General features: G+C 39.8%; 4 protein-coding genes across 5 annotated transcripts; 3 read left to right on the top strand and 1 right to left on the bottom strand.

Moving 5' to 3' along the window:
• The first annotated feature begins 4,287 nt into the window (after positions 1 to 4,287).
• On the top strand, positions 4,288 to 48,301 carry ptpn12 (protein tyrosine phosphatase non-receptor type 12). Its single transcript, XM_053344072.1, has 18 exons — positions 4,288 to 4,412; positions 20,898 to 21,006; positions 22,122 to 22,198; positions 22,334 to 22,429; positions 23,667 to 23,705; positions 24,140 to 24,211; positions 24,402 to 24,461; positions 24,880 to 25,022; positions 26,296 to 26,362; positions 26,501 to 26,578; positions 27,560 to 27,658; positions 30,821 to 30,906; positions 38,416 to 38,605; positions 39,253 to 40,204; positions 44,594 to 44,665; positions 45,758 to 45,811; positions 46,555 to 46,642; positions 47,065 to 48,301. The coding sequence occupies exons 1-18, from the start codon at positions 4,308 to 4,310 to the stop codon at positions 47,072 to 47,074; spliced, it is 2,397 nt and encodes a 798-aa protein (XP_053200047.1). The 5' UTR covers positions 4,288 to 4,307; the 3' UTR covers positions 47,075 to 48,301.
• Positions 48,302 to 58,172: 9,871 nt separating this feature from the next.
• On the top strand, positions 58,173 to 92,219 carry LOC128385214 (lysine-specific demethylase RSBN1L-like). Its single transcript, XM_053344066.1, has 9 exons — positions 58,173 to 58,813; positions 65,366 to 65,512; positions 71,921 to 72,510; positions 72,694 to 72,852; positions 82,247 to 82,384; positions 83,440 to 83,582; positions 88,494 to 88,664; positions 88,815 to 88,923; positions 89,915 to 92,219. The coding sequence occupies exons 1-9, from the start codon at positions 58,201 to 58,203 to the stop codon at positions 91,823 to 91,825; spliced, it is 3,981 nt and encodes a 1,326-aa protein (XP_053200041.1). The 5' UTR covers positions 58,173 to 58,200; the 3' UTR covers positions 91,826 to 92,219.
• Positions 92,220 to 96,293: 4,074 nt separating this feature from the next.
• Positions 96,294 to 98,873, bottom strand: LOC128385238 (transmembrane protein 60-like). Its single transcript, XM_053344091.1, has 3 exons — positions 98,725 to 98,873; positions 98,272 to 98,417; positions 96,294 to 97,665 (listed from the first exon to the last, which is right to left on the bottom strand). Exons 2-3 carry the CDS (start codon positions 98,353 to 98,355, stop codon positions 97,348 to 97,350), a joined length of 402 nt encoding a protein of 133 aa, XP_053200066.1. The 5' UTR covers positions 98,356 to 98,417; positions 98,725 to 98,873; the 3' UTR covers positions 96,294 to 97,347.
• A 480-nt stretch (positions 98,874 to 99,353) lies between these two features.
• On the top strand, positions 99,354 to 140,594 carry LOC128385221 (protein PHTF2-like). 2 transcript variants are annotated; one of them, XM_053344074.1, is made up of 21 exons: positions 99,354 to 99,470; positions 105,474 to 105,532; positions 115,536 to 115,616; positions 126,285 to 126,341; positions 131,281 to 131,350; positions 131,826 to 131,984; positions 133,158 to 133,323; positions 135,106 to 135,267; positions 136,267 to 136,495; positions 136,591 to 136,737; positions 136,863 to 137,019; positions 137,115 to 137,185; positions 137,392 to 137,520; positions 137,625 to 137,710; positions 137,863 to 138,055; positions 138,147 to 138,278; positions 138,584 to 138,670; positions 138,937 to 139,092; positions 139,174 to 139,269; positions 139,430 to 139,555; positions 140,142 to 140,594. In XM_053344074.1, the coding sequence occupies exons 3-21, from the start codon at positions 115,572 to 115,574 to the stop codon at positions 140,160 to 140,162; spliced, it is 2,289 nt and encodes a 762-aa protein (XP_053200049.1). In that variant the 5' UTR covers positions 99,354 to 99,470; positions 105,474 to 105,532; positions 115,536 to 115,571; the 3' UTR covers positions 140,163 to 140,594. The 2 variants fall into 2 exon arrangements, with proteins under 2 accessions (XP_053200049.1, XP_053200050.1); XM_053344075.1 differs by lacking the exon at positions 135,106 to 135,267.
• The last annotated feature ends 3,585 nt before the right edge of the window (positions 140,595 to 144,179 follow it).

Genomic DNA, 144,179 nt, shown 5'->3' with positions numbered 1-144,179 from the left:
CCTACAAGAGAAAAACAAAGACAAAGAAAGACTATTTATTCAGTGACATACACCTGAGTCAATTTGATGAATCTGCATTTGATACATGTGATGCGAATCTAGGCTTTGTAGTCTTTTTGATTTGTAATACTGACAAATATTTTTAAAGGAGCATTTTACTGTTGGGAGAGACAGGGGGTTGTGCAACATGCCACTGAGTCATTGCTTTACCCTGAGGACAGACATTTCACCCTTCTTCATTACTGCAACAGGCAGGCTCACGTTCTCTCTCTCTCTCTCTGTGTGTGTGTGTGTGTGTGTGTGTGTGTGTGTGTGTGTGTGTCTGTGTGTGTCCAGTCCAGATATGCTTATCCTGCTATATTCTCAAACATGCAGCTTCATGTTCTGCCCTCAACCGTGTGCACTTGTGTGAAAGATGGAGAACATTTGACTTTATCGTTCAGCAATGAAAAAGAGAGACAAGGAGAACATCAAAGTGTGCGTATGTGTGTGTGTGTGTGTGTGTGTGTGTGTGTGTGTGTGCGTGTGTGTGCGTGTGTGTGTGTGTTTGCGTATGTGTTGGGAGCCTCCCTCCCTGTGGGGTTGTGTACAGGCTTGTTACAGCAACATTCCTCCACTCAGCTGCTTCTGAACAGCACATTCCTGAAAGTGAGGGAGATACAAAAGAGAAAGACAGAGAGGAGGTGAGTAATACTGGTGACGGAAGGAGAGAGAGAGAGGGAGAGAGAGAGAGAGAGAGAGAGAGAGAGAGAGACAGAGAGAGAGGGGGGAAAGAATAACATGAATATGATACTGTAATTGATAATTGACCCCTGTTGTGAAATTCTTGAGGCCCCCTCTTGATGTCAGAGCAACCAGAGCTGGCGCTGAGAAGAGGAAGGGGCAGAGAGACAACTCAGAGGGCCATAAGGTCTTTTTTAAAGTGTAATTCCCCATACAGCCATAACACACACAGACACACACAGAGTACAGTAAAGTCCTCTTTAGTGTCTGTTCATCTCTTCTGTCTGCTTGACCTGTTTCCACTCAACTGTGGAAGGAGGAAACAAATCTCACCACAAATACAGACACGCATAATGATTCAAAGATAGAGAAAAACATGAAGGGTGAGCTTGTCTTAATATAACAATATAACATAAAATTTAATTAAAATGATCAAATGAAAACATAAGGTCCATATTAGTATTGTATAAATAATTCTAAACATTTTACTAGACAACATTTTCCATCATTTCCAAGCAAATGTGCAACAAAATTAGACTTGTCTTGAGGTGATTTGAGTCATGCTCAAATCCGCAGACATAAAAGTACATGTTGTTCATCATGTGTGTGTGTGTCATGCAAGCACGTGTGTTGTTCAGGTGGTGTACGATGCAACCTGTGTGAAAGTCAATCAAGAAAGTCAATCAAGACAAACACATACAATACATCTCATTCAGTAAACTGCTATGGGTGTGTTTGTGGTCTACAGAACAAAAGGTCAAAGCTGAATCAAACTATAGCTCATAGTGGATGTTTCAATGGACGATCAACAGCCTTGATGTTTGTGCTTGGTGTGCTTTTTCCTCCCTGTTTGTCTTGTTGATTTGAATTTCCCTTTCTTTTGTGTCGGAAGAAAATTTAATTGATAGACAAAGGTTAGAAAAAGAAAGAAAACCAGCGGTGTCCCTCATGTCTGGTAAATAAAGATAGGGCAGAAACACTGAAAGACGGCAAAAAGAAAGCAAAGAATACATTAAATATTTACAGAGGATAACAAGCAAATAAGCTTAAAGACAAGAACAACAAAAAAGCAGTTTGAGTGTGTGTGTGTGTGTGTGTTTGTGTGTGTATGTGTGTGTGTGTGTAGAAGGCTTGTTGGCTCAGTGACAGCGTCCCTTCTCCTTCTCCCTCTCACTCGGTCTGAATAGATGGGTTTGTTTGTTGTCACTGGTAGAACTAAAGGAAAACAAAGTGACTCGATTTCCCTTCTCTCCGTGTGCGTGTTTAGTGGAAGACAGTTAATCATGCATAAGTGTCTATTGAGTTCCTGTTCCCCCAACAACTCTATCCAGAATACCAATTTACCGTTTGCTTTCTCTATTCTTCTCTCCATCTTTGTCTCTTCTCTACAGTGTGTCAGATACATTAAATTTAAATGAACTAGATGGTCAAAATTAGCATCCCTAAATATAGTTATGTAACACTCATATAATTTTAATCTGCTGCTGCTGCTAGAATTACTAACATATATTATTGCTGTTAGCTCTAACACTATTATTGTTGGTCTGTTATACTACTGTTGTCACCTTTACTACCAAAATAGCAGATAAGCACATTCAAGCTCTTCCATTTGCTAAATGTTTATTCAAATATGCTTTATGTGCATCACCATTGTCAAAACAAGTATAACCTACATATGACACATCTTCAGCAGCATCTGTGTTACCATTAGTGGGAGTGTTTCATGATACATGTGCTTGTTTCTATTTCTGACAATATTTTAATCCAGATTACATATATGGCCCTTTAATCTGTTGGCTGTTAGCTAATTGTTCACTCTGGTTTTCATGTAATCTCTCTCCATCTATATATCCATCCATCAATCCATCAATCTATTCTATCTAGTGCATTTATGTAATGGCTTTATGGCTGCATGACAGGATCATCACAGATATGCATGCTGATTTTAGACCATGTAGAAGATTAATCAGTTCTTGAATATATTTTCTGATAGGTACAGAAGGATCTATTTTGGACAAATCAAGGTTAGAGTTAAAACTAAGAAGTTTGGGTCAAGAATGGGTGTGGATCAGAGGTTGATGAGAAAATTCAGACACATTCTTTACACATTCTTTTAAATGACAATCATATAATCCTAAATACAAGACTAGTGTAGTTGCTGTACATGCAGGAAAAAAAGAATATGTTGTCAGATGTATGAGTAACAGCAGTTACCTACCAATATAAGCAGCATTATAACGCTATATCCTTATATTAAACATACTGTTATATAAGAGGCTGAGAATAAAGACAATCCAGTCTACACCACTTGAACAGAGCACCCGCCCAATAAAAAGTATCTTTTATGACATTACTCGACAATAAAAACATTTTGCTTCCTTTTTTCTTATAAAAATGTAAAAAAACAAACAAAAAAAACCAAAAACATGTTGCTCCAGTTGTCCTCATATTTAACTATTTTTGTTGGCATTTCAATAAAAAGATTTAATCATAAAAAATTATAAAACTCTTATATTTGTTGACAAAGACATTCAGAATTTAGTTTTGGAATGATTCATAAAAAGTAATAGCCTATAACTTAATTGTCCACATACCGTTGGTTAATAAAATAAATAGAAATGAAATAAAATAAAATAAAGCATTAAAACACACACACACACACACACCGAGAGAGAGAGAGAGAGAGAGAGAGAGAGAGAGAGAGAGAGAGAGAGAGAGAGAGAGATTGAAAAATTTAAATTTAAAATTAAAATTAAAAAAAAGGTAATAAAATTATAAAATATATCAGACAACAAATATTAATATAAATTCACACTGCATTACTACATTTAGATAAGAGATTTATACTACAGTTGTTATATTGTTTTTTCCCCTGCCTACAGCTATTTATAATACAATGAAAATGACGAAACGCATTCAAAGACAGACATTGATTCTACCCAATCAGATCTGGCTCCTTTGGCAGAGCTACATGAACATTAGCCAATGAGATTTTGATTCCCAGCCTTGCCTGTCCAATCACAGATAGGTATATCCTGGAAGGGGAGGGCCATGTTCTCCGTTGGCTTTGCCCAGTCCGGATGTTCCCCAGTAGCGAATAACGAGCAGCAGTGTGTGAATGTGGCAACCGAGGTAGACAGGGAGGGGTAGAAAGACCGACCGGACCAGGATTGTTGTCTTTTTTCCCTTTTATTTTCCTTTTCTCACTGAACCAAATGTTCACAGCACGGTTGTGAAGTTGTTTGTGGAGCAGATAAAAATCCCGACGACCGCTGCTTTTCACCGGGACCAACCGTTAACGTGAACCGTGGTGAAAACAGCCCCGAAGAAAGAAGGAAAGGGAGAAACAACATGGGGCGATAATTACAAAAAAAAGAAAGAAAGAAGAAGGTGTTGTAAACCGACGATGACTCCCTGGGAGGATCCGTGAAGCTTATTTATTTTTATTTATTCCCCCTCTTCCTTTCCATTCCTCTCCCTGTCTTTTTTTTTTTTGTTTTATTATTTTTTACATTTTTCTCCTCCCCTGCTACTCAGGGAGGTAGTTTTTTTTGTTAAGAAAAAGGGGCAACAAGAGGACTGAAATGATGGACCAAGCCGACATCCTGAGAAAGTTTATCCAGGGGGTGAAGGCCATGAGAGAAGGGGACGAGGAGAGGGGAGAGGACAACTTCGGCAGCGACTTTATGGTGGGTCAAAAATAAATAAATAAATAACAGTTGCCTCCCTTTTTACCTCCTATCTAGACCTTTCTCCTTGCAATAGCGTCCACCTTTTTCCTCCCTGCTGACCCCTCCATATATCCCACCCCTCCCCGTCTCCTGGTTCCCTGTATCCCACAGGAGGTGAGGCAGGGGCGGCCCACACTGCCCTCTTCCTTTTCCTCCCATTTCCAGGCTTTACATGGCGGCCTAGCATTGTCTCCCACAACCACAGACACACCACCGGCTCCTGTTTCTTTAAAATAAAGAGACAACAAGCCAAAAAAACAAGACACATTCACGTCACTTTGCAGGCATGAGCTAATTGGGTTTTTTTCCTCCCTTCTTTACATGGCTTGTAGGTAAAGTGGGCTAAAGTGCAGTGCTATTGTAGCTATGTGCCTACTGTGTATGAAGCTACAGTCTGGTTTGTTGGGGTACAAGGCAATGACTCATTGTCCTGTCTGATACTGAAGAAGCAGTGTATGTCCAATAATTTATCTTTGCTATAATCTATAGGAAAGGCTAGGAATCTCTATGGCATTTTTATAGGATGACTGTAGGTGCGTGTTCAGTACAATATTTGTGAAGATATACAATTTAGTAATTCACCAAATGACAATTAAACCAATACCTTTATTTGCTCAGTACACTTGATTTACTTCTCAGGCTTTGTACACTCATTTTAGCCAACTGTTATTTGTATGAATAGGGTGGACTGAATATTAGAGATGCAGTAAAATGAAAAAAAATAAATAAAAAAATCAGCATCACACATACAAGCTCTAAAATGATGATTAAGTCAAATCAGTGCTTTAAAGCAGTGAAACCTCTAAAAACAGAACATGCCTTAATTTAGGGCAGGGTTATGTATTCAGATATATTAGTTTGAATTAGGTGTATCAAATAAATTGACATCCGGAAATGTATGTGAGTGTAGATGTTAATGGTATAAAATCCAAAGTATGTATAGATTATAATGTCTTGTACTGTGTTATATGTGGGGGCAAAAAAAAACCATATGTATTGTTATATTATCACACATTTTGTTTGCCCTATGATGACCGCTGACCAGCAGTTATAAGTTTACCCATACTGTATCGCTGGATGTATTGTGTTGCAACCACAGACTCAAAATAGGATTTCTCCAAGGCTTGTGAAATAGCTGAAATAGCCACAACAGGAATGGCACTTATTATTATTATTATTATTATTATTATTATTATTATTATTAACATTTGTGTCGTGATGTGATTGTTTTAGCTTTAATGGCTTTGGCAAGGATAGGAAGTGTTGTTCCAACTGGAGGTTTTGTCATATTTAATGCATGTTTTATTTATGATCTATATGTGGAGCATTGTCATTTTAAATTACTATTGGGTTTCTACTACTATTCACATGAAACAGGACGTCAGTTAGTGTTTAATTAGTTATAGCAGCAGGTTAGCTCTGAGTTTACTGTACATAAAAATGATGATTTAGGTGCTTTGGTTTGGTTTATTGCTGCAAGTTGATTGTTTGGGGAAGAAGCTAATCTGTGTAAGAACTTTTTCTCCTTTAGCTTAGAGTTGCTTATACACACACACACACACACTCACACACACACTCCCTTCTTCCAACTTCCCTACTTCATGCAAGCTGCTTGCTGGAGCTTGCAACATTCTTTCTTGGCCCATTTCATAACATTTTGTCCTGGCTTTAAAGGAGCTGGAGCTTTATCAACTCTTGGGCACACTTTGGATAAAATGTTTCACAATTTAACCAGGCCTCTTTCTCTTAAAAAGTAAATATATATTAGGGGAAAAAACAAGAACAAATCAGGCAAAAAAAGGAGAGCTCTGTGTGTGATTGTTAACTGATGACTCGGCCATGGTTCTGTCCTTTCGAGCATGTGTTTGAGAAAACTGGGAGTTAGTTAGCGGATGTTGCGCAAAGACCAGACTACCAGGGGCACTGGGGTGTGTGAGAATCATTGAGGAAGTACTTAATGGATGAAGGAGAGAGCAAAAGGAGCGGGGACTAGACTGTTCTTGGCTTATTTACAAGACAGTTCATGTCATAACGCACGTCATCAGACATTTTAAAAAGCTTATATGCTGTTTCCTTTTACCTGGAAGTATTATATTGTGTATTTTTTTCCATTCTTGTTAAGCATGCATTTTTATTGGCTGCTTAGCCTTCTTGATATTTTCCACTCTGTGTGTAGTTGGCCGCATGAATGTATGTTCTTCTTTTAGCAACACTGTACTTGTCATTCATAACTTCACACACATCAACACCTTGTCAAACGGCTGACTACAACCACACAGTCTCCTGCTGTAGGCGAAGCGTAGTCCCACCCATTGCCATGCTGTAATTCATGATTTTTCTTTTTTTTTTTCATTTATATCTTTTCAAATGAGCTTTATTGGCATGAAACACAATAATTCGTCTCTACAGTGAAACATATTTCCTCCAGACAGTAACTTGACTTTCAAACAGCTTATATAAACCTCCTCTTTTGGGGAGGCAGGCAGGACACTGTGGACCATGTAAGTGCTGTCATTTCAACTATTTCCTTCATCTTGTTATTCGCAGTAATCTAGTTCTTTTCTTTTTTGCATGCAAACTCGCTGAATGTCAGCCGTATGGCGGACATATAACTGGAGCCTTCCGGCTATATTTGCCCTCAGCTTGGCAACATCAGCCAGTGAACGTAGGGATCCTTTTTAATAATTCATCAGCCACAGCAGCTTGTAGATGAAAAACCTCATTCTGATTGAGCACAGGTGGGCTGTGTGCCAGCGTACTGAGCACAATTAAGACTCATCATCACAGCCAAGAATGTAAGTAAGTGCTGGTCGCTGGTCTGTAGCACCAGTTTCTTCAAGCTTTACGCAAAGCTTTTAGTTGTTAAAAGTTACACTCTCAGTACCACAAGTGCACGGGGCGTGCTACATGGTGCACTGAGTCACCAGGACACCCTGACATAACACCCACTTTAACTGCCTATTGTTGTTTATATATAGATTGTGTTTTATAGACATAATTGCAGTGCTCTGGTAGGGCAAAGAGTCAGATTATATGTTTGTTCAGTACTCTATTTTTCTCAGCTGTCCGATGAAACAAGAACAATTGAGATATTTTTCCTGCCTAGCACCCAAATGTGAAAAGTTTCACACCCCGGTATTAAGCGGAGAGCTTTTTTTGTGACCCAGTTTGGCCGTCAAAATTAATGTGTCTTTTGTTTCTTCGTCTTTAGTGGCGTGCAGACAGGGACACATTAACAGGCGGTCTAAATACATAGCACATACTGGTGCATATGGTGCACCATCAGGGCCTCCCATGAGGTGCAAAATATGAAGTACAAACCAAATCTGGGGTTAAAGATGTAAATTGGACACATTCTTAGTCAAAATTGCATCAAAGAGTTAGATTACATGTTCCTATACTCTCACAAACATTCAGCGTTATCTCCACTGACCCTCCATTTTTTTTTTGGTGAATCTTTGACAAATTTAAAGGGGCCTCGTAGTACCCCCTTTTCCCACGAGTTAATACAGTCCTCTGGGGTCTTAATCAGATGTATCATCTGATACGCTTTGGTCAAAATACCACGAGGATCAAGCCCCACCGCAGCTTCTCATCCTGTCTAAACAGTCCTGCTCAGAGCGGCCGGTTTGAGCGCCCGTCCCGCCCCCCTCTTCTGCGGGGTGTGTCGGCTACCATGGCAACCGCTGAGCCTGAACCCCGCAGAAAACATAATAACTAATGTACTGATGCTAAAATAATATACTAATGTCATGTTCATTCAAAACATTGTTCGCATGAGTTTGACCGCCGCTGGATCGTTTTAGTTCACGAGCGACGGCAGACAACAACTAGTCCTTACACCTGCACCATAAAAGTCTCAATATATTTAGATTATGCTGTGATTTAATTGCAATAAATCTGATGCTGAAATAACTGCATCATAATACCAATTTGTTAAAAAGCCTGAATTCATCCTCTTTATCAGGTCTGTCTGCAAGATGAGAGTTCAGATCGATCAGGGCTACGCTAATGTTGTAGCTGCTCTCAGAATAAAATGATCTAAAGTCATAAATACGACAGCGATGTTTACATTAACGTCTACATGCTGTGCAGCTTTAAAATGACTATAAAGTCACCAGTGTTTAAGATGTTTGTTTTTTATGACGGCAGCTGATGTGATGTGTGACTTAGTTTAGTTTAGCTGACAGACTTCAGTCAGATAGAGGGCACAGATGGGGGGTGGTGGTGGTACAACAAGCCCCATTTGACGTCAGAAAGGGCATCAAATTTGAATGACTGTTGAATCACACGAGCGCAGAGAAAGCCAGCCCACACCACACTGACTGGGTGGTCTTATTTCATGGTTTTTGTGTTAGTGGGCACATCAGAGAACCAAATATATACATACAAGCATCCAAAAAAAAAAGGAGTTCTTCATAATCATAATACAGCCCCTTTTAAATGTCAGCAATGATATCATGCTGTGTGCCGTCAGTAAATGACACACAGGATGACCGCGTCGGCCCTGAAGGTTGATGTCTTAATGCAAAGCGATTTTGAAAGGGGGGGTTGACGGGGAAAGTGCGTAATGTTGAGTCCGAGAGTCTGTCTCGTGACGCAGGTTCTGCAGAAACCAGGGGCATCTGTGCAGCAGCCGGTTCCACAAAACCAAACAATGGGCAATCTCACTTGTTTCACCAGGGTGGTCATCAACGGGCTCCGTCAACCCACGACTCTCCTAAACCAGCTATTAGTGTGCTTATGTAAAAGATACAGAGAGAGTGTGTGTGTCTGTGTGTCTGTGTATGTGTGTGTGTGGTTTTTAAGGCAAATAGCCGGTTAGAGAAGCATCGAGAGAAGAGGATTTAAAAGAAGATGCGTTCAACATCACCGCAAGCGACAAAAAGTAATATGATTTTGTTGAGAAAATGAAAAAAGGATGAAAAATATATTGAGTGTTGATCTCATTTAAGCAGTAACACATATTTTTTTTACACAGTATTTTAGGTGACAGTCGCACAGACAGAAGACAGTGAGGGTGAGTGAGGTGTTGTGGATTATAGGTTAGCTCGAGGCCAGGTTGATTGAACGCACAGCTGCTGATGGACATACAAGCTGCGGGGATTGAACTTGTGACCTCTGTGTTACAGGAAACCTTCTGTAGCTACCAGCCCACCACACAGACTGAAAGAAACATGCAGCTAATGACAAACTTTGGTCCAAATTGCCCCACGTCTCTTTTCAAGGTTGTCTCCAATAGTGACAGTGTGACGTTAGTAATATAGACGTATGAACAGATGCTTCAATATTACAGGCTACATATGAGAGAAGAGAAATCACTTTAAGGGTTTTTATAGAGGTGTAAAAAAATCCTCTCACAGGTTCAGCCAGTGTAGCCTCGAACTGGTTCATGTTGGGAATGAGGTACGACGTGTAAAGACAGGAAATAAATCAGACAGTCCGAAAAACTGACGTGTTACCTGGGTGATCGCATCAGTTTGACTTAGTGTCTAAAAACACTAACAAACACACGCACATCTATCTCTGGGAACACTGGGACACACCATTGCAGTCTAGACAGGGTTTAGACACAGGAGATCAGTGTGTGTGTGTGTGTGTGTGTGTGTGTGTGTGTGTGGTGTGCGTGTCCCTGCCCCACCTTTGCCAGCAGATTACACTCGAGCAGCACATCAAAGAGAGCAAAAATGTGCAAACACACAGACACACACTATCCTCTAAACATGTGTCCTGTTGGGCAGACATAAAACACTCGGAGGGGAGGCAAGAAAATGAGACGTGACAGTGCCAAACATGCTTGTGTGTGTGTATGTGTGTGTGTTCCTGTGGATACATGTTTGTGTGTACTAACAATTTCCACTGTCACCGGGGGGGCTTCCCCTTCTCTTTTCTTACTTTCGTGTGTATATGTGTGTGTGTGTGTGTGTGTGTGTGTGTGTGTTAAGTGCCTCCACACAGACCTGAGCCTCCAGCAGATGATCTGGAAGCCTTTATGCCCATGTATCTCACACACACACACACACACACATACACACAGACACACACACACACGGGTCAGGGATGCAGTAGACCCTCTTCAGTTGCACAACAACCATTTGTGTGTAGCAGCTCTTTGATAGCGTCTTTGTGTCTGTCAGGGAAGCGTCCTCATGCTCGTCTTCATGGCAGAGCTGGACTTATTTTAGTGTTTTGGGAGCGTGTGGACATTCAGTCACACTGATCAAAGCAGAGGAGAGCCGAGTTCAGATAGATGATGTGCATGATCGCAAGAATTGTGGAATTAAAACCCAGATTTTAAGATTTTAGAATGAGGAAACAGCAGTAGGAGTGTAAGAGGAAGATTGTTTTACAAATGGAAAAAATACATTCATCCAATTTTAGGTTATCAGTTTGGACCCCAGCACATTTAGTCTCGCATCTCTCATGTGCTTAAAAGGGCAGAGATCTCGCTTTCAAAACTCGTCATGTTGAAAATGAGCTGTAGTGGCTCTACAGGAAGAGGATCAAAGAGGATCTCTGATAGAAATGTGCAGCTCTCATTTAGAAAGAATATTTAATTTCAGCAGTAACCGAGTGAAATTAGTTAGTCCTGTTTTTGGTTTTCTCATGTGGACGAAACCGCTGACATTTGCTTCATCACGTGGGCGGTCGACCCGCGTTCCTGTTTCTACTCTTGAGCCGCACACATTTCAAGACAAATTTTTATATCAACTTAAAAACTTTATGTCAAATTTAAATATAAACTCTAAATATGAACTAGGTCAACATCACAGATCATAAATCACCTCAAAGAGCTTTACAACCTGTACGGATACATGACAGCTGCCATCCTGAGACCTAGATTCGATGAGGCAAAACTTTTTTAAAACTCTGAAACATAAAAAAAAAAAGGAATATATCTCGGGAAGAAAAGTAATAATTTATTACGCTGTGCTGCAGCTAGAAAAGTGAAATCTCTAAAACAAGAAAGAAAGAGGAGCCTGGTGTGTGTTTGTGTGTTTTATATTAGCTTGTTTGTCTGTCTGTCTGTCTGTGTGTGTGTGTGTGTGTGTGTGTGTGTGTGTGTGTGTGTGTGTGTGTGTGTGTGTGTGTGTGTGTGTGTGTGTGTGTGTGTGTGTGTGTGTGTGTGTGTGTGTGTGTGTGTGTGTGTGTGTGTGGGTGGGTGGGTGGGTGGGTGGGTGGGTGGGTGGGTGGGTGGGTGGGTGGGTGGGTGGGTGTGTGTGTGGGTGGGTGGGTGGTTGGTAAGTGGAGGGGGGCAGGGTTACACTGCAAGCCCGCCTTGTGTTACTGTAACAAGACTTCCTAATTTCTTTTTTGTGTCACAAGCCTCCTCCTTTCTCACCCGCCCCCCCATCCCGCGGCTTAACCCAGAAAAACCATCCTTTTGCCCCCAAGCCTGGTGTTTCTCAGAAGAGAAGAAACATAATGTTTCCACTCTGGTGTTTGTGTGTGTTTGTGTGTGTGTGTGTGTGTGTGACTATACATGATGAAAGCTAGCTGACCCACCAGCGAGGCCCGATGAACTTTATATATCAAGATAAGAAGATCACACGCTCAAGAAAATATGCTGTAACTCCTAACTGTGTGTGTGTGTGTGTGTGTGTGTGTGTGTGTGTGTGTGTGTGTGTGTGTGTGTATAAATGTGTAAGTTGACAACTCACACACATACACACGTGCCATCAGAATGCACTCTCCTGATAGGAGTCATAGTTCAGATATTAGTAAAAAATGAAGTGAAACATACAGTGAGAGACGTGTAAAAAGCTCATGGCTGGTTGAAGTTTTAAACTCAGACTTATGACTCAAGGGTTACCAGCTTGCCACCCCCCCCCCCCCCAAATCAAATAGGCTGTGAATATCTGAGGGAGTGATGATTAATACACGCACACAAACACTGAGCACACACTAACACACAATGAGGTCCCGTCCCAGATGATTGGGATTATATGCAGTTCGTCCACATCTGTTTCCTGCCGCGGGCTTAGATCCTCAGTGGGAAATGACCACCCGGCAAACACCCGGTTAACCGAGTCAAAGTTAACATGCCAAACTTCTCAGAAAAAAAATTTAAATATACCCAGCTCTCTCTCTCTCTCTTTCTCTCTGCGTGCTCTCAGTAAAGGTTTTATAGTTTCATTTCAGAAGTGAGTGAAGAAAGAGAGAGAGAGAGAGAGAGAGAGAGGGAGGACGTGCTGGGAAAATGATGTCATTCTGATCTTCACAGGGAAAAAAAATCACATGGCGGTCAGCTGCGGAGTCGCACGACTCAAACTGGCGGGAGTTAAGAGTCTTACTCAATGACACGAAACCTGAATGAAACCTGACCAACTGATGGTTAAATATATCATGTGTGTCTTCTTTCATTCAGTTATATTTTAAGACATGTTTGATCTGTTGTCTTTTTTTAACACTCACATACTGCTCATATTGTGACTCATAATTACTCTCTACACCAGTTCACATTCATAAATACCCCATCAAACATTAATACATGTTTCAGTAATCCTTAAGGAAGCTGTTAAGAGTGTATTCTGTTTATTTATGAGGGGAAAAAGACATTCACAAGCACTATAGAATATGAAAAATACAATCAAATTTGTACATTTGCATATATAAAAATGTGTATCAGCTGCACACAACAAAAAAGATGCATTTTATTTCCATTTTTGTAGTAAGAGTCAGTCTAAAAGAAATGTGTACAGGGTGTTTTTACAACTCTTAACTTTTTTTTCTTTATCTGACCACTATGTAGAGATCTAGCAACTATCTTTGCTGTCATGAAAGTTTGAGGTTATTTTAGTTTACTCAGCATTCATCTTTTTCTCTGACGCTCCCTTCAAAGAGCTGTGTCAGTACTGTGTGTGTGTGTGTGTGTGTGTGTGTGTGTGTGTGTGTGTGTGTGTGTGTGTGTGTGTGTGTGTGTGTGTGTGTGTGTGTGTGTGTGTGTGTGTGTGTGTGTGTGTGTGTGTGTGTGTGTGTGTGTGTGTGTGTGTGTGTGTGTGTGTGTGTCCGCTGTGTATATGTGTCACTTTACATGTGTGGCGTGTCTGAGATTTGAGGTCCTGTAGGAAGCGACGGTGGTTTCTTAAATGTCTGATTGAAGTGAACGCTTTCAGTTCTGCCCAGGTGCTTCTCGCGGTCAGTGCGACCATGCCATCGACCACACAAGGACTACACACAGACACACACACGCACACACGCACACACATACACTATCTACAACTCTTTCATGTTCACCAGTCGGTCTGTTTTGGGTGAAGAAACCCCCCATCCAGCCTTGTTTCTTCGATGATTCTCAACATTCTTCACATTTTTAACATTACGTTCTGCTTCTTGTGTCGTCACGTTTGAGCGTTGTGCTGCTTCTGCTGAGTATGTCACTCACATAGCAGGAGGGGACGTGCAGTGATCCTGTCAGACGGTTTATGAATTGAAAATGAAAGAGTGACAGAGGAGGAGGAGGAGGAGAGAAATGGAAGCTCATTAAGGGAAAGCACACTCTGCTCTGTGCCAGTGAACGACGGGCTGTTGTGCATATTTGTGTATGTGTGTGTGTGTGTGTGTGTTTGAATGCTCGATGATGCTATGAGTGCTCCACTGACCTATATTGGCTAGTGGCCATACAGGGAAAATGACTTAACTCTCTCTCTCCATATATATGTATGTGTGTGTGTACAGCTGCTCGTCGCTGTTGGAAGATATAATCTCCGTCTTGGATCTTTAGCTAATGAGCAGGTCACATACACACACAGTCCGGACCCCCTGACTCACGCTGGTGGTCAGGGTGCGGTTTCATATTATTTCCTTTGTGATTGAGCCTGATTAGCTCTTGAAAGCTGCATTAAACTAACAATAAACACCTGACATGGTGACCTGTTCTCTGTTCTTTTTTTAAAAACTTTAACAACAAAAACACTTTAAAGGAAGGGGGGGCGGGGGGGACATGTGTTATTTTGCTTTTCTTTGCTGACGTTTAGATGAGAAGATTGATACCTGTAGTCGGAGCCAGCAGCTGGTTAGATTATCTCAGCATAAAATCATGGAAACATATGAGAAAACATCCTAAAGTTAAATATTTTGCTTTTTTTTTCCTTTTTTATAACTGATTTTGACCTTTCTTTTATGATCTGGGACTTTAATAGTAGAGACAGAAAGACCAATCAGGCTTATTGAATGGACCGAGTCATGCAGAGCCACAGAGACCCTTTTAGTCTCTGTGCTGTAAGCAGTGCATCTTTTCCCCGCATGCTCACAGCACTGGAGATGGATTTTTCTGAGAGCATTGTAAGGGGTGACCTATTTTAGCTTGTGTGTTTGTGTGTGTGTGCATGGAAGGTGACTGTCAGTACAGCCTCTCTTCCACTGGCACTCAACACCCCCACTTCCTGGCCACACACACACACACACACAAAAAACCCTTCTTTCTTTTTTTCCCACCACTTCTGCAGGAAGAGCATATTTTCTGCCAATCAATGCTACTGCTGAGTTCAAGAAAGAAAGAGAGTGTGTGTGTGTGTGTGTGTGTGTGTGTGTCTGTGTGTGTCTGTGTGTGTCTGTGTGTGTCTGTGTGTGTGTGTGTGAATTATTTAGTGTACCAGGGAAGTACAGCAGCAATGCTGACTTATTCAGCCAGGAGACAGAAAGTAGGTTAGACCCAACAAAAACTACATCTCCATCTCTCTACCTGCCTCCACCTCTCTAGCACACGTTCTACATCATGTTCTTTCTCTACCATCATGTCCTCTCTCTCTCTAATTAATTTTTTTCTACTTTCTTCTCTACGTCTGCCTCTCTAACTGCACCGGCATCTTCGTCATATTAGGCCAAGTCAAGTTTGCACCCTGAAGGGGGGGGGGGGGGTCTGTGAAGTCGACACCGGACTTTAGGGGGCAACGCCCTGCGAATGTGTGTGTGTGTGTGTGTGCGCGGGGCAGTGGAAGTGGAGCGTTCACAGGAAACTGGCCAACTTAGTCATGCTGTTTTACTTCTCTGACTGATAGACAGAATAAAAAAAAAACAAACTGAACTTTTGACACAGGTGCATTGTAACATTATCATCCATTACCAGATAACCTGTTAAAGTGTGTGTAATCTGTCTCACACACTTTTTTTTGCTGACACGACCACAACAGTGCTGCGTAGGTGGTTTCAGTGCATTCTGGTCTTTTTAAATGTGTGAAAACTTTAGAAAACACTTTCATGAGGGCTTTAGTTAACTCCCCTTTCCTGAGAAGAGACGCGTTTCCTGTGGTGTTTGGCGCATGTACATAATGTTCTCACAGTAAATGCCACCGATGGGGTCAAAAGATGATTCGAGGAGATCGTGATTAGATTAATTGATAATGAAAATAGTTGCTGTTGCAGCCGTAGACGAGACATTTGAAGACATCATCCTGGACTGTGGGAACTTCTCACTGTTTTCTACTACACTGTGTTTCAGATCAAACCATTAAGAGTCATCATTAACTGACTAACAAGTACCACTTTGAGAGTTGCTAATGCGACCAGTTTCAGTTTTGCTCAACCCTTTCTGGTAAAGTCTGACAGAAAACATATCACTAGCTCCAGCTTCACAAAAAGGAGTATTTCTTTTGACTGTTTCTCGTGCAGAATCAACTTGAAGACACTTTCCAGACATTAAAAAAGATAATTGATCAAATGAATCGACGATGAAGACGATCATCAGTTGCAGCCGTTCAAGAATGGACAGACTTCTAAAAGAGAGGAAAGAGGAAGAAGACAGATTTTCTCCTTGCTGTCATCACAGTCTCCTCTTCTCTCCCTCCTTTTCTTTCTGTTTCATGTCATATGTTGAAGAGCTGTTGCTATCTGTGGCGAAACAAGCGCGACTTTAATAAAAGAGAAACACTTAACGAGGGATTGAAAAAAGGATGTGTACTTTTCTTCGTCCTCTCTCCTCCTCCTCCTCTTCCTCCATTCAGAGCAGAAGCTAGTGCGAAGCGACAGTGTGTAACGGGGGAGCGTGTGAATGAAACGACAGAAACAAGGAATAAAAGAACCCATTAGCTTAGTTACCAAGAGCCTCTTAAAAAGCCTTGGCTCTCCCTCATTCCTTCTCTCTCCTCTTTTTCTCCTCCTTCATCTAAAATGCCCCAGACTTTCCTCTCCTCTCTTCTACTTCCCTCTTTCCTTTCCTCTCTTTTTACCCTTCCACTCCACATCTCTTGTTGGTACAGAGCAGCAGGCAAAGACTCTTTCTCCCACTGCCTTTCTTTCCTTTTTTTTTTTGCATCCTCCAGGCTTCCTTTATTATAAGAGAGCACGCACATGCTCGTGTGTGCATTTGTGTGCGTTTTACGTAACAGAGGAAGTAAGAGTAATTAGAAACAGGGTCTGTCTGTGGGACAATGGAAAGTGGAGAGAAAAACGGGCGAGACAGACAGTAGCTGGGTCTCCATCCAAGTTTTTTTTTTTTTTTTTTTTTTAAAGATTTATCAAGGTACAAAAAACTGAATGCTGAGTCCAATATAGCCTTTATACTTGTGTGAGAGTGAAGTGAATTAACCCTAAATGGTCATTCAAGAGTGATTATAAACTAATACTATATCCCATTTCTGCCAATAGTTCCCCCTAAATTTTTATTTTTTATTTTATTTAAACAGGGACAGTGCACAATAGAACATTAACCTTGCGTAAAACTAAGGAGAAATACACTGCAAGTTGCTATTTTACACCCGTAGTCCCTGGGCAGGTAGGTGAAACATGCAATAAATTAATATCAATAACAGAATTTGGTCCTTTTTAAAGCAGAGAATAATGAAATGCATGTGAGGTTTTGATGTAGTGATTAAATTATTATACTATAGAGAATTGTCACAACTTTTGCAGAGCTTTATAGTGAGTTTTAGCTCATTGTTTAGCTATCCGGCTTCAACTTTACTGTTTTTTACTTTTAAATCTGTCGTTTTTTGGTGGCAGCAGGTAGCTTATTTCTGGCAAAATAGTCCCTAAAAAAACTTCCACTGTAACCTATCTGCTCTGCACCAAATGGCAAACAGACACAGTTAGCGATTAGCTTGGTGAACAAAGTGGAACATTCAGCAGCTGAGGAGCCAGATATTTCCCTCAGGAGTTGGTAGAGAGCAAAAACAGAACTAAAGGAGAGTGAATATTGGACTCAGATTCATCAGATGGACAGAAACGCAGCTCCAAATGAATGATGATGTTGCTCCGTAACCGTTGGATGTGGAAATAAGCAAAAAAATGTTTCCATATAAACTCAGAAAAGGTGGGGATATGTCAAAAGTCAGTTATTGGAAAACACATTTTTAGCAACTATTATATGCTAGTTTTACATCTGTAGTGACAAAAAGTACTTGAATATGTCACAATAGCAGTTAAACAAAAATTGCGTGTTTTCTATCCTTTGTATCTCATGTCTACAATAATTTCACACTTTAAAAAAAAGCATCATGAATAAAGGATAATGGCTTAGTCTAAAATATGTAGTAAAACCACAGGAAAAAGCAGGTGAAAGTGGTTAGAGCTCAGACCTTAAACCGGCACTTTGCTGGTTTTATGCAATGAATTAAGAGAAGCTGGTTTAAAGCTGTAATTACTAGTGCTGAAAATGTATGTACTATTTGTGCCGATCTTGATAACACAAACAGCAGCTGACACGATCCGTCATGTGTATATAGTGGTGATGCAGAGCCAAACCAAACCAAAGTGATGAGCTGCTGCCGAACATCACAACTCACAGGCTTTAATGTGAGAATCAACAAGCGCTCCCAGTTTGCTGTAAATGAAGTGAAATGGGCTACAAAGGAAAATACTTATCATCATTACTGTGTTACAGGGCACAATTCAGAGCATGTTTGTGCCCACATAATGTGTTTTGTGGGTTGGGGGAATCACACACCATCACAAATCACTATGGCCTGCCTTTTCTGCTCATAGTGTATTTGTGTGGGTGTGTGTGTGTATGTGTGTGTGTGTGTTCCCGGGCTCTGGCCCAGCACAGAAGCAGACCTCTGTTGGAAATGTAATTCACATGAGGCCAGAGGAGCTCTAATGCTATTACCGCACATGCACACAAACACACACACACACACACACATAAATGAACATGCACAGCTGTGTTGCCGCCCACAGTCTCAGTGTGTGCACCTCTTTTTCTCTCAAACTCCTTTTTCTCTCTTTTTTTGCTTCCTCTCCCTCAGTTTGTGGTAGTTGAGTCGTTGAGGTTTTCAAAATGAAAGGTGAAAAACTCATTATGTCTCTCTGGAGGATCTTTGTGCTGCTTGTCTAAACTGTTTGTGTGTGTGTGTGTGTGTGTGTGTAATATATTCAGTGAGTACAGCTTGTGAAATAGCTGGAGAACGATGTCAAAGAAGAAAGAAAAACCCCTCATCTTTCCGTTAATGTTAGCCATTTGTAATTTTATAGGATCAGACAAGACAAACATATAATGCACAGAAGATAGAGAGAAGGTCAGTGTGGCATATTTTGAAAGATCAGATGCATATGATGTGTGTTTGTATGTATTGTTGTCAATCTCTCTGCAGTTTAATGGAAGTTGTGTAGTGACATATACTGAAAAGCCAAACAGGCAACTGGAAGAAAAAGCCTGAGGTATTTTAAAGTGTCAGGAAATAAGGATGTACAGTACATGTCCATGTTACAGTAACAGGAGGAGAGCCATGCAGCCTGCAGTGCCAGAGACAGAAGAGATTGGGACCGTCTTTTTTTTTTTTTTTTTTTTTTCACACAAGGCTCCAGAAGCCTGAACGCCCACGCCGACTTTCTCAGATAGAGAATCAGAGACAGAGACAGAGACAGAGAGAGAGAGAGAGGGAGGGAGGGAGAGAGGCAGAAGAAGTGGAGTGATGCCCGATTCCCTTCATTGCCTAAGAAAGCGAGACAAAAGTGAATGAACTAATTGTGGAAAATCAAACAAAAAACAAAATACAAAAAGGCCCCTGAGATCGATATAACGTGATTGCTATCAGAGTCGGAACAGCGGGAGGTTTTTCATTGTACAAAAGTCTCTTTTGAAGTTTCTACCGTGTTGCTCGAGGCCACAGCGAAGCCGTCAATGAAAGAGTTGCACAGTAAAATTCTCTGAAAATCACTCCATGTACAGGTGAGTCTGCGCTTTCAGACCAGACTGTAACCCTGTAGCAAATATTATTATTATTAAAAACAAAGAGGAAAGCAACATCTAGATTTATAAGTGTTCACAGGGTCAAATATATTTTCATCACCATGGTGATCAGCAGTGACTATACAGGTGAAATCTTTAATTTCCTTTCACATAATATGAATTCACCTTAAAGCAAATATCACTTTTTAAATTCCTTTCTTTTTCAATGTCTTGAACTTGATTTTTGACCTTTTTTAAAATTCTGACACAATCACAACTGAGAAGACAGACACAGACTGCGATCATAGATTACAGACTGTATTACTAAGCATTACTAAGCATTTTTGTGGAAGTTTTAGTGTTCGCTAATAATGTAACAAGTGTATCATAATGAATTTTCTGGAACTTCCCTTTATAATTTATAGATAAAATAACAAAAAGAAATGCCCTTCTCTGAGTTATCCAATTAATTTGAATACTAGACATATCAAGGTATTTCATTGCATTGATATAAAAAATCATAATACAACCAGGGGTATTAAATGGATAGCTACTTTGTCAGAAAGCACTCCATTGTCTCATTGTGCTTTGTCATATTGGCCAACACTAATCTTTTAACACTCTGTAATGAAATTGTCTTAGTGGAGAGAACCTCACCATTGTTACCTCTGAAACACTTCTATTCTGGGCCACAGCTTAGCTCTCTGTGTGACCAGACACTGTAATTGTTCTCTTCCCATTAACTAAATGTGTCTTCATCAGTGTCAGCTACTATTAGATTTAGCCTCACTTCATGCACTGCTACGCTAAACAGGAGAAAGCGAATGTGTTTGTGGTGTATTTGTGGTGATGTGACTGTTGAAGGGCGGGTAACGGGGAGATTTTGAGTTTGAATTTGTGTGTGTTTGTGTGTGTGTGTGTGTGAGAGAGAGTTTGAAAACTTTATAACCACTGTAACTTCGAGATGAGATAGTTTGTAGAGCCAGAACGCTTCTGAGTAAATCTATGATTAAAAAAAGCTTTACTGTAAACTTGATCAAATGAATAATTATCTGTTCGTAGAGACACCACAGATTTAAGATAGTCTGAGTTTTCTCTCCGACACTTTCATCACTGCTCTCTGGAACTGTGTCATACAGCTTTCTGTGTATTTACACTGGTGTGACTCGTATCATCTGTTTCCTGTGCACAACCATCATGACTTTAAAGCATGTTATCTACATCTATAAATTGTAATCTTTCAAACAAATCATGCATACAATTGTCTGATGAATAGAGAGAAAGCAAACTCATGTATTTTTTTCTCTTCTCTTCTTCTTTTTGTTGTTTTTCTACAGCGTTTACGGCGGTTATCAACCAAATACCGGACAGAGAAGATCTACCCCACCAACGTTGGAGAGCGAGAGGAGAATGTCAAGAAGAACAGATATAAAGATATACTGCCATGTAAGTCGCATTTCACAGATGAGTGATTAATTATAAATATCACTTACACCGTTGCTTTTCCTGCTACAAGCTACAGGCAGACATCTATATAAATAATGATTAGTCTGATCTGTCAGAGAGAAAGATGAGGACAGTAACTTCGCAATGTAATATCCATTTTTATGCTGACGATGCCATACTTATAAATAATTAGTCAGATCTCATTTTTCAATATCAAACAATAAAATGCCAGTTTATTTGATGGAGTCTAATACAAGAGTACTGCAATAAATCAAACCTTCAGGATTCAACAGTTTTGAATTTGCGTTAATTCAAATTTATGGCGTTATTCTGAGAGCTGTTTCTAATATTCAGTCTACAAAATAATATAGTTACCTCAGTATATTGCAATACAGTTCAAAAGCATAAAAGAAGTTGTTTTACAGTGCTTCCCAATCTGAGGGTCTAAGAAAAAAAGCATTACCATTGACCTTAGTGCTCAACTGTAGGCAGAATATTTAGGTATTCTACTTTTATATGAATAAGAAAAGAAGAAAAATGAACTGAAAGATCAAACTAAAGGAAGTTGGTCAGAGAAGTTGGAGATCGGAAGTATCGTTTTGAACAAATACTCATATACAGCATGTCGGTCTAGGTCATGTAATATCTGATGATCTTTACCTTGCATACACGCAGAGTACTCGCTGTACATAATGATCTCATGAGAAGCTGCTATAACGCAACATCTGACCTATTTTTTTTATTCTCTTATCCTCTTTTTCTCCTCTGTCCATCCACCCATCTATTCATCCATTAATTTAGCTTTTAGTGAATGAGCTGGTGATAAGGCAAAGGAAGAACAGGTTCATCCGTAACAGATGTACACACACACACACACACACACACCCACACACACACACATACACATACATAGGAATGAGGATATAGCTGTGTCCATAAACCTCTTTACATCCCATTTCCCTGTTCTTTTTTTTTTATCTGTGTCCTTGTTTGCCTTCTTTGTCTCTCTCTTTCACATTCTCTCTACCTGTACACTCTTTTTGTACATGTCCCAGTATGTAAAATTACTATAAATGGCTTGAAGTAAGTTTTTTTTTTCTCTTTTCTCTCCCCAGTTGATCACAGTAGAGTGAAGCTGATGTTAAAAACGACCAATCAGGACACAGATTATGTCAACGCAAATTTCATCAAGGTAAAAAGCAGCTGGGAAAAAAAAAATCCTGTACTTTGACACTTGTTTGACACTATGTAATAAATGGTCTGGTTTGTTAAAAGTTGCATGAACCACAGTAACATTGTCTTCCTACCTGTCCGTCTCTCCCGGCAGGGCATGGATGGCCCGGAGGCTTACATTGCAACTCAGGGCCCGCTGCCGAACACTGTCACAGACTTCTGGAGGATGAACTGGGAGTACAATGTAGCTGTGAGTATGTCCACTGCATGAAGGAAAATAAAAGGACATGTGAATAAATAGCCCTCTGTGTCATGGTTAGTTACTGAATAGAAACAGGAAAATGTGACTTTCTTCGAAGTGGTTCATACATCAACCCCGTAGCACTGCAAAGATGCAAGAGAGATGAAATTAGTTATTGTGCTGTTATATCTGCTATATAACTATCTGCATTGAGAATATAATACCTGATATTTTAAAGCTGATAATATTGTAAGAGCACTGTCCATCACTAATTTATTCATATGTCAGGTGGAGATGGTAGGACTATTTTTTGACTCCAGGTTCCTCCCTGGTTTGTGGCCTGGGAAAATCCTGGGAAAAGTAGGATTAGAAAAGTGACAGGGGCATATTCTCCCATTCCCAGAAGAAACTATGTCCATATCTATTTATGACCACATTTCAAATGTAAGCTGTTTTTTTGCAAAGAATCACATTTTCTATCTGCTTATCTCTGTACTGATGCCAGATATACGATAGGTCTGGATTTATAAGAGAGCAGCCGTACACATTTCCTGACGGTCAGCAACATTCAATCATACACACAAGTTTCATTCAGAAAGATTTAATATTAGACAAAGCAATGAAAATGTCTATCACAGTAAAAAAAAAAAGAAAAACATTCCCAGTTAAAGAAAGTTTAGTAATCACAGACCTGAATCCTGCGATCTCATATAACACTTAATAATTCTAAAAAGGGAAATAGCAATAATTAAAGCAATTAAAATAAATATTTAATATGGTTGTCAGAAATTAGGAGGCAGATGGGAGTGCTTATGCTCCAACCAGATGGAAGTATATGATAGGAAAGGAGCGAAGGAGGGAGGGAGGGAGGTGTGATTAGGCTTAACTAGCACTCTCAAAAGCTCGGGATTGCGACTGTGATAATTACTCCTGTAGGATCAAAGGGAATGATGTGAGATATAGATGTAAGAGCAAAATGTATGATCAAAAATTCTGCTCTTAACCATTCTGTATGTGCTCTTTGAATGAGGAAAAATATCAAAGTTGAGCCATTTTTTATTTCTCCACACAAATAATTTAAAATTGTTCTCCGTCTGTGGGAACTCCTCTCAGCCTCCGGACAGCATTTTGGCAACTAAAGCGTTACAGAAATAGAACAAACCTGTATTTTTGGAAGTGTAAGATTTAGCTGTGAGAGGCTGAGTCTAAATATTGATCGTAATCCTTCCTGTTTGTGTCTCCGCAGGTTATTGTAATGGCTTGTCGAGAGTATGAGATGGGAAGGGTAAGCCTGTGATATTTAATCCCTTTATGAATGTATGTGTTTTTCAGTACGCAGGTGTACAAATTGTGTATTTTGATGTGTTGTGTGTTATGTTCTCGGTCCTGTTTGTCTGTTAGAATATCCCAAAACCTGCAAAAATGTCTGCACCTGAGAGAAAAAAAAGGAACATTTGTTGCTAAAGACAGTTGATTGCATGTCAGGATTTTGGCTAAGCTAAAGTGTGATTGATAACACGCTAGAATAACATGTATACCTCTTTAAGTTTTGCACATGAAGCTATATCCCTGTTGCCTTTCTCTCTCTGTGAATGTAATTCTGCGTTTCACATGTCATATTAATAGCTTATTTCCAGTCAGAAAGTGCACAGGAAGCTGTGGTGTGAGTCTGATGTTATGTTCTCAGCCAAAGCTAACTCCTGTTCTTCTCTGCTTTAGAAAAAGTGTGAACGGTATTTCCCGGTGCTGGGGGAGGAACCCATGAGTTTTGGCCCTTTCCGAATCTCCTGTGTAAGTAGACAAATCTCTGATATCACAGCTGTGTTTTGTAATAAGCGTGTAAGGAGGAGGGAGGGAGGGAGGGAGTTAGGGAGGGGGGGATGGGGGATCTACTTTTCAGACCTCTGAATTTCTCACATTTTGTTCTGATGGCCGTGTTAGTTAAGCCTTGTGTAAAAGTTCCCCTGTGTGTGTTTTCTAGGAATCCGAGCAGGCCAGAACAGACTACTTTATCAGGTCTCTGATGGTGGAATATGATAATGTAAGTTGTTTTTTTTTTCATACGCTCTGTTCATTCACACCTCGCAGCTGAACAACAGTAAAAGTGGTATTCCAATTGACATACCACAATATGAGAAATAGATGAAAAATCTCAAATTACTGTTAAAAATAATGACAAACCTTCCATTGATACACATTACAACAAAAATATAATAACTCATTTAAAGCAAGAACTTCAGCAGCTCATTTTTTACTGTTATAAGTCAAATTTAATTGATTTTAGCAGCAGAACTTAGCAAAGGGATGATGCATTATATTCATATCATCACCAAACAACTCCACCCATACGTTTATATTTACACGTTTTCTATCTCCACATGGCCTGGTAATGACATTTGCTGACCTTCAGTTGACTCTCCACCTTTTTAAAAGATGTTCTCCTGTTTGTCTTCCTGCAGGAAACACGGAGGATAACACAGTTCCATTATATGAACTGGCCTGATCACGATGTCCCTTCGTCATTTGACTCCATACTGGATATGATAGGACTAATGAGAGAATACCAAGAGAATGATGATGTCCCTATATGTGTGCACTGCAGGTAGGTAGACACAGAGACATCACTGTGCAGAGACATCACCACAAACACACACATGAAGGAACATACTTTAAATTTTACAAAAAGAGAAAATCGAGCATAAAAATGGTGTGATATACAACATGTTGGGTATGCATAAAATCGTACTTGAACATGAGCAAAGCACATTCTGAATTGTATTTTTTTTCCGTGCTCGGACTGAATAGCATGATTAATGAGATGGACAGTAGTTTTCTGTGAGGAGGCAGCAAGAATGTGCAACAGGTGGCCAGCATGGGTTTTTGTGTTTTGAAATCAAGTTTCAACACAGCAGAGAAATGTTGCAGTCGTTGCTCGACCCAATGCATACAAATACACATCTAGTCCTTTCAGAAAGTCTGCCACTGACTATAAAAACAGTGATTTTCCCATGCGGGTCCAACTGGGGACCTAATGCCCCCAGATCTGCGAGCCAATGGAAAGAGAGTATCGTTGCCTTTTCCTTTAGTGGTCTAAGTTTTATTTTATTAGATCTGAAAACAAAGTACTCACTGAATTGACTTGGAGGAGCACTTGACTCTCCTCAAAGTTGTCATTAACTGTATATTAGTTAGAGTATGTGCCCGAAAATGATGTCTCTGTTTTGGCTTCGCTCTTACTGTGTTCTTCCACTCTGTTGATTAGTGTGTCGGCTGTAGGATGAGAATTCAGTTCTTATGAACAAGGGAAGTAGTTCACAATAATGAAAGCACAACACACTGTTTTATGAGGCTCTATATTCAAGCTAACTCTGGGATCCTGTGGTTCACATATACACAAAACACACACACTGTCTCCATATGTATGTAATCAGCTATAATGAGCAGCCTGAGGACACTTCCCGTTTCCACGCAGCAGGACTTAAAGCGGTGTCTGCGTGTCCGTGTGCACATGTGTGTCTATGAAGATGCTGTGTGTGTGTGTGTGTGTGTGTGTGTACACTGTATGCATATGCTTGTTAAGAGTGGCAGAGAGTTCTGACAGCATGAGATAAAGTTTTATGATTTTGTGTGTCAGACGTGATGTCACATAATCTGAGCTTCTGTGCGGCTCCTGTCTCCATCCTGTCTGGATGAGGAGTCGTAACATACATACATGTGATTTCTGTAGTTAATCTTTATCTGTATTTGTCATAGAAATGTGTCTTTATGGATTTGGGTTTGCGATGAGAGGTTGGAAGCTAGAGAGTGTGTGTGTGTTTTTTGTCTTTACACGTGTGCCTCTGTTGAACCTAACCTATGTGCTTGTGACTGTACAGTGCAGGGTGTGGGAGGACGGGTGCTATCTGTGCTATCGACTACACGTGGAACCTCCTCAAAGCTGGGGTATTTGAAACACACAAACACAAACTCTCCTACACATACCTAAAACACACATTTACCTTTACAGATCAACACAACATTTTCTATTACTGTTCAAGCGAGAATGAAACCTCTTTTTTATGTGTTTTTGTGCTTTTATAGAAAATTCCAGAAGATTTTAATGTTTTCCGGTTGATCCAAGAAATGAGGACGCAGCGGCACTCGGCTGTCCAGACCAAGGTTTGTTTAAAATTGTATTGTGCATTGAAACATGTGATATATTTAAACCATCTGATTAATGAATGATTGCAGGCTAATGTAATTTATACCCAAAAGTGTTGCTGCAGTCTGTAGTGCACACAAGAAACCACAAAGCTGAAGTCAATGTTGTCTGATGTTTTTTGGGATTAACGCTGCTGTTTAATTATGAATAGACATATAATAAGGATATTTATGGGTGTACAGCTACTTCAGTAAAAGCATTTCAGACATGCATGTTTTAGGAAAAATCAGTTATTGAACTTTGATGCAGTAGCTGACGTGACTTTCGTCTTGGAAGTTAATCATTACTGTCCTTAGGTTTTAGGTGAGTAATAAGACAGTGATTTTATTGTGGCAGATTAGCAGCATTTCCTCCACATCGCCCACCACATGCCTCTTCATTATTGTGTTACTGCACACCTGCTCCATTATGAATCTTAGCCTGAGGTTGACACATTCCCGTCATTATTCGTTACTGGGTGGGGTTGTTTTGCCACAATTTTGTCATGGGTGTGTTTGCTACAGTGGACAGGTGATCACCCCCCCCCCACCCTCTCAAACACACAGTCTGACAGTTGTCATTTGTCATATCCCCCTGAATTATAGGAAAATTTATGTTAAACAAAAGTAAAGCAATTTTAAAGCCAGCAACTGTAATGTAATTTCTGGAATTGTAGTGCTGTTCACTTCCTGTCTTGCCTGGGAAAGTAATGAGATTACATCAGTGTTCATCAGTCAAGGCTGTTTCATTGTTTTCAAACAGGTTGTATTTCCTTGTAAATGGATGTATTTGAGTACAGACAGAGGAAATGTTTTTGTGTCTGTATTGATTTGCTGAAACCTTCTGTCTTCTTCTTCTTCTTCTTCTCCATCTCATTATCTTCCTGTCTTTGGCTTTTTGTAACACTTTTCTCCTCTCCATTCTCTGCATCATCATATCTTTTGTCTTTCTCTCTCCAGGAGCAGTATGAGTTAGTCCATAGAGCCATCGCTCAGCTTTTTCAGAAACAACTGCAGCAGCTGGAGAGTCCCACCAACACGCAGATACACGATGGCATGGTATGACACACGCACGCGCACACACATTGCGCATGCTGTCTGGTGTTAAAGAAAGACAGGATGTCGCTGAGTAACACACTCGGAGTGGGGAAAAAAACACAAATAATTAGTCACAGGGGAGGGAGAGGGTAGCAGGAATAGAGGAGAGAGCAGAGAAACCTTCAGAAAACTTTACTCTTCACACAGAAAGAAAAAGAAGAGTTTGTGCCAAAAAGAGAGAGATTCTCCTCTACAGGATAGTCTCAGAGGACAGCGTACAGTTAGACCTTTTTAATAGAGCATGAAAAAAAGCTTTGCTCTGTCAGTCATCTCTGCCCTCATTCTAATTTATTTTTCAATATCCCCCTTTGCCCCATGTAACTCTGAACAAACTCTCACACTGTATGAAGTGTCTGTAAGTGTCACTGTTCTCTAGAAATCCAACCAGGCTGGAAAGTTTTTAGAAATAAAGTATTTAGAAATGTTCATCCTACTGCTTATGATCAAAGTCCATACTGGATTATTTTAACATGAACTGCAGTGCTCCCTCAGCCCAATCCGTTTAATTATTTTGGTTTAACTGAAATTAAATCTGGTGTTGTAAAGCTCGCAGGTGACAGATCCCACATCCACAGCTCCTTCACATCGTATCACATCATTATTTGTGTTAAAAGCCATTGAAGCTGTGAGCTACTCTTAATTAACTACACTGATGCCACACTTTTACTGAAAGTAGCAATCCACACTACAAGCTACACAGAAGAGCTATCTTTACACACTGAAATCATTTCACATCAAATCTTACCAGAACTATATAATTATCTTAATATACTTGAATAATATAATTAAGTAAGGCATCATTACTATTATTCTACTGTTTAGAAATGTATTGACAGAATGGGCCAGTCAAACCAGTCTGTTTGATTAATCCTGTGTGATGTAGGCTACATACTAGTAAAAATAGTAGCATATCTGATTGCAAGCATGTTCTTAAAAACTGCTTTGTTACCCAGCTGCCACTGTAAAATGTAGTACAACTTGTATTACATGTTGAACTGCTACTTCCCTACATTGTTATGTAGATATGTGAAGATAAAAGACAAGAAAGCCTGAGGAAAGAGGAATGAATGAGACAGTGTGGACGTCTAGAAAGAAACAAAAAAAACCCTACAGACTGAAGACAGAGAGGCGATGAGAGAGCAAATTGGCTGTAATCCAGGAGCCGACTTCCTTCTTAGGAAGCTCTGATGACATCACCCCTCTCCCAGAATGCACTTTGAGTCTGAGAATAGACACATGCATCCGTGGGGAAGGGGGGACCCTCGCTGCAGACAGTCACACAAACACACGCAACCACATTTTTTATTTAACAGAGTTGTATTGGGAAAAACTTTAACCTAAAATCCTAAAATATCAGTGATAGATATATCTGCTGTATCACCCTGAAGGAAAATGATATTTTGTTGATTTAAACTTATTATAAATAATTTGCCAAGAGTAGGTGTGGTGTATACAGAGGAGCACAACAACTCCAGTACAAGTTTATTACTGCTGATTATAAACTCATCATTATCTTACAGTTTAAGTTGGAAGTCCAAGAGCACACACACACACACACACACACACACACACACAGTTTTCAAAAACATTATCAGTGTGCTTTACTGACTCAGTCCATACACACATTGAGTCACGTCCAGTCAGCCATTGTTAGTGCCCGAAACACCCACATAGGTGCTCTCAGTGGCAGTACGAACAATAAGCCTACACATACGCACATCCCACACGCGTTTCTCTGCTCATACGCAGCCATCATTGTTTGCAAAAAGTATCTCTGCCAAATTGATTCTCCCAAAACACACACGTACAGTAGACAGCCACTCGGGATGTAATCTAGTCCTATGTCTTATACTCAAGTCGGTTCCTCTGCAGACTCACATACACACAGAGCTGAAGTGGCTTGATTTTCTCCCGCTGTCGTGAGTTTATGACGACCGGAGTCATCCTGTTGTCTTCTCATTATCAGAGTGGAGTCAAATTAATGAGTCACGGGGGAAGAGAGGATAGGAGGAGGAGGAGGAAGGCAGGAGGTGAGAGCAAGAGAGAAAATTAGTAAGGAGGAGGAGGAGGAAGGCTTATTTCAGGAACTATTTCAACAAATTCCTTCTTCAGAGTCATCTAGAGAAGGAGAGGCAGTAGACTCGTTAGAGAAAAAGACGCTTTATATTTCAACGGCAGTCATAAAAACTCCAGTGACAATGAGCGTCGAAATTGACTTTTGCTTAATGATAATAATGTGTATGCTGAATTCATATAGATATAGATGATTTGGCAGTTATAGACACACACAGTCATGTAAAGGCTCTTAGGCTAGCTGTACACGCCAAAGATCCAATCACATTAGGAATGCTGTCGGACTGCAAATACCAGAAAAACTCACAGCAGCTCAGGTGTGTTCATTTCAGATGTCAGTGTGGGATGGAAGCACTTTCCACAGCAGCACAGTCAAAAGTTCCACAAAACAACATTCTAACATAGAATATCCTTAAACTATGGAAGTAAAATGTGTTTATGTGTCCTTAAATCAGTGCTGGTAAATCAAATAAAGTGGTTAAAGTCTTTTCAGTAAACTAACGTTGAAATATATTTACTTGATTTGATGGCTGATTTCTGTGGCTGAAGCTTCATATTAGCTTCAATTAAACTTTTAAATACATTTTTGCACAGAAGGAGGACTGTGGATTTTGTCCTCCATCACCTATTATGAAAGTGCATTATGATGGGATCTCTTAATGGTCTATATGAGCAAAAGAAATTACAAGAGCAAGAAATACACTGGACACATATCATATCACCATAATTAAAATTCTAGCTTTCAAAATTGTGTGTAAAAGTAAAAAGCATTTTAAAAAAGCATCAAAAGTAAATGACCCCTGTCAGATTTATATTATTATTATTAGCATGTCAGTATTTTAGTGTTTCAGCTGGTCGATTTGAAGCTAATTTGAACTACTTTATGTACTAATGGGCACTTTAATCTGTAAACTGATGACATGTTTTATATATAAAATCTTAATCTGTAATGTAATTAGTTGCTACAGATGTCATATTAATGTAGAACAATAAAAAGTATAATATTTCCTTCTGAAGTGTGGTGTATTTTTGGTTTGTGTGTGTGTCCAGGATGAAAGTAGTCCAGTTAAAGCAGCCCACCAGTCAGATGACGAGAGATGGGACACGCCTCCTCCAAAACCTCCTCGCATACGCAGGTAAGACACAGTCTCTCTTTTGTTTTTCTATCCAAACCTTTTTCAATTCAAATCTGTTTTCCGGGAGTTATCAGAAGTCAGTCACTTGCAAAAATGTATGCAGCTGAAGAGTAAAATGATCCACTGTCATCATCCACACAGATGAATGAACAGGCTCACACAGAAGTGAGCAGTAGGTGTGAAGTGGCCCGTCAGTGAACACAGTGGGTGTTGGGTTTTGTAGGAGGATGGCAAGACAAAAAGAAAAATTCACACAATAAAAACATATCCAAACAGAAGTAGCGGGCGTTCTCTTCACCCCAAACAAACCAGAGTTTTATGAAACATGACTTCTCTGTCAGCCCACAGATATAGCCGAGCCTCCACTTTACTGAAGTTAACTTCTGTTTTGCTGCTAATAACTGTTGTGGCCTCAGGAGGAGCTGTATTTATAGATCATTTTGCAACACTTTGCAATAGTCTGCAACACTACATCGTGTTGAACGCGCCACAACCCAAGGCTAGTTGAAGCAGAGCTGCTACATCTTACATTTCCCTCTCCCTCTCCTCTTTAAGAACAAATGCTTTTACACCCATGCAGGCTCATGATTTAAAACATATACAAGCTTGTATGAACACATGTGTGCCCCGTCTTCCTTTATAACACTCTCTTCAACATTTTCCCTGCTTTCTCTCCTCTTGTTTCTCTCTCTACTGTCTGATAAGCAAGAGTTGCTCCAATGTGTTCCCCTATTCTCCCTCTCCTGTCCTTTTTAATTTCACTGTATGTGCCCAGCAGGGGTTGTGCCCCACTTTCTCCAGTCCCTGGTATGATCTATCTACAGAAAGCACCCCTCCTCTCCATTAATGCTGCAATACATACACAGTACAACTTTTTAAAGAAGCTTTGGTAGATACCATTGCTCAAACAAGTTGCCTCAGTACTGTTGCTTTAATGTCACAGAGGACATCCTGTTGCCAGGAGACAACACTGTTTTACTTAATTACCTGTTGCTGGCAGCCTTTTCCAACTACATTGTCTAAAAATGGCCATGTTTGCAGCAGTTTTTTTGTCTGTCTGTGAATCATTGCATTTCATTTTTTTCATTCTTTATTCAGGATGAATCCTCATTTAAATGTGATTACGGATTCTGAACCTCAGTAATAAATTAGCTTGTGTGAAATTTAGAATGGAAAAATCATTTATCATCACTGACACGACCTTTGTTGAGTTCCCTTACTGCACTAAAATTACGGCTTCCTGAATTGTCTGCTGCACCAGTCGGTTTGATGGGAAAGCAAACATTTTTCAAGAAGTCCTAATTTTGGGAGGTTGTTGCAAGTGATCTGTTTACTGAAACATTTCTTTCCTGCTCTAAGTTAAACATACACATTTGAACTCGGACAGGCTGCCAAAATAGGAAGTGTCCCTCGACAAAAGGACAGAGGGAGAGTTAGAGAATAAATGGATTTATCTCTTTCCACTCTTGTCTCTCTCTGTGACTCGTCTCTGTGTCTTTCTCTCTCCTTGTCATCCCTTTGTCTCTTAAAGAAGACATGTCGAAGGCCTAGTTTGAGCCTGAGACTATTTTAGTGATGGTAAGAGCTATTTTTACCGGCATAGTCCACATTCTGCCGGCCACACTCCCCCTGGGTGACTCCAGTGGTGTGATTGTGTGTATCTGAGAAATTCTGCAGGAACTCCAAAAAGGCTGGCATCAAGGTCAACGTTGTAATGACTGAGTCATGGCTTTCACATATAGTCATAGCCACACCCTGACTAGTCATATCCTCCACATGTTGTGCCATGGTGGCTGGACCTTGACCTCAATGCCCCTCCATATCAAACTGTATTGACAGCTGGCATTTAATATTTCCCCAGATGTTTAATGGCTTATAACATATTTCTTGATTTAAGTTTTAACATTGCTAATTAGACTGTTTGTTGTTGTAATGTATTTTGTGTTCATATCCCTTAAAGTAAGGTTTCAGAAAAGTATTGCTTTTATTTTTTAACCAAAACTCTTTAGCATTATATTAGCACTGGTACTGAAAATGTTTATTTAGACCTAGCTCTATCTGTCTTTTTGATCCTAGTTGGACAAAAATTCAACAGTTAACAGTTTCAAGGAGTCCCACAAATTTGGGCAAAACCCACATTGATCTAGCTAAATCTGAAGCACAGTTATCAGTGTGTGTGTGTGTGAGTATATTAAGGTCTTTTTGCCGTTTATATGAGTCTTATTTCAAGGTTGAGAAGGTTCAGCTTTATTGTTTAAACATGTCAAACTTTATGATGCTTGTTAATTCTTATCATATCATCATCAATTCTTATCAAATAGTTCAAATAGTTCATCATGTAATCTAGCAGCCTGAAATACATTTTTAAATAAGCAGTGATGTATATCGTTGTGGTTTGGGTTGAGCGGCCTACTTTCGTCAAGTCGTTGGTGTGAATATTTTCCGCAGCAGAACCCGTAACCAGGAAGTTTCTCTTTTAAGCTCTATCCCCTTCTAGCGCATCCCGCATCCTATGAATGCATGCAGGTCTCACTGTGAAACAACTCACTGATTAAAAATGCAGGATCTTCCCTCTGGAGTACATATGTGGAGGACACAGCGTGCTTGGTGTGCGTGTTTGATTTTTTTTTTTTTGGTGTTCATTTGTTAGCGTGGGAGGTGGTAGCTCATAAATTTCACTTTCTTTGTGAGTCTGCATGTGTGTATGCGTGGGAGTTTAGGTTGCATGTGTGTATACAAGTGTGCATAATATGGGCCAAGGTTAAGTCTGTGTTACCAACATGACAACAGTATGGATGGTTTTATGCTCCAGGGTTAACGTAGATTCTTAGAGATCTTTTCTTTTGCATATAAAGAAAAGTATGACACAAACTGCAAAAATATTTTACTCAGGTTTCCTCCAAAAATGAGCACTTAGTTTTTACAAAGTGTCAGCCAGAGTATTAGAAGCTGAGTTAATCAGATTGATAGCGTCACACATCATGAGGACACCTTTTCGTTTGTTTTGCAGAAGTAAAATAGCTAAAACAATTTAAACTTTGATAACCAGAGGATATTTTAAAAAAGACACTACAAAAGAATATTTTTTATTCTTTTATACTTTCAGCACAACATACTTTCAGCTCATTTTTTTCTCTTATGGATAAAACAGAATGTTTTTCAGCCTTCCGGGGCTACTTCTTTATTCACTTGATGTAAACCCTCATAATATTTGAATACATATTTACTACATTCTCCATGTATATTCTAGCGTTGCAGTTTCTCACTTTATGTTTTGTGCCTCAAAGCTCAGTTTCATTCATGCTCATCTTTATTTGGTTTGCTGTGACTTATTAGTGTTTGCTCCTGTAACAGCCCAGCTTTCCCCTCAGGAATCATTAAAATTTCATCTTATCTTATCTCAGAAGGACACAGGGCTTGAATAAACTCATCTCAATGATTCATATCCCCATGGAAACTACCAGAACCAGCGGGAATCATCTGTGTTATTGTTAAATATATCTTTTGCTTGCTCAGGCAATGTAGATGACATTGAGGACAAAATTGAGAGGATAGTTGTTCTCGTGGGTAATTTGTGTTTTCTTTTTTCTTTTAATTTGATTCTTTATGTAAATGTGCATTGTTATTACATCCACAGGCAATACAAATAGATGGATGCACTGAGGAATACAATTAAAAATCCATGAATTAAAAAAAAAAAAGTAAGAAAGTATCTCATACTAAAACATGTAGTTTGCTCAGCCCTGCTTTCATTTAGATTGACTCATAGTCTTTTTTATATTTTCAAGGGCTAGGTGTGGAAAAAACAGACTTAACTATGTACAGAGAGGGAGAGGTAAAGGTGTAAAATGAATAAAAATGCTTCTAGCAAATTGGCTTCACACAGTTGCATACGTGTTATGGTGAGATATTTGAACACCACAGAGAATACACAGGTCTCTGGGAAAGTGTGTGCAATAAGTCAAACCCCTGTGTTGTATGAAGATGTCCGTCTTTAAGTTTAAAGAGAAAGCAACATTTTCCATCACTACTGCTGTCGAGTTAATTACGGTAGTTTCAACATGCATCATTCATCTTTAGGTCAGAGCCGTTTTCCCTTCTGCCGGCAATATACCCATTAAATATAAGTCAATAACTTTTGCTTCTGGGGAGATGTGGCCTGGATATATGGCTTTGAAATCTAATGGTTTATGTGTATTAAAGATAAGCTGTATTACCTTATTACTACTCTCATTTTTCAAAGATGGTGTGCCCCAGCCTCATCTCTCTAAGTTTTATATTATACTCAGGGACTTGTTCACTGCCATATAAATCTAAATATCATTTTGTTGTAGACATTTTATTTTAACTGTTTCAATTCTTGAACTTAAATTTAAAAAGGACATGGAAAAGGACCGTATAAGATTTTCTTTGAGGTTACTGAACAGAGGTTCATTTTTCTTGAATAATCTTGATAGATCTTTAGGTGAAATAATACCCAAGTACTTGAAAGATTCTGTTTTCCATTTCAATGGAAATGCAGGCATGAGTTTTCCAGATAGACTTAAGTTGTATGTAAGAGATTCAGTTTGATTTGTTTTCCATTTGTAATCTGTTTTTTTAATATGAGGACATCATCTGCGTAACATGCTATTTTATGCTCTACTTCATTCATTTCAGTACCCTTAATAAAAAAGTCACTCTGTCTTATTTGTTGAGCTAGATGTAGTGCAAAAATAAGTGGAGTCCAGGTACAGCATGTGTATAAGTCCTGTCTGATTATTCTGAATTAAACCAGGTTACAGAGGTCTATACGATATTTTCACTCTTAAAAAGCTTAAAAGCTTCTTTCCAAGTGGTGGTGGTGGTGGTGGTGGGGGGTGGGGGGTCTCTGCCTCGTTAGCGCCCAGTTGCATGTGGTTAGTAACATTGCCATGAGTTCATTTCTTAGTGCTTTGTACCCTTCAGTTGTGAAACCACTTCCTGTTGATTTGGTAGTTTTTAATCTGGCAGTCTGCCTCACTTAATTCTTTTACTGTTATTTCTGCACTTAGGCGCTTATTCGACCTTCATAACTGGCTATTCTACGGCCTGTTTGGGAGTCTCATATTTTATATAGAGTTTTATCTGCTTGTTGCTTTTTTCAGTCTCCTTGCCAATAATGTCTTAAATTTCGAGCTGTTCTCATGATATCTTTGCTTAGTGAATAGCATCTGTTTCTCAGTTTCTTGTGTGTGCATCATGTTAATGATGTATATTTCAATTTCATTACTCATTTGCTTTTTAAATGAAGGGTCATTCAATAGGCTCTTGGCAGTTCCCCAATCTGATAGTTTTATATATATGTAGTTCAAACTTTTTGCTTACTCATTTAGAGGTGTGTGTAGTGCGTTTCATTGATATATCTTGTTTTGTCTGCAGATTTCTGTTTATGTGAGTTATGTCAGAGATCATCTTTGAAAAAAGAAAAGTCATTTCCTGGAGGAACATTAATGTTAAGTTATGTGATTTCACTCTTATTTGTTGTTCCCTTTAAAAAGGATGAATCTTCCCACCTTTAAACACATATAAGAGTGGGACCCTCTATAGCAGCTCAGTCAGTAAAACGGATTTGTCCACCACAAGAAATATTTAGTATTTTTAATGTCAGACTTATGTTTACAGCTCTTATTTCAAGTAAAAAATGTGTGTTCCTCTATCCAAGATATGATCATCTTAAGTGTTTTTGTCTGTTTCTTCTGTCTAAAGGTGCATTTTATTATGATAAATCAAAATTATAGGTATTTTGAGATTGAACCCTTTTTATGGGGCTTTCATTTGAGTTATTTTAATGGGAGGATTGTTTCTGGATTGTTGACTGACCTGTTTATCCTACTTGTTCCATTGTTTCCACCCCTTTTAGTTTGGTTTTCTGTTTGGCTTGTCGAGCTCGTCTTTGATATCATCCAGCTCATCCAGTCATAAATCTCCTGCAGAATCCTCTCCATGTTCACCTTTGCATTTTCGTTGCAATTTCCCGTTAGCATTGAGTTCTGCCCCTTGTGGTACTTCATCATTCTCGTTTAATTCTGTCATGTTTTTTTTTAACTTTTTTTAAAATTCACCAATTAACAGGATATTTTAAAAGTCTCTCTGTGTTATCTCTGATTCATTAAAGAAAATACCCATTTCATTCAAAAACTACTTTGAAGTTTAAAAACTAATTTTCAATAATGGACACATTCATAGAAGAATATCGGCTAATAGAAACTCAACAGTAATGTTTAATCTTTATGAGGAAGCCTTTTAACAGTGCGGCTGCAACACCACGGTTACTTAACAAAAGGAAATCCCCTGTGCTTCTAACTTGCAACTTCTGTCTCTGTGTGTCTCACTTTCTATCTATCAGTCTGTCTCTCTCTCTCTCTCACACACACACACACACACACACACACACACACACACACAGAGCATCATGTGCAGTCCTAGGCCAGCTCTTGCTTCAGTCATGTGCTCATGATTTAGCACATCACCACATCCTTTGACTGTTTTGTGTGTGTACTTATTTGCATGTACAAGTAAATGTATGTTCAGCCGAGTGGAACAATATCTTTAAGTATAACTTTCCATATATGTGATGCGAGCTTGATGACAACCTCAGTATCCTGTTTTAAATTCACACACCCACATGTGTCTATCTACAGGTGTGAAGCTTATACACAACACATTACCAAAATACACAACACTGTATAGAATTAGTGGGAAACTTTTGTCAAGTACAATAGAAATTACTCTATCTGTCTTGAAAGGTGATGCAGGACTACATGTGAAATAAAGCTGCTAGAAAATAGAATAAAATGCAAAATATAGCACATTCTTAATGCCCTGTGTGGAAATCTGTCTTAACCTCTTAATTGCAGGTCCTGTAGCATTAGATAAAGTATACAGTACACTGTATACAGAAGGATAAACTAAATATTGATTTAGTCTGTTTTCAGTTCATCATGTCCACCCTTAAATCCACAAAATATAGCTGAGAGCTGTCTGACAGTGCAAAAAACCTCCACTGAGGACATGTACTGTAATTTGTCTCAGCTGTACTATGAGCGTGTTGCTACCTTTTTAAAACTGTGCCACCTAGTGGACAGACGCTGTCCTTTAGTTTCATTCATGTGTGAAGCTTGTAGATAATCTGAGTTTCATCATTCCTTCTTTTTTTAGATTGAGAATAATTTAAGCATGGATTTCTAAAATGTCAGGAGGTTGTCTGACCACAGTGATGACATCCTTCCCTTTTCATCATTTTTATTTCCTAAATTGCCTGAACCACAGTAACTGCTGCACTTTCAGATATACTTAAACATTCCAAAAAATTTACAGCATAAAAAGCTGAATTTGTTAATAAATGAATTGATTTTTCTCACAGTTGAAGTGCAGTGATGAATCTGACCATGAGTTTGGTGCTTTAATTACAGTAGTATATTTTGCACCCTTTCTTGTCTCTTTCTTTGCTGTTAAATTAGTTTTTTCTCTCTCTGTCTCTTTCTCTAGTTCCCAGGTAGAAGGTGATGTTAAGGAAGAGATCCTCCAGCCCCCGGAGCCTCACCCCGTACCTCCGATTCTGACCCCGTCTCCCCCCTCAGCCTTCCCCACTGTCACCAACGTACGGCAGGACAACGACCGCTACCACCCCAAACCTGTCATACACGTCCTGGCTACCGCACAACATAATGTGACAAAGGTACAGATACAGTGGAAATAATTGCATTGAGTCCATTTACACTGTATCAAGTTTGTTGTAAATGTTTTCCACAGTGCAGTTGATTCATTATGTTGTAAAAATACTGGTTGTTGTGGAAGAAGGTTTTTTGTATGTTGTATGTACACTATTTTGACCTGTAAAACCTGTTATGTATGTTAGAGTTAAAAGGAGTTAGGTGGATAGCAGCATGAGGTTTAACTTGTTATGTGGGCCTTAGTACACCTGATCAACAAGATTATTTATTATACATTAGAAACAGATTTTAGAAATGTAATTTAATTTAAGACATTTCATGGGAACTGTAGCAATCTTACTTGATGCTTCTCTGATCTGCATGTTTCTTCTGTTAGGAACAATATCAGATAAATCTGGGTTTTCTTGTGTGAGCAATAACTAAAAAATATGGTTGCACTATGTGTAACAGCTCACATAAGGCTGTTGTACCCCAGTTATATTTTCAATCTTAGAATCTTGCAGTTATATTTCTAGAGAATTTCATACATTTTTCTCTTGCTGCCTCTGGCTCCCATTCATGCATGTCCCAACACTGAAAATATGTGGAAGATTTTGCTGCATTTTCAAAGGGTTCTTTCATGTTTTGCCCTTTTCACTTCTTCTCTTTTCAGAATCAAGACGTGGACAAGCAGCAGAACCAGTCAGAGCTCAGTCCAAACACGCAGACCAGTCCCTCGGAACAAAAAGACCAAGATCTGCTTAGTCGAAAACAGCAAACCCAAGTCTCAAACCTAGATCTCAACGACAACTATAACAACAAACTATCAACATCGACAAAGTCAGAATCGGGCCAAAGCCAGACTCAGACTCCCTCCTCCCCCCTCTCGCCAGCCGTTGAATGTTCCGGTGCTCCTCGGATCGAGAGGAAGCTGAGCATTGAGATTAAAAAGGTGCCGTTGCAGGAAGGACCTCGCAGCTTTGACACTTCCTCCTCTATGGGAGTAGCAGGCGGAGTGGGCAGCGGTTCAACCAATAGCGCGGCCATGCTGCAAAGAAGCCACGCCTTCAAAGCCCGCTCCGGTCAATCCCTGCTGACGTCTAGCTCCTCGCTGTCGGAGGACTCGGGCACGGAGGGCGGAGCAGGCGGATGCGGGGAGAGTCAAGCAGACGGAGGCGTCCTGGCCAGACCGAACCACCTCCCTGTGAAGAACGAGAAGGGCGAGGTGCCCGGAGGGGAGAGAGCGGAGCTGAAGGCCGGCCACGCATCGTGGGCTCAACCCTGCAACAGCCCCGAAAAACACTTCCCAAAGACCTCCTCCTCCTCTTCCTCGTCAGACCGTGTCGCACCATCCTCCTCCTCCTCCTCCCACCTCTCCTCCTCCTCTTCCTCCTCTTCCTCCACTCCTGTTAGGACTGCCCTAAGTTTCACCAACCCCCTGCACTCTGATAACTCGGACGAAGAGGGGGACGGAGAGATGTCTGGAGGAAGAGAGGGTTGTCGTACTAATATATCCACGGCGACGGCCATGGTTAGTACGCTCTCTCACCTCGGAGACCAGCAGCCGGTGAGGAAGGTGTCGCCCATGTCCATCGCAGGGCAGAGCTCTCCGTCACCTCCAGCAAGTATGTCAATCAGCATCAGCCGTCTTTAATTGAATGACTGGATTTAGTTCTTTGAGCCAACTGGCTGATTTTCTGACAGAATCACTTAGCAAGTTAACTGAGAAGCCAACAAATTAACTATAAAAGTAGTGAGATAATTAGACATCTAGATGAACTAAATGAATCAGGTTTACACAGCAGTCATAATCAATTAAGTGGACCTGGAAATTAATCCAAACTAAACCTTCATCTCTGAAGTTCAGTTCAGCTCATGTGTGATGAGATCTTTTTTTTCTAAAAACACTGTTGAAGGCGCTAAGTGTAAGTCTGACAACCTGTCCTTATTATAACACACACATGCACAGGAAAACCACACGGCAGAGGCATTTTCTGGGTCAGTAAGGAGCCAGAGGTCTTAGACAGACCACATGGTAATGACAAGTTTTATCTGAAAACACACACACACACACACACACACACACACACACACACACACACCCAGTAGACAGTTGTTACTGCTGGGTGAAGTCAGACGCCAGGAGAAACCAAGAAACCAAGAGACAGAAAAACAGGAGACACTGAAGACAAGAAGAATAACTATGAAAAAAAAAAAAGGCGAGATAGTTTCCAGTGAGCCTCATAAAGCATGACTGTATGACTAATTGGTCGGTTTGTGTGGAATGCTGCAAATGTTAACAGGCAAACATCTGTCAAAACAACTCCACTCTTCCTCTTTCAGCTTGTGTGTGTGTGTTTATCCGAGCGAGCGGATTTTACTGAACGCGAGAACGAATGAAAGAAATCTTGTTATGTATGTTTTTGTTTCAGTGTGTGTGTGTGGTTGTGTGTGTGTGTGTGTGTGTGTGTGTGTGTGCGCGCAGGAACCTGTGTGTGCATGTTGGATGGTGAAGGATTGACCACTGCATGACACTTATATACATTTGCCACCTTTTTGTGCACGTTGGGTTGAACAGAGCAGAGTCACACTGTTTGCTGTGTGTTGGCTGCGCCGTCATGATCGCAATGATGTGGTTTTTAATCTTCTGGGGTGTCAGGACTGAGGTTGCCCCCTCCCGTCCCTCCCTCCCTCCCTCCCTCCCTTCTGCTCTTTCGATTTCAAAATCAAGAGATTCTGAAATCTGATTCTTGGTGTGATTGGAGCTGACGTACGTGAAGTGTGTCATTCTTGGACTTTGAACAGTTTTGATCTGGATGGTGAATCCTGGATGAAAGAACTTTAACAGTGTTTTTAAATATGTGGATGAAACTGTGAGCGTGCATTATGGATCAGTGTGCCAGCACTACACTTAAAGTAAAAACTAGTCTATCTTCTACAAGTAAATCACCCACTTTTTAATATAATTCAGACTTTATTTAACTTTCATATGTTTAGAAAGGCAGGTGGTTATTCAACTAGATTTAATTTAAGCACAACATTGCCTCTAGCCTAATGCTTTTAAAATATGCAAGTGGTAGATTTGTTTCACTCACCAGCCAAAAAACAGCAATAATGTATGGAGTGGCTCCTAACATTTGAACATTAACCAGCTGATTTGGCCGCTGGACAAGTTAATTTTGCATCTTCACTTCAAGTTTATGGAAGTGTTTCCACATCTGTTTGATATGATCATTCTCCCAAACTCGTGTTAAAGAACAACAAAGCAAAATGTCAAAAAGTTGTTTCAGCTCATTTAGAAACATTTTTTCCCCCATGTTAAAATGTTCCTCTTCAACACTGCCATGTTATTATGTAACAGAACTTCTTTTAAATGTCTGGCTTCACACATAATGCACACCTCAAGTATTTCCAATATTTAAAAGCCAAATGCAGAAATGTTTACCTGACAGTCCTGAAAGCGGTTGCTGTGGCAGTTTGAGTTTCGGTCTGCTTGGCTTTTCTGGCATATTATTTGTTTTTGGGCTGCGGTAGCGCTTTGATAAAAGAAAAAAAAAATGCTAACGTGGAAAAAGCTAATGGCTGCTATTTGATTGGTTTGCAAGAATCTCATGACTGCTTTTTGAAGAGTTGCACTGAGCTAATTGCTGCCTTGTGATGTGACAAGAGAGAGCTGGTGGCTGCTTGTTTCACTGATTGCACATCAATGAATCAGTCAGACTTTATTTCTACAGGTTAGTGAAGTTTAAAATACTTGTGACAAACTAATATGATACAAATATAAAATGATGGGAGACCAATGCATGCAAAGTTTGAGGTAAATATTTGGATTCAAGATTTAAACCTTAATACAAATTTGCAGATGTTAGAATATTCCTTCCTAAAGTTGTCAAAATTGATATTAGATAAAAACTAAATATTAGTACAGTATATTGCAATTAATGTTTAAATGCTCAACATTCAATTATTACTCATAACTAAATATTCAACAGTCATTATCTTCTTAATAATTCATTTTCTTTACGCTGGTAAAACATTTTAAAATGTCACAATAAAAGCAGGTGATCTCTACATTTCATAATCAGAAGTTGAAGCCCTTATTGCTTATGTTAATATTAAGCTGCTTTTAAGTCACCTAATGTTTAAAAACAATAATACAACTTTGTTATTTGGGACATAATTTAATTAATAATAGTTTAGAAAACACAGTTAGGAGCTTTTACAGACAGTGAATGTCAAAATATTTTATTAAAGAGGTTGTGCCCAGTGGTTTGTAGCTATGAGTTTAGTTAAAACTGTTAAATAGGTCGACAATGGATGATCACGGACTATCTGGTATATTAAAAACCACTCGTTATGATAAAACCATCACACTCAGCGTGAATGATTTACCAATAGGTCAGAAAACCTCAGTTATTTAATATGAGAGACATTAGGATCAATAAATTGTCACAGCCAGGAAATTAGGCTCACAGTTAATATCCGTGTAGTACTCTAGTGCAAATAAATCTCCGAAGTTAATATCTCCACCTCCTTTAGAGCCGTAGAGTAAATTTCAGCCTAAATGACTAAGAGAGAATGTAATTAGGGGGGTCTTTTAGGTCTCAGTGAGAAAGACACAGTCAATCTCACGCTGTGTAATAAGCTCATTACAAGAAAATGACTCCTTAGACAATTAACTTGCATTAAAAAGAAACATTTTAGCCGGACAGTGGATTATAAAAGTTTATTGTTAGACCCCATAAATGTTCTGGTAGTGGGGTCGTGTGTGGCGGAGGTCATTGAGTGAGTTTATATAGATGTTACAGTTGATATTACACATCCTTGAGGCGTTATGAGAGTTCAAAATCAGCAGATATATGTACAGTATTTATAGTTAGTGGTTTAACAGGAGCAGCTGCACTCATCTTTTCCTCGTTACATTGTTTCCTTCTCATAACATGCTGCAGCAGGAGCTGAAGCTAATGAGCCATGTCCACATTTTCTTCATAGATGGACAATATTGCCCTCAGATGGGGAGTTTGGACAGGATACGATCGAGAGAATGCAGGGAAATGTAATCAGCGATTCTCTGGAACAAATCAGTATTTCAGCTGCAACCCGTCAGGCCCTGAAACTTAAACAGACTGTGTATTTATCAAGCAGCAAAAAGTCCCACCAAAAAAAAAAAAAAAACCCTCAACAAAAACAAATAAAAAGACAACAAAAACAAACTGATATCAGATGTAGAGATCTCTGCTGACAGAAGTACCATGTCAGTCACAGCCATGAAGCTAACAGAGAATAACATGTGGTCAGGAGTAATGAACATTTTCCACGGTTAATAACTGAGAATAGCTTGAAGGACTTAATAATTAGTGGAACAAAAAGATGGTAATTCAAAATGCAGCTGATCAGGCCTCATGATGCATGAACACTTTTTAAAAAAAATTGATTAAAATGCCTCATTGTTTTGACCATATTCAGACACAGTGTAAATACTGACATTAACTTACATAACAATGTGCTTGTGTCTGAATTACCAATGAGCACAAATCCAGTAACACTAATAATAAGAATGCAACATATAAATAAATATATGAAAGTACTTTAAATGGACATAATAGCTTATAATTAATTAAATACATTACTTTTTCCTTTTCATGATTTATTACAACATGATACTTTGATCACTCCTGAAACAACACAGGCACATGTTTAGAAACTCATCCCATCAGATACCTCCTATATATATATATATATATATATATATATATATAGATACATATATACTTTCAGAAAGCTGTACATCAGTGTGTTAAGACAGGAAACAGGAAGTATCTCTCCATATTTCTCCTCCATGTTTTAAATATTTGAAAAAAGGAGTCTAAACAGAACCAAACTGCCTTGTCACAAAAAAATCTGAGTTTCATCTGTTGAGCTATTTTTCTTTTTGTCCCGCTCTCACTTGACTTTCCTCTCGGCCAGTGAATTAACATCGCCTCTCATTTGACCTCTGACCTTTTTAACCCCAGACTGCTGGGACAGCGACGACTCCCCTCCCCCCCTCCCCGAGAGAACCCCTGAGTCCTTCATACTGGCCACAGGTGCGTGTTTGCATTGGTCAAGATTCACAGGTGTGTGTGTTTCCAGTGGGGCACGGATTCACCGACCAGGCCGCCTCCTGGATACATCGCAGGTGGTTTGTTTTTTTTACGGCTCCGTGTTATCGAGATGGATGGATGGATCAGTGATTAGAAACAGCTGCAGTTGATCCAAACACTTTGATAGTTTCTTTGTTTTCTCTGTGAGGTTGCTCGTATTGGTCTGCTTTTAATATTTACAGAGAGAAAATGAACGCGTGATGATGTGAGGAGGATAAAGTGGTTGTTTGATACATCGGCAGCTTCTGATATGAGGCTGAAACAGGTGGAATATACATTTCAGTTTCCATTTCATCTCCTTTTATCTGGTAGCATATAGAGTATGAGCAATTAGCGGCTCAGTCTCTGTCAGCCTCACTTCAAACACACAGATGGATGCACATATTGCAGGTACCTCTCCTTTAATAACTCGGCCTCCCTGTTGTCTTGCTGCCGTTAAAACATTCTCCGACATTAGAGCACACGAGATGAAAAGGAGGTAAACCGTTAAACAGATGTATTTAAAAGTGAACTCTTTTATGAGACGCTTTATCAATTTTACAACACAAGAGGGCACCATTGGATATTTCAGACCTCCAGTGCAGTTGTTTTTTTTGGGTTTTTTTTTCTAAAGATAATCTTTGAATCAGGACACCACTTTTAGTCTCTGATTTATTGAGTGATTTTTTAGAAAAGTCAATGTCTTTAAAATCCTTCATCATTCACTACAGTTTTGATCAAAGAGGGTTCACCTGTGTTCACCTCCTGATTCTGCTTCAAAGAGGATCATTCAGTCTGAGTGTAGGCAAAGCTTCGGTGCAACATTTTACTGCAAATGGAGCCCCACGGTGAGATTGGGGGGGGGGTGAAGGAAAGAGTGGTTTAATGGAGGAGAAAGAGGAAGAAAAGAGTGTACAGGTATTGTAAACACAGCGAGTTTGAAAGGATGAGTGGATTTTGGCACGTGTGTCTTTTTTGTGTCTTAACTTTAATGTTCACTTATCTTCAAATGTGTTTTCTTTGTCTAATTCACTCGTTTCTCACCTTCTCCGTCAGACCCTTTGGACGTGAGGACACCGGCCTCGGGCGAATGGAGCGGCACACACAAAGGTGCGGACACACGTCATCGTTCACCTCAGCTTGACTTCCTGTGTCTTGTCTCACCTTTATATGCTTTGTCTCTGTACGTTAGTTCTCTTGTGGGTCTTGTTTTCAGCGTAGAGTTAGTCAGCAGAACAGGAAATAGACCTTCAGTGTTTTTACGAATTAGCCGGGGCACGATAAAAAGACTGGCAGCAGCAAGAAAGAGAGCGAGTGGTAACCGTGACGCAGAGAGAGGAAAAAAAAGATCAAGCATGTCTGAGGAGAAGTGCAATGAAAGTGTGTGTGCTTATCAGTGCTTTGAGGAGTGTGTGATGATGGTTTCTGCCAATTTATTGCTTCAGTAGTTTGGGTACGTGTGTGTGTTACAGTCACAGAATAATCGAAAGGGGAAAAACTGTTTGACTTGAATTATATAACTATTTTTTTGAACCCACCATGTATATAACTCATCAGGAGCGTTTACACAGGATAAAAAGCCTGCCTTTAAATTCTTGCCGATAGCCTTTAAATGTCATGAACTGTGTAAGTGCAAGTTTCTAAGCTCATGGACAATTTTTGTATTGTGGTGTCAAGTATCTAGTATCAAGTAACTAGTCAAACATTGGTAATAATTATGGCTTTAACTAAACTAGGATCTCCCCTCTGTATTCTAAGTGGATCTTATATCACTAAAGCTATCATACAACATCTGCTAAGCATTTATACAGACACTGATATTCACACAGTGTTTCCACCCTGTGTGTGTGTAGATGTGTCAGGGTGTGTTAAGAAGATGTCTCCAGCTGACCCTGCATCCGCTGGCACCACGGCAACAGACAACAAGGCAGACCTGGGTGGGTAAGTTTTCGGTCTTACCTCTGTCGTATGTTCTGACATCAGTGAATGCACCTTTTTTTCCCCCTTTGACTTATAACTTCTGAAAGGACACAAGTAATGATTTTTTTCATTTCCAGTCACTGTGCAAAAAACAAAAAAAAAAAAAAACACAACCCTGTAGCTGTCAAAGATTGTTTCGGTTTATGTCATCATTGTTTTTAAAGTGAATCGTTGCTTTTGCTGATTTCATCTGCAGCATTTGAAACTTAGCTTTGGGCTGTATGTATGCGGAAAATGTTTGATGGTTTTGAGACCAAGCAAGAAGTGAAGGCACCTCTGGGGATGAAATATTTCAATTTATTTTTCTTTATTTAATTCAAAGCAACAAAAAAAAAAAAAAGAAAAAACGGACTAAGAACCCTCTCTTTCCTTCTGGCCTTTAGGGTTCGGTAACCGCTGCATTCAGCCCAAAGGCCCTCGAGACCCCCCCCTGGAGTGGACATGATGGATTGACCCGTCTGTCCGTCCGTCAACAGTCTTGCTCCCTCACCAAGAGACGGATTCTCACCTGGCTGGTCCAAAACCAAGTTGATAGATGCTACACAGGCAGCACATTTTTACATAGAAACACTTTCTGTGTAACTCTGTGCCAATATGTTCTCAAGACTCCTCTTCCCCTCCTCCTCCTCCTCCTCTTCCTCCTCTTCAGTTCCTCCTTCAAAGTGCCACTGTGCAAAGCAGAAGAACACTTATTGGTCAAGTGGTTTGTCCATTTTGGAACAAAGCCCACGTTCTCGAGGTTTTGACTCCTCTGGACGCTGAAATGGGATCAGTCTGGTTATTTCCTTGTTAATGATTAAAGGATAATTCCTGCTTTTTCTTTTCCCCTGTTTTTGTTGAGATAAGAGTAAATTAGGAAATGTTCTCTCTGAGCTGTAAACATATCCTGACTATCTATCCATTCTTAGACTAATTGGAGGGGGGGAATGTAGGAGTAATCGTTACAAATTCAATAAAGCTGTTGTCTTGAAATGAACAGGGAGAAAACTTTCATACCAAAATGAGAAAGAAAAAAAACGTTTTTTTCCATCATGAATCAGGAATTATCTTTAATCAGAAAAAGCTACTGTGGGAAGCCAATTTCCTGAGGTTTAACTGAACTCCCAGAAGGTGTCTGCTCCCTCCTACTGAATGAACAACAATCTTCAAAGCGAACCTAGATAATCTGTTACCCATGATGCAACCTCTTCTGTTGGGTATGTACAGGTTGCCCGGGTGCTCTCTCTCTCTCTCACTCTCTCTTTCTTTTTCTCTCTTTCTGTATTTCTGTCTCTCTCCCACTTTCTGTGCGCTGGTGCTACATTACTAAAGATCAGCATAGAGACAGAAAAAAAACTAGAGCTTGACATTCACCTGTTTCTCACCTCTTGTCTGTAGTAATGTCCACTCTAGTACTTTTATATTTCTATGCTGACTTTCCCTTTTTTTTGCCAGAGTCATAGATTGATGCAGTTTGGTCATTGCAGCATTCAGGAGTCCTGCTTTGTGACTGTAGTGGATTTTATTGTAAAGTTGTCATTTTTTCTGCAAAGATCCGTTAAATTGAAAATCATAGTTTCAGGAAAAGGTGATACTATACAACATATTTGGCTTGTGATTCTTTAAAGTGAAGCAATCTCATGTATTAATATGTAAAAGTTGCAAGCAGCCCAACCAAAGAGTGGTGTTTCCTTCTCAAACAGATACATTTGAATACTTTTGAGAGAGCCCCCAGAAGAGGTGAAAAATATTCAGTATTAAGATAAAAGAAGAAGATGACAAGAAAAGTCTTAGAGGCTTAAAAATGGCATCATGTTATGTCAAAAGCTGGTTCTCTCTTTAAACTGTGTCCATTTAAAGTCACAGTCTAATCACAGCGGAGTTTAAAGCGCTTTAGCAATGGCCAGACGCCTCAGCTCTGTGACTCTGGCTCTCACTGCTGGGACCATGAGCCTGCCTTAGTCTGCCTCTCAGAGAAGATGGCCAATGACAGTCCTCCTTAATGTGGCTTTTCTGTTCCCGGGTCTCACCTCGGGACTCGTTCGCTGTTTTGTTTCATTCTCCTCTGCGCTTGTCGTCTTTTTTTTTTTTTTTTTTAAAAATCTGTCCTACTCTTTCTTTTCTGCTCTCCTCCTCCTCCTCCTCCTCCTCCTACTGGCGAGGCCTCTCTCCGATGAACAGCCATGCATGTTATCTCATGTTATCAACCTGTTTACTCCTGAGACTCTTATGGGACCTGACAGGGAGGGGACAAAAAAAACCCTTCAGGAGGCACAACAAAAAAGTCTAGTTTCACAAAACAACTCCTCCTTGATAAAAATGGGACTTGCATGGTTTCTCATCTGGAGGCCAAACTGTTCTTGTACCTGTTTCTGTACGTGTGAGACAATGATTGGATAAGACAACAGCAGCTCGGGACCCAGGACTACTGTTTCCTCCTGATTTTTTTTTTTTTTTTTTTTTTTTTTTTTTTTATAAATGTTCTCTGTAACTTCTCCTTCATTAGCTACCATAACTATACAGTATATGCATTGTTTTATAAAGATAAAGAACTGTACAGGGCAGTTTAGGTATATAATATTTCATTTTTTTTTGTTTTGTTGCTATTGATTAAATATTCTTATTAACAGAAGATGTAAGAAAGTCAGTGCATGATGATGATGATGATGATTCCTCCCCCCCCCCCTACACAGTGTTTCCTGTTAAAACTGTAAATTATTCTGCTGCCCTTTTGTTTTTGCTTCTGGCAAATATTTCAGGGTTTTTGTTTTGTTTTACTTAATATGCTTAAAAGATTGAACTTTTTATTTTGTTTCGTTTTGTTTTAATTGGTTGGCAGAAAGAAAAGCGTTGACTGCCAGCCGGCCCCCTTTTCAGATAGCTACAACGGGCTCCGAATAAGATTGTAATAATAATATTAATGATGATGATAATAATAATAATTATGGTCGTTTTTTTTGTAAATGGTATTTTAAAAGTTATTTTTGTATACGCGGTTGTTTGTTGCATCACGAGTCCACTGCTCCCCTCCCAGCCCCCCTATTTCTCTCCTCTTTTCTTACATACTTTCTTCATCTCTGCCCACCTTTTTTTTATTTTTTATTTCTCAGCTCGCTCTTTCAGTGTAAGACATGCAGCAGAGATGGATCTTCTGCTCTGGATGAAGAGCATCTCATTATTTTTCTTCTTATTTCTCTTCCTTCAGGCTTCCCCTGCTGTTTCCTCTCTTTCATCTGCCTCCCACCCACCCTCATTTCTACCTCCTTCATTTTTTAAAGGCTGTCATTTCAACACATCTCTGTGCCAACAGATTGGTTTGCTTTATTAACGCATCTCTAACTTGTTGGTGGTTCAAAGTAACGTAATATAATACACCCATAAACTGACTAATAGACATGTTGAGAAGAAACATTTTTTTAAACTTTATTTATAATTTCTCATCTGTTTATTTTCTTTCTCAGCCTCCGTTTCTTTCTGTTTATCCACCACCAACTACGCTCATCTATCCGACACCCCCAACACACGCACACTAGCCTCGATCTCAGAAAGAGCCCACCTGTGCCTTTAAGAGAGAGCCCGCCCTCCCCTAACCCCTATCCACCAATTGTCATTAGCGGCATGAGCGTGAGCGATAGGATTCGCTGCTGCTTGCTCATTGCCTCCTGTGGGACTCTTATTCAGCCACGCCCCCCTGCCCCCTTGTCCCCATCTTTACACACAAACACACACACACACATACACACACACACCCGAAATGTTTGTATGTTGCAGAAATCAATCAGTAAAAATGAACATAAAGTAAAAGACACGCCTCCTTTTTTTTTGTACTTGATATTGTCATGAAAAGGTATGTTTGCAGGATGTGTGTGTGTGTGTGTGTGTGTGTGTGTTCATAGTTAAAGACCGTGTAAAGTGAAATCAGACATTTTCTTCTAAACACATTAAATAGGTCATAAATGTATTTCTAAAAAAGGTGTAAAAAGCATTTCAACCATTTAGATTTGAATTGTGGAGCTAGGCTTCACAAACTGTGTTTCCAGATTTCTGTGTCAGGATTTAGTAGGCGGGTCTGAAATCTCCGCCGCGTTACGTAACGCGGCGGTAATTATCATAAACCCGCCCCTGCTGCTGCTGCAGTATAAATACATTCAGCGCATTAGCCTCAGTCGTTTTCCAGCTCGCTCTCAGCTAGCTGACTAGTCATGACTCCTCCTCGTGTGTGCATCTTCACTGGAAGTCGGGATTTTTGAGCAGTCCGTTGTGTCTGTTTAGAGGTGCCGTACCGACCGCCTCCCTCCCCGGCTTACGTCCTCTCGTCCCGCCGGTGCTACTGGCATTACGTGCCCGCCACCGACCGTCTCCCTCCCCGGCTTCGTGCCCGCCACCGACCGTCTCCCTCCCCGGCTTACGTCCTCTCGTCCCGCCGGCAGCAGGTGCTACTGGCATTACGTGCCCGCCACCGACCGTCTCCCTCCCCGGTTTACGTCCTCCCATCCCGCCGACAGCAGGTGCCTATATCACCGCCACCGACCGTCTCCCTCACCGGCTTACATCCTCCCATCCCGCCGACAGCAGGTGCCATCATCACCGCCACCGGCATTATGTGCCCGTCAGAGAGTGTAAGTAACGTTATGTGCTTATAATACTGTACATTTAGGCAATTAAATGCATTTTGCTGAATGCGCAAATCCTGAAAGTGATTTTACATCATGCACCGTCATGCCCGTGTAATGTTAGCATGCATGTAATCGTGACATAATTTGGCCTTATTCCCTGAGCGTCATCCATCTGACAACACAATGATAATCGACAGGTAATATTTTATGTGCACCAATATAGCTATGACAAGGAATTATATGTAGACTGAGGTTTTACGTTTGTGTGTAATGTAAAACATGGACCGAGGGACACCTAAAATGAGTGTCAAAGTGGCTTCCGAGGTACCCACGAGGTATGTTGTGTGTATGTATGCAGTGTTCATGATGACAGCCTAATGTCTCTTTTCCTTATTCCTGTTTTCTTTTCCCATGTACAGGTCTCAGTGTCTTCCTCCAGCATATCTGGCAGCCACTGTTCCTGTGACTTACCTTGTGCCTAGACTTGGGCGGTATATATATTTTTTTCAAGCCTTCATAGCTTCCAGACATTTACCTTGGTGTATGGTATTTATTACACATTTCTGGCGACTAATTTCCGTGGTGACTAAAACATTTGAAATTAAACCACTATAACAGTATGAAGCACTCAGAAAGCACCTTGGTATACTGCAACACCTTTATACCGCCCAGGCCTACTCCTGCCTCAGCCAATCTCAGGACCAGAGCTCCACCAGCCTCCATTGTAAAAGAAGTAAGTTGTGACACACACAAATATATCATTACTCAATAATACATTTATTTTATATTGGACACATTTTATAAACAAATAACAATATAAGCAAGCAATAAACTATAAATAATAAAACAATCTAAAGGGGAGGTTTAAAACCTGTGTATTCCCCATCTTCATCAGGGTACTCCTGATGAATGCGGAGGACAACACAGGAGGGGATGACAACCCGGTTGTCCTTTCCCAGGTATCCCCAGCACCAGGACACAAAACTCCTGTAGGCCAGGTAGCGAGCACGCCTGTAATAAAAAATGTAGAAAAATACTTTGATTTTTATGTATGTTTACTTTTGGTATGTTGTCCTCTGTGTAATCAAATTTGACACTGGAGCTGTCTTTCACAAAACATTGACATGTGTTGTCTTTTAGAAGAACTTATCTGAAACCAAACTGAACTTATTTGTTTCCCTCCACATTTTTTGTCATGTCTTACAGATTGGGACCTCAGAAGATGAGTTTGATTCATCAACCTGCAGTCTACCTCATCATATTGGCTAAATGGATGGACAAGAAAATGGACAGCAGTTTCCAAGGAATTTCCACAACCACACAGCTACATTTTCAGAAATAATAATAATAATCTAGTGATTGCTTGTATAAATGTCCAATCATGTGCATTCAGTTTATACATCTATATATCAAGGTGATGTACATGTTGTTTTTACTATGTAGTCAAAAACAGCTAAAGAATGAACTAGTATTTATTGTTTGCAATCTGTCCAACATGAGAGTTTATATATAGCTCAGGAAGATGAAGGATTAAAATGGATACAGTCAAGCATCACTCATGTGCTTTGAGTGTAAATGAAATACACTGTATACATTAGTCAACTGTAATATGATTGTATAAATGATGTAAGCTTATTCCCGGGTACTAAATCTTACCTCTCTTTGTAAGGCATGTCATTTGATCAACACAAGTGTAATTTATAAATATCTGAAATCAGTAAAACAATTATTATATTGTCTATGTTACCCAGATCTTTCCTTTTCCGCCAGTGGTCCATGATCTGCCTGATAAATGTTTAGGGCATTCTGCAGGGAGTAGGGGTTCAGGCAGACTGGCTCCAAGCCTGGATGAAGAGTCATGCAGCGTGGCTCTTCAGGCAGCTCTCCACATCTACTCTGAACCTATAGGAATATGTGTAATAGGTGTTTTAGTGCTAGACATCTAGTATGCTGCTGCTTATGTATTCATTATTTGAATTATTATTGTGAAAAACAGTTTTTATTTACATACAGCATTCAGCTCCTTGCAGCAGACATGTTCAACTTCTGTGGGCATTGTTCTGCATTCTCCACATGTGCACCTGCACAAGTACATTTTTAATCAGTGTGACAAATGTTAACCATTTCAGTTGTCAGTTCAGTATGAAGCCTGGTTCAGCAAAATGACCTAATCAGTTGAAGCATATTGTCTTATTCAGCCTGTGTGTTATCATGATGACATTCAGCAATCCACAAATTAATCAGAAGACAGGTAAGTAACTGACTAAGTGAAACTGGTTAGTGTTATATTTAACTTTTTTGTAGTCTAATTAGTTACCTAATGCGTTTCCCCACATTTGTTGAATAATGTGATCTGAAAAAACGAGTAAAATGCCTCCTTTCAAAGCTGGACAAACTGAATTTACTTGGGTTTACCACCCACTACACTCTTAGAAAGAAATACTAGTACTACCTTTATTAGGTATAAACAAAAGGAGTAATTAAATTAACGAAACAGTAATAAAAATCAAGTGTTTAATCTGTGAACAGACAAAACAATCACAATTCTTCATTACATGAAACCCTAACGTTTTTAGCTAGTCAGTGGGAGCGTACCTCGGCAGCTAACTCGGTTGCTAGCTCGGCGTCAGTATCCCATAGCAGATAGTCAGTAATACATATTGCTAACTTGCATAAATAGGAGACATACATTACCATTCTGTTGCAGACTGTGAGGCACGAGATTGTGCATGTTCATTGTCTGACTCCGAGTCAGTGTCTGGCTCTGATGGCTCAAACATGTAGGGCTGGGTCACTGCAATGCTGTTAGCGCGAGCGTCCATTGCTACTGTTGCTATGTTACACGGAGGCGGCCCCCTTCCGCGCGTGGGTGTGTTTCCAGCGCCTTCAGCAGACACGCCCCCAGCGTTTGGCAGCACAGAGAAGTGCTTGATTTTTCATGATTTTAAAAGATAATTTTACATACTTAGACAATTTTTCTAGCATTCAAATTTGGAAGGATGGTTAATAACACATCTGTCTGTGATGTGACTAACTCAGAACACAAATATATTTTCACTTTACACGGTCTTTAAGAGCAGATCAGTGGTCGATTTGTTTCTGAAAAATGCCCCCTGTGGCGTATACATCATAATATATTACATTATTAAATCAATGTGTAAGAAGCATTTTATTGTAGTAGCTACTTGAGGTGGAGCTGGTTTTAACTACTTCAACCACTGTATATTCAGTTATGTATTTCAACTCAGTGTCTCCCTCTATGGGTCATGAGATGATGGGACAGGAAAGAAGCAAAAAGAAGTTCCTTGCTTTCATATTTGTGTCTTTGAATTGTAGCTTTAGGCATCAAACTGTTATTAAAATGTAATCATCTCAAACATCTGACAGACACTGCTTTTTATAAGGGGTCAAAAACAGGAAACTCCTGTGTAATCCTTTATAATGCATTGTACTTTATAAAGTCATCATAAGTTTCTAATGAAAAATCTGCAGAGAAACCAGTATTTAAAGTTGCATAAAAATGGAAAAGCTCAAGTCAATTAAAAGCACTTGAGTAAATGTGCTTAGTTTCTTCCCACTGCTGATAAGAGCTCTACCCATATGAACTTATATTGTCAATCATGACAGTTGATGATGATAGCGGCATGTGTGTATAGCAGGTAGTCACAGCAGGAGTTCCTCTGCCCACCTGGAAGATCTGCAGAGATGAATGTACACACACACACACACACTAAAATGACAATTAATTAATCGCTGCAGGTGGTATAGATACACATTCGCTCCCTGTCTTACTCAGAGAGACCTGAGGTTTCACATTTGTATTCGCTTCACGCACACACAGAGGCACAGCAGGTGGGCAGACATACTGTAATTATTTGCTGTTGCTCACATGTTAATTTCTGATTAATTATACTCAGCGCAACATTTACTGATCATGTCAGTCCTCTTTAATTATAGTTATGGATACAACAAATATGGGGTTTAAAAACGTATTACAGTGATATTTGGAATAAACTATACATATGAATGCACTTTAATATCCATTTATATGTGTAGTGCAGCACAGGTCTATGCATGCAAGGACAATCACATCCATGTTTGGGTCATTAGTTTGCTGTAATAGTGGAGAAATGTCACTCGACTCCTTGACGGATGAATGATGATGGGTCACACTTTAAAATATGATGAGAGACGTAAAAAAAGAACTGAATTTAAAATAAGCACCCTGTACATCAGTGGAGGGCACAGTCAACCATAAAATAACATTTTTTAAAAGTCAGATTTTTTTTTTATAGCTATGATTGAAATCTTAATGGGCACTTCTGCTTTTTATATATAGGCCTAAAAAAGGTCTCAGGAGGAAATCCCATCCTCCTGACTACTTTTAATCCACTAAACATAGACTCATATGATGCCCCCTAAATAGGCAGCTTTAGATATTTTCTGATGCTTCAAAATAATTATGGAAGCTATAATAATAATGATGATAAACATAATAATAGCTGATGAGACACATTTTGATGTTGAGATGTGTGAGGTATGTCACTATGTTCACTTTTTTGGAGTAAATCCAAACTTTTAAAAGATGGAAACCTTTCAACCCCACACATACTAAACAACATGTTCTCACATATAAAAATTACTCTTATCAATTAATGTTTTAACTCACACACTTACACACATCACAGTCACTAAAAATACACACATTGCATCATGAGGTAGAATAAAGTCCACGCATCACACAGGCCTCATTTCACTTCAGTGTTTAATATTCACTTTCTTCCTTTCGTTTTCTAACCTGCATACCTGATCATCTGTGCGGTGTTACCTTTGTGCCGCACACCTACGTGCACAGCAACACAACATGAACACACAATCTCTCACTGTCTGTGTAGTATAAATTGAGCCAGGTTGCTGTCTTAACTGGGTCACCACAGTTTTCCCATGGAGCAGTTTAACATGTTATGTAATGGCTTATAAATATAGCCAATCAGTGTTGAGTGTATGTGAGCAGTCGCAGCAGGCTGAGTTGCCATCTGAAGAAATTGAAAACTGTGTCAGCTCTGTTTTAAAGCCCAGAATATCAAACGTGTTCGACCTGATTCATTTGAAATATATTAGTCACGTACAATAGATGCTGCAAGAGTTCACTTCGTGGTGTTCCCCTCATCAGATTTCCACTTCTTGCTTGCTTCATACAATAATCTTGTCACAATGTTGTAACTTTACAATTCTCCTCGTTCAGCCGCTAATCGTGTTTAGTATTCACGCTTGGCTGTCACACACTGATAGTCCTTGTACTGAGAGCTCCGCCAATCAGTCTGAGTGAAAGAAAAAATGTTTTCATCTCACTAAATGAAAGTGTAAACAGCACCGGAGGATTCATGACACTGTATAATGATGCGTCCTGTGTCTGTGAGAGTGATAGGATAATCCAGTTGTGGAGATTAGATGAAAGAGGCAAGTTTTATCCCTTTGATGGGAGCATTTCCATTTGAACACATTTTTAACACACAGACACATACAGACATACATCCATACATCCATACATCCCACCACCATCATTATACACGCTTCTCAATGTTCTGTCAATAGTCATGGCCAGTACATGGTCTCTGTCTTTAAGGGTTATTTCATGGGAATAAAATGCCAGAACTGGTTAAACAGACTGATGAAAAGAGGCTAAAAATATTCTTGAAGTTCTATTTTGTATATGGATGGTCAGTCAGTGTAAAAGAAAGTGTGAGTGAAGCACCAACTTGAATCAAATAAAATGTTCATTCATGTGGTAAATTGTGAAGTAAAAATTCTTAAATTTGAGAGTGATAGAGTGATATTTTCTCTTTTATATTGTTACAGATTGAATATCTTCAGGTTCTTGATGACTAATATGACAAGCTGAGCCATTTGAGGGCATCATGTTTGACTCTGGAAATAACTAGCGACATTTTTTTAATTATTTATTGACAAACAAGAGTTTGACACTTACCTAAAAGGCTGTTTTCACACTCATCTAGATGGTTTCTCTGTGCTCATTGAAAATCTGATTTTAAAGGGTGGGCCTAAGAGCAGAATTTGTGACATCATACCCAGCTTGACAGCCACTCGTGGTCTAATATGAAATTTACACAAGTGTAATGTGGAAGCTGGAAGCCTCCAAGGTGCAAACACTGAGAATTAAGTAGGAGACACTTGATGTGGAAACCTGAAGCTTACAGTGCACATGGACTTAACAGTGAAGTAATTATTTTTTATATTCTATTTTAGTCCAAATTTTTGTTTTCTTTCTCTTCTATTTTTCTTCACTTATATTGGGTTCTTTTTTTAATTGTATATTTTAATGTTTCCAATTCTTAATGTTCAATTGTACATTATTTTCCCTTTCTATTATAATTGGGTTTTAAAATATTGAAATTGAAATACGCTATATAAATAAAGCTGCCTTACCTTGCCTTGCCTTAAACTCAGATTTTCAATGAGCACAGATAAACTTTCCACTTTCAGTAGAAAAATGTGAAAACAAACTTGTAGGTAGTGTTGATTCAGTTTTCAAATGTCTTATCTAGTCTGATAAGTTCCAAAACCTAAAGATATTCAATCTATAAAGATATAAAATAGATAAATATCAGCAAACATTCACATTTAAGAATTTTTTACTCCTCAATTTACCAACTACATAAGAAGACAAACATTATTGTTCATGATGCTTTTCCACAATGCATAGTGTTGCTTGTCATTATTATTTCAATACAGTAGGCTGATAAAACCCCGCCCACTATACCTGTCACTCACGCTCTAATCCCGCCTCTTGGTCAATGCCCGCCTGTCAATCAAACATCGACCACGCCCCCCCGCCTGCCTGTAAAAAAAACAGCAGCGGCGGCCGTTGGGGGGGAGAGAGTAAATAGAGAGAGAAGCCTCAAGATGGCTGACTCGCAGGGCTCCGTTCACCTCACCGGAGCTGCTGCTGCTGCAACTGCGGTAGCCCCGGCGGTCGCCCCCGTGAAAAACCCGCTCGCCAAGCCGACAGAGGGGAAAGGAGCCTCTGACAACCGCTCTCATACTTCCCGGGATTGTAACGCGCCGCCGCCGCCCAAGAAGGTCCGAGTCGAGGAGCGGAGCATCAAACCCAAGAAACTCACCGGCAGCGGGAGAGAGAAACTCCAGCAGCCGAGTTACGGCAGCTTCAGCTCGGTGCCTGCCACCGGCGGATCCCAGCCACCGACAAACACACACAAAGTCTTCAAACAGAGCGATTTCTTCCTCCACAAGCCGCCTTCTTCTTCTAATACTACTACTTCTTCTTCTTCTTCCTCCTCCTCATCCAAACCCAAGAAACCAAGCAAAGACAAACAGCGGGAGAAAGAGAGGGAGAAGGGGAAAGGAGGCGGAGAGGAGAAAAAGAAACATAATAAACAGCAGCCGTTGTTGTTGACCTCCGGACCCGGGAGTAACGTTAGCAACAACGATATCAGCAGATTCAACAACAACTCTGCAGTGAAGAGAGAAAATGGGGAGGTCATATTGCCACCAAAAGGTAGGCCATCATAATGTAATATATTTGGTTAATTTTTTATTATAACACTGAAGCGATTTCGTAAAGTTTTGAGTTGTGTTTATACATATATAAATACAAATAGGCTAGTGTTCAGCCCTTTTTTATAGTTGTGTGCAGTTGTCTGCCTCCTAATTCGTCTGGACAGTCCCGCTACTGTTTAAAACGCCTTGTAATAAAAAAAAGAAAGAAAACAACCGTAGGACATTTAAGTGTTGCCTTAATCTAAATATAGTTCGATTAAAACATTTACATAGAGTTTAGAGGCTATAAAGCGCAGTTTTAGTTGATGTTTCTACGCGTTTTGGCTCAGTTAGCTGCCTGCTTTTCGTCGCTTGTTCACCCGCTCGTGAACCCTCGAGCTCCACAACAAGCGTTCCAGGGCAGTAGTCGCGCGACCTGGTTGTTCCAAGGTAACCAGCTGCTCTCGTGCTGCTGCGGAATCGTTACCTAGTTACCGTAGTTACGTGATAATGGCCTAAATGTAACCCATTTTAATCATATTTATATAAAGATGCGTTTAATGTGTATGTGTAATTAATATGTTAGAACGAAAGCTGTAATCGCGTACACGGTTGTAATGTGGATTGAAGTAGACGATTATTTACCCTGTAACGTTGTTTTTAATTATTTGCTTGCCTTTTTGAGCGGATTATATGTGTTAAAACTACACGCCGCTGTCACAACAATATGACAGCCGCCCGCCATTATAGGGTAAGTGTTGTTTTGGTGGAGCACCACGCCCCCCTCTGTAACCTCAGGCTGTATGGGAAGCAGACACGAAGCTCCGCGGCTTGTTGATACTCCATGTTCCGCAGTTGGACAGAACATGTTGTTTTCATTCAGCGTCTCCTCTAATTATTTTTTTCTTTGTGTTACACTGAGAGCTTTATTATACAGCTGTAATAATATACTTAACATAGCAAGTTTCACCGCATCATGTAGCTGTGTTTGGCGGCTGGTCCATTGGAGTTGTTGCATGACATTTATGTAACTGAGAAGGAAATACCTGAATAATTTGACTCAGGTGCAACAGCAAGTTGTATAAATTATGAATAATTGTGTCAGCTTGGTGTGCTGCAGCCTGTAAGAACAAGACAAGTCCAAACATTTAACATTATTACATAATTACCAATTATTAATAAATAATAGCAATATTGCAATATCCCCAATTCCAGATAATAAAGCATCTAGTCTCGTCATTTAATCATGTTACATAAGTGTTAGAGCTGAACATATTTGAATAATACATACAATACACGATACACCTGTGCAATCTAATCCAATCCAACACAACTATACTATACATTAAATATTTATGAAGTTTATACATTTTCTGTTTTTGTTGACATTGTCAGAATGGTGGTGATTCTGGTTTATGTTTATTATTGAGATGGTCATAGATGGTGGTGTACTAGAGTGAAAAAATGTAAAAAATAAATAAATAAAAATAAATAATTGAAAAATTGAATGTTGTTCCTAATATTTTTTTGACACTATTAACATACGTTGAGGGGGGGGGGGGGGGGGGGGTAATATTAAGGATACTATTTAATGTAATGCACCCCAGTACTCCGCCACCACTTGGTATAACCTCAGTAATAAACATAAAGTCGAATAATCACCTTTTTGACAATGTTAACAAAAACTGAGCATGTATAAACGTATTAAAAGTAGAATTTATAGCAGAGCTGTTGTAATGGATTGAATTTGATTGCACAGGTGTATCTAATGGAGTGCTTGGTGACTGTATGTCAACTAAATGTTCATTATGCATTCCAGGAAAAACTAAATTGTTATGCTTTATGTCAAATAAATGAAAGGAAAGCAGTTTCTGATCAACCTACATGTTGCTCAGCGTTATTGTACCTTACCATCATAAACATAATTGACATCAGGTCATTCATGAATTTCAAATAGGCTCAACACATTATCTTATAAATAGGTTCATTTAATTAATACCTGATGATACATTATTTTATTAATTTGAGTGATAGGGTCACAGCTGAATCTGCTAATATGACTCATATGTCTCATTACTGGAATTGTGTGTAGTTTATTTATTTATTTATTTCTTGCAGCATTTAATAAAAAATGGCAGACACACACTGGCAATGTGTGTGTATATTTTATTTGTGTTTGTGTTAAGACACTCAGCAGCAGTATGCAGAGGACACATGTCAGTGTTTGGGACTGCATGATGTCACCTTTTTCCAGTTGGGTAGTTTAAGAGGTCATGACGTGCTTTGAACAGCCACCGCAGTCAGTAAGAGCAGCAGAACGCGACGTGTTGTTGGCCTGTAGTCTTAACACACCATCAGAGAGCCACGCTCTTGTAAACAGGCTTTGTTGGATGTCATTTTTGTTTTTATTCAAGGCGAATGGTGGCAGGCAGTGCTCACCAAGAGATTTCAAAACAGATGTAGAAATACCAGCACTCCCTCGTCCGTCTCACAGAGGTGCTGAATCTCTAATTGCTCCTGCGGCCAGCAGAAGGTGATTGCAATTACATCAAATAGCTTCAAATGTGAAGAAGTAGTATGAATGTGGGGAAACGGCATTAATCCTTACCAGAATATTTCTAAGGAGGATTAAAATGATCCGTTCTGAGCTGCACCTGCCTGTAAATACTGGTAACAGTGTGTCAGTCTTCCTTCTTGACTGTGAGTCAGCCGCAGTAGGCGATGCGGAAATAATATCATTTTGAATAGGATCCTTTTTATATATTGAATAACACAGGGGGGTTTTCCCAATATGCGTTGAGTGGCAGTTTGGCCTCATGTTCAGACAGATCGCTGCGTTCATAACAAGCGGATGCGAGTTTGAGTTCGAGGCCCGGTCCTGAAAAGTGTCCTTGAGTTTACAGAAGGAGTCCCTGCCAGCTTCAGGAGTGCCGCTCCGAAGCAGATTGTGCTCTGACCTTCCTGGAGGGGATCAAGAGAGTATCACATCATCGCAGTAATATTATTAGTGGTGTAGGTTTTTGCTGCTGGAGCGACGCTGAAGGCCAGGAAGAGCTGACTGCCGGTTACAAGTGGGGCAAGACGGGGGGAAAGCCAAGCCAAGTTTTCATTTGGGTGACCTTATGTGACACTCCTACATTACATCCAGGCTGAAATAATTATAACCAACTGCAGTGCTCTCAGTAATTTCAGCTGTGAACATTAACAGACTAACCTACTTAGTTATTAGATAAATTATAACTCAATAACAAAGCTGGTACAGTTGCCAATGCTTAAATACCACTTGTCATTATTTTCACAACTGATTCACCTACTGATTATATTCTCCATTAGTTGCATGGTCTTTAAAATGTTTTTTTAATCTGGTGGAAAATCTACTTTGATAACTCACAGATGACCAAAATAGTTGCAGATTCATTTTCTGTCGATCAACTATCGATGAAGTGACTAAACGTTTGATCTGTAGTGCTTTTCAACTGCATGTTTTGGTTGATTAAAGGACTAAGAAATTAAATAAAGAGCAGCTTGTTTGATAAAGGTGTAATATGACATTTAAGCCTTGCAGAAACAGGAGTTTACATTTAGGGCATTCTTCATATACATCAACCTGGAAAACACTGTCTTATTCTGTCATTATTCAGTCTTCCAGTTACCTAGAAGTCGCACATCTTTCTAGACACCATCCCGAAAGAAGAAATCATGTAAACTCAGATTTTTGTTTTTTTGTTTTTTGGAGGGGGGGTCGGGTTAATGGAAATCATGTAAATGTCTAAATTGCGTTAATTAGGTTGTTTGTGTTCATGTAAATGGTCCACCAAGCGGACAGAAATCCCCCCATCAGTATAAAAGAGCTGCAATCAGCACCCCAATTGAGTCAGTGTCACTTAGCTCATTTGTTCGGCATAAAACAGCCGACACTTAACTCTGCCTGAGCAGTTGCAGGTCACAACGACACGCAGGCTGCACGAATCTTAACTACTAAATCACTGAGATCTTTTTAAGGTGGCGAGGTGTGGATTTGCTACACCAGTAGGGGTTAGCCGACCATCTGGAGTATTAGGATTTTCCTCTGAGGGCAGGGTTACCTCTGGTCCTGCAGATAAAAACAAACATAATGCTGGTTTCTTTGGTGGCTCTGTGTGAGGCCGGGGTCATGGAGCTGTTAATCACATGCCATGAAGTCATCATTCATGTCTGCCAAGCTGCTAAAATATATTGAATCAAGCTGTTTTTATCAGTAATTACTCATTTCTAGCTCCTAGATCTGTTTCTGTTTTGTGAGAGTCAAATGTATCTTTTTCAGTTTCACAGCATTTTAGAGTTGAGGGAGCACAGCGGACACTTCATTTTAAGGACAGATGATTCAACTACATACTCCCAACTTTAAGTAAAAGTTTGATGCCGGTGAGCAACGGCGTAGTTGCAGTTTACAAACTGCCAGCCTCCGGCTCTCCATCTTTCAAAGTGTTTCTCTCTCCTGTGATCATCCCGACATTGAAAACCACCTGCTGGGTTCTCCTTCAAAAAACCAGCTGCTGCTAGAAAGTCACCAAAACGAGAAAAAAAAGAGACAAAAAGTTTCAGTTACATGTTCAGTTGATTTCTGAGTCACTCAGAAACCACCTCGTTTTTACATTGTAGTCACGAACCACTTCGAACTTGTGACCCTCTCTCTCTCTCGTCACGTGATCTCTAACGACTGAAGCACCATCCGGTCCTCTTCAGTGCGTTTTCCTCAGGCTGTGATTAATCATCTCTAATTTATCTCCTGTTCACTGTAAATTTTAACTTTATAACTGCCTGGCACGTCTTTGTGAGTCTGGCAGCGGATCTGAATTAGACCTCTTTTTTGTGGGCGGCTTCCTGTGGAGCTAAATTGATGTTTTGAAACATGGTTTTTCTCCACCTGGCAGCTTACAGTGTCTGGTAATTTTTACAGCATCTATTTTACAGACTTCCTAAAATGGTTTGTTAGCATTCTTGGCATTCCTCCTTTTAAACACAAGGCATTTCTACCTACCTGATTGTTAGATAACGAAGAATAATGACCCACTACAATTAAAAAAGAAAAAAAGAAAAGTGGCTAGGTATTCATTTAAGTTTCATTCAGTCTAATTCTCCCGCTGCCCCTTTAAGCCGTTAGGTTTTCAAAGCGTTTCCTCCTTTGATCCTCCAACCCCACTGTGTTCACTTTCCCACTCCTCCACGTCCACGGGAGAACGAGCAGTCTGAAAACATGGCTTCCTTTTTTTTTTTTTTAGAGAGAGAGAGATGGATGTGACAGAGTTCAAAGAACAAAAGTTCTTTGGAAAGGAAAAGAAAGAAACAAGAAGGAAAAAAGGAAGGTTTTATGTCTTTATGGGGGGAAATGAAAGGAAATAAAGAATCAAAGGAGATGACTTTTACAAAAGATTTTGATAAAAAAGTGAAAGTTATTTAAAAAAAGGTGAGGCTCAGCTGGAGGGGGGGTGTCAGGGTTTGTTAGGTGTCAGGCGTCTGGCTCAGGAAATGCTGTATGACTGTCTCTGTGGGGGTGTCAGCAGGACACGAGGAGGAGGAGACAGGTATTTCATTCTCGTACTCATTGCAGGAACTCTGACACAATAGCTACAGGAAGGTGTATCTTCAGTAGGTGTGGTTTATAGGAAGCAGAAGAATAAATTAAGAATTAAAGCTGAAAATCTCCACAATAACACTGGTAATAATAATATCACTGCTGATCATTATAACAAAGTGGGAAGGGTATAAACAATGTATTAGCACCACTGATCAATAAGGAGGAGTGATTGGCATCTCAATAGCTTAAGATCATCGTCTGAAATCTGCACCCAGAGCGAGGTTTCACTCTCTTATCCACACTGTGACATACTCAGCCTTTCACAAAGCACTTGACAACTTGAAGTGTGTGTGCGTGATGGTATTTACATTTTAAAACTGGCTGCTCTCATCACACGTCAATACGCAGCAATTCTCCTCCTCCATTCAACTCCTAGATCTGCGATATTCTCACAAGACTCGAATGATTAGCGCTGAAAGAAGGAAATAAAATGAGACGAAACCGCAGGGGGGAGAGTTATAGGACTTTTTTTTTTTTAAAGAGCAGAGCATATTGAACTTAGCAGTGGCTCAACATGGGCAGAGGGGATGAGTTTTTGGAGGGGAGGAGGAGACGTGAGATGTGTTATTATTATTATTATTATTATTATTATTATTATTTTAGATGAGACGACGTAGCTTTAAGGTTATGAAGTAAAGTTAAAGAGTCGCTGCGGTCTTAAAGGGAATTACGCCGCAGAGGAAAGACGAGAGATAAGAGCAGAGGTGTGTAGGAGGAAGACCAACAAGATTAAGGAAAAGTTGAGGGTGATGGCCAAGGTGAAGCACTTGGAGTGAGTTCAGTTAAGGGCTTAGACAAAAAAAAATAAAAAATCGAAGCAAGTGGAGTGTGCGGCCAAGTGTTTTATGTCTGTGTGTCTGTTTGTGAGCGGGCGAGTAAATCAGGGGCTCTTGTGCTAATGTGTTTGTACCAACGAGAGACCTGAAACCTTTTACTCTCTCTCTGCCTCCACAGAGCACTCCACCAAGGACAAGGCAAAAGAGAGAGACCGAGAGGAGAGGGAGAAGAAGAAGGTCAAGGAAAAGGAGAGAGAGAAGAAGAAGCACAAGGTGATGAACGAGATCAAGAGGGAGAACGGAGAGGTCAAACAGCCAATTAAAGGTTGGTGGTAACACACACACACACACACAAACGTACCAGCGTGTCGAGCCAAAAGTAGTTTTAGTTCTCATTGATCACTCTGTTTATTCAAGCCTATAAAAAAATAGAGGAAAATGGTCCATGGTGATGTCTTTAAATTGTTTTTAAAGGGGGGGGGGGACAAACTCTTACACTTTAGAAGCTGTTATATATCAAAATCAAAGGTTTTGGTGTGTCAGTGGTCTACATTACACATCCCACCAGTTCTTTCCAAACTTTTTCTTTTGTTTTTTTTGTCCTTTAGAGTTTCCATGGTATACACTTTAAACAATAATAATGATAATAATATTAAAGGCTGAGCAATTCATCCACATTTTATTGAATACCGTCTACTACAATTTTCAAATTACAGGAGGTGAAATGTGAGTCCAAACACCACATTTTAAATTACACACCATCATTCTGCAGCCATAAGAAAACATCTTTGTAACAGATCCCTGCAAAAATCACACCATAATCCTTTTAATATGAGATATATTGAGAATAACTGATCATTAAGTGAATGATTGCTCCCCCAAATGTCACAAATCATATCACAATTGTAATATAAGTCAAAATAATGGTAATTAGATATTTTTTCAGCCCTAATAATATTAGGGATTATAGTTTTACAGGACCAGATCTCTTTGGCCTGACTGTTATTATACACCATCACAGAAAACATTCATTGTGTTCACTCCAGTTATAAAAACACCTAGCTTGAGTACAAACTGATCACAAACGACGCACCGCATTGAGTTGGAAACAATGTTGGAGCTCAGCGTGTGATTCAGCTCAGCAAAGGAACACTAGAAACCTGCTGCTGAGGAAACCAAACACATTGGGTACTGGCCCACTTTCACAGTGCACTGTACAATATATCATCATTATTTCTGTAACGTACAAGCAGCATATACAACCGCTCGGCACCCCAGTGGGTGTTGGAAAAAATGCAAATACAGTGCAGCACAATAAGAAAGGACAGAGCAGACTCTATCTCTCTATAGCTGAGGAGGCTCGGGTCTTTTTGAGTTTTTTTGACTCTGGTGGCATCACCCCTCTTCAATGAAGTGGTCTCTTGGGGCAACAGTATCTTCTCGACTGCTGACACAAAGAGACTTAGATTGGTTAATGAGGCCAGGTCTGTCCTGGGATGCCCCCTTGATCCGGTGGTGGTGGGAGAAAGGAGAATGATAGAGAACATGTCCTGCCCCATGCAGAACAGGGAAGGTCCTTCAGAGGCCGCCTGCTTCACCCCGCATGTCCTTCCTTCCTGCTGCTGTCAGATTTTACAGTTAACTCTGCTGCCGTCAGACTGCATTCACCGAAACTGATAAAAATACTGTCATTATTTCCTGTGGTTGATAATGCGACTTCAACCGTTCAGTCTGTCTACTTGCATCATGTTAGCACTGCTGTAACTGAAAGTTTCTAACAACACTAATAAAGACTTATCTTATCTTATCTTAATGTAGCACAGCATCTGTGTGGTAGGAAAAGGCTGCAAGTGTGACAGTGATTATAACCGATCATTTTAGTTTTTTTAATATTTGGTGAATCTTTGCTCTGTGCTGCTCCTCACATGGAGGAATCATGCTTTTGGTTCATTTAGTCTAACCTGTGTGTGTTTATGTGCGCTGATTATGCAACTGGTAGCTGCCATTGTAATGAGAAGTTTAAAGGCAAGTCAGAGCATATTGGGTTTAATTGGACTAATATTACTACTACTACTACTAATAATAATAATAATAATAATAATAATAATAATAATAATAATAATAATAATAATAAAATAGGTGAGAGAAGAACAGAAACTGACACAATCAGTTGATTAATAGAAATGTAATAATCATTTTGAAAACTTTATTTGTTTAAAAGTTATTTATCAAGCTAAATAAAAAAACGAATAAACACTTGCTGCTCCCAGCTTAAGATAAATTGTTTTATTTAATTGAATACTGAATACTTGGACTCATGGATTTTTTAAATGTTTTTCAACCCAAATAAAAGTTTGCCGAGTTCAGAAAAAGAGGAAATATTAGTGTGTACAATAACTCTTATTTTCTTACACATAATACAGTTAGGTTTTTTTTTTACAATGACATAAACAATGGTAATTTGTTTTGTCTTGTGTGCACACATAATGAACGCGACGGCCACTTTCATTGTTAACCCTCCGACAGTTGTGAATTATTTGCAGAGCGCCGTGACGCCGTCTCCGTCTTCCTCTCTGAGTAATCTGAGATCTCAGCCGCAGAACTGCTGCAACGCCCCTTTTGTCAACAGCGGACGTTTTTTTTTTCTTTTTAAGACTTGACCTTTTTAGACAGACACACACACACATACACACACACACACACACACACACACACACACACACACTCTGCATGATATTGTTATAATTTCTCCTTATTGATCTGATTGGATTTAAAGATACAGTCAGACAGACTGCGTTTTTTGGGGGGGGGGGTTGTTGGTATGTCATGACCACGGCGTGACATTTCGAGAGCTTTGGCTACGTACTGTAGCGAGCAGCTCCAGATGAAAATCACAGATGGGTTATTTGGCGTGCTATCTCAGTGTTCCCTATTTTGTGTGCAACAGACAGGCACTTTAAAAAAAAAAATGTTGGGTCATCTTCTTAGTATGAGTACAGTGTTGGGAAGAACGGGAGTGGTGAAATAAAAAAGTGAAGTGTCAGTGTGTGTGTGTGTTACGTCTGCAGCCATCCTGTGAGAGAGAGTCTGGTATTTAATCCTGTGTGTTTACAATAACAGGCACACACAGGGATCCGTGGTGGGATATTGAATCGAGAAGGGAAATGAGGAGGAGGAGGAGGAGGAGGCTCTTCTCACCGCAGAGTGAGAGAGAGAGAGAGTAGCTTTTCAGTGACAGAGAGAGTGAGGTCTTTAATCTGAATGTGTTAAGTTTGCAAATGTTGAGTTTGACAAAGGCGGGTAGGGGAAGTTAGAAATTTAATCAGCGAGACGGTGTTAAGTTTACAATTCAAAAGGGAGAGAGAGGCAGCCAGAGGAAACCTCTATAGGAAATCAATATGCAGCAAACGGCCATTCTGACAGTAAGGCGGCTTTACTACCACTGAGACTATTTATGTGACTGTATGAATGTGTATCGCTCTAATGATCATAGTTTTTGACATTTAATCACATGTTTTTAATAATAGCTGACATTGAGTGAACAAGGATATAAGATAAGATAAGATATTAATTTATTAGTCCCACAGTGGGGGAAAAGTACATTATTACAGCAGAAAAGTGACAGTAAAATAGAAGAGCATCAATAAGAAAAATAACAATAAATACTAAGTATGAAAAACAATAACAACAATGATAGTAAAAATATATAATAAAAGTAATTGTGACATTATTAACATTATTTACAAGAGTAATATTGGGTGGTAATATACCAGACATGATAATGATGATATTTATGGTCAGAGATGCTTCGAACAGACTGGCTGCTGCAGACTCAACATTGAGCTCGCTAATTAGATTCAAGTTAAGTCAAATTTAATTAATGCAAGTTTTTGCATTAATTGTATAAAATGTATTTTATTATGACTGTGATATGTATTTTCTACATAAGGCACATGCTGGATTTTACAGGCTGATACCAGAGTGTTTATGAGTTACCAGACCATATTTGTTAAATGCATAATATAAACATTTTTGATAAACATCCTTTTTAAGTTTGATTATTAGAAAATAGTGACCAAAATACTTGCAGAGTGGGGAAATAATTACCACAATATATCTAAACTACCATAAACATATTGTTTTTTCTTGTTACTTACTGACTAGGGCTGGGCGATATATTGATTATATCGATATCGTGATATGAGACTAGATATCGTCTTAGATTTTGGATATCATAATATGGCGATATGTCATCAGATTTGTCTTTTCCTGGCTTTATATTACAGTAAAAAATATATAATTTTCTGAATTTACCAGACTGTTCTAGCTGTTCTGTTATGTACCTTTTAGCCACTTTGTCATTTCAACCACATTACTGATGATTATTTATCAAAAACTTCATTGTGTAAATATTTTGTGAAAGCATCAACAGTCATCTGTACAATATTGTTGCAATATCGATATCGAGGTATTTGATCTAAAATATTGTGATATTTGATTTTGTCCAAATCACCCAGCCCTATTACTGACCAACATATGTCCCAATACTGATACAGTGATCACAGTATGTTGGGATATGGGACAAAATGTACTAAAATGTACAATTATAGATTCAGACTATCTTTTTAGGAAGGAGTTATCATTCTAGGACCTGTCAACAACTTGCAAATATGTTTAACTTCAGTTTAACTTTATAAGAAGAATAAGAAATCTGTCCTGCAGCCAAGTGGAACATAAAAAACATATAAAACTTATAATAAAATGTATGCTTAAAAAAAACAACAACACAGGCATATGTTTGACGTACTTTAAGACACTCCACAGCTCGTAAAAGTTATTCTAAACTTGTATTTGTGCAACAATTGTGCTTTTTGATCCATGGATAAGATCAGAGTGAACAGAGTATGGTTGAATATTGTTGTTATTATTGTAGATTCAGTGTGATTATCCAGCCCACAGAACCACTTAAAAGTTTGGACAAACCTCTCCGTTCACTGGAATCAGAAAATGCATCCAAACTTTTGTATATTTCCAGTTGGCACAAGCATGAAATAATTGTATATTTACATGTGTCCATTGCGTCTCGTATCACACATCAACATATTTTGTTGATCTGATATGTGGCTTTTTTTACGGATTGATGAAGGTTGAGATTTGGGGATGAAAGTGCGTGTGCCTGTGTGGAGAGAGACTTGGGGGAGGGGTGACTGGTGGGTTAAAGAGCTTTTGGATTAGTAGCTTGGGTATTGTACTGCAAATACCTCTCTCTCTCTCTCTCTCTCTCTGCTCTTTTCTCTCTCTCTCTCTCTCTCTCTGCTCTTTTTCTCTCTCTCTCTCTCTCTCTCTCTCTCTCTCTCTCTCTCTCTCTCTGCTCTTTTTCGCTCATTCTCTCATTCCTGCCTTATCTGGCACTGAACGTGTGTGGGGTACAAACTAGACAGAGCAAGATGATATCTGATGCTTGAATTATGCTGAGGCAGCAGCACCTCTATCAAAGCGACTCACGTGTGCACGCTCACACACACACACACACACACACACACACACACATACATATATTCATACTTACAGCACGGATATATACGTCTCTGCTTGTTTACATGACCGCTGGAAAAGAAATGAACCAGCCAGCAACACGTTGGCAAATCGTCGTGAAAGAGCTCTGACACACACACATAAATACGTACAGTAGTACTTGTGCATAAATTTGCATGTTCTACTTTGTCGTGCCTGAGGCGTTCAAGAGACGGCCTACCATGTACAGTATTATCTCTGTTCAGATATGCCACTCGAAAGCTTGTTTCCTGGCTTAGTCATATCTGCTTTTCTCAAGGGATTCATTTCAGAGCTCTTCAATTTATATTATGTGTGCACCTTCAGGGCGTCGCGCACCATCTGGATGAAACTATGACTCATCTGTCTACATGTAAAAATAGTTAGGGCTCATTATTTTCTTTTTAATTGAATTTTTTCCATAACTACTGAATTTACTTATTTATTACAACAGTGTGGGTAAAAATCTGATTTTAGAAATAGCTGCTTCTGTACTTGACGATATCCTGTTTATTTTTTACTTGTTTTGACAGTCTCAGTAGCATAATCAGCTCCTCATTTACGTATTTTTCCCCCCGCGTTGCTCTCTTCACTTTGTTTTAATGGGAGCTCTCTCGGAGCTGTTGTCATTGCAAGGACCTCGTTCACTGTAAAGTACAGAGAGGAGTGTCCTCTTACAGCGGGTGTGTGTGGATGGTTTGTTCATCCATCAGACATGAGTAAGCGGACTTGAATATATTTAAATCTTTCACATATTACGTGTTTTCCTACTTCCTTCAGGCCTTTTCAAAACAACATACTCTATTTAAGAATTTCCTGTCCTTGTAAGTGTAGCCTGACCGCCTGGATGCAAGGATGCAGGTTATGTTAACTTTGGTGGGAACTTTTTTTCTGTCAGACTGCCAAAAAATGTGTACATGCTCTTTATGACTCTTTTTTTGCCTAACACTAGAATTTATTAGATTAGACAGATTAAATAATTTAGTTTACAACCAATGTTCATGTCTTAATGACCCATTCAACTCTGCAGAGGTCCTACTGTGAACATGACATGGAGTTAAAGTGGCTAGATTGTTTGAGATCAGTAAAAATGCCATCCACACCTTGCCAGCATTTTTTTTTTTTTTTTGCACTAACCTTTCGCCTCTCTCTCCATCTCTCTCTCTCTCTCACTGTCCAGATGAAAAAGAGAAAGCCAAGATCAACTTAGAGGAGCTGCAAATGAAAAAAGTGAAGAAGAAAAAGAAAAAGAAACACAAAGAGGGGGAGAAGCACAAACGAGTCAAGATGTACCACCGCTCATGCCAAACCATTTGCGCCGGCCTACTTGTCTGCCCGCCTTCCTCTCCTCCCCCCACCTCTTCCTCATCTTCATCCTCCAATCCTGCACACAACTCCTCCCCGTCTCCCTTTAAGTCTCCGCTACCTGTTAACTCTCCATCTAATAACAAAAATGCACATGCCCTGCCCTCTGCTGCTTCTCTTGCTTCAAAATCCCTCTTTAACTCCTCAACACCTGACTTTCTCAACTCTCCGTCGTCCTCCATCACGGCTCCACAACCTTCTCCAACCAAACACCTGCCGCATTGCACCTACCCTGGCTTGTCGGGCCTGGAGTTTGCCCCTTACATCCACATAGAGAACCAGCCGAACGGAGGGGCCCTGGTGGCCCACGCCTACATGTCCCAGCTCTCCTCTCTCTCCATGGGCCAGAGGCAGAGATTTGCCCAGGAGTTTGTCACCTTGGCGTTCAGCGAGGACTCATCCCAGGTACAGCAAACTGTAGCTATTGATTAGATTGATCGATGGATGTTGATGGAAGTGTGATGCTGTCCCTCACTGTTAACTCAATGTTGAATATTAAAGCTGCAAGTTACTACTTACTACTAACCCTAACCCTAACCCAATTGAAACACCAACATTACTTTCTGTTTTTTACCGTCTGTTTTCCAGGCAGCACATTATGTCATGGGTATCGTCCATGGGGAAGCAAGCTACCTGCCAGACTTCTTGGATTACTTCTCAGCCAACTTCCCTTCAACTGCTGTAAAAATGGAAATACTGGGAAAGAAGGACATAGAAACCACCACAATGGCTAATTTCTACTCTCAGGTTCGTCTCACACACACACACACACACACACACACACTCACACACACAGGAGAAACGTGAATAACATAGAGAATACAGTATGTTGGTGGGTGAGCTGACAGAATTACACCTTTTTTGTTGTTTTTGCTTTTTGTTTCTTTTGTGGTAATTCAGTCCTGTAGCTGTAGACTCAGAGAGCAGATGAGCTTTCAGAGATGAAGCCTCAAGTCTAAATTAGCAAAGGCCAAGTGCGTCTCTTAGTTCTTGTCTTCTACATATGTAAACGGTTTGGTTTAATATCAGCTTTTCACAAAACTGTCCATGAACACAGAACCAAATGAGAAACCATCACACTGCAGCCTTTCCCTGACAGGTACACGTAAATCATTCATGCACAAGGAGGTTGTTGTGCCTCTGCGCTGGTGACAGCTGTGGCTGGAGGCATTATGTATTCAGCTTGTCTGTCCATCCTGTTGTTGTGTATATGTATCTCAGGAACGAATGGAGGAAATAACTTCAAATTTGGCACAAAAATCCATTTGGATGCTAGAATCAACTGATTAGATTTTGGTAGTCAAAGGTCAAGGTCACTGAGACCTCACATCTGTTCCACTCTCTTATGAATCAGATATCTCAGTTAGAGTCTGGAGGGAATTTCCTTACATCTGGCACAAACGTCCACTTGGATTTAAAGATGAACTGATTTTAATTTGGTAGTCAAAGGTCAAAGTCAGTGTGACCTCAGAAGACATGTTTTTGGCTGTAACCCAAGAATTCAAACACTAATTATGGCAAAGATTCACAAAAATGTTCAAAAGGATAAAATGATGAAGTGATGACATTTTATATCCAAATAGTCTCGAAGTGAAGATGACATGTTTCTCACTGGACATTACTCACAGAAATCACACATCAATATAGTGATCAGCAGAAAATACAGTGAATACTTTTTTATTAAACTCCCTCAAAGTCTTCACTGCAAATGTTACATGAGTCATACATACAATCGCAAGGCAGTACCTCTTGTCTGAGTTCTAATGAAGTCATGTGATGCTGATGGCTTGATGTAGTCTTTCTTTGTTGTTAATTGTGTCACATACAGTCATATACACATAAAGCAAAAGGTGGAGGACTATAAAGAGCTCCGCTGAAACTGCAGACTGAATTCAATCTTGTCATTTCCTTTAGTGTGCAGTGCACACACCTGAATTGTTTTTTTATTGAGTGGAGTTTGGCTTGGTAGTTTTGTGGGTTTTACAAAATTAGATTAGTAAAGTTCCAGCCATGTGCATCTTCACACTTGTGTTAATGCCACAAAGATTGACTTCAAAGATATTTAGCTTGTGAGTGATTTCTTTGTTATTTTACATATTTGAACAGAAAGAAGGGCTTGGCTTGACCTCTGGGGAAATATTTTGCAAATGAGAAAAAAATATAATGTCAGTGACCTGCTTTTATCTCAGCAAGGGTTACAGAAACGCATTTCACAAGTATTTATGTGAATAAATTGTATTCAGTGTAAATGTGCAGAGTAAGTGAATATGTGAGTAAAGCCTCTTTGTGTCTCTCCATACGGTAAGGACGGAGAGAAGGATGGATCAGGATATATGTCGAGGGAGAGGATGGAGGGATGCTTGGAGATTGAGAGCAATCAACTGAAGGAAAAGACTGCTCCGCGTGGATGAAAAAGTTGTACTGTTGTAGTTTTAACCATCTGCTTGGAGCATCTGCCTCCATCTGTCCGGAGTTAAACAGCTTTTACCATTTATGTACTTCATGTCGACGTCTGATTTAATGCAACAATGGCAGAATTATGTGCAGTGCACAAGTGGCCTCTGCCCTCACTTCTCTAGTGCTACTTCATCTGTTATACCAAAGTTTAATGAGCGCGAGGAAGGGAAAAAAGCAAGGGGAGAGAAAAGATGTGAAACAAAAGAAGCAGAAAAAAAGAAATATAAATTGATGTAAAAGTAAAAGTGACAGAAAAGTTTAGAGGATGGGAAAGAACGAAATTAAGTTGTATAGATTGTAAGAGATGATTTATTGTGTACCAGCAGCCTGCTCAACACAAAAGCATGAAATGTGTGTTTATTTGGCAGTGTCCGCCTCCATCGTCTTCTCTGAACACAGTGACACAGCGAGAGCTCTTCATTTCCAGTTGTCCCATGTCTATAGTTCGCTGATGAAAAGCCTTTTGTTGCCTCAAACCTCCTGAGTGGCTTTGTGTTGAGATACTGTCTGCTTTTTTTTTTCAGTGTAAGTGCATGTGACCAGCTACCACTGTGTGCGTGTGTGTGTGTGTGTGTGTGTGTGTGTGTGTGTGTGTGTCTGTGTTACTACATGGAGTACAGCAGTTTACGCTCTCTATTACTCTCCTCCTGGCTATTTCTTTCTTTTTTTCCTAATATGAAATATTCATAATGTTATTCTATGTATTCCTTTCTGCTTTGGCCACTTTCTGCCTCGATCAACAAACAGATCCCTGTTCTCTGCGTGAGTCCGAATACAATAAATCCACATAATGAACGAGTGAGTGAAACATCTCTAAATGAAGTTTTCTCTGCAAATCTGTCTTCTGAGCTGTACCTTTAAGAGTAGTGCTCCTTGCAGGGGTAACGTCATTGTCCACTGGTCTTGTTAATTTTTTTCCCCCTCCCTCCCAGCTCTCAGCAGTGACCTTGGGAGCTAGACATACAGTCTACACACACACACACACACACACACACACACACACACACACACACACAGATGTGATATATATACACAGGCACAGGTGTACACACATAGATAGAGATTAATGTTTTTTCTTACACTTTTTTATTCCCTCTACCTTTCTTTCTCTCTCTAACTCTTTCTCTCTTCATCTTTTTTGTGCCTTACTCCCTCTGTATTGGTCTTTCTCTCTCTCTCTTTCTCTCCCTCTCTTTCTCTCTCTCTCTTTCTCCCTCTCTCGCTCTCTTTTTCATCCCTCAACCCTTAATGTTTCCGCTCTGTTGTTTGGTTCTCTGTTGAGCTGAATTTTTTTTTGTGTACAAAGGGTAGAGGAAAAAATTAGAAACTGCTTCCATTGTTCTGTGTTTGACGCGGTCATTTTTTCCCATATAGACTTTCTTAGTTCGACCTTTAGTGTTATATTCCATACGTGGGCTCTTGTAGTATGAGACACAGTCGTCCACGCATGCTTGTAACTCATAATGAGCAGTGTGTTTTTGATGATCAAAATTTCACTGCAGGCATCAAAGTCACTCTGCTGCTGTTCAGTCTGAGTCAGGATTTTGTTATTTTGCACCTGACTGAAGGCTTTTTCAGTGGCGGTAAGGATTATGAAAGATTACAGCACTCCATTTTTACTCAGTGCAAACGCAGCCCGACAGTCAATACATGATGTGCTCGGTCTCTTCCTATGTGGTCAATGGGTGTCATAATTAAGTTACAATATAAGGAGGTTATAGGGCTTAAGAACAGACGGCTTTTATTGTTTTATTAACCTCTGCTCGCACTGTGCTCATGCAGACGGTCTTCCAGTTGTATTGATTCATGATAATACCCTGCATGTGAATTATCAATCTGATTTTTATTAAAGGAGTCATCATTTCTGTTATTTTTTTACTGTTATGACGTGGGATGTCAATTTTAAACATGTCAAAAGTCCCAAAACTTTAAGTCAACATTTGTAAAATGCTCCCTACCATTCGGAAGTCAGGGCTTCAGTCTGTTCTGGACACTTTGTTGACAACGTCACCTCTACTTCCTCCATGCAAAAAGGTCAGATTGTTCGTGCACGCCCACAAAACAGTCGTCCTTTTCATAGCCTTGTTGTTGCTGACGTTCTTCCACTCTCACATTTCAGGTCAGATTCTGGCTTGAAGTTGTTTGTATGTATTTGAGAAGTTCTTTAATTTCGAGTAAAGAATGAGAGAAAAGCGTCCCGAGAGTGGGCTTAAAGAGAAAGCAGCTAAAACAGCCTGTTTCAGGCAGAGGCTGTAAATCAAATGCAAATATATTCCAGTGGAGCCCCAGATTAAAAATATAGACCTTGAAATATATATAGACCGTACAAAAACAGCCCCAGTTTTGTATTGCAGCTTTTAAACCCTTGTTGAAGCTTTGACACAATCCTGGTACCAAGTGAAATGAATTAATCGAGGAACAATAAAGGTTGAGAGGAACAATTACACCGCTTTTAATGCAAAGTGTGTTTGTGCATTCACGTGGCTCCCTTTGTTGGCAAGCCCAGAGAGAGAGCTTATGTAAGAAAAGTGTGTGTGATTGTGTCTGAGGTACCAGTCAGCAGCCAGAAGCTTTTGTTGTGACGCATGCACAGTTAATAGACTAATAGACTTAACACCCTGGAGAAGAAGGAAGAGGGATGCAGAGAGCCAGGAACAAGAGAAAGAAGAAGAGAAACATTCAGGGGGAGGAGGAGGAGGGGTGTTGGGAAGAGGTCGGACGACGTGAACTCATCCAGAACAAGTGAAGGATGAGTTGACGCGAGGAAGGAAACTCGTTATCGAATAAACAAGTGGATACACCGAGTGAACCAGAGACGGAAAGGAGAGGAGGAAAGAGGGAGTCTTGATCTAATAGACTTCCCCATGAGGGAGATGATGTGTATTATGAGGGAAGGAGGCAGAGGAGGAGATGGAGAGCCTGACAGAGACAAGAGAGAAGTAGATAATGTGAGAGAGGGGAAAGTGAGAGAGGGGAGTGAGATTATCTGTTAAAAATACTCTGCTTTTAGTCAAAGAGTGACAGGAAGGGAGAGATGACAGCAATGATAATTATATATAATAATGTCGGCTTTTAAATCTGAATTTGTGGACTCAGAATACCAAACGAGGCGCAGTAGATTTAGAGAAAATCACAGTGTTTAGAGAGGAACAGATTTGGCTCTTCTTTTTTTTTAAATTTGAATTTATTAATTTATTTTTTCATTGTTGATTTGAGTTCAAGTGCCTATTCTCCAGTCGCTATTTCAACACATAGTGAAATGAATCCTGTTGATGTGAGGTGTGAATGAGTATAAACACCAACAACATGAAAGAAACTGACACTATCACACACAGGTATAGGTTATAAATAATACGTGCTCTAATAGTAAATTAATGTTCTTTTCTCATTTCAAGTAAAATAAGAGTTGAATTTAAAACTAAAATAATGTGTATCCTAAAATAAAGTGGATTGATCATATTGGGGTCTTACATTGTTTCTTTTAGGTGTCTTCCGTTGAGATTTGAGTGAATATATTTGCTACAAACATTCATCTCTCCTGTTGTCTCTACGTGGACCGAGCAGCTTTTAACCTCCTGGATCAAAATTGACCCAGTCTGGTTTAATTGTTTTATAAAGTATAAATGATCACCCAGTTCTGTGTTAGATCTGTTTAGCCAACTCCATTCCAACTTATTACCTCAGGTTTTGCACATATTTTTGGACATTATGATCAGTAGGTGCCATTTAAATTAAATTATATCTCATTTTGAAGTTAACGGCTATTATCCTCTTGGGTCAAAATGACAACAGGAGGGATGTGAGATGAACTGGTTTTGAACTGTCTGTGGAAAGTATTTCCTTCGCTTTACGCACACAACTACAGTCATTGTGTTTTGACCTCTGAGCGCTTCCAAAAAGCTGTTGACCTACACTCAACCACGAACATGAACACCTCCTGTGTGGTTAGCTGATCTGCTAAACGTGCTGCTAACTCTGTACTGTCTGTCTAAACATGGGATACAAGTGTCCATTCTTGATTAAACGCTCTGTCTTCTCTTACTCGTGTCACACCGCGTCTCTGGTCTCTCCCAGACATGCTGGAGTCAGTTGCAGAGCCCTGAAGCTCCGCCCTGCTCCTGCACAGAGCAGAGCGGCTTACTGATAGCTGGTGTATTCAAAATGTATTAATATTAAATGTGTTGCGTGTCCGAGTCGCACCAATTTGACACGGCAGTCCCCCGGGTCCCCAGCCGCACCCCCCTACCCAAGTGTGAAGCCGATGGGATGAGCTATTTTAGAGACACTTAAGTACAAACAGACAGAGATACAGAGATTCCTTCCTTTTTAGTAGAGAGAGGCTGATTATGACAAACTTAGCAATAAAAGAAACACATAAATATTGACACATTTATTAATTCGGTGTGTTCGCAGGCACGTACACAGGCAAGGAAGGACTGGAGCATCTTCAGCAGTACCACTCAGAGGAAGTCTGTCACGTTTCCTGTTTCCTTCTGTTTGCTTTCAGTGTGTGTGTCTGTGTGTCTGTGTGTCTGTGTGTACGTGCGAGCAAGTGCGAGTGAATCACAGGCTGTTCAATGTATCCAATTATTTGAAGCAGAGGTAGTGTTTCCTAATACTGCTCCTGTGATAGTGAGCCTGCTGCTCTCTTTGCAGACAACGCGGGGGTTATTCTGCTGTTAAATTATGCATTTGTGAACACACACACACACACACACACACACACACACACATACACACATGCATGCACCCAGGTGTATAAAATAGACAGTCAAAAGCACAAAGAGTTATAAGTATACAGAATGATGGATGCATACACTCACAAATGTGTGGATACACACAAAGCAGCAGGAATCCACACGCGTGCACACACACACACACACACACAGACACACACACACACACACACACACACACACACACACACTTCTCTCAGTATGTAGGTCATTGACTCTGAGACTATTTAAAATTGTGTTGTGTGTGGATATGTGATGTGTTTATATGTGTGGAGCCTTTCCAGCTTTTAGTCATCATCATCTTATGATGATATTACAAAGTGTTAAGCACAGACACAGTACATGCACACACAACCAAATGGTTTGGCCTGTCAATGCGTAATAATTGGTTTATTTTCTTTATTTATCACAGGTTAACTGAACTCTTAATAGGCTTTTTTGGATGAATGTATTAATACAAATTTAGCAGTTAACTAGCCATGAAACAATTAGTCGAGTCATTGATAAAATTGAAACCTGAGTTTATTTATAGTGCAACATCACCCGAGGGGGTCTCTGCACACTTTCATCAGTAGACATAAAACTGAATAAAAACAACAAACAAAGGTACGTTATGCATTCACAGACACAAAACTAATCAACAGAAAGTAAATCTGTAACAGTTTTGATGATCTTTTAATTGTCTTAGTCAATTAATCAAATAACAATGGCAAACATTTGCTTATGCTGCTTCTCATTTTTATATCATTTTAACTGGAATATATTTGGGTTTTGGACTGTTGACTAAGACTAAGAAGGACTTGAAATGTTCAGAACTTATGATTGTCAGTTTACTTTTTATGACAATTCATAGAAATAAGAATACAATTATTCATCAAAAAAATCAATAATGAAACTGAGGAGTCATGAGGAGTGAATACAAGTCAGATGTCAGTGACTAAAGCTGATTATGCTTCACTTGATGCTGTCTGTGGTGATAAGTTGCTTTATTTAACTTTATTTAATTATTTTACATTTTACTGTCATTGACGCCAATAAACAAGTTTTTATAGTCAGTCTCTATTAATTATCCGACCTGTATAAGTAACCAGCCTGCCGGACCAAAGACATTTCCTATTAGCAGCATTATCTTGCAGGAAATGATGCAACACACACACACACACACTCACATCCGCAGTCTTGCCTCTGAGCAGCTGTTTGGGGATTTGATGCCTTGCTCAAGGACCCACCTGGGAGCAATCGAGCACCTTACCCTTCAGTCTTTTTCCAGTTCATAGTTTCTGTCTTCATTACTCGTTCATTACTCCTCCTCCCTCATCTGTCTTCTCTCCTCCCTGTAACACTCCTCCTCCTCCCCTCTTCTTGTCTCTTTAACATCTCTGCCTTTCAATTAATCTTGATTATTCCTAATCTCTACCTCACCGCCTTTTTTTCTCCTCTGTCCTTCATCTCTAGTTTCTAGTGTCCAAAAAAAGTTATTTGCATTATCAGCTTTTTTTCCTTCTTACATCCCTTTCGAGTTATTTTCCTCTCTGCTAAACTTTTTTCCCCTTCTCTTCTTACCAGTTTTGTCCATCTGTCACTTGTTCCCTCTCTACCCCTCACTTTTTCTCTCCCCTGTGTATCCTTGCTCTCTCCTCCCTCTGGTCTGCCTATTTTCCCCTCTCTCTCTCTCTTTATCTCTGCCTTGTTGTCAAGTGGTGACTCACTAGAGGCGAGCAGCCAATGATCTGGCCAACGCGCGCACACACACACACACACACACACACACACACACACACACACATACTGGTCTGCCAAGAGTACAGCATGCAAGCCACATGCTGCACGTACTGCACACACTCACACTCATACACACACACACAGACACAAAGATACTGTTGAGAGCCAAGGGTATGGGAGACGAGTTAGACAAGTAAAGAGCAGAAAACAGCCACACCGGTAGAGCAGAAACATCAAATCAGACCGCCAAAACACACGCACACACACACACATACACACACACACACACACACACACACACACACACACAGAGTCTATTTTGATACCCAATAATGATTTCCAAGTTCCACATATATTTTTAGATTTGCAATGTCTTAGTTTCATGTTCCCCTGAGTCTCATTATATTCTACAGAGAGTATATATATATATATTTTATGATATAAACATTGATACTTTACACTGCACCTTAGTTAATGTTACAACGGTGTCTAATATAACAACCTCATGTAACACAATGCTTCATAAGGAACACCCTATATTTTTTCATAAAATGCACTTTTAAGGAGCATCTAGGTAGAAACTTCTTATCTTATTAAACCTATTATCTAAACGTATCCCTTATTGATTGATCCCTCATTAGTAGCATCTTGTACAATTTTTTATAGCAACAATGAAAATGCAGGCAATGTTTTATCAGATAACGGCTCATATTGGAAAAAGAAAGCATGTTACACCAAATTGACACTTTTTTCCCCCCTCTGTAAATTACTTAATAACAAGAAAGACAAAACACTTTTTGGTTGAATAGGTCACAACAAGTAAACAAATACATACTGTGAAGAGGAGTCACAAGCAGATCTTGGTCACCTGCGGGGGGCCATTTAAACGAGAACACACTCTCCGTCTCACAACAGTGTCTAATCATTTTGAAATTCTTGGATGATTTGTTTTTTTTTCTGGGGGTTTTTTGGGAGAGAGTGGATGTAGTAGGTAAAGTAAAAGGAGGGCAGATAATATAGTAGTGACGTGACTTACAATGTGTCTGGTAATATGATTTGAAACCATACATGTAATATATAAGATTGTGTCTTAATAGAGACTTTTGAGAAACACTGGATGAAATAAGTGAACTCCTGAACCTGTTACACAGTAATCCACCATGCCTGTGTTACAGTGACATTGATATTTAATCGTATTATGTTTGTTTGTCTCTTGTTTGCTGCAGGTGAAGAAAACGTACTGTCACGGTACGTACAGAGCCGGGGCGATGAGACAGATCAGCCTGGTGGGAGCCGTCGACGAGGAGGTCGGGAAATATTTCCCAGAATTCCTCAGCATGCTGGGGGAGTCGCCCTTCCTGAAGGTGAGTCAGAGATGATGCAGAGGATGGGATGAATGGGAGTGACGCTTAACCGCAACAGAACGGGTGCATGGTTAGTGAACGGAAAACCGTCACTTTTCAGATAAAATAATAATCAGAAAGCCTTTTTTCTTCATCTTGTGTGGGTGAAGAAGATAAACTGCTGTATTTTATATTTAACTCATTAATTGGAATAAATGCGTCAGCCACCACTTGTTCAATGTTTCTGTGCTGTGAGGGTAAAGCTTAGTTGCTCTGTGGTGGACATGAAAGTGCAGCAGCTCTGTCTGCCAAGGGTTTATCACATCTGCCAGCAACAGTTTTAAATTCATATAATACTTAATTCAGTACATTGTTCACATTTCCTCCTGGACAACTTCTCAGTCTTCATATTTAAGAATCAGGAACCACAACATTTTACATGTTTATACCTTTTTATAAATGGTCTGTTTATTCTAAATTTCTGCTTAATACAGTTACAAACTGCCAAAATGTGCTGATTCAGAAATATCACACTCTAAACAGATGGAGAGATGGTGGCAGACGCCAACATCGACAGCACACCTAATACTCTCAGTGGTGGCTGACAAACTAGAGCCATAAAGTGTCACAATGATGCGATGGAGCTTCCACTTTCAGTTTGGTTGCTTCTCTTTTTAAAATGTCAGTGCAGTAACGGCCCACCACAATATTGTGTTTACTGTCCCCAAAATGCAGGAGTGACACACTTTTCTCCCGCTCACTATTTTGTGTTGACACTTCAAATCTCCTGCATGCAGTGTGGAGGAGTGGCGTCGTATTCTGAATATCAAAAGACGCACACTTCCTCTGGCGCTTCCTATCTGTCGAGGGCTTTGGCTCTGATTCGGTACCTTCTGAAAAATCTCGGGTGCCAGCGACAAGCTTTGCTAGAGGGACCGTTTTTGCTCGGCTCAGCTCAGCTCAGGAATAAAAATAAGATTTTCATGGACAACTGACACAGTGAGAAATTGACTAACACACTGCTTTGATTATATTCCCTCATGTCCTCATTTTATCCTTTTTCTATCTGGCTGCAGCGGACTCTTCCGTGGGGAACGTTCTCCAGTCTGAGCCTGATGGATCCCACAGAGAGCGACGACGGTCCCATAATGTGGGTCAGGCCGGGAGAGCAGATGATACCTGTGGCTGATATACCCAAATCCCCCTTCAAAAGAAAACGGTGAGTCAGGAAGAGTTTACTATACATTAGGGATTATAGATTATTCTTTTAACCGACTAATTGTTTCGTCTTTAAAATATCAGAAAATGGTGAATAATGTCCATTTAAAATTTCCCAGAGTCAAATCTAAAACTCAAAGACAGTCAGTTGTGTGACAAAGAAAATCATTAAGTCATCACATTTGACAGCCAATGTTTCTGTATGCTTCAAAATTGTCATCACAATAGCTGCTGATTTAATTTTCCGTCGATTGACTAATCAATTAACCGATTAATCGTTGCAGCTCACAAATGAAGCCACAGACACTTTTGGACGTGCTACAATGAGACAGAGGAGGAATTAGCAGGGATGTTGTTTGTACTGGCTACAAATCTCAGTGGTGTGCGTGTGTAAGTTATTGAGCCTGCTTCGCTCTGTACTCGCTGCACAGCCCGTGAGGACTGATTAAAAAAAAGGAAGAAAAGAAAGAAAAAACAGTAGCAAATCACAGTCTCACATTTTGAAGCAGCAGTTCAGTAGCAGCAGGAAGCTTTGTTGTAGCCGAGCAGAGCCGGATGAAGCAATTACACCCTCTGTGTTTGTCTCTGTCACGGTGTCATTGTTGCCTACACACAAGCTCACACACACACACAAACACACATGATTTCTGTGAGTGAAACCATGAGAGAGGGGAGAGATAGTTAGAAGTGTGTGTGTTTGTGTGTGATGTGAGCGGTATGTGGCTCACCACTTAGATGAGATCATCGTTATGTTAATGGAGTCGACATCAGACGCTACTTCACATGGCAGCCATCCAAACACAGGACGGCACACCACACATACACACACACACATACACACACACACACGCATTCCTTCTGTGCGTCATTTATTTCTCTCTCATCCCTCGTTGATTGGATTTTTTTTTTCATCCACCACAGAACTCTTTACTCAGACATTTCTTTGTCGGATAAAAAGGAAGTATTAAAAGGACGTACACTCACACATTTTATGTATTTTTATGCTTTGGTTTGAGCGGGGCATGTAGACTGTGGCTGTCAGAAACACTTGTGCAACAGCTGAGGCTGAAAGAATCTGTTTTTATAAGAGATACAAATGGATGGATGGAGAGAGAGAGAGAGAGAGAGAAATAGAGAGGTGGTTAAAGCATCCCCCTCCACTTCTTTTCTTTTATCTTCTCTTGTGTCAACAAACCAAAGCTGCACTTTTATCATAATTTTCCCCCTTTCTGTCTCTCACATCGCTCTTCATCTCATTCCCCTCCTCCTAACTCTGTTCATTTTTTTTCTTTAACCTGCCCTCTTCTCTCTGTCCTTGTCCCCTCTTCCTACCTCTAAATGTCTCTCTCTGTTTCTCTTACAATCTGTCTTGTGTTTCCTCCTCTTGACCTCTCTCTTTCCTGCTTTAAGTTGATTAAGTTACGGCGCTATATCGTGTTATTTTCAGGGACTCTAAAAGAGTGTTTAAAGAAAGCACAAAACTTAATTAATTATGTAAAAGGATTGCAAATGGGTTTTTTATGTCTGAGTGTAGAAAGAGAAAGATGTAAAATGTGTGTTGGAAAGATAAAATAGAAAGAGAAAAGGACGTGATGTGAGCAGCAGGACTTAGTCTGCAGACTGACCGCGTGCTGTGTTTGGGGAACATCTTTTCACAGAGTTGCGTCTTTTTCTGGGTGTTTTTAAGTGGAAAGGTCAAGCTGTTATGCTTTTCTGACAGCGCTGAGACTCTCTGTCTGAGAATTCAGCTTGATTATAGTGGTCAGACGATGAAAATAAACCAAAAATATTTCAGCTTTCAGCTACCGAGTGCCGTACATCCAGAGATTTACAATAATTGCATAGTAACAGCAGCCGTCTCGGCCAGCAACAGGAACGCTGAAGTTACACCGTTCAGATTCAGAAACTACACGATGAGTGACGGCAGCAGCCGAGGTGAGTCCTTCGAGCGTCTGCTGGCTTTCAGTAAGATGTCAGAATCCGGCTTGGTCAGGAGCTAAGTTTGTCTGAGTGAGAGCTGGAGCTGAAATGATTAGATGAGCAGTAACTTTGACAGTAGATTAACCCTTACATACTGTCCATATTCTGACTTATAATTAGGCTCTACACCAAAGTCAATCACTATTTTCTGGTCCAGGAATACATTTTATAGAATACGAAAAATAAAACATGTCTGAATGATGATTTTGGAATTTTTTTAATAAACACAGGTCAAATTTGTACATTTGCATATTCAAAAATGTGTATCAACTACACAATAAATAAATAAATACATTTCTTTCCATTTTTGTATATTTGGAGTCTGGCTTAAAAGAAATGTTTATACAATGTTTTTACAGCTCTAAAATTCTTCTTTCTTAAATGGGAATATTTGCAATAGTTTATAATGCTCAACACTACAACACATATAAACAATCAAAATGACTCGTTTCTAACTCGGTATCGTAACGCTCTGTAATATCCTCCGCTTTAAATCAACATTTCTTCTCCACAGTAAACTTTTTGCCGCCATAACTTCCACCTGCTTTAAGTCCATGAATCCCATCGGACTCGTGTTGCGGAGGTCAGCGTATTTAGGGTTTAAATCAAAGTCACGTGGTTAGCGATGGCTCGCACAGCTGCCTGCTCTCTGTATCGGAAATAACAGCTGAATAATGTCGAGCGCCAAGTTAGTTTTTTTTGTATGAAATCAAACTGAACATCTCTGGGATTTGTTTTTATTTTGACTTGACAAAACAAGATATCTAAAGATGTAATCTATAGGAAATTGTAAGTTGTATAGTCACTATTTTCCCAGATTTAACGATGAATCAGTTAATCTCTAACCGATGGTGAGATGAATGGTTAGTAGCAGCATTAGCTCAGTGTGTGAGATTATAAATATATTTTACAGTACGTCCTCTTTACAAGTGTGCTGCAGCTTTAAGATGCACATTACACAGCGTTCATCATCAGAGAAGGTGGTTCCCTCCTCTCGTCTCTCGTTTCTCCTCTGCCTCCTCTCCACACTCCTTTTACAGTCTTATCCCTCCACACCCTACCTCTCTCCTTCTTTATCCTCTCTTTCCCTTCATCATCTCCTCTCACTGCCTGTCTGCCACTCTTTCTCCGGCTCACCTATTCGTCTCGCTTTCCTCCTCCTCCATCTGCTCCTCCCCCCTTCCTCTCCACTTTACTAGCCAATAAATGCACATGAACCGTGCATACCTGCAGCACACAGTAACACTGTAGATACTGACACATGTGGAGGATAGGAGTGAGAGTTAAATGAGGTGGTAGACTTCAGATATCATTATGGATGTGTATGTTCCTCCCTTTTACACTATTCTCTTTTCGCAGTTTCACATAACAGCTTTCCTGTTTTTACATTTACTACTGTCTGCTGTGTGTGTCTGTGTGTGCCTGTGTGTGTGTCTGTGTTTTCATCTCTCCCTACTCTTGACTATTTTCCTCTGCTTCTTTCTTCCTCTACCACTGGCTCCTGCCTCTCTTTTCTTATCTCTGAATGAATGAATGCACAATTCAGTGTTCAGCTCGGGTAGTCTTGCTGCTCTTCTGTGTGTGTCTGTGTTACACTGTCGAAGGAATCTCTTGCAGACTCAGTGTGTGTATGTGTGTGTGTGTGTGTGTGTGTGTGTGTGTGTGTGTGTGTTTATACTCTTGTTTGAATCTGACTGCAGCTCCAGTGTGAGTCACTGATCCAGCAGTGAGCTGACTGCAGTACTTCTATTGTTTGACAACATGGTTCATTTTAATGCTTTTACTCCTCGGCTTTTCAGTCTGTACGTGTGAAGCCAAGTGTGCACGTGTGTGTTGCTGTCTGTTTATTCCCTTTTTACTTTAACACTATTTAAAATGCAACTTTGTGTTGTTGTTTTTTTGGACACAAAGCTCATGTGGTTTTCCGAGAGATTTAAAATTGTTTCTCATTTTCCTGCTACCTTGCTATTTTGTGTTTTGACTTATAAATACTTAATGGATCACGCACGGGAGCAGCAGCAGACATGAAAAACATTAAAACATGAAAACATTGTTGGTCCAAAGGGAGAAGAAGTTGCTACAATTGTGATTATAAGAGAAATTATTAGATTAGATTAGAAAATGTATCAGCAACTTTTAATATTTTTAATAATTATTTTATTATATCGCAGTTGAGAGTGCAGAGAGACCAAAGATAGAGGTTGAGAGAAGGGTAAGACTCGCAGAGGTCTGCAGCTGGAATTGAACCGCTGATGTGGTTATGTGGTTATGTGGTTTGCATCTTAACAAGTTGGCTACCAGGGAGCTGCCATTGGTTTGATCATTAATAAATTGGATATTTTAAATTCAAAAAATGCCAAAAAATGATCTAGTCTCAGCCCCTGAAATGTATGACATACTTTATATTATAGTACATAGCAAAGTTTTAAGTTCTGGGATGCTGGTTGGTTAAATATGCAATCTATGGAAAAAATACAATGTGCATTTTTTTACAACAAAATTAAGAATCAATGAACGTAAAAAACAATCAGGAGATAAATTGATATTGAAAATAAACAATAGTTGCATCCTAATTGTGATTTCTGTGAAAATAAATATGATTTCACAATGTGCACGTTGTGTGTGAAAAAATGCTGAAACACTCCCTGAATACATATTGTGTTGATATTGTGCCCACTGATGCATGTGTTCATCCTCTGCATCGTAGCCTCCATAACATCCTCTGTGTCATGTAAACAGTGGCATCTGGATTACATCAGTGGGCCGGTCAACCACGATAACAAGAAAGCAAATAGAGCCCGACGGATTAATTTTGTCACTACAGACAAGACAGAAAGAAATGAACCAAAAGCCAAAAGCACAGAGAAAGGAGAAAGCTCCTCTTAGATCTGTTTTTTTCTCTGAAGGACTGATCATTTCTGTCTTCTCGCAGCTCCACCAATGAGGTGAAGAACCTGCTGCAGTCCCTGCCGAGGACCAGCGAGCCCAGAGAGATGCTGTTTGAAGATCGGACTCGAGCCCACGCCGACCACATCGGACAGGGTTTTGAACGTCAGACCACAGCAGCCGTCGGTGTGCTGAAGGCCGTTTGCTTCGGAGAAGGGTAGGCAGTGAGGCAGCCGATGATCCTCAGAAAACACACACACACACACACACACACACACAGAGTATTCACACAGTATTCACACAGCGTATTCAGCAGCAGTTATCATGTAATCTCTCTCTCTTCCCTTCCTTCCTCTCTTGCTTTCAGCTCAGAGCCTCCTTGTGTAACCAAAGACGTTGTGTGTTTCCACGCTGCTGATTTCACCTATGTAGTTCAGAGGCTGCAGTTGGACTTACATGAACCTCCGCTGTCTCAGGTGTTACATTACACACACACACACACACACACACACACACACACACACAGACAGCATGGTAATAAGCACTGCTCACACATTACATCATCACCACCACCACCACCACCACAGCAGACTCATCTTTATAATGTCCCTAATTAGACTGAATTGTTTACTATTCAACCCTGGGTAAGTTCATGTAAACTGATGTTGGCTGCTGCCACCTGGTGGAGCAAAGTGGAGCTGCAGTAACTCTCAGACAGGATGAGTGTTAGCTCTGTAATTTTATTCATACATGACTATAATGATAAGAAACCTATGTGAATGCTTTCAGTATTCAATCTAAGTAATTACTAGTAATAATAAACCTGAAAAGCCATGTAATCACTTTATATTCTCTCTGAAGCTCATACTTTTGGGTTTATAGCCTCAGTGCTTTATTGTAATGTTTTAATGATGCTTAGAGGGGTTGTTTAATTTTTTTTATGCCCTCTTCAACATGATAGTATGAAGGCACACACACCCAACCAGTGAAAGAAAGCCAGACTGATAGAAAGACATGAATCAAGAAATATAGTTCACAAACTCACAAACAGATTTTTAAAAAACTACAACTTTCACATTAATGTAATGTTTAAACCTCAGTGTTTAACTTCCTGTGACCTTCCCTTGGCAAGTATTATCTTGGCATCTCAAACTTTAATCCCAGTGTTATAAAAAGGGAAAAAAAGTAGTTTTTCGATTACTACTATTAATGTTTGTCCTTGATTGACAAAATAATGAGTTTCATAGTCACAAAAATAAATAAAAAAATATGTTTTGCTTTGCTTATGACAATCAAGCTTGACTTTTATACAATAAACACCTCAATATAACCTCATGTGTATTATTATTATTATTATTATTATGATATAAAAAAGTTGAATGTTTTACAAATTAATTTCTTTTAAGTTATTTCTCAGTGTCTGACCCTCCTCTCCTCCTCCCCTCTTCTCCTCCTCTCTCTCCACAGTGTGTACAGTGGGTGGATGATGCCAAACTCAACCAGCTGCGTCGGGAGGGAATCCGCTACGCCCGCATCCGCCTGTGCCACGATGACGTCTACTTCATCCCCCGCAATGTGGTCCACCAGTTCAAGACCGTGTCTGCTGTCTGCAGCCTGGCGTGGCACATCCGCTTAAAGAAGTACCACGGAGGAGAGGGAGAGGAGGAGGAGGAGGAGGATGATATGGAGGCAGAGGTGAATGAAGAGGAGGAGGAGAAGGCAGTTGAGTTGAAGGAGAGGGAGATGGTGGAGGAGGAGAAGGAGGGGAAGGGTGAAAAGAAGGGTGAGAAAGGAGCGACGGAGAGGATAAAGGACGAGGAGGAGGACGTTGAAGTAAACAGGACGTTTCCAGCTATTAAAGTGGAGGAAGAGGATCGTCATCTTCCTCACTCGCAACACCCAGCTGTGGTGTCTCAGCCTGCTCGCTCGGAGGACACGGACTCGAGCGACCCAAGAGACAGAGAGGAGAAGAGGGGGAAAGAGGGGGGGAAACCCAAACAGCAGGATTCACCTCCCATTAAGGTGAAAGCAGAACTTCCAGCACCTCCTCCCTGCAAGAGTAAATCTCCCTCAACTCTCCCTCTGTCACCTCCTGCCTCTCATCCTCCTCATCAGGACGCAAAACCCAAAGCATCATCAAAACATCATCACTCACATCATCACCACCATCAGGACAGCAGAACGACGTCTTCCAGTCCGAGGTCCTCCTCTTCGGCTCCCAAATCCTCCCTCTCTCCATCTGTCTCCAAGTCTTCCTCCTCCTCTTCTTCTTCCTCTTCTTCGTCTTCATCATCATCTTCTTCTGGATCTACTGTCACTCCCAAGCGCTCCTCTTTTTCTGCTCCCAGTCCATCCTCTCCTGTTGTGGCCACCTCCTCAACATCATCCCTGACTCCTCCCAGGTCTTCAGCGGACTCTCACTGCACGCATCGCCTCCCCTCGAATCCCTCCGCCCTCCCCGCATCGTCCACTCAGTCAGACAAACCGAAGGAAAAAGACTTGCAAAGAATTCCTTCAGACTCACGGACACAGTTGGAAGTTCGAGGGTCACACAAGTCGCAGGCCAAAGGAAAACACAGCGGGGACGCACAGACACACTGTCGAAGTGCGGCGGACGCACGGACACATACGCCGCCGGAGAAATGGACTCGCGGCTCCGAATCGGACTCACAGCTGCTTCCTCCACAGGACGCGACGAGGCAAGGACTTTACATGCAGCAATACACACCCCAGCATCTCCCACCTCCTCCTCCTCCTCATCCTCACCTCCCTCAGATGCTCCCTCCTTCCTTCCCCCCTCTCCTGCCACACTCCCACCTTCCTCACAGACCTCCTCTCCTCCCCCCGACCTCCTCCCAAACCCAACCTCTGAACTCTTTCCTCGGTCACAAACCGGCGCCGCATTCGGTTCACATGAGCCAGCTTCACCTGCCCCCCCCGCACCAACCCAATATCACCACCCAGTCTCAGCCCTATTACCCCCAGCCTCCCCTAATCGCCCCCCATACCTCCCCCTCTCAGCCCAACGCTCCCCTCACCAGCTCGCACTCTCACCTCCCTCACGCTCACCAGTACGCCAAAACCTACTTCCCCCCTCAGCATCCCCACTTCCCCTCTCACCACTTTCTCCCCCCTCAGTCGTACCTGTCCCCCCCGCCGCCCAGCTCCTACCCGCTACAGTACCAAACCTCAGCACCACCAGCGCAGATTCAGCCCCCTCTGTCTCAGTCTTTCCCTCACCCCCCTCCTCCACCTTCCTCCTCACAGTCGCCACCTCCCCCACCTCCTCCCCCGCTTCCACCTCCACCTCCGCAGCCTTCCCTGTCTGTTCTCTCCCTTCCCCCGAAGCATGAAGAGGAGCAGAAACAGATTTTATAGTAGTATTTTGTACATAATGATGCTGTTTCTAAACGACTGTACATGTACAGGGTTTTATTTTGGCGGTGTTGTTGTAAAACAATGTAAAAACATAAGAGGAAAGACAGTATCGTAGTTTATAAAGCAGAGTTGGACTTTATTTGCCCCAGACCTCTGAACTGGACTGGTTTTCAATTGTACTGAATTTGATGCTTGGTTGCGCTCGAGTTCAAAAACATTGAGAATTTATTGCGTTTTACTGGTAGTTTTGGTGGTTAGTCGTGTACGGGTGCACTGGTTTTGACTTTGAAGAGGAGATTTTTTTTTTTTTTCACGATCAAGGTTTGAATGTGCTCCCGGTTTTTGTCAAGTCTGCCAAACTGCTGTCTGTTTTGTTTTGTTTTTAATATTATTATCATTATTATTTTGATGTCAGAGAAACCCTCTCAAATATCAGAATATCTGTGAGCCATCACAGGCAGGAAGAGAATTTTTAAAAAAGGTAAATTTCTGCAGACATATTTATATATAAAAAAGGTCTCGATGACCTTTTTGTGAAACTTGCAGCTAATGCTTCCATTTTTGTGACTTTTTTTCTAGTTTGTGCCCAAGACTGTTTCTGAAATAATGATGGGTCAAACCGTGATGTAATATTACTACATTTCTTCTACTGTATTGTGTTGATACACCTCAGTCAATACAGTACATCACAGTACTTTTCCCTGATATTGTAATTTGAGCAATAATGCTCCGCAATAATCTGCTGAATAGAAAACTGCATCTCCCATTAATTGATATGACAACTGCGAGTATCAGTATTTTTTATTCTAATTTCAAAGCTACTGATAAAAAGCCAGTACTATCCTGTTGACAGAGGTTCACTGAGGAGTCATCATGTTTAAACAGAATCAGTTTCAGTGTTTTATTTGTGCTACTAAACAAAAGGAGAACCCTGTTTTAAACTTTAAATCAGTATAATAACCCACAGTATACACTTTACACTGTACTGAAACCACAGAGAGAGTCACAGTCTAAAGTATTGAGATGATCTTGTAGCTCCTCACTGGTGGCAGAGCTCTTGGTGTAATTCGCTGTGTGTTTTCACTGTCTGTTGGACCCGTACCAGCGCCTCCTAATTTTGGAAAGCGAGCACTTTCTTCTCAGCCAAGGAAGAATTCGACCCAGCCAAGGCTGCTACACAAACAAGCCTTCAGAGTCTCAGGAAAAAAAAAAAAAGAAAAAAATCAGGACACATTCATGAATATTTTGGTCTCTTTTAAAAGGAAAAAAAAAACAAAAAATTAAATCTTGATCCACTGGTTTTACTTGTTCAGGGTCACTTAAAAATCTTGTACATTACATTTGTACCTGTGCAGCTACATTAAGAGCTCGCCATTAGAGTTAACCGTCACATCAACATCTGGATAACAGACCAAAAACAAGAAGAGCAATATCACACAGATGCAGCAGATCAAGACCTCCCAAATGTGACTCATGGCAGCACTTAAAACAAGTGGAGCGCTGTGCGGATACAGTGGATATTAGCGAAGACACTCTGGGTCTTGAATCCTCAGATTATGTTCGACGTCTTTGTCTCAAGAGGACGAAAAAATTCAGGTTCTTCCAAGTTTTATTCCTTTGATTCATTCAGGCCTTCTGTGATGAGATGTTTTATATTCTTCATGGACACTTTTAAAAACAGACGGTACTCTGTCCAGAGGTCATTCCCTCAGCACTTATTTATCTATTTACCTGAAGTCCAGTTTCTCTACAGTGTGGAGCATCTTGTCTATAAATGTTTTATTTATCAACCAGAGACTGACTTGACCTCCTGTGTTTAAAAAAAAAAAAAAGTACAATAAATTATTGAATCTCTGTTTTTAAGAAACAACTATGAAGAGTATATGTTTTAAATGATTATAGAGTCAAACTCATGCTTGTCCCACAGTTGTGAGACTTGATTTTTTTTTTTTTTTTGGGTGGGGAGGGGGTTTGTCATAGATGTCTTGACTTTTACTTAATCGATATCAGAGTACAGCCCACTTGCTAATGTAGCCCAGAAACATTTCCCCAGTGCCTGTCCTTAACTGTGAACTACTAAATGGTCCAGAGCCAAGCGGAGGAGCAGTTCTGTTCTTTTTTTCCTCTCTCTCTCTCTCTCTCTCTCTCTCTCTCTCTCTCTCTCTCTCTCTCTCTCTCTCTCTCTCTCTCTCTCTCTCTCTCTCTCTCTCTCTCTCTCTCTCTCTCTCTCTCTCTCTCTCTCTCTCTCTCTCTCTCTCTCTCTCCCTCTCTCTCGTTCTCTCTCTCTCTCTCGTGGTAGTCCCAATTTGAACTTTTCACTGGAAAATGAGAGTCAAGCCTTAAATTGGTCCTCTTAAAGCTACCGAGACCTCTCCAAAATATCTGCGGTGTGAGTCGGGGATGAGACGAGATCCTAAAAGCGGAGTTGTGTGGAAAATCTCTGAAAATGATAGATAAAGCTTGCTCTCTCTCTCTCTCTCTCTCTCTCTCTCTTTCTCTGTCATTTCACTGACAGAACTCTTCACCGTGTGGCTCTGGAGAGATCGAGGTGATAATTTAGCACTTGATGCCGGTTGCAAGGCACTCTGCAGCTCTTTTTATGCTTTTTGGGTTTCAGATGTTACAAGGAGAAATACAATTTAAAAAAAAAAAACCCTGACAGGAACTTATATATTTTTTGTACAAATGTGACAAAAATGATGATTGAAAACAAAAAAAAAGGTCTTCAGGGGACTAGTGTTGTTTTCACAGAGTTTATTTATCTCAAGGTTTTTGGGTTTGTTGTATTTTTTTCTTTTCTTATTTTATTTCTGTGATTTTTAACTGTCAGCACTGTAGTGTACATAAGAAGTTTTGTAAAGAGGAAAAAAAACTTGTAGTGTGGTTTCTACTTTAAATATGAGCCTAGCTAATAAAAGGTTCAATGTATTGAAACTGATTGTCACTGTTGTTGTTATCTGACTTTTAAAGGACACCATAAAAAAAAAAACCCTGTTTCCTCTGGTTATGAGAGGCCGTACCTCCACCGCTGTATGATGTATACCTGCCTGTGTGTTTCTCTCTCTCTCTCTGTATTGTTGCTATGTAAGCCGCCCACTCGCCGCAGTCTGCAGCAATGAGCTCAGCAGTTTTACCAGGCGAGATGTGAACGGACAACACACGCACACCACAATGCAGCAGCCCCGTAATTCAGTGCTGGAGTGTGTCAGGTCAAATACAACTCAAAATAGCCCTTTTTCCTCTCTCTTTTCATCCTTTCATGCACTGCCCCCCCCTCTCTCTCTCCCTCTCTCTCTCTCTCTCTCTCTGTCACACACACACACAGCAGGAATGCCAGAAGGAGCTCAGCTGACCTTTAAAAAGCGGGAGTGGGCGAGAGGGAAGTTTGAGCAGAGACAAAGAGGAGAGTTTTTGGTGCCATTACTCAGAAAAACCTAATTGAGCTACATGAATGTGGCACAAACACAGACTGTATGTTTGTGCTGGAAACATAGGGGTCGGGGCCCCTTTAAAGGGTCAAGATGAATCTGAGGGGGTCTGAGGTGAAAATTGGGGGACGAAAAAGAAGAACAAAATCTGCTGATACATATGAAGTATGAAGTGGAAATACTTTAGATAAGTACAAGAACCTCAAAACTGCAGTCTGTATATTGTATTTTACTATAAAATCAAATTTCACTTTCTTTCAATTAATTAATTTTAATTTTAAACACAAACTTGCATTTCCTTATTTTTCTTTATCACACTTCTGCTCCACAACCAACGTATCAAAGCCTGCCTCGTTCCTGTTTCTGTAGAGTTAGCTCAGGCACTTTCTGCTGATGACAGTTTGGTGAAAGTGAGTAGAGGATGCGTCGGTTGAGTGCGTCCAGTACTGTGCAGCTATGAATAATATCTATAAACACTTTCAGTTCCTCTGGTGGCTTTGTGTTGTTGATGACAGCGACATGACAGCTTGTCGCCTGTGTGAAAACAAAAGACTGTAAACTAAAGACAGATCCTGTAGTTACATGTTAAAATTTAAAAAGTCATAAAATCTCTTTAAGTTTTTATATAATGTACTAAAATGGCTAGAAGGCTAATAGAGAGAGAAAAGAGAAGACTTTAGTGAATTCCAGCCACACACACACACACACACACACACACACACACACTACTGGCAGCTTTGTGGTTGTTGCTTCCCAGTTCATTTAAGGTTATGTCCCAGCAGGATTTTTCCCACCACAATACTTTGCGTGGTCTGTGACTAATATAGCCCGTCTGAGTGTATGGAACACTTGAATGTGACGTTATGTTGTTATTACTTCCACTAAATGGTGCATTTTTTTATATCTTAACGGCTGCTCCAGATAGATTACCACAATTTTAGTGCAGCGGAACCATCATTTATTTTTTTTAACAAGACATGCATTATCAAATACTTTCCAACCCCAAAACATCTATTCATTCACATTCAACACGGTGCAAAATAATGCAAAGAATTCATTAGAAATAATACTTAACACTCAAATGGCACCAAAATAAATGTCAGTATTGGCCGTAAAGTAAAAATGTGAAACGATAACCAACTTGACACAAAAATTGCTGGTATTTATCTGAAGTGTAGAGTAAATGACTGCAGTAATTTAGTTGTCTTATTGACCTTGGACTTCAGTCTATATCTGCAGAGATATAATAAGAGCTTACTGAGTTTCACGGGACACGTGATGATTTACACAGTACAAAAGAGACCTTGTCCAGGGCAGAGGAAGGAATATCACAAGTTGTTCCTTAAAATTGCTCATTGCTCATTTCTTACGTGCTTGCAGCCAAACTGAGCTGTTATCATGAACTCTTTTAGGGTTAATTTATAACTTATGAAACAATATTTAGCCAGAAACCCTTCACGGGTCAGGAATGAGAAGAAAAAGTGTTGTGTAAATACAGCCACACGATATCTACAGCATATACAAAAACAATTCACCTCCATACATACAATCACTCTGCAGTGAGCGACAGCTAATGCTTAAAAGAAAAAGGAATCATAATTCAACATGTAGCTAGCTTCCAGTAAAAGAGCAGCTCTGCCGGCAGAAAACAAACACAAACACTGGAGGACTTTTAAGTCTCTTCCAGTGTCGGCTTCACAGTAGTTTTACAAGGACACAGTTGATCCCCAGTTTTTCTTCATATCAAAAATGCAGTTATGATTTGACTCTGTTGAGCTATTCTGAATGTTCTAATGTAATGGATTTACTAGCAGCTTTTAAGCAGCAAAGAGAGCAGAGACCCAGCTCTGCTGAAGCGCAGCACAGTCCGCTGAGGTCTGAACACACATGAATTATTTCAACGCAGAATATCTTATTCTTGAGATGAACTTGATTCTTCCATGAGTGTCAGTCCTGGAAATATTCAAAGCAAAAGCTCCAATTTCACAAAGTCACGGTCATACAAACAACAATCAGCTCCTGACACCTGTTTTCAGATTTTTTTTCAGCTGTTTTTTGGTTGGTGTGATGATTTATGATGAGGTTTGATCCCTCTTAGGCCTCTCTCCTCTCAGGAAAGATATTCAGCCCCAGCTCCACCAGTGCTCCCAGTAACATGGTCCACAGTGGTATGCACACAAATGTCAGCTTAACATCAGCCAGATTCTCCAGCTTGGCGCACAGTGTCAGGCAGAAGCCCAGCTTGAGCAGCATGGCCACCAGGTACCAGGCACGCAGGCGCAGATCTGGCGAACCGTTACGCGGGTCGTACCCGGGCTTGCAACGGCCCGCCATCTTGATGGCAAGCATGAGGATGAGGATGCCATCGAAGACCCAAACAGGGAGGAAGATGAGGAACCAGTTCCATTGCACCTGAGGACATGGAAAGGATTATAGTCAAGGTTTTTGTCCAGAATCTCTTCAAAGTGATGAGTAACTATGTGATGGATTGATAGACAAATATGGATCACGGGGGCAACAATGAACTGGATTCAGATAAAATATCATAAGTACGCTAACAAAGATTACGAGTGCTACCCATGTAAAAACTAATGACTGTAACTTAACATGTATTTTATGATTATCAGTATACATCAGGATTCTGGATTAAAAAGGACTATCTTAAACCAACCATTCAGTTAAACTGGAGGCCAGGTTGTAATTTACTATAATATGAACACAAAAACCAGACAGTTCATCAGACAGTCTGTTTATTCACTTTTATGGGAAATATTCACATCCATAAATCCAAGTTCTCAAAGTCTCACCCATTGATTGAACCTTTCATGGTTGAATCTAATAAGTATTTTGAGTTTATCCAACTTACAAACAACAAAAAATTTGCAGATACAGTTTGCATGCTCCAAGATAATAGTCTCATAATAGTTTTCTGCTATTGCATTTTTGTCACACATGTTGTAAAGTGACGCTTCCTATAATTTTAACCACCTGGTTACTCATTAGGACACAAAAACTTACCTTCCCGTCCAGTTTGAGTACTAACATGATGAGGAAGACCAGGGTGAAGACCCATGTCAACAAAACCCTCTGAGCCAGAGACATGTCATCGACTATAGACAGATCAGAGGAAGAGACAGACAAACAAAAAGAGAGACAGACAGAAGCTAGACAGACAGGGAAAGACAGAAGAGGTTAAAAACACTCAATCGAAATCAATGTTTTGTTATTTTAGCTACAAAATCAATAAATAGCAGCTAAGAACAGACAGTAACGTTGAAATACCTGCGTAATAACAGCGTATTAATCATGATATTGATTACTACATCACACTAAGTCACCAACACTGACTAAAATCACTTTAAATCGGGTTTTCATTCATAAATTGTTAAGCTAATGTTAACGATGACCATTAGCGTTTACAGCCCAGTGTTTAGCTAACCGGCTTTAACCTATAAACAGCGTCTGACTTACTTCAGCGTGTGTCTAAATCGACGGCCAGCATTATCCTCTCCTTGAATACCACACGCTAATGTTAATATTTACAGCATTTTTTACCGATAAATCACATAATTATCACCGAGATCATGTCCGTTAACGACAAATGACGGAGGGAGCTTGTGGGTCCGTTATCTGCGCTGGCCCCGCCCCTCCTGAAAGCCGATTGGTTTCCGTGTTGCAACGTCATATTTCATTTGAACGCCAATCATTTTTGACGTTTTAAAACCGTAAAATGTTTGCACGGGCGCAAGTTTATTTTCAAATATTCATGTAGTGCGTTTTAACGTCCACTAGGGGTAAGTAAAGCACTGTCTTTTTCTCATGCTGGATGTATGTAAATACGATTCACAGCAGTACTATATTTAAAAAAAACAGCTATTTATTTTTGCTTTTCGGGTAATTTTTCGCTCTAAAATGCCCGCACTACTTTTCTTGTATTTACTGATAATAGCCGTTGGTGGCGTAGTGGTTTAAAATGTAATAGCGCGTTTATACTAAGGTTTACGGGCATGAGCTGAGTAGTATTTTTTTTTTTTTTTTTTTTTACAGTGAGAGGCAGAAAATCGAAAAGCTAAACGCTTCAAACATCGGCATCGAGCAAGCAGCAAGACGCTCAGCATCTCTTAACCAGACAATGGACAAGCTTCACTACTAGCACCCGTGTAGTTTGAATCTAGAGAGGACTGTGTATGTGGAGCGGTGGACTCGGAGTCAACGAGGTAAGAGTGTGATATGTTTGGACAACAGTGTTTGAGAAAAAGGGGGCAGCCGTGTGGGCTCTTTGTGCCCGCCTGGGAGCTCAGCTAACCGGGTAAGGTTAGCAAGACATGAGCCAGCAGCAGAGGAAGGAGAAAGAGGAGGAGGGGGAGGTGGAGGTGGAGGAGAGAGAGGACTGGCTGTGTGTGTGTGAGAGTGTGTGTGAACTGAACCGTGAGCAGTGTCTGCATCTACACGGAGGCTAGCTGCAAGATTAGCTGCCTTAAAAAAAGTGACTTACAAGTCGTGTCCGCTTTAGGCTCTTTTGGAGTAGAAATACACACAGTAGCTCGATTTTGCTGTCATATACTTCAAGATTATAACATTACTGACTCACCTGAACTTTTAAAAACATTATATTATATCGTGTTTACTTTACTTTAATTGGGTTGTATTCAGTTTAATAGCTCCACTTAAATATAACTGGGTGCTGCAACTAACCACTATTTCCATTACAGGGCTTCCTCTAGTGTTTTATAGTGTCTATTTGTGGGGATTAATGTGATTTCTCCTGAAATCAAATCAAGACACCTCTGTCAAATAAAACATGAATCTTCAGTGGTATAACGGGCAGAGTCATAGGGTCATGTGTATGAATGTGACTATAGTTCAGACTTATAACTACAGCTGCAACCAGTAGTTGATTTAATCTATTAAAGCAACTATTTGGATGATTGATTAGTCATTTTGAGTCATTTTTTAAAAGATAATAAGTCAAAGTTCTCTGATTGTAGCTTCTTAAATGTAAATGTATTCTTTTTGTCTTTAGTCCTCTGTTGTAGTATATTGAATATTTTTGGGTTGTGGTTAAAACAAGACATTGTAGGATGCATTTTGGGTTCTGGGATGCAGTGATTGACATTTTTCACCATTTACAGATAAGAAAAGCACTTATCAGTTAATCAAGTAAATAATAGACAGATTAATGGATAATGAAAATAATCGTTAGGTGCAGCCTTGCTTCTAACTAATAATTATTTCACAATATTACAGCTGTATAAAAGCACAGTAGCATGTGTCGAGGGAGTATAAGACACACACTTCACAGATGGTTGACCTGCAGCAGTACCTGAGGTAGGCTAAAAGTCAATAAGAAAAATGAAAATAAATAATCCATGCATCTGCTGAACATTGTAGTATTGACTTAAGTTGATTTCTAGTATTTAAAATATTGTGTTGTAATTATTATTGTTATTAATGTAAGATTGACTTAATTGATCCCTGAGGGGAAAATATTATCAAGTGTATCATCACCTGTTATCCATGCCTTTTTTTAAATACATTTTTAATGAAAAAATGAAAGAAAGAAATTGAAAACCTCTCTCAAGCAGGTGTTCTTAATCACTGAAATGCAGCTAATAAGATCCCATGTGCTGGAATCCTCCAAGATCCTGATGTTAAGTTAGTTTTTAACACCTGGCATATTTATATACCATACCAGTGTTTACCAAGCACAGATGGGAGTAAGCAACAGGATGTGGATGGTCACACGTTTTCCTGCTTTGCTGCTGTTCGTTTACGTTGCACCGAAAGCTTTCAACTCTTAACTCAGTGCTGCCTAATTGATTTTAAGTAACCCTTTTATATTCAATTAATTAACTTGCCACTGAAATAATATATTTTTAAAACTTGGTTATTACTGTTTTACTTCCTGCACTTGAGCATGTATAGATAGATGTTGATCTTGCAGATGTTGCATTAAGTTGGAGGTGTTGAGTTTTCTTTGGCAAGTTTTACAAATTGTCTTTCTGAACAACCCTCAGGCTATTCTTTATGTATCATACTCCCACACTGACGACTTAAAGCATATTGTTTGGTGCATATGACGCTTCAGTGTTGTATCAACATGTAAAAAATGTGAAAACGTATACAGCACAATGTTCAGGTGTTGTCTGTTGTCTTTAGTGTGCCATAGTAACAACACTGTAAATACACTTAATGCAATAAAAAGCTGAACAAATATTTAATTGAATAGCGCATTTCAAAACCCTAACCCTAACTCTGATTGTGTTGTATGGGTGCGTGTTCCTCCACTTCAGTGTCTGTTTTGTGTGTAGCTGTTTGTATAGGCTCATGCTTTTCTCAAACATTTTGTTAAACATTAGAACATCTTTGGCCAAAAAAAAAATCAAAGCACCAAAAATCATTTCACATTTCTCGTGGCTCTGTCTCAACATCTCGTCTAGACAGATCTTGCTAGGTCTTGTCCTGCATTGCCTTCCAACACTTTCTTTGCAGATGCTTTTATTCTCTTCACAGCTCTCGTGCTACCATGAGTAGAGCTGACAGCAGCACACCCAGTCCTCAGTGGCCTTTAGGTCATCCACATCACTGTGCACTCTCTTGCAGACCTTGAGGGGTTATTCACTCTTCTTTTTGCCTTTTTTGATTGTTTTTGTAGTAATGTAAATGATGGATAGGCTTTCATCAGTTGTCTGAAGTCCAAACTGTAGACGTGGCTCCTGTGGCCATCTAACAGGAGGACACGGAGTCTTGGCTCATCTATTGGCAGTTTCTCTGTAAACATCTCCAGGAACAGGTCACTGTTTATCCAGTCGTTGGAGACCATCATGACAACCTTTTCTGGGAACCGCTCACACCTGAGTCACTTCCTTTGAAAGATGACCGGTGTGGGACTAAGTGTCCGTCTGCCCCTCATTTTTTATTCTTAAACAGGAAGAAGACTGTCAGATGCTTACAAGTCAATTAATTAATTAATTAAACTTTCTAAAATAAAAATACTTTGAGCCATTTATCCTATTTTCTGGTTATGTGTCATATTGTATTTCAGTGGGCTAATTACACCAGTGAATGGTTTGGCACACAATACTGGAGCAAGAGACTGAAAATAGTCCCAGGCCTATAAAACAAACACCATTTGTCACAACCTTTTGTCATCTTTGTGTTCCATCTAGGTATAGAAGTTAAATCCCTGTGGACACATTTATCTTTAAAATAAGCACACTAAACGCCAAACATTTTTTCCAGCCTTTGCCATCTTTGTCTCAAAAAAAGCATATATTCTACAGGTGTTGCTGGAGTTTTGACCTCATCTGATTTCAAGTTCCTTCAGCAGGTTTTCATACTGTTGAAACCACTTACCCTCCTATCAGGGTTCAGGCCTGCTGCTCATGCTGCTGGAGGAGCCTCTGGTTTCTTAGTGCAGAGGATTTAAATTTATAAAAGTGCCTTTTATTCCAGAGAAGCGTTTCATATCATTTGCCTTTGCATAATTTAAAGTGATTCCCCCCACGTTTCTTTTGCTAAGGGGGGGAAACCTCTTTTGGCAACGAGCTTGATAAGACTGACTTGTTGTTTCTGAGATTCCTCTGGCAGGTATTTCTTCCTCCCAAATGCAAAGCCAGAGCCAGCAACCTTTGCTGCTAAAGCGCCTTAGCTCTCGCTGTTTCCTGCTTTCTTTAGTGGTCTGTGATAATAAACTGACTATCTTCAGGTTGTGGACTATGATGACATTTAAGAACATCTTGGCTTTTGGGAAACTATTTTGTGCCATTTTATAGACCAATAAACTAATCTATTAATCAAGAAAATAGTCAACACATTGATTGATAATAAACCCTGTATCCAACCACTCCACTCCACTCCAAATTCCAAACATATTTAGTTTATTATCATGGAAAACCAGCAGGTCTTATCATGTTGATTTGGCATATTTGCTTAAAATAGAAATGAAAATGCCAGTGTCGGTTTTCTCTAACCATCTCATGTCAGCGAGGGAAAACTGTTGCAAGCTTCAGCAGGCGCTCAGGCTCTTAGCTTGGCAAGCCGTCTGATTATCCAACATGGTTTGCCGTCCAGCCAGCCTGTCTGTTCCAGTGTCTGACTAACACTGTCATCACTCACCCAGATTTTCCACTGCAATCATGATTCGATCCTGTAAATTAAACTCCTTCGCTGCAGTGGCAGAGCTTTGTATCAATCTTTAAAGCTGACATACAGTCAGGGCAGTCAAATAACGCTTTAAGGCGTATTATCTTCTCTTGTGTAAACCTGTAGTTCTCAGATACAGGTTTCTTGGATTCCTAGTAGACCAGAATAGGTCTGTAATATGTAAATCCTATTGTTATAAAACGCTGACATCAGCAGAAACACGTAACTGTTGAGTCGTCTACTGTTTCTGCTGTCAGACTGGACTTCTTCTGGACTGTAGCCATCAATTTATTTCACCTGCAGCCAACAGGTACTTTTACTGTAACACTGTGCAATGTGAATGTATATTTGCATCAATTCCTGCTGTTCTTATGTATTTTAATATTATATTTCAAGAAGTATTAAAAAAAAGAAAAATACCACTTTTACGTTATGATGAAACAAACCTCTAATTTGATATAGGCTGTTTTACATTCACATTATTATAAACTTTTTTTAGAAACTAAAAGCAAGTGTCATGGTTGTGTAACAAGCTGAGATTATACAGAAATCATTGATTTTAAAATGGTACGCCAAAACAGTGAGACATTACAGTTTAACCCGTAAGATTGTCAGTGAGATTACAGATTGTTTTCAATCTGTTCAAAGGTGCCTTGAAGTACTAGGAGCAGAGTGTTGTATAGGAAGCTGTGGTTGTGAGAGCACTTTGCAAATGTTTGCAGAAAGGTTGTGAGTGTGTTTGTTACTTGTTGACAGACGACAGATGGGCAATGAGAGATGAAATCACTGTTTTGTGTGTGTGTGTGTGTGTGTGTGTGTGTGTGTGTGTTGCATATAGATAAGACGCAGAGTTGTTTTATACTCAGCTGGTGTCCTACAGACCTGGTTTGAATCCCAGATCACACACACACTGCAGAGGGAGCTACACTGTCTATCTCTGTTTCTGTGTGTATGCGTGCACCTTTGAGACAGACAGCCACTGATTGATTATCAGTTTGGCCGGTGGTACTTGACCGTCCACATAGCTGCACAGCAGTTCAACGAAGAGACTCCGTTTTTACCTCGAGAGCCCCGAGGTCAGTCTACGGTGTGTGTGTCCATCTCTTTGAAGAGCTCTCAGACGATGCTCAGTGGATTGTGCAGCTTCGGTCTGCCCGCAGAGCTGGTTACATCATCTGCTGCAATATAGTTACATCACACACTAGACTGTCATCTTATGTTACAGCTGCAGAACGGGCAGTGATTTAATTCATGGAAATATAGCAATCGAAGTGTTGAGTGCAGACAAAAAGGTCAAGTAGCCTCGCAGCCACTCAACAAATGTTCACTGCACTGCAGCACAGTGACGGCTTGTGTTGACGATAACATCTGTTAACATAAGAGGAGTTGTCGCTGTTGAGTTTAATTCTTTATGAATTATTATTACTGAAGCTAATAGTAGATAAACTGATGGTAAATAGACTTTTTTTGACATGTCACAGTAGGAATATCTTTAATGATAATTGTACATGCTGGATCAATGTCACGGCTCACAGCAGCACCTGTTTCCTTTCACAAGACTTAAGGAAGTCACGGCATGAATCCCTGGGGTTGTTGTACTACTCGGTTTTAAACTTGGCTAATTGTGCTGTCACTTTGATGAGACTAAAGAAAAGGACAGCAGACGTGTGATTTCCTGATGCAGTGCACGCTGAACTATTTACCCTGAGGAACGCCTTCAGGTTTTGAGCAGCGTGTGAATCTTTACCTGACATGTTAACTGTCGCTCTGAAGGATAATAATGGTGATAAACTTGATATGATGATGATAGTGACGATGGTGATGAGGATTTTAGTTATAAATGATGTGTCTGAGTGACCACAGAAATCTTCTCCTTTCTGAATATTTGGGTTCACCGGTATCAGAGGGTCAGACAAGCACTCAAACACACAGACAGGCTGCTGTTGTTGCTTTGAATCTCTAATGTGATTGTCCCAAGTCAGATTGTCTTGACCGTCTCCCCACCCTCTCTCTCTCTCTGTCTCTCTGTCTCTCTCTCCCTCTCCCTCTCTCTTTCTCTCTTTCCAAATGTCCAGCTCCTGTCCTAAGTTAGCTGTGGGGACGAAGCACCAGTCAGCTCGCAGCCTGACCAGAGGTGAGTTCAGGCTCTGTGTGTGTGTGTGTGTGTGTATGAGAGAGAGATTGAATTCATTGTGTTTACTAGTTAGCAGCCCTCCCCTAACTCCACGCATGTTTTGTTTTGTGTGCTGCATGCTTCAATACCTCTTGTGCTGTTGTTGTTCTGGTCTGACCCTGTTCAGACAGCAGCCCTGTTCATTATGTCCGAGAGAGAGAGAGAGAGAGAGAGAGAGAGGGGGAGAGAGAGAGAGAGAGAAAGAGAGAGGGAGAGAGAGAGACTGATGGAAAAATAGGGGAATATGAGAAAGCCCATACTTCCCGTCTGAGAAGAGAGGCAAATGCAGGGCTTTTTATAGACCTTGTGTGTGTGTGTGTGTGTGTGTGTGTGTGTGTGTGTGTAGACCATTAGTCAGCAGCAGTAGCAGCAAGTTTGTGCGACACAGTTTGTCCGTGGTTACTGGTTTCCTGCCCAACTAATGATCTCCATGTCAACATCAATCATAACTTTATTTTTACTACAGTTTTATCAAGAATGCCTTTCTGTTCCGTTTTAGCCTTTTGTTTTTCTTACTGAATGGACAAATTTGACAAAACATACACAAGTTTAATGTAAACTACATTAATCATCACTGACAGTTATTTGGCATTATTAACATATATTGTTATTCGCTAAGAAAGTGATTTCTAGCTAGAGGCCCCAGGTCCAGAAGTAGTTAATTTTGTGGGTAAGGTAGCCCATCGCACTGCATATGTTGTGTGTTGCCATGTTATTTTAATCAGGTGTACTTATATGTAATGCTGTAAAAGCAGTTGTAGTAGCCTGAACAAGCTTTGATTAGATGTAGCTGCTGTTGCGCACTAGCTTGTAGTTCTGTGTTTGTTTTTGCACGATATGTAAAATGTATAAATAGTCAAATCTAATTATTACAATATGAACAAAAAGGTTATTTTAGTAAAAAAGCAACTTAGTTTTTAGCTATAGTATTAGCTGTTTTTAAGTCATGACAAACTCCCGGGAGATCTGTAAACTAGTAACACTACACACTCACGTGTCTCCAAGTGCTTATCTGTCTCTGTCTCGTAATGAATTTAACTGCTACATCTATGAAAAGGACAAACTGAAAACGACTCTGCACACTGATCTGCATTCTTGGTTTATGTTAGTTGACAGTTGAGATGCAACTCTTAGACTTATCGCAGTCTGCAGATTTAAGGCTGATATCTTGTGACAAAACACAGACGGCAGCAGATCCATCAGTGAGCCGACTTCCTGCTCCGTCTGAGATTAAACTGATGATCAAACTGACCATCAAAGTGATGCATTGATGTCTTGTAGATCAGTTGTTTTAGATAAGCAGCAGCAAATGCATGAACGCTTAAGGCAGTTTTTGATTATTTTTTGCATAGTGAGCGACATACTCGATAACATTAGCTCACACATCATAAAAAAAACTATTAAGATCACCATCACAGACAATATCACACATCTACTACTGAGAGTCAATAGCTGTACAGGATAGCCAGTCATTTATCTGTACTGATGACAGCCAGTGCAGGTAGTACAGATCTTTATATTATTCTTGCACAACACTTAAAATATGATGTTTTAATCCTGAATGACCCTAAGCTTGAAAAAAATATTGGACAGTCCTAGTGGTATGTTGAAAGTAGCCGTTTAAAACCTGATCGCACTCTTTTGCTGCAGTACTTCTTATTTTATTAGATTGTCAAGCCCCACTTTTATTATTTATTTTGTGACATAGATGGAGTGAAGTAAACTGGATGGGAGTTAAATCTGTCTGTCTGCGGAGCTTGATGCAATGTTGAAGGAAAAATTTGGACCCTGAGGCTAAACCACTTGCGAACCACATATCCTGTGTGTGTGTGTGTGTGTGTGTGTGTGTGTGTGTGTGTGTGTGTGTGTGTGTGTGTGTGCGCTTTGCTATATGATCAACACCTGTATAGGTCAAGTGTAGAGTTGTTTATGTTACTTGAGCTTGTCAGGGAATCACACTACATGATGGAAAGCATGATGATCTCCTCAACCCACCCCCATGACTTAGATCCTTCATCGCTGATTGACCAGCATCATATTTCCTGTTCCCAAAAACACACACACACACACATACACACACGTGCCCATCCTTCCAGCTCAGACATGTAACCTGCGCCCATCATGAAATATAGAGCACCCCAGAGAGGGAGAGAGGGAGAGAGGGAACATCTACAGTTACACATCACGGGTTACCAGACTCACGAAGGAGGTTTCCTCTTGTGCTCGTGTTGTAATTTGTCTGTCTAAAAAGCTGCTTTGTGTTGACTCTGATAAGCATCACGGCCCGACGAGTCGTTATCAGTATTGCTTCACCCATCGCTTTCTGCCTCTCGAAGGCCAAAATTAGCAGCGTGGTTTTCACACGCATTGTAATGTTTGCAAGGAAGTTTAGTTTTCTCCAAGTGAATTTGGTGAAAAAAGATTTTTATAGTAGTGAGTCATGTTTTATAGCTCGAGCTTTAGATGATGAACGAAGCGCTGTCACACGAGCCCTCCTCCCACTCAATTTAAAAGCTAACGTAACTCATTTCAAAGTTTATCCAGCTTGTAAAACCTCTGATGTTTGCTGCAGTGACTGGAGGGATGAAGGGAGTGTATACAGTTACACATCACAAGGTTTAGGAAACGCAAGCTGCTGCTCTGGCTGACCTTAATGTGTTTCTCCTCCGCTCCGCTCCACTGAACTTAAAAAAACCTTCCACACGACACATCCTCCATTTACTCAATCTGTTTAGGTTCAGATCACAACTATTTTTAATATGCATCTATAAAGTTACTAAAAACATTTTACAGAAGTTACACATATTCTCTGTTTTATTTAAATGACCCTCTGAGTCCTTTGTGCTATTGAAAAAGAGAGCGGAGATAAGTGATTCAAGGAGGAAATGCTTGATTTTCATAACCTTGAACTGAATTTGCAATATGTCAGACTTCAGGATTTGAAAGAGAGAGAGTGTGTGTGTGTGTGTGTGTGTGTGAGAGAGAGAGAGAGAGAAAGAGAGGAGAGAAGCTTTAAGGTGTCAGATTAAAAAGTCAGAGGGTTGCAGGTTGCATAACCAATTATATAAAATGTTGAGAAACCATTTTATCCCGTCACACACGCACGCACGCACACACACCAACTCCCACCCACATTACGCAGCCAATTTCCATTAAACACTCACGAACACACACCACACTCTCTTTATCTCTTAACATTTCTGTAGCTGTGGTGATTTGGTGTGTGCGTGTGCTTCTGTTATGGGTGAAGGAAAAAATAGATTCTTAGATGCATCATGATGTGGACCATTCTGCATCAATTCCCATACGTCAAAAATCAATTTGCTCATTTTTATCTGATCACTTGATGTTGGCGGAATAAAAAAACACTGAAGTCATCACGAAAGGTCACGGTTGAAAGCACGTTTTATTTAATGACCAAATAATTACCTGTAGTATATTGTGAAAGAATAAGTCATCAGAGCAGAGTAACAAACTCCAGCACACACTGCAACGTTAAAAACATCTTAAACCAACGCTGAGGTGAAGAAAACAACTAAAAAAAAGCCTGCATCCAGTCAGTGTGTTTGACAACGACAACTTTCTCCAGAACAAACAGTGCAGCAGAGAGCCTGTTAAGATAAATAACAAGTTAATAATACGTTTTTAGAACTGTAAATCATGCAAATATATATACCAGTGGCGCCCCAGAATATAAATATAGTGTTGGGTTGGCACGGCCAAAACAATCCAGATCTGATGCATTGTAACGTTAGCTACAAATCTATTTATAGACACATGATAACAACAACACTAATATCCTCACAAAAACATCTGAGGTCTTGACCTTTAATGGAAAAAAACTTCTCAGAAGGTTAAGTGTGGTTTCCTTTAGCTGTATCTCTCTCCTTTCGCTCTCTCTCTTTTTTAAATGTATTTTACCCACCATTAAGGCACGAAGCCTTGTGCTGATCACATGTGCACACACAAACGAACACACACACACACACACAGTCACAAATACAAAAAGAGCCCTCATATAAACTGAGGCCTGCATAATACATGCCGTCTTACATGACCGCTCGCTCTCTCTGTAAATGGGTCAGTTCAGATAGACCACTGGCCAGACAGACTTGGCAAGCCTGAGGGCTGCAGACCCAGTGTGTGTATCTGTGTGTATGTGTGTGTGTGTGGTGTGGGTGTGTGCGTGCCTGCGGTTGTTATCGACATTGTGAAATTCTTTGAGAGCCTTGTAATGGGGTGCATTTCCTTGTGGACAGTTACTACATGAAAATTAATAGAGATGAATAAAAGAGAGCAAGATGACTGTTTGTGAGAGTGTGTTGTCTGGGCTCCGTTCCCTAAGTTCTCTTTTTTTCGTAAACCGCAGTGTATTTTGGGAACAGCGAGTGTGTGTGTGTGTGTGTGGTTTTGGAAAAAGTGTGTTTGGAAAGAACTCCCAGCCTTTTTTTTTTTCTTGCAGTGTTTTCCAGCATAACTACTAACCCTGCAGTTCACAGCTAATACTTTGTATGAAGCCATATGAGGCAATAGCATGTGTGTGTCTGTGTGATAATGAGTGAATCAGAATCTCATCACACTGAGGAATAATGAGAGGATTTTGAGGCTTTGAACAGGGAGGATATTATCGCTGTCTCTGAACAGAGGGGATTTGAGGTCTTAAGGCTGTCAGAGAGTCTGGCTCGCTGTGTGAGAGAGTTAAAAACAGAAAACACTACCGTTTGTGATCCAACTCCACTAATGATGGGGTGTTGTTCCCCTCAAGATTCCCTGTCTGGACAAATGTCTGTTTTTATTCTCTCCGGTTTGCTTACGAATGTTGTTTTGTGGTTTGTCATTTAGTCCCAGCAGTGTGTGTGTGTGTGTGTGTGTTACAAGCTGCTGCTCCACGCTAACTAGACGAGACATTTTTATTGTCGAATTAACAGTAATGTGATCTCATAAAATCTTAATTTTACATCGTGCGTTATTACAGACAAATAGGTCACGCTTGTTCATATAAATGTCCCATTAAGACAAACAAAAACAGCGTTGCAAACAGCAGTTGATGAACTTTGCACAACCCACTGTTCTGCACACAGGAAGCTCACACTATTGTCAATTTTCACAGACTTCTACGGTTAGCGAGATATCAGAAAACATACCTAGAGCAGGATGAGTGAAAAAGTAAAGACAATAAATTATAGAAATGAGTTGGCGTCAATTGTTCAAGCAAAAGTGCCAGATGTTGCTTCTACCTCCCCAAATACGATAATAAACTCTACATCTTTCAGTTTTGGACTGTTGGATAAAACGAGGAATTTAAAGGCGTCATATTTGACTCTGGGAAATTGGCATTTTTCACAATATCTTAGCATCTCGACTAAATGATCAATCATTCAGTGGACGGACATGTTTGGAGTGCACTCTGCTCTCCTCTTCTGTCTTCTGATCACACAGCCACACACTTCATTACGGTTCTGTTACGGTTCGATTCCACCGGGCACGGCAGCTCGCACCTAGTCTATTCTTTACAGGAGCTGGGTCGAGCTGCGTGCGGCAGACGAGCCGGGCAGGAAGTAAATCACATCCCTACACGAACATTACGTTACAGCATCAGGCCTGTGTGTGTGTGTGTGTGTGTGTGTGTGTGTGTGTGTGTGTGTGTGTGTGTGTGTGTGTGTGTGTGTGTGTGTGTGTGTGTGTGTGTGTGTGTGTGTGTGTGTGTGTGTGTGTGTGTGTGTGTGTGTGTGTGTGTGTGTGTGTATATATAACTCTTCCTATAGAAAGAAGGACAAGACACTATCCTCCCTCTGTTTCTCTTTTTCATCATCTGTCCATCATTCTTTCTTACGCCCTCTCTATCTTTGTCTCCCCACTTATATTTTAACATGAAGGCATTTTTATAGACCCTTTAAAACCCATTAAAATGCACATAAAACAAATTATATAACAGCATATAGTCCATGCTCTCTTTTCTTTTTTCTCTTTCTCTATCCACTCCATCTTTCAATTTGAAGTTTCATTAAAGAGCAAGTATATGATGCACATAGACAGGAATAGAGTGGTTGAGTAGAGAAAGATGGAGGGGAGGAGTGCTGATCGTAATTGTAGACAACAGTAAGAGAGTGGCTTTCTTCCTGTTGCTAAAAATGTTTCTTGCCTTCTGGGGCAAAAGTACGCACAGACACACACACACACACACACACACACACACGCAGAAATGCACAAATGCTGCATTTGTGGTTGTTGGATCTAGTCTGTTTCTAGTTTGATGCATTAAGTCCGCTCGTGGTTTGGTGTGAGTGTGTGAGTGTGTGAGTGTGTGAGTGTGTGAGTGTGTGAGTGTGTGAGTGTGTGTGTGTGTGTGTGTGTGTGTGTGTGTAAAGTTTTTGCTACTTCTGCACTCGATATAGAAAGTGTTCACACTTGAGTAGATATGTTTCTCTCCTTCCTGCTTCTGAACTTCACATTCTTGACAAAGCTGGGACTCGCTCCACCTCAGCTTTGAACACAAGGACTTTGACACACACTAATACACACATATTTGTTTAAAATGGTGAGTTTGTCGTACATATAAACATAAAGTCTTGTAGTTTGTAACGCAAACACACACACACACACCATTTCAAGGTAAACTGTGTCACAAACTGCAGATGGAGACAGAAATGACTCATCAAATAAAGCTTGAGGGGTTTTTTTGTTTTGTTTTGTTTTTTTGAGGTAATATCTGACAAATAAAAACAAAACAAAAAAACATACTGGAAACGATGACACACACACACACACCCACACTGATGGTGGTCTACGATTTTAGAGTATTTCCAAGTAGAAACCTACAGTGTTCAGTGAATCAGAGATGGACAGACTTAAACAGGCCTTTACACGCAAAGCCGGATGCTCAGAAGTAGAGGTGTGAGGTGGATCACAAAACAGATTGAGTCATGTTGTTTTTTTTGAGTCATGGATCAGATCAGCAAAAAAACCCAAAATAAAAGAGGAGATCTTACTTTGCTCCGTTTATTCTCTAAAATACATAAAGCAAAGGTGGTCTTAAATGAAAATAGTAATCTTAAAATATATAAAAACAATTTAGTGCTTATTGTTAAATCAAAGTGTAAAATGAGGCATGATACCATCTTCCTTTTAATAATGGTAGTGAATTGAAATATAGCCTAGTCATCATACCTGCAAATATCCCTGACCTGTTAGCTACATGCTGTCCATCCATGACTTGTAGCTACAGCAGTTTGTTTGTTTGTACTTTCTCTTCACTGAGAAATTCAAATTTGTATTTAATCTGGGATTCACATGCATGCTGAATCATGACCGGGGCGATCCGAACAGATCAACTAAATCCTGTTACACCACTGGCCTGCAGATTTAAAATATCAAACCTGAGTGAAAAGCATGACATTAAAAGAAAAAAATGCATCAGAGAAGGATGAAAAGCACTCTGCTCTAAATGGAAACAGCAAATGTCAAATATTTGTTGTAATATTTTAGTGGGCAGAAAGATATTTTATGGCGCCAAAGTGAAAAGCCAAAAGCTCCCGCTGCCCTCTGAGTCAGCCTGGTCTGCAGTCACTGCCCTCCATTATTCTCCATCTATCTGCTTCTTTATCCCTCCATCCCCCTTCCCCGCTCTCACAGCAGTTCAACACTGCAGTTACATAAGAGAAATATAAAAGAAATACAAAGAGACTGAAAGGCAGAAGAGGAAGGAAGAGGAACTGAGACAGAGTGAGAAGAGGGCAGGAGAGTGGCTAACCACAAAGCCTCCATGTTCTCCACTTTACAGCTTCTTATTAACCGCATCTACTTCTTCTCATCTTCCGCCTCCACCACCTGCGAATTAAAGGAACACTCCATCAATTAAATGTTGCAGAAGAACCAGAGAGTACGTCCTTGTTAAAACCTGGTACCTACATCACCTACAATGCTACTCAACCAAAGATGATTCAGTTTGGAGAGTTTTTACCAATATAGAATTGAGCTGCTGGCCTCAAGCAGAGACCCCTCACACCCCCCAAATGTTCAAACCTGTTGTCTTCAGGCCCAGACGGTGCCTCAGGCAACATCTCATGTGGTCATTTATCAGACTTTGTGCAGACTGTCTCTCTAGCTCATACAACTTTCTTCATGTATGCAGTAGAGCTCCTCAGTACCTGTAACCACAGATCAACGTGTGAAATTAATGGAGTTCCTCTTTTCAGTAAGTTTCCAATTCTTTAGAAACAGTTAGTCAACTTAGTTACAGCAATTGCAACAATACTGAATGTGACTCAGTTTTAATATTTTCTGACGTACAGGTCGTAATAACCTATAAACGAAACTAAGGATTATTTTCATTATCAACGACTCATTATTTCCTCAAGTAATCATTTTGTCTTTAAAACGTCAGTTGTGAAAAGTGATGTATAAAAAGCGTCAAATCAGCAAATATTTGGCATTTCTGCTTTAAGAAAAATAGCAAAAACGATCATTTGATTATCAAAGTAGTAGCATATTCATTTTTTGTAAATTGATTAATCGACTAATCGTTGCAGTCCACAGCCAACTGTAGTATAGGTAGGAAAGCATCATCTGGCACAATCACACATGAAGCTTGCAGTAGTTAAACGTGAAATAAAATGAGCTAAACAAGAAGAATATGACTCCTTGTTGTTGTTCTCTGGCTTGTTGTACCAGATAGAGTACACCTTTTTAACCGCAACAGAAGCTCACATCACCTCCTTTGCCAAAAGATCCAGTTTCAAATGCTTCTTAGTGTAATAACACACTGACTGTAACACTGACACACTGTCTAATGTGCAGTGTGGATACCGTGATGTCTGCATGCTCATCATGTCAACATGCCAGCTCATCTTTCCATCAGCAAGCTAGATATTGATGATCAGATGATAATCAAACAATGTAAGGTTTATTTTAGTGGTAATAAACTGTGAATATGACCTAAATAACAATCATACTGACAGTACTGTTGTAGTGAGTGTGTTGTAAGTGTGTTACAAAATGAAATACTGGATTCTTTAACCTCTTCTGGGTGCATCATTCAAAATTAACCTTTTTGTTTACCAGCCAAATAGCGAGTGAATGCTCAGATTTTAGGGGGGAGCTTGGCTGTTGAGTCTGGAAAAAGTTTGTAATTAGACCTTTAATCTTTTATCTTTTATTCATATTCTGTAAAATTAGTTTTGTGAGACAGATTTCTAACAGTAATAACCAATCAAACATTCCTCAGCAGACACACCTAAACACACAGCCATAGCATAGCATTGCAGCAGCAACATACAGATAATGCAAGTTATAGTTGTGTGTATGTGTGTGTGTGTGTACGGGTGGAGTTCAGGTGTTTGAATGCAACATTATGCGTGTGTGTGTTTTTTTCTGTTCCAACACGCCCAAACCACTGCAAGGGATCCAACCCAAAGCCGTACCCAAATCTTTGCAACGAAGTGTGTGTGTGTGTGTGTGTGTGTGTGTGAGTCAGAATACGATTCAAATGGCAACAACAAGCACTAATCATCACTATTACAGTAATGATAAAGCTCAGGCTGGCTTATTGGGACTGTTTGTTTATGTTGCGAGATTGGTGTCACGGAAGATGAGATGTACCAGTGACTGGCCTTATTACTAATGTGTGTGTGTGTGTGTGTGTGTGTGTGTGTGTGTGAGGTAGCCTTTGATTCAGGAGCCAAAAACATCAGAAAAAGATATAAACTGTACAGTGTGTGTCAGTCTATGTGTTAGTCAGCACTTTCTCTCAAAGCCACATAAATGTGTGTATGAGTGTGGTTCCCTCTGTCTGTTGGTGTGTGTGGGTGTGTGTGTTACCCCTCCCTCCTCTCTCCTTCATCACTTGTAAGGACACACCTGCCTTACCAGGTATATAGACTTCAGTCCTCCTACTCGTCTTGTCACTCCGTCACTCACGCAGCTCTCTCTCTCTCTCTCTCTCTCTGTGTGTGTTGTGTGTTTTCAGTCTAAGATGCCCTAGGCCGGGAGAAGGGAAATGTAAATGGCTTCCAAAGTGAAAGATGCTGTGGTGTGGTACCAGAAAAAGGTAAGCAGCTCTACATTTCTCCCATTTTCACATTGGCTTGGTGTTTGCATTTGACAAAATATGCAGAGAAAATCTGACTGTAATTGCTTATGCTTAGTTGTGCTTTTCCAAAAAAAAAAAAAAAAAAGTATTTGCAGCATAATGGTCTCTTAAAAAATTCATAGTGCATAAGAAATTTAAAAGGGTAGCATGAGATTGAATGGCAGTTATTATGCTGCTACATTTACTTGTTAAATATTTTAAATCAGCACCACACACACACACACACACACACACACACACACACACACACACACACACACACACCAGAGAGGCGTGCTTCACATTGGATGGTGCACTTTTGTATTCTAAGTTTAATAAGCAGGTTGGGGTTTCTGTAATGACTGCAGCTTGTTTCTGCTGAGAGAGTTTATTGTCTGTCATTAGCCTGAGGATGTTTCTATTACATTATGTGTGTGGACCTGACCCTTTTATTACACATGGATGATGTACAGCAATATATGATGACTTTAGATTCACCTAAACTACCGTAAATGGCAAAAAGATATATGTCAAAGCTCGCCAAAACTGATTTTATTCTTTTTCTTTAACAATTTAAGGATAATTTTATACCTTTTTTATTAGATGATGATGGCAAGGTGATTTGAAACAAGGGAGAGAGAGAGGTCAATAGAGGTTACATTTTCATTAATAGCTTAATCTATAAAATGTCAAATAAAAAAAAATGCCCCAGATGATGACTTTAAGTTGCTTGTTTTGTTTGACCAACAGTCCAAATCCCAAATATATACAGCTTACTATCATGGAAGACAAAGAAAACCTCAATATATTCACATTTGAGAAGCTGGAATCAATGAATGTCTGGCATTTTTGCTAAAAAAAGAAAAAAAAAGAAAAGATGAATGATTATCAAAATGACTGCCAACTAATCAATTAATTAACAGCAAATCTGCCTTCTTCAATTGAAAATGATGACACCAAATAGTTTCACAGTGCAACATAAGTTATATTTTAGCACATTTTAAATATTTAAACCATAATTGGACAAAGTGTGATGCTTGGAGAAGGCACACTCAGTATTTTAGAGGTGCTAAATAATGAAATCAAGGTTCCACATTCCTGAGCATTCATAACCTTACAATCAAAAAAAAGGAAAGCTGGGTGAATGTATATGAATTCAAACAAGTTCAAAATGAGTTTGTTTATGTTGTGTCTGTTTATGCACACTGATGAAGCAAAGTTTTCAAGAGATGAAACCTTAATGCTCAAATCAAAAACTAGTGACGTAGCATTAAAAAACATTGATATTGATAATGACCTCAGAGCTGTCAGCAGCAGCAGAGTTGAGCGGTTTGGTACAGCGTGAAACCAGCCCGGTGTTGTGTGTCGTCTTGTTCCACGGTCTCCGATATCGGATCCTCTGCTGGACTCCAGCGCTGCTCCCCCTGCAGCTCTCAGCTTACACAACCTGTCTACCTGCCGTGTAAGACCCCCCCCCCCTCTCTCTCCCCCTCTCCCTCTCTCTCTCTTTTCCCCCAATCTGTTTCTGCCCATCTGTTCCTATTTCCTCTACAACCTCTGTGTGGCTCTGCATTCATCTTTGTCTTTCAGTCTTTCATCTGTCTGTCATATCACGACAGCCTGTCTTGTTTTTCTCTCTCTGATCTTCTTCTCACACCTGGCACATGTAGACGTCAACACGAGCTTTCACTGTGAACCCAGATCACGCGTCATATCACAAGTGACAAAGGACTGAACGCTACTGTCTGTATGAGACAATCAACCGTTGTCTAACAGAAATAACAGATTTCACAACTTTTGGTTCTTATAATATTCTCAAATTTAAAGGCAGGACACATTAAAAAGACTTTTCAAATCTATACATTCCATAAAGTACATAGATAAATGGGTAATTAAAAGAAAGTGTGCAAGAAAAACACCTTTAAATAATTAAAGCTCAAGCTTGTTAGCTTCAGTCATGAATGTGTTGTGTGTTACTAGCTGAGCTTGTCTGGGCAGAGGCACACCAGCACTGACATCCGCTGAATCATAACTGAACAAAAAACTCTTCTTAGAAGCAGATCACACCTGTCTGAATATCCTCAGGACTTCTTTATCTCTGACGTCGTGTTCAGACACATTATTAAAAATGACCTGAATGTAAATCAGTTAAGACACAGGTTCTCCATTGAAGATCACGTTAGGGGATTGTCTGATAGACGTCATCATTTTCATGCCATAGCTGGTTGAGTCACCTGATTTTATTCATTTCTATCAATTAAAATATCTCAGTTGTTTTGTTGCATCTGTGAAGCTGGTGAATAATAAGGTAGATAGACGAGGCCTTGAAGGTGAAAGATGGATTATGTTCACCTGTTATACTCAAATCAAATCTGTGTGGTGGTTTAGGAGAAAATACAAGAGGGAATGAAAAACACTCTGTGCCTGAAATCTCACCAAATGGGTTAACACTGCCCTCAGGAGAGTGTGGAGGTGTGCAGAGGGGTCTGTTACTGCTGACAGACCTCACATGGCTGCTGTGGAAGATAAAAATGTAGTGTCTGCAGTGAATATCTGAGCCGGTCAGTCTATGCGCTAAATAATGGTATTGTAATGCTATTAGTATTTATGGTTCTCCTTTTGTTCCTTTGGTATCTAGCTGTGTAGATTTTTGCTTTGAAGGCTGCAACTAATGATTATTTTCATTATATATTAATCTGCAAATAGTTTTCTCAATTAATCAAAAAGAAGTTTAGTGGATCAGAACATCAGAAAACAATGAAACATGTCTCTTAATGCCAGCATAACAATGTGTAGAGCTCAAACTGTCTTGTTTTTTTCCCAGCAGCAGTCCAAAACAACAAAATATTAGATTTAATGTAATTTAAGACGAGGAAAAGCAGCCAGTTCTTTATCAAACAAAGGTTTTTGCTTGGAATATGACTTAATATGATAAATTGATTATCAAAATGGCTGCTGATTATTCATTGCAGCTCTATTTGCTTTGACCCTAGTTTAACAGAGGTTGATTCATTTATGGTGCTCAAACTATTAAAGAACTGGCATCTCTGGATAATTCACAGACTTCACTGTAGATAGTTTAATTCAAACCCACTTTCTTCCAAGGAAATAGTTTCTGTTAAAAACCACTTTCACTGAACCAACCTGCTTTTAAAAAAAATAAAAAATACAAGTATTGTCTTGCATTTTTCTGTTGACTTGTAATAATAATATATATTAATTTGTATTTGCGTTTTTTTATGTAAGTCAGAAAGGTTGTCATCTACTACACAAAGCAATGAGAATGTCAAGTGCAGGCCCAATTACAGTAAATATGGTGAGTTGTTGTTGTCACCTTGTGCTCAAAGATATTACGATCAGCATTTTTAATTATTTTTTGATGTTTTTATTTAGGCCTGATTGATACTGGACTTTTTGGGCAGTCAAAAAATTCCAATATTGATATATCAACCAATAATCTTATATATACAGCATATGTACTCAAATGCACATTCTTTGCAATGATCCTTCAAAAGTAGTAGTAAAAGTAGTTTTCAAACACTTGTGACAAAGATATGTAATGGAGATATGATATTTTTAACAGTTTAATAATAAAACTTCATCAGTGCACTGGAACAGTAAAGTCACTTGGGGTTTAATAATTATAAATTACTCTAAATAATAAAACTTACAATGAAAAAACATGGCTGTCTGTATTAAACCTGAATGAAAAATGATGAAATGTACATCAATTGCTGCTTATATAACTTAGAATAAAAGGCATCTGCACATATTAGACAACGTGTGCTCCGATACGGATATATCTGTGATAGCTCAATATCGGCTCAATATTAATGGATGACCAATAATATCGGTCGGGCGTTAATTTTTATAGAACAAGGGTAAAATAATCAACAGATTAATCTTCAATTGCTGCCCTGCATCAGTCTGATAATAAAGACAAATAGCAGATTTCAGGTTGCAGAGAGAAGTCCAGATTTCTAAACAGGTCTATGAAGCTGAAATGATCCTCGTCATTCTCGACTCTTCATCCTTTTTGCTCCTCAGGCAGCGGCCCACATGAGTCACGGTGTATTTCTGACCATGCTGTGTGTCTGGAGAAGAGCTACAAATAGATTCTGTGTTATGTTGTGTGGATGCTGCCTTTTTCTCACCACAGTGCCATGCCAAGCACATATCACAGTGAAGACACACAGCCATGTCGTCCACGTCTGTTACAGCACCATACAGCACCTTTTTTTTTTTTTTTTTTTTTTAATGTCTGTCATAGTGTGTGCTTTGTCAAGTAGGAAGCCACTTGCCAGCTTCCTGTTGAGATTATTCACCTTCACTGTGAGCATTGTATTCAATGTAACCTGCATGTGGGGGATATATCTGAGCTTTTGAAAAAGTTGCATTGTAATAAATCAGCTTTTAGCTCATTTGCATGGTGGTTTAAGGCCTATTTTAAGACAAAATGTGACACAGTTCACATCCTTGGTATGTGGGTGAGGTCTGTGGGTGCTAATGACTTTACAAGATCAGAAAGTTGGAGTGAGGATTGTGGATGTAGTCAGCTGCGAGGAGGATAAGGCTATTATAAGCGCAGAAGAGACAACACAAAGCGTAATACATTATTTATATGTGAGTTTTATCCAGCAAGCATCCACACATGACAAATTATGGAAAAATACAGCAAACCAAAAGCAAACTCAATGCTTTCCCTCTTTTCTGAACGCAGTAGAGCTTAAATGGGTAGTCAATTAACTGTTCAGATGATGGACATAAATCTTGGCTAATCGGTTAATCGTTTAAGTCAATTTTAGCAAAAATGCCAAATATTCTGTTTCCAGCTTCTCCAGTCTCAATATTTTCTGATTGTACTTGTTTTTGGAGCTGTTACTTCCAACCTTAATTTAATGATAGCTTCCCAAATATAAACAGACATATAAAACTGAGGTTGATTCATAGTCACTGATTCTTACAAATATATTTATTCACACTGAGCTTAACGTGAAAAAAAAAAACAACTTCACTGTTTTCTCTGTTTCTGGTTGTGATTTTTCTCACCTGTCACACAAACACACCTGTCTTAGCTGAAAATAGATGTTACACACTCCACAGCAACACCTCTCTGTGTGTTGCCATGGTGACATGAAAACACACCACGAGGGTTAATCTGCGCCACAAGCAGCTGTCTGACCCAAATTCCTCTTAGTTGTTCCTTCCACTGATTCATTCAGTCAGAGTTTTATGTTGAGTCACTGATGTTGTAGAAAATGACTCACTTCATGATTTAATTTCTGCTTGTGTTCACCAAAATGACTGTTTATTGAACTTGAGTCGTGTTTTCTTGAGTCAGTTCATTGAACAGAAGCTAACTATAAATCCATCACAAAATGATTCAGAACTACTAACTATTCCCACTGATTTACTAGATCAGGTTGCACCATTAATACTGTCAGTAAACACTTTAGTAATGTGTAAATTGGTAGCTAGGAAACAGTTTTATCCAATAAAAGCTTTGTCACAGTGGCATCACTATCTGTAATATAACTTCAGACGTCCAGCCAACGCCCAGATGGCTTAATAAGTAAACTAATTTATCTATATAGCACTTTTTATAGTCATTAGTCACACTATGACTATACGTGCATACCTGAGAAATGTGTTTTGTTTTTATATTTAGTATTCATGTAGTTTACAGTTACAGGGAAATGTCAAATTAAGCTAACCTAACGGATGTCATTTGATAGTCTAACTTTGGAACAACGTTATGTCATTTGATTTATATAGTCTTTATGGGTTGTCAGCTCAGGAATGTCGACCTTTTACTCGTCAGTCTAAGTGGGTCAGATATTATATTAATAGTGAGCTAATGTTATGTCAGGTGAGTTGATTTTCCTGGCTGCTGTTGGGTGTAATTATTTAGTAAGGATTCATCTCTACCAGGGATCTAGTTTGTGGTGCAACCAGTTTTAATGTAATGATGCATAACTCTTCACTGAACTCTTTTGTTATACATTTCACAGACTCCAGATTTAAAGAATGCTTAATTGTAATTGAGAGCTTAACGATTAAGTGTTAGCTAACTGATACATTTTATTACACCTTTTATTTACACCTTTTTATTTTCTCACTCACACATTTATTATTTCAGTCCGCAACTCTCTGAAAACTTCCAGTATCCAGCATACTGAAACTGAAAGTGTCCCTATTGACACACTCTAGCAGCCTGCTGTGTGTTTCCACTGACGCTGGTTGGTGATTGATCAGTGTGCCAAAGTGGACCACACCTAGACACATTTGTAAATAAGTGATTCCCACAAATAGGTGAGGAATTTTCCGTCATGGCCAGTCTCATGCTGTGGTTCCTTACTGGAAAGAAGCAGGAAAAGGTAGATGAGTAATTTATAAGGGGAGATAAAATGGTTTTGACCTTTTTAGATTTTTTTATTTGGTTGTTTAACTTCTCTACAGACTCACAGCAGGGACTGACTTTACGGCAATACTTAACCAGGAGCTCGACGTCATTTAAAACTTTTAGTGATCTACATCAACAGAAAAAAATTGCCAATGAGTGTGAAAATCTGCCATTAAGGGTTATTTTAACTGACTAACTTGATATAAGTCCAGTTGTTTTTAAGTTACTCTGTCGGTTGTTGTTTGTATTGTAACTGTCCAAAAATAGTTTATAATGTTTAACAGAGCCTAAGTAAAGACCCAACGATTTTAAATTTAGGATGACAAAAAACAAATAAAAGGAGGAAACCCTTATTTTTTTAGGCTCAAACTGGAGATTTTTGCTTGATAATCAACTCACAAAAAGTAATTCGACTCAAAAAGTTATTGATTACTCTTCTGTTGATTGACTCATCGTTAAATAAGTGGCATTGAACCTGCATTTATTGATTTCCTTGTTTGGCAAACTTGATAGCAAACAGTTTCATATTCACATATCCAGCAGACAAGAGGTCAGATTAATATGGAGTAGTGTTTATGGCGAACGGCTGAATAGGTGTCCCTTATTAACCCTCCTTTTGCTTATTTAGGTCTCTACTATCTGCTGATGGAAATATTTGACTCTTCAGCAGCTAAACTCTCCACTATGTTCACTAGTGTCTGCTGTTTGTTCCTAGGCAGGTTGTGTATTTGGGGCTTTTAGATGCTTTTTTGCTGAAAATGTTTGCCTGCTGCACCTGAAAAGGACAAAGAGCTGAAAGATGCTAAAATGTTCCACACTCTGCAGGATCAAGAGAATTCACTTCCAGAGAGATGTCATTTAGTCCGCTCATGATACCCCCTCCATTGCAGAGGCAGTTGTTATATAACTGTTGCTCCACCTAATCCCTCTCTCTCTCTCTCCCTTCATCCGTCGTCATGGTGACCCTAGCACTACCGCAGCGGCACACTTGGCCTCGTCATCTTCCCATCTGGTTCCCTCTCAGCACTTGATTTGCTTGTCAAATCGCTGAAGTCTGTGTTTTTGTTTATTTAGTTTTTCTTTCTCTGTGGAATCAAATTTTTCTAGTTTCTTTTGACCCAAGACTGAATTTGTGAACTCTGTTTATAACATAAATATTAAACTTCTGGCTGTTACTGAACAATTATTACATTTCATTGCACTTTTCTTTCTAGTTAAAAGACAAAAAAATGATCACAACATTGAGAGTTAGGTTGCCAGAGGCTGTTATCTCAGTGTTTTGATGCTGAAGAACAAATTTACTCTTCAGGAAGTAATGAGGTAAACAGATAGTGATGTGTGTGATGTGTGTGTGTGTGTGTGTGTGTGTGTGTGTATAAGAGGATTTACAACGTTGTTAATTCCACTCTCAGTTACCTTACTACTCAATGATGTAACATGGGATATGTATGTATGTATGTATGTATGTGTGTGTGTGTGTGTGTGTGTGCGTGTGTGTGTGTGTGTGCGTGTGCGTGTGATTTAAATGTACTCCTCTTTCCATACCTGCCCACCTCCTCCTTATCTACTCCCCCTCCTTCTTTATCTCCCTTTATCTCTCTGCTCTGTAGTCTGCTCATGTTTTCAATCTGGCTGTCCTCCACTTGCACTCGTAACATCCTCTGCAGTGCGTGTGTGTGTGTGTTGTGTGTGTGTGTGTGTGTGTGTGTGTGTGTGTGTGTGTGTGTGTGTGTGTGTGTGTGTGTCTATTTTTTAATAGGCTGAGTGATGTGGAAAATTAGCTGTCAGGCCAAATGTCACACAGTAAATCAGTCAGTCAGACTTTAGAGGTAATGCTTTGCGGTGCTTAGAATAGGTTGGTTGTTTTTTTATCCGGCCTAATCTTTAACCAATCCACATTTGCTTCTTGTCACTCAATCACATCTCAGTCATAAAGTGAAATTTCTACCTTTATATATTTATATATATATATATATATATATATATATATATATTTTAAACAAAAAAATGTATTAACGATTACTGAATACATTTGTGGTTGCTGTGTTGGGAAACGATCAGAAACATTGAGAAAGCTATTTGACCTTGACAACAGTAACCATCAAAATGCAACCTGATGGTGACATGACGGCCGAGTGATGCAGCAGAAATCACTATTTCATCATGAGAGCGAAGCAACATTGAAAATATGACATTCAAACAACATGTGAAGATATGCAGGACTATCAGTCTTGAGATCAGTGTTGTGAGGATGTACTTTGGGATGAAAACAATGTGACTCACGTCCCGGATCTAAAATTATTGAACCTATATTTTAGACACACTAAAATCATTTCCATTTTCTCTCTCTTCACGTTCGTCCTTCATTGTCTTCCTCCTCTCTCTCCATGTTTAATGAAGGACTCATTAAAGATGCAGAGTTTTTATCAGTGGGCTCATGGGGTGAACCTGACTCAATGTCTACACTGATGTGCTGAGCTTAGATCATCAGCTGATCCTCTTATGTCTCTAAAGCAGTTTTTTAAATCAGTTAATTGTGGATTGAAAAGCATGAGAAACACAATATTGGCAACCATGGCAGGATGAAGTTAGCACAGTTTGATCTCAGAGAGGGTTTGTTTTGTACTTTTGTGTGTTTGTGTTCTCGGGTCAGATATCTGCATGAGGTACAAATCTATCTTGTTCCCACGTTAACACCACCCCATATCATTGTCTGTTATTTTTCAACATCAAATGTCTCCCCGTCCTCCTAGACACACACTGTGTGTGTGTGTGTGTGTGTGTGTGTGTGTGTGTGTGTGTGTGTGTGTGTGTGTGTGTGTGTGTGTGTGTGTGTGTGTGTGTGTGTTGTGTTGTGTTGTGTTGTGTTGTGTTGTGTTGTAGAGCCACTCATGCACACTTTCTCCACCTCAGAGTCACACACTCCTCCCTTCTGCTTTCCATTGTGTGTGTGTGTGTGTGTGTGACATTGATTAATACTGGCTGTAGTACTAGATCACACTGTCAGAGGTTTCTTATAAACGGCACTGTAGTTGAACTTGACTTTTTGGACCAGTTTCACAGGTTCTTCACTCCTCTTTAGAGAAGAAAGAAAGAAAAGTATGAGAGCCGGGTTGAGGAGTAAATATGAAAGCAAAAGAGACTCTGTAGGTACAGTGGCTTTTCTTGTGGGTGGTTCCTCTTTCAAATATGAATTACTCAGCTCAGCTTGTTGAGACCACAGACTGTGTATGAAGATGAATTTAGTGATGTTTAACGTCACCCTTTGGTTTGCATTGAAGTCGCTTTGAAACCCAGAGATGCTACTTGTGGTTTCTATTTGAAGCCAAACCTTCCAAATGTGGAGTGTGGGGTCACCTTCATGCTCTGGAGACATGCACGCTACCTATTCAGGCCGTTACCTCAGTCAAGTTACATTAAACTTACTGAAATATTGCAACAATTAGTGTGAGTCCTGGAGCCAGGGAGTGAACTGTCAATCACAGCTGTCAATCAGTGTCCACACAGCAGACATCAAAGCTGCTATAAGTGTTCAAATCTTAATGATGGAGCAATTATTTCCAGAATGACCACCAGTACTCTTATAGTGGGGGCTGAATTGACTTGAGAGATTGATTTAGTGTTTCTAGAGAGAAGTGGAGGCTTTTTTAATAGGAGTCAATTTGGAGGCAGGGACAATAGCAGTGGCACTTAAAGGGACGTCAACATTGGCTTCAGCCTCAAACTGTGCTGGTTTACACTTGGTACAAACCCTCATCATTTTGTTTAATTTCAAGTGTAGATCCCAACACCAAATATAGTATCAGTCAGGTGGGGAATGTGTATAAAATATATTATAGACGATAACTAAAATGTTTACCTTTTGATGTAATGATGCAAACAGTGTGGAATAAGGTCATTTTGTTTTATACAAGTTTAAAGCTACTTAAAGTAGAGTTTAAGTAGTTAATTTTAGGTTGATTGATACAGACTGTAGTCATGAAACTGTTTTATGAGATTATAATCACGTCTCCGAGGAGCTTTAAATCCTGAACTCACACAGACAACAAACCTCTGTGTGCCATGACTACCTGCGGTTCTAAATAATGTACTAATGATCCGTTTTTGCTGACTCGTCACAATCTTAAAATCAGTTGCTAGTGCCGTAATGGGGATTTAATTTGGTTTGAAATCATGACAGTGATGCATTGTACCCAGTTTCTTTTGTTTATTTACCAAACATTTTTCTTTCTCTTATTTTCCAGATTGGCGCCTACGATCAACAAATATGGGAGAAATCTGTGGAGCAGAGAGAAATAAAGGTACGTCTAGTTTTGTTTGTGTGTTCTGTTGTTGTTTTTTTGTTGCTCCACGCCTCCATGTTTCTGTTGTTTCACTGTTGACACTTTTTTTCGTTTTCTTCTTTTTACACATTTTTTTTGTGGTTCCTTTTTGTCAAGTCTCTGTTTTGTCTTTCACTCCTTCATCTTCCTCTTTTCTTCTTTTTATTATATTTTCTATCTCTCACCATGCCGCCAGTTCTTTTCCAGTGTTTTCTTTTAACTCTTTCCTTTCTGCCCTCTCGGCTGATTGTCACCTGCCCACTCTTCATCTCCATCCGTCTTTTCCTCCTCCTCCTCCTCCTCCTCTCTACAGTTTATTTCTCTGGTGAGTATTCAGCGAGGCGGGACGTCCCTCCTGCTGTTCCCACAGTGCACGTCTGCTCACCCACGCTGTAGACTAGAGTTTGTGATTGGTCAGATCCCAGTGTGTTTTTATTATTAACCCCTCTCTGCGTTCACACCTCTAGCGTAGCACGCTGCTTTGTGATTGGCTGCAGGAAGAAGAGTCATTTGTTAAAGTTAAACTGCAACCAAAGTAGACAAATGAGGTAACTGGGCAGCTGTGGAGACGACAGTGGTGTGAACACAGCTGGATTAGCATGAGTCATGTGGTCAGGGATGCACCAGGTGACTTTCTTTAACTCTCAACAGAAAGTTTTGGGTTGACGGGGAAAAAAGCAGCAGCGACGGTTGTGTGTTTGTCTGGAAAAAGAAATCATTTAAGGGATGGTGGAACGTCATCTAGCCTCACAACACGAGGCCATGTCTGTCTTCTTCAACACTCAGTTTGAAATGGTCAGCGTTCAGGTTTTGTGTCTTGAGCTTCGTTGTGATGCAGAAAGTCACTATCTGTGCTTGCATCTTAGCTGCAGTCAAGAAGGAAATGATGAATCAAAGTGTTTAATATAAACAGAAAGGTACAGGTACACCAAGAAATGGAAAAAAAAAGTATTTATTGACAGAAGATTAATCGGTCACTGTTTTGATAATCAATCCTTTAGGTTATTTTTTTTTAGCAAAAAAAGTCAAATATTTACTGGATCCAGTTTCTGTTTTCCATTAGTTTGAACTGATATATCTTTGAGTTTTAGGCTGTTTAAACCTCATTAACACCTGGCATTAAAATGTGATCTGTGTATCTGAAGACTCATATTCACTCAGATTGAAATCGGATCAGCCAAACTACATTTGAAAGTGGGCAGGCTCGAATTATGACTGGATGTCAGCCAGCTGCAAATGCAATCTGCACAGCGTGACCACATACTTAAGAAGAAAACTCCACCCAGCTAGTTGAAAGATCACAGAAGTCGGTCTTCTCCTGCCAGCTAAAGCAAGTCCTGCAAGAAGCTGCAAGTAGCTAAAGGTGTTCCCTCACAAAAAATGACTGACGCCCATGTTTCCTATGAACTGCGATGAAAAGAAGCAATTAAAAAAAACAACCTGATGTCTTCCAAATTGTTAAGTCCGCCAGATTCATTTGGCAAATTTCATATTGAGATCCAATCATAGCGCTGGCACAACTGAGAATACACAAACACACTATTATAGCAGATTAAAGACATCATGTTAGCAAATTTACACAATAAACCATCAATTGATTTGAAATTAATAGATGATGAAAATAACCATCAGTTGCAGCCCTATTATCATGCCAACAGAGCAAATGTCTCTTTTTGTCAGGTTGACATGTTAGAGGTTAGAGGTTTGCTTTGCCTCATAGTTGCTAATTTTAATGTATTCTTGTTCAATCTTTTGTCGTAAGTGAACTGCATGCTGACAAGCAGCCAGCATAGATCAGAGTGAATGTCCTCCACTTTAGTGTTTTAGATACTTCATAGTTGACCTCTTTTCACTCCTACTTGATATCACTTTGCATCCTCAAATTAGAGCTCAGTGCGACGATATGGTGTGTGGGTGTGTGAATGCATGCCTTAAGGAGACTCCCTCTCAGCACTGAGCAGTGGTAATCAGATCCTCTTCACCTGTCTGCCGTCACCTCTCACCTTTGACCCGCGAAGAAGTCGACTTCATCCTTCCCCCCTCACATATTATGAGAGATTATGTGACATCCAAACCTCTCTTAGTGGTCTTCGAGGACATGATAATGCTGCGTAAAGTGTTTTTAAAGGGCAATTTTGTTGATTTATTTGGAGTTAATCATTGTGCCAGAAGATCTAAATGAATGAGAAGTTTCCACTCGACTTCCACCTCCCTCATACTGTACCTCCTATAAACAGAGAGCTGACGAACTCTCCCTTTAAGCTCAAAGTCCACACACACTCTCATGAATGCAGCGCTCTGACCTTGACTCCCTCTATCTGTGGAGTAAATGGTTTCCCAGCATTTCTAGCTGCAGCACACACTGCAAGACGTTTCACCTCCTCACCCTCCCCAAAAAACAGTTAGTTGTACTTTTTTATGGTTCTCATAAAAAAAAGCTTAATCACCCGTTGTTCTCAATACAGTAAGTCCAGGAGAAACCAAGTTGTTTGTTAGAGGCGCAGATGTCGTGCTGTGTGTTGTTAATGAACAAAATGAAGACAGATGAGCTCATTAGGAGATCAGCAGGATCAGGAGCCAAAATAGATCGATTAAAAGCACTTCCTGTCTCATCTCTGGCTTTGCCAAAACAAATAAGACGAGAAAATACTCAATTATACCAATTTTATGCCCTCATTTGGCTAAAATACACCTTATACAGTTTTGCCATATTTTATGTGTAAAAGTACTAAATTTAGTTTATAGTTTGATTTAACATGCTTTACTTTTTGGGAACTTTTTGGGAAGTAAAGCATGTTTGAATTTAGCTGTCTGATACACTGAATTTATCAGAGACTCAGACACAGGAAAGCCAGTTGCCACCTGCTGGTGCAAACAGGAAACTACAGTATATGAGCTGAATTTGGGTCCAGATCAAAAAACATACATTTGATATGTACCATTTTATATCTGTAGATTCTTTGTGCTTTACATAACTAGAAGAAGTCTTAACATAACAAACAGCATGACATTCGTAAGTGTCTGAATTTAGAAATGTTTAAATGAGTGTCTGGCAGCCACACATCACTTCCCGAAGCAACACCAGCACTTGTAACTTGAAGGTGAAACTTGTTGGCAAAGATAAGAAGCTCTAAAAAGTAGCAGCAAGATAAGAGCGCTGCAGCCAGCCGACATGTTGGTGAAGGACTTTGTGCTGTGCTACATCTACTGCCAGGAGGTATTGATCGGCTTCTTTTAGCCCCACACACACACACACACACACACACTAGTCTGCTACTCCCTGTCTGTCTCACTCTCTCTCTCACACACACACACACACACACACACACACACACACACAAACACACACACTATATTTACTCGTTGGTTGTGCTATTTACAGATAAGGACCTCCATCAAGCCTCTGTATTAGAGCATTAACTGATAACCCACAGCTTGATTGGCCTGTAGGTCAATATTAGCATCAACTGTTGAGATTGAAGTTGACATTTTTCTGTGATATTTAACTGCACTTTCATCATGAATCATACATTCCTTTAAAAAACAACATTAGTAGTACATTAGTAGCACTAATTATGTTTGTCTCTCCTGGTTTTGTACGGATACATGTTTGTTGAGCAGGGTCATATTTGAAATGTTTGGATATCTGAGTCAGTAAAGACACCAAGAAATACTAAAAATAAATGAGCCTAAATAGAATAGATAATAAAAGTAGACTATTTTCATGCAAAGCTGAACTATGTTTACTTTTTAAATGATAAATATACAAAAATAACCAAGCCTGCCAATCTATTTGAGGTCAAGAGTTTTTTTATTGTTGCCTTTAAGATAAATTTGTCTTGTTCAAAGGAATTACTGCATAAAAACAGACATGTAACCAAAATATACACTTAATGAACAAAAAGCACTCTCAAACACTAATTGATAGATTACAGTTGGTCCAAAAAACTATCAGTGTTGGATATAAATTGAATGTATTTGTTATCACAGTAAAGCCAGACCGTAAGAACACAAGAAGGACATTAAAGGGTAGTTTCCAAATCTTAAGTGTTCAATGAGAAATTATTTATATTTCCTCTCTCGTACGTATAATAGGAAGTAGGTGTGTGTGGGAAAGTTGATAAAGTGTGTGTGCGTGTGTATTGAACTCCTCCCAGCTGTGCACATGTACTGTTCATACAGCGGCGTGTTTACCCAGAGTCACTGATATGTGCTATCACTAAAACCAAACTATTGTCAGTCTGCTTACCATAGCAACTCAGACACAGACACACACACACTCACCTCAAATCTTTATTTATAGACCTCACTGTCTCACACACACACTTGCAGAAAAGCTGTCATACACACTACATGCATATGAATTTTGTCATTTACAGTCGCTCAAACCTTGACGACAGTTTGTCACCACAGCCGGGGGAGCTGTCTCTATCTCAGACACACACGCAGCAGATGAAGTGTGTGCTGCAGGAGGAAGTGACTGGCTGGAACAGGAAGTCAGAGTGCCACAGGGGAGCGTTATTCCCAGGCTCATAAACCAGCACAAAGCACCAACTTTCAAACTATAACAGTAAAGCTTGCAGGATGAATGAGAGCAGTAACAGCTGGTTTCAAAGACTGAAGGGTCCGGGGGGATTTTTTGCTGTTTTTAGTTCTCCACACCGGGCTGAATGTGTAGAGATAAATGTAGATGCAGTGTAATATGAACTAGAGCCTGTAGCTGTGTTAGCCTGAATGCACGGCGTGCCTCCTCAAACACTGGATGTGTGTGTGTGTATGTGTGTGTGTGTGTTTGTGAAGGCATAAAGTGCACGAGAAGCCTCCTGCAATCGAGTTCCTGTAAACAAATGAGTGTGTGAATATCAGTGTGCTATGAAGTTTCCTCTCTGACTCGGCGTCTTTCTGTCTCCCCCTGCAGGGCTTGAGGAACAAGCCGAAGAAGACGGGACATGTCAAGCCAGACCTCATTGATGTGGACTTGGTTAGAGGTAAGAAAATGCTGACACTGTTCCATCAAGCTCATCTGATGATTTCAGTGAGTTAAATCATCTGACACACGACATCGTCTGTCTGCTCATGGACATAAATCTCACACGCACATCCAACCCAAGATGCCAGCGTCACCATGCCAACCTCCTGTCGCCGTTAATCCTGGTTGCTGCTGCCTTCGTCTATCATGTCTCATCTCCTCGTGACTGTCTCATATTCAATTATTCATCAAATCAGTCAAATGTATCCTCATTGTTATTTCATTGCAAAGGGAGACGGATGAATAAAGCAGATAGAGGAGAGAGGAACAGAAAGAAAGGAAGTGAAGGATGAACAGTCAGGAGCAGGAGATTAACAGATAAACACACATCTCTAATGAGACTCCAGGATGTGTGTAGTGATGATCCTTCCTGCTCACTGCTTAATTAGTTCTTCTCATCAATCTAAGTGTGTGTTCATGTGTTCACTCTCCAGGTTCAGCGTTTGCAAAGGCCAAACCAGAGAGTCCATGGACGTCGCTGACCAGGAAAGGCATCGTCAGGGTTGTTTTTTTCCCTTTCTTCTATCGATGGTGGATCCAGGTCACCTCCAGAGCCATTTTCCTCTTATTGCTGGCTCTCTATCTGCTGCAAGGTGTGTGTGTGTGTGTGTGTTTCTCTAATTGTGCTCTGGCTTGAGACAGACGTCGCTCTAAGTGGGCCGTCCAATAAATGATTAACAGTCAGCCACTATTATCAGGTTTTTTCCTAAAGTGTGTATCAGTATCAGCCAGTTACATATGATGTATAAGTCTTGTTATAGCAGTTTTAAGCATTCACTGATTGATCCAGTATCTGAAACGTAATTGAATGTCTTCCAGATTTAAATCTACCGAAAATACAAGATGTTAAACAGCTGCTCCCGAGCATCTGATCAGTTTCTCTGAAAATACAACATGTAGACCACAATGTTCAGGCACAGGGCACTCCCTGACAACGCCTACACAACCGCTGCACAAACACACCAAATACTACTGAGCAGTGTTTTCCACCACCTACATTTTTCATGTAAAACAGACTCAACACTGTTATTTTTCATCTCTCCCTCCATCCTACCGCCCTTCCTGCTCACTTCCCCCACATACCACATAAAACCATAGACACACACACACCCTCACACCTTCTGTGTAACGCTAAAAAGGAGTTTAGGTTGGGTTTTTCTTTCCAAACCACTATGAGGCAGAAATCCTCCAAATATAGTCAGAGAAACACTAGTCTGGATCAGTGGATGTACAGTGTGGGTATAAGCCTGACGATTTTGGTTTGTCGGTTTGTGTTCTATCAGTAGAAATCACATAGTCGACTTTTAGCATTTTCTTTTGCAAGGACACCATTGCTGCATCCTGGGCTTGTGATTGGTTTAAAGAAATAAAGCCAGTGTTTTTCCCCTGAAGCAGACTTGATAGTGGATGTGAGATTAGAAAAACACCAATCAGAGAACAGTTAATTAATTTACTCTGGCTAATACGTTAGTAAATGGTTGCTTAGTTACACAACCAGTAGACGCAACATGACACGAGCATCCAGCTGGACGCTTTTTTCTCGTCACTTGATGAATTCAAGTCCTCAGCAGCTCCTTTCTCTCTGGTTTTTCTCTACCAGCCCTTAAAATCCAATCAAGTCAGCAGCTGTTAGATAATTAGTAGGCCTATTAGTAAATGTACAGGCTGGAAAACCAACACTACTAAAATCTGTATAAAGGTGCAGAGGTGTTCTTCATGATTGTTTAAATCATAATCTTGACACTTTCTCCTTCTCTCCTTCACAGTGGCAGCAGCAGTCTTGTATGTGACTATCCCACAGCCTCATGGGATACCGGCCACCGAGGTGTTCGGAGCCATCTGGCTCATGCTGCTGCTGGGCACCGTCCACTGTCAGATCGTCTCCACCAGGACCCCGAAACCTGCCTCCAGCAGCGGGGGGAAGAGACGCAGGTAACCAAAAGGAAAACGTGGGGAAGAGTTGAAGAATGAAACCAGATGGATGATATCAGATGGAGTTTAACGATAGGGAAGGAAAGAAAAGGAGGACGACATGAATGCAGGATGTGGGGATGAAACCAACCAAAGAGTTCTTTGGAAAAAAGGAGGCACAGGAAGAGATAAAAAAGAGAGGAAAACAGAGATAACAGTTTATTGGATATAAATAGCACAAGATGGAGAAATAAGGGAGGAAGAAAGTTGCGTAAACAAAGGAGTGAATACATCTTTTGTTGCTTGGTTTGTTTGTTTTTGAACTTGCTGTTTGCTTTCTTGGTCAGCTTCTTTCACTAAAAAACAAACAGATTGAAGAAGCGTGTTTATCATGGAGAGATTTTTCCGTTAAGTGAGGGTCTCAGAAACCAAACATGTACCCATCCAAACACTCATCAGACTCTTCTTAGACTGTTTGTTGTTTTTGTGTCATTCCAATTTTACTTTGAAGTTTTATTTAATCTAAATTACACGATTGTCTCTTTTGTGGATTAGATTTTTTTAAGATATGAACCAGCTAAAAAGTTTGATGTGGTTTGATGTGGTTTTTATCTTTAAACCTTTCAGTGTTTAGGAAATCTCTCCCTGATAAACTAAACGTCACTTGAGACGAGACGGAGTGTATTTACTGTGTGTGTGAAAGTAGAAAGTAGACCGCTGCTTTGTGTGTGGGTTTTTTTGCAGTTTGTGATTCTCTCTTTGTTGTTTTGAAATCTTCGAGTCTGCGGCTGCTGTTTCTGATTCAGAATCCTGTCAGTCGTTGACAATTTTCATACTGTGGGAAGAAAATTGGACCATGCCACTGTTTTGGAAAGCGGTTTGGGAGGGTTTTGTTCCTTCATTGAATCAACCTTGGTTCTCTTTCATTTCAGTTGAGGGAAAAATCATGAAACTGGTTCAATTATTTGACACAAAGTTGATTCTGTACATTTTTTGTCTATTTTTTTTTTCTCTCCCTGTTCTTCAGCTCACTCTTATAAACATTTGATCTCATAGATAGAACGAGAAATCAGTCACTCATGGGGTCTCCTGTTGGGGCAGGAAACATTTTTCATTTTTTAACCATTTCCAGTCGAGAGAAAATCTTCATCAACATCCTTTTTCATCCTTCCTTTAAATCTTTAGAGCTCCAATCCTGTCCTGCACCTCTCCTCTGTCCTGTAATGACCAAACATTTTAGGGGAAACTGTTAAATATGACTTTGATGTTAATATCCTGCAAAAGTAGACATTAATGTTTCAAATCTGCAATTCTATAATCTGCCCCAAAAAATGTCTCTTTAAAAAAATGTCAGTGAACTTTTTCCCATTTTTAAAAGATTTTAGTTAAAAAGCATTGACATAATTAATGGTTTTTAACTTTTTTTAATGATTTTAAGTTCAAGATGTAAATGAATGAATGAAATGTGATGATCACTGTCTGTAATCAGTCTTCAGATAACATTTTGGTGAATTTTATGAAACTATCTACTTTTGCAGAATAACAACTTAAAAGATGATTTTGGTGGAATATACCTTTATAACTGTGTCCCTTTGTGTCCAGTGGGCACCCTGGTTGTGGATATCAGAGGCATTGTTTATCCTCTGTCACAACTTGTCTGAGCGCTGCGTTCAATTAAAAACTTTATTTAATACAATAACTTGCGGCAGGGTTCCCGTTGGACACACAGCTGTAGTTCCAGGTCTTGGTAGTCTCCCGGTCTAAGTCTCTCTTCACCCTCTATCTATTCTTTCCAAACTGAAGGAAGTTGAGGAAGGCATCTCAGATGGAGGTGCATAGGGAAGGCGACGGGTCTAGCACTACCGATAACACACAGGAGGGGGCGCCACACTCCCACTCAGCCAGCACCACATACAGCCTGGGCGCTTTGTTCCAAGATTTCTGGCATGATATCTGTAAAGCTGGGTGTGTATTTTCGTTTCCCGTCTTCCTAAAATCGAGATGATGTACGATGACAGGACTGCGCTTCAGTTTCTAAAATGATCCAGATTGAAGTTGGGCCTTTCAGATGATTCAATAATTGAATATTGATTATGTTCATATATAATCACAATTAAATAAATGAATACATAAAACAAAATAGGAGATACTTTAAATTACATTGTGAACAAAAATACTAAATTTACCTCTTTTTTTGTGATATCAAAGTCAGAAACTGAATCTCAGCCCTGACTCAAACAGCGCTGCAACTCTCACTTCTTCAATGACTGAATATAGCAAGACTATATCTATCAATCAATATATCAAGAAATTCTAATTGGACAATCAGGAAATAATATATGTATGTAAATGGCATGCTGAGTAGGCTATGTGCAAAGGTAGCATGTAGCATGGGGAGCTGTCTTTACAAAAGATACTACTGCAATCCTCACTGGTGTCAGGACTGCTGCATGTTGCTCAGTGGGTTCAGCTCCTCATGCTTCTGGTTCATATCGCTTCAGCTGACTCCAACAGTGTGGAACATTTATGAGCACAAACTGATGATTTGGTTTCTTCATCTATTGATCATCTGCCACACTCAGTGAATTGTCGACAGTGTGAAACAGGAGGACTTTTTAAATCACATTTCACAAGAAAAATCAATTACTGATTATTTTCAAGAATTCAGTGCTGTACCTGAATTATTGTTACTTGTGTCCGGTGTGTTGGCGTTGATTGTGCGTTAATGTTCCACAGTGTTGAGTCAAATGCATCCAGTATTAGTTTGATTTGATCTAATTGCATGTTTGCTTCTGAAGCTCAACATTATTACTAGTAAACTCACCTCTCTGCTCCCTGTTTTTATCTAAATATCTATCTATTCATCTGTCTGTCTATACACATCTTTTTCTATCACTCTCTTGCTCTCACCCTTCCTCCCACTTCACACCTTCTCCTCCTCCTCCTCCTCCTCCTCCTGTAAAGATCCAAGAAGTCCAAGCTGTCCATCGACAAGTCGACAGAGACAGACAACGGCTACGTGTCACTTGACGGCCGGGTGACCAATCGCAGCAGCGAGGAGGGGCTCCAGATCCACGAGCAGCGATGTGATACGTTAAACAGAGCGGACGAGGTGTGCTGGAACTCGCACGTCCAGTCAACGCAAACTCACACGCCACGCAGCACGGGACTGATGCTGGCCAGCGGCAACAAGGTGACGCATTGTTTTTAGTTATATAAATTAGTTGAATCTAATAATTCATCATCAAAACAGCTGTTGATGTATTTTCACCTGGCTGTGTCTTATAGGAGCCAGCGTCAGATGAGGCGTCCAGTGAGGAGGACCCTGAAGCGTCCTACAGCGCCCTCCGCAGGGGAGTAGAGAGAATGAACAGTGACTGTACGCTCCGAAACCGCAAGAATACACATCACTACAAGAAACACTATGCTGTGGAGGTAAACACACACACACACACACACACACACACACACACAGCAACATATTAACAAACCAGTTTAATTGCTTTGTGTCAGATAAATGAAAACCACTTAATATTTTTATATTTATCTCTGTCTTTCAGGACGTTCCAAAGTCCGGCACCAGCTGTAGCTCCAGATGTTCCAGTCTGAGAACTCAGGACTCAGAGAGCACCCGACACGAGTCTGAGACTGAAGACCTGCTTTGGGAAGACTTCCTGCACTGTGCTGAGTGCAGATCGTCCTGCACCTCAGAGACAGGTCAGAGATTAAAACAATATGTTTAATTAATCCATGAATTCATATCTGCAGGTTATTTGTATTAAAACTACTGTTGATACTCTGTTCCTCCACAGAGGGAGAAGGAGGAGGTACACCTGTCTGTCCTCCAGCTAAAAAAGAATACAGAGATGACCCTTTTCATCAGGTCTGAACACAGCGCGCGCACACACACACACACACACACACACACACACACACACACACAGGGACACTAAGTTCAGATTTTGATGATTTGCAGTTTGAAAAAAATCTGGATTAAAACTAAACTTGGCCAAGAAGAGTTTAGATGTCTGTGGTAAAAATGATGATCAATAGGGTGATTAGTGAATGTTGTGTATGTTTGTTCCTCAGGGTCACGTTCCCTGGCTGCACAGCTCCAACCCCGGCCTGGAGAGAGTGAGCGCCATCGTGTGGGAAGGAAACGAGTGCAAGAAGGCCGACATGTCCGTCCTGGAGATCAGCGGCATGATCATGAACCGAGTGAGAGACACATTTCTGTCATCCTAAAATATTTGATACTGTGCATATTGTACAAATCTACTTGTTGAGAACAAAAGAAAAGAAAAATCCATCTCTCTCGACAGGTGAATCTCTACACTCCAGGTATTGGTTACCAGGTGTTTGGGAACCTGGTTTCTGTGACCCTCGGCCTCACGCCCTTTGCTTACAGGTACTGTACAAAACTAACTCCTCTCAATATGTGAGTAGTGGTCCTAAATCAGCCAACCATTTACAGTATTTACCTTTTTAGTAAATGAACACTGGAAGAAAAAAACATATCCCGTCATATTTCACTCACATCTGTCTTTTTTCCTCTCTCAGGCTGGCTCAGTACCGCGACTTGGATCAGCTGACCACACTGTCAGCCAATGAACTGCTGTCCGTGGCGCTGGGGGGCGGGTCCGGATCAGATGCCATGGTCCTCACCATGGTAACACTGAGCTTTTTGGTGCGCGTTTGCCTCATATGGCTCTTCTTCTTCCTGCTCAGTGTAGCAGAGAGGACATACAAACAGGTGAGATCAATGTACAATATAGACTTTTAATATTTTAATATTAGACCTGGTGGATTTATTTCATTGTTTTATGTTCATGTGTTTGTTTCAGAGGCTACTGTTTGCCAAACTGTTTGGTCACCTGACTTCGGCCCGCAGAGCCAGGAAGTCCGAGGTTCCCCATTTTAGACTGAAGAAAGTTCAGAACATCAAGATGTGGCTGTCGCTACGCTCCTACCTCAAGGTGCTTCACTGTCAATTTATTTCAAGTGTCCTCTAACCTTTCTAAACTTTGGTCAGGTTTAAGTCAAGACTGATTATTTGGCAAACAGTTGTAAATGATAAATTGAGTAAAGATACTGTCAAACTGGTAAATTTGACATTGTTTGCTGTTGAACTGAATGAATCAACAAAACAAATGACTTACATGAAAAACATTTGCAGTTTCTCATATGTGATGATTTGAATCTTTCATGACACAATATTAAACTGTATATTGTTTGATTCTTGATCAGAAAGTTAAATGGTTGTGAACTGTTGTATTTTCAGAGACGGGGTCCTCAGCGGTCAGTGGATGTGATCGTGTCCTCTGCCTTCCTCCTCACTTTATCTGTCGTCTTCATCTGCTGCGCTCAGGTAATCACAGTGTGTAGAAACAGAATAGCTCTGAGCTTCAGCCAGTGATTCCACATTAAACTGGTCAGCTCTGTGTCTATAAACAGTTTTGTCCTCCCATCACTTACATTTGAAGTGAATTTGATCCTCTAATAGTCAGTATGAACAGAAGGATGATTAGAGAGCAAAACCTGCTTCAATATGACAGATTTTAGAGTTGAAAAATGGTGAACTTGTCCTTTACTTCTGCTCTACAATGTGTGATAGTCTCATCTCTCTCCCTCCAGTTGCTCCACGTCCATGAAACATTCCTGGAGTGTCACTATAACTGGGAGCTGGTGATCTGGTGCTCCAGTCTGTCTCTGTTCCTGCTCAGGTTCGTCACTCTGGGCTCTGAGACTAGCAAGAAGTACAGCAACACTTCCATACTGCTCACAGAACAGGTAAATACAACAGAAAACACACAAGCGACTGCACAGATGTGTCTTTATTCAAACACTGATACCCATCAATCGTATGTTCAGATCAACCTCTATCTGAAGATGGAAAAGAAGCCCAACAAGAAAGAGGAGCTGACACTGGTCAACAACGTTCTAAAACTGGCTACCAAACTACTCAAGGTACACACTGACATACACACTGACATACACACTGACATACACACTGACATACACACTGACATACACACTGACATACACACCGACAGCTACTTAAACACCACAGAGCACCTTTTTAGAAGACATGTCTAATCATTGAACTGCTGTTTGTCCCTCTCACCAGGAGTTAGACACTCCCTTCAGGCTGTACGGTTTGACTATGAACCCTCTGCTCTACAACATCACCCAGGTGGTCATCTTGTCCGCCGTGTCGGGAGTCATATCTGACCTGTTAGGATTTAACCTGAAGGTAAATATGTGACAGAGAGGTTTGTTGTTCTCCACTCATTTTAGTTTAAAATCAATAAATGTTCTGAGTCAATAGTTTATGCCCGGTCAGACCAGGAAGTGGCGCAGTGAAATTCCAGCTCAGACACATGGGGGTGCTGTGAGCTCAGTGATGTACAGTAGTGACTGTGTGCCTCTTGTTCTTTATTAGGATCCCCAATAGCTTCTACAAAGTGGTCGCTAGTCTTCCTGGGTCCTTATGAAGCAGTTTATACTCAAACAAAGAGGATTATTTCAAACTGGAAACACATTCAGATGATAATATATATTCTATCTTGGAGGATGTTATCATAGCTGTGCTGTGGACTCTGGGTCCTAGTTCAAGTAAAAGAAAACATTTCCCAACGAGTTATTTAGTAGATTATTTGGCACACAAGACATACAGTACTACCTCATAGATTGATGCATTACTTAAGCATATACTGTATATATTCAACTACTAAACAAAGTGTATGTATTTTGCTGCAGGGCTTGAAATACTTGTAATGAAATATATTTTTTGCTGTAGACTTTGATTATTAAACTTTTGTGTTTCTTGCCGTTCACAGCTCTGGAAGATCAAATCGTGACAATGAACCATAAAGACAGCGTTGACGCTTCACTCTCACTGACTGAAAGACTGAACGTCGGTCTCGACATATCAGAGTGCTTTGACCTTCAACGTTCCCACTTTGTGCAATTCACAAACTATTTATTTACCCACTCAGTGTTTTACTAGGTTTTATTGGAATTCTAGTTTGTTTCATATTGTGTTTTACAACACAAAACAATGCTCTATTTTACCTGTCAACAAAAAGTGTTAGTATTATTATTATTATATAAAGCATAAATTATTATTATTATCATTATTATTATTGTGATGGGTTAGGTTCTCAGCTGTGTTTGCAACAGTTCAGTTTTCATTTCAGCTCATCAGATATTTGAAGGCAAGTTAAGATGAGCTGCGATAATAAGCTGCCGACAGGGCAAAAATCATTTTTGTGTAACTTTTGTGTTTTTATTTGCTGAAATTATTTATATGTTGAGAGAGTTTCAAAGCAAAACCTTTACATTTCTGTTACGACGTTAAAAACTTGTTTTTAAAAAGTTTTCTTCCAACGACAAAAAACATGAGGCTGTAATTTCTGACATTTTTATGCTGAGGTGTTAAAACATAAACTGCAGTTACAAATATACTTCACCGTCTGGTCTGAGGTAGAAAACTGTCACATAAGATTAATGACGACAGAAATGTTTGTTATAATTCATCTGTGTTTGAATTCTTGTCCCCTCAGTTTCTCTAAATGAATTTGGGGATACTGTGGATTTCCTGATTCACACCACAGATGTAAAATATGACATTTCCATATCTGCTGAAGTCCAGTTCTGCAGGTAAAGTTTTTTATTTGTTCAGCGCTGCAAATAAACAATCATCCAGTTAATGGAAATAACAAAATATGGCAGAAATGTGACATTTACATTTACAAGAAAATGTAAACATAATCATTGAGACGTGAACTTGTATGTAGACATACAAAGTCCCTTTTTATTCTTTTTCCCTCCACACAAACAGCACTCTGTCTCTTTCTGCATCACTCTGGTTTATTTAGATGATTTTTGTGTCTTTGAAGAGTTCACTGAGTTCAATTTCTCATATCTTGGTGGGTTTGACAGTATTTCCAGCAATATATGTGTTAGTGGTAACATGTCCGCACTGAGCCCACCTGGTCCACTATTTCATCCCACATCCGTTTCAAACTGCAGGTGGTCAGATGTTAAGAGCTTGATGGTCTTTTTTTTTCAGGACATCAGCCTCATTTATTCCTGCGTGTGAAACTATTTCCTAAATCTTTTATCCTCCGTCAGGTTTAACAGAAATCTGGTCAGATCTTCTTATTATCATTGCCATAAATTAATGGCCAGTTATTTTCATAATTGATCCAATTTTTGATCATCATTTCTGAAGGGTTTGGACATTTATTATACTTTTTTTAGCATTTCATTGACGAAACAAGTAATCTTGAAAATAATAGGTAAATGAATTGATCATGAAAAGAAGTCGTTGCAGCTCTGGTTAAATTATACACATTTGTTTCTCAAACCAAGACTGGGAGAAAATTTTAAATTGAGTACTGACAGAATAAGACAACATTATTACATCACCTTCTTAAAGTTATACTATTGATATCATTTCAGTTTAGCTCTCTGGAGATATTCTTTACAAAGACAAAGACATTTTTAGTGGAACTTTCTGGATTTCTTTTGTGTGTGTTGCAGCTCAGTTTAAAACCTTGAAATTGATTTAGTCACTGAGAGCTAAAGCTTGATGCTCTGGCTCTTCCTGACTGACTGACTGTTCAAAAGACCCCGTTGTGAAGCACTGATTCTGTGTCCATCAGTATTATTTTGTTCCATCAATTCAGACAATTTAGAAATTCAGTGGATTTATTGGTATCAAACTCCCACAGCTACTTAGAGTAGATTCATGTGCATGACATTAGACGAGTCTGTTAGTGTCTGCAGTTAAAACATGTCTGAACATGAATGAAACATGCACTTTAAAGACACATTTGTAAAACAAAACAAAAACACAAAAAAAAAAAAATGGAGGAAGAGAAGAAGTTACATCTTGTTTCTTTGTTAAGAGATTTTATTTGTACCTCACCTGTTTGGCACAGTGTGTGTGTGTGTGCGTGTGTTAAGAGTGTTGGATGCTAGCTCTCAACTCAAAAATCACTCTGAAGTAGATCCTACATGGTACAATGAATTCATCACGCCCTCAAAAACCATCTTTAAATGTGATTAAAATGCTGACTCAGTTAAAATGCTAGCATAATCATCGTCAGTGTGTTTGAGGAGGAAGACCAAAGTGCTTATTTTCACTGTCTGTGTTTGTTTGTCTCTGCTGGAAAAAGAATGTATTTGCAGCATTTATGCTTTAAATCTATTTGTTTCCCTTTGGAAATAATTTAAATTGTATTTTATGTTTTCTTTTTTTGAATTTTGGAGCTTTTTGTTCTTTCATTATTCATTTGTTAAGAGGTTGTTCTGTTCCTCACGCTCGTTGGAAAGAAGACGCACGTTTTACTGTGGTTTTTGTTTAGTTTTTTTTGAAGGAACAAACAAGTTTGAAATGTATGAAAATGAATCTAGATAAAAGGACTTTATGTTGTGATTCTGTCTTAAAAGAGTCTGAATATTTAGATTTAGATTTTTTTGTGAACTGGTCTGTCCATAAGGTCTACATTTTTATAAGAAAATAAAAATAAATGGATGTCCACATGCTGGCTCATTTGTCATCTTTCTCAGTGTTAGAAGAAGAAATGAATGGAGACTTAAAAGTAAAAGACCAAAATTAAAAGAAAAACCTCCATTACTGAATCAGGAAAAAAAAGGTCCAAAAGTAAAAAAAATTTAAAGTTAAAACAACCTCCAAAATAAATCTAAAAGTGAAAAATGTCCAAAAGTAAAAAAGTCCCAAAGGTAAAATAATTTTTTTTTAAAGTCCAACATTTAACAGATGGTGAAGTCTCTGGACTGTGTCAGATACAGTTGTCTTCAGTACGGGGGCCCTACAGGGAACAGTCCTGGCTCCGTTTTTCTTCACCCTCTACAACACACCCTCCTGTCACCTGCAGGAGTTCTCTGAGGTCCTTCTATGACACTATGGTGACATCAGCCATCTTTTATGGGGTGGTCTGCTGCATTTCGGCTGTGGGCAGGAAGAGACTGGACAAACTCATAAAGGCCAGCTGTGTCCTAGGACAGAGAGGGAGAATGATGGCTAAGCTGTCATCTGATGAACAAGGACTCCAACCCCATTAGAGTTCCTTCAGTGACAGACACCTTCACCCAAAGTGGGAGCGATATCACAGCTCCTTCCTCCCTGCAGCTGTCAGACTGTACAATCAGCACTGCTCAGTAGTCGCCCCTGCCCCCTTCCTATTTGATGCTCTTCTTTTTTACTATCCGCTTGCTGCTGTAATAATGCAAATGTCCTCATTGTGGGACTAATAAAGGAATATCTTATAAGATTGAGTGGTGGAAGTATTTAGCTTATATTAAGAACAACAGCGTACAGGAGACTTGCAGCTTTTGCACACACCATTAATAATAAGACAACTTGACAGATTCAAAAAAACCTTTTTATTAGAACAATACAGCAGATATAAAGGTCTATTGCAATCAAACACTCCCATCAGAACGTAACATGTGCTTTAACAGACAGTATGCGCTCCCAAAGAGAGAAATAAATTAATAGAAGCCAGATCCAAAATAAAAACAGAAAATGAGGAAAAGAAGAAAATAAAAAACAGAAAGTAGTTGAAGAGAGAAGTAGTTGAAAATAAGACAGAAGTTAGATGAAAAGAGATGATTTTATTGTATTTTTTTTTTTTACTTCAAAGCAAAAGTGTGATGCAAAGAAGAGAAGCTGATCACTCAAATAGTAATTCAACTTGCCGCCATCAAACAAGAACTCGCAAACCAATATATTTAACTTCAAACAATGATAGAATTACAGTTTAAGACAAGCTCAGAATAAGTTTCCATTGTGCAGGTGCAAGATTTTGGTATTGCCAGAAAACATAATAATTATTTTTCAAATA

The sequence above is a fragment of the Scomber japonicus genome, chromosome 23 (genome assembly GCF_027409825.1).
Source record: "Scomber japonicus isolate fScoJap1 chromosome 23, fScoJap1.pri, whole genome shotgun sequence".
In the NCBI taxonomy this organism is placed as follows: domain Eukaryota; kingdom Metazoa; phylum Chordata; class Actinopteri; order Scombriformes; family Scombridae; genus Scomber; species Scomber japonicus.
This window is presented reverse-complemented; position numbering and strand designations above follow the sequence as displayed.

Coding starts and splice junctions, on each gene's coding strand:
- LOC128385214 (XM_053344066.1), top strand. CDS start 58,201: ATGGCTGACTCGCAGGGCTCCGTTCACCTCACCGGAGCTGCTGCTGCT. Junction 58,814..65,365: donor GGTCATATTGCCACCAAAAG/GTAGGCCATCAT, acceptor CTGCCTCCACAG/AGCACTCCACCAAGGACAAG. Junction 72,853..82,246: donor TGGCTAATTTCTACTCTCAG/GTTCGTCTCACA, acceptor TGTTTGCTGCAG/GTGAAGAAAACGTACTGTCA.
- LOC128385238 (XM_053344091.1), bottom strand. CDS start 98,355: ATGTCTCTGGCTCAGAGGGTTTTGTTGACATGGGTCTTCACCCTGGTC. Junction 97,666..98,271: donor TACTCAAACTGGACGGGAAG/GTAAGTTTTTGT, acceptor CCATGTCCTCAG/GTGCAATGGAACTGGTTCCT.
- ptpn12 (XM_053344072.1), top strand. CDS start 4,308: ATGATGGACCAAGCCGACATCCTGAGAAAGTTTATCCAGGGGGTGAAG. Junction 24,212..24,401: donor GCCCTTTCCGAATCTCCTGT/GTAAGTAGACAA, acceptor TGTGTTTTCTAG/GAATCCGAGCAGGCCAGAAC. Junction 27,659..30,820: donor CGCAGATACACGATGGCATG/GTATGACACACG, acceptor GTGTGTGTCCAG/GATGAAAGTAGTCCAGTTAA.
- LOC128385221 (XM_053344074.1), top strand. CDS start 115,572: ATGGCTTCCAAAGTGAAAGATGCTGTGGTGTGGTACCAGAAAAAG. Junction 137,186..137,391: donor GAGATGACCCTTTTCATCAG/GTCTGAACACAG, acceptor TTTGTTCCTCAG/GGTCACGTTCCCTGGCTGCA. Junction 138,671..138,936: donor TCTTCATCTGCTGCGCTCAG/GTAATCACAGTG, acceptor CTCTCCCTCCAG/TTGCTCCACGTCCATGAAAC.